The sequence below is a fragment of the Sebastes umbrosus genome, chromosome 14 (genome assembly GCF_015220745.1).
Source record: "Sebastes umbrosus isolate fSebUmb1 chromosome 14, fSebUmb1.pri, whole genome shotgun sequence".
In the NCBI taxonomy this organism is placed as follows: domain Eukaryota; kingdom Metazoa; phylum Chordata; class Actinopteri; order Perciformes; family Sebastidae; genus Sebastes; species Sebastes umbrosus.
Window position 1 is genome coordinate 15551360 of NC_051282.1, and position 121896 is coordinate 15673255.

The 121896-nt window shown below is 40.6% G+C and overlaps 1 protein-coding gene and 1 long non-coding RNA gene across 3 annotated transcripts; one reads left to right on the forward strand and one right to left on the reverse strand.

The window, feature by feature from the left end:
• Nucleotides 1-34915: 34915 nt before the first annotated feature.
• Nucleotides 34916-121295, forward strand: LOC119502376 (protein shisa-6). Of its 2 annotated transcripts, XM_037793318.1 has the most exons (9): nt 34916-35360; nt 35926-36898; nt 43944-44101; nt 53534-53629; nt 54053-54121; nt 107290-107352; nt 108319-108339; nt 110596-110724; nt 118933-121295. In XM_037793318.1, the coding sequence occupies exons 2-9, from the start codon at nt 36336-36338 to the stop codon at nt 119565-119567; spliced, it is 1734 nt and encodes a 577-aa protein (XP_037649246.1). In that variant the 5' UTR covers nt 34916-35360; nt 35926-36335; the 3' UTR covers nt 119568-121295. The 2 variants fall into 2 exon arrangements, with proteins under 2 accessions (XP_037649246.1, XP_037649248.1); XM_037793320.1 differs by lacking the exon at nt 110596-110724.
• On the reverse strand, nt 71208-87181 carry LOC119502377. The gene is made up of 2 exons (XR_005210054.1): nt 87063-87181; nt 71208-71697 (listed from the first exon to the last, which is right to left on the reverse strand). It is a non-coding gene; the product is annotated as an uncharacterized LOC119502377 (long non-coding RNA).
• Nucleotides 121296-121896: the final 601 nt, after the last annotated feature.

A 121896-nucleotide genomic window follows, 5' to 3' on the forward strand; every position in this document is an offset into this window, starting at 1 on the left:
AAGAAAACATCGACTGCAATTTGCTATTTTCCTGCTTTTCAATTTGCATCAATTGAAATGCTCCTATTGAATGTCTTAACCTGTCAGCCATAAATAATTATATAAAAAACAATCATCAAAATGCAAGGAAGCTCAGGCCTGTCAGTTAATATTTAATGAGCAATATGCAGTTTGCGAAGAGGAAAATGGAATTACTGATGGAATTGTTTCCCCCGTCTCTTAATTTCATAAAGGGCAAAGAAGGCAGCGAAGAGACGACGACTCTCTCCTCTGCTAAACCCGGATGTTGTGAAAATGAGAAAACTTTGCAGGGAAAGTTGGACTTTTTTCTCACGACTCTGAGACAATCAGAGGTCACCGTTCAAACTGGAGCTGTCATTGATTTGGCCCTGTCACCACCGAAGCCGTCTGGATTTGAGTTGCATATGTTCACCAGCAGCCTGTTTGTAACAACCAGCAGGTTTTCCAGCTACCTGGGGATCCTCGCACATAAAGCCGCCTCGATGCAATTCCCCTAGACGTTATATGACTAATTGCTTCCCAAATGTTCTGCCGAGACGCTTGTTTCGATTTGTAACAGGGCAGATAAATTCTGTATCTATGGTCGGCTCAGACAGTGCACTACCTCCAGATGACCACGGCTGACAGCTTATCATGGCCCACAAGTTTTGTTTTCCTCATTGTTCATAGTTTTGACAGGGATGGATGTTTCAGTAAGGCACGGAAGACAAATGATGACAAATGCTATCCAGAACATTGAATATCCTGCAAACTGCCAAATATTATTTGGATTTCCTACCGAGGTTACTTTCTGGCTGCAGACTACATTTCATCTCTTGTTCTTAATATAGCCTATATTCTCACTTTACGTTTAAGAGAATACATAGAGATCTATTGAACAATGGTGGAAGACGTATTCGCATCCTTTACTTAAAGCTATGGTTGGTACTTTTGAGAGAATTTCAAAATTATCTAACTGAAAAACCCTGCCCTGTGTTGCCAACTCTTTTCCAATGGAAACACACTGCCACTATTACAATACAGTCACCATACAATAAAAGTAAATCTCCAATATGTCAGAGAAACACACAGGTAGAGCTCTTTGTTCAACAGCTATTATCTCTGTCCTAATATTTGCACTAAAGTGTTTGGGATGTCTGTAAAGGGACGAATACACAGCAGCGATGTCCCATTAACTTGTATCATTTTTACATGCTAGGGGCCTATTAAGAAATTCACCGGGTTAATTTTCTGAGCCATTTCACGCTGGCTATCTGCACGCTTGTCAGCAAGAATTAATGTGCAAATTAAGCTTTGACAAGTAGCTTTAGGCCTCTTTCACAGGTCTAATGCATAATGGTCTTGGGTGCATTGTAACAAAGGCGTTCTGTCCATAAGGAGCACAATCTCACTGCTGCTGGAGCCCACAACGCCTTCAGCCTAAACGGCTTTGTAATCACAGCCGACCTGAGGAAGATTTAGAGATGAAGATGATGAAAAATGCGTTAAAATAAAAGCCTTATAACAAACTTAAACATGGAGGTTGGTGCTTTTGGTGTTCAACAACTGGACATTTTGTTAAAAGGTGCCATTTGAAAACTCGGAATTGAAATACAAAGTATGAGGAACTTAGCTTTACTTTGAACTCATTTTACTTCCCTTCATCTGCGATGCTTCAGTCTGATCAACAGTGTGCCTGATTTTGACTATTTGATCTGATGAACCCGTCTATTAGACTTTCTGATGTGCAAGAACTGCGAAGTAATTTTTGTTTTTCTTTGACATCCTTACCACAACAACTGACCATCAATACATTTTCTCAAGTAATGTACTAAGTACAATTTTGAGGTACTTGTAGGCCTACTTGTATTTCCTTTTTCCACTACTCCACTACATTCCAGACGGAAATACACTGTACTACATTTATCTGACAGGTGTAGTTCTGAGTCACTTTTTACATTAAGATTTTACATTAGAAAAGAAACATACAAATACAATGCATAGTTGTAAAGTTAAAATTATGAAACGTCACAAAAAGTTGCAAATATTAGAATCAGAAATGTTTTCTTCTTCTTTCCTCTCCCATTAATCGTCCCACGACCCCTCAACAAGTATTTTTACTATTGATACTTGAAGTACGTTTTGCTGATAATACTACTGAATGCAAGAGTATTTCATATATTTTTTTGTATTGTTACTTTTACTTAAATCTATGGTTGGTAATCTTCAAAAACATTATTTGTATAATTTGTTGAAATTGTCTTTACATCCCATATAAAATTAAATATTTAAAAAAATCTGGTCTATGTGGCTGTCGCAGGACTTTAATAATCCCGTCCAATCATTACATTCGGCCTGAATGAAATGACTGGACGGCCTACCTGCCTGCTTGTGACACCAAGGGTAACTTCAGTGGTTTTGATGCCGAAAACAAAGTGCGTGACAAAACAGCGGTATGTGACGAGTTGGGACTGACAAACAACCTGTTTCGTGGTTTAGTTTGAAAGACTTGTTGCGTTTGATGGAGCTAAACTGGTATTTTCCCTGATTTTAATATTGTCTTTAGGCTTAACAAATCTATATCTCTGTGATAAACACATAGAGATGAAACTGGTATATTTTAACATCTGTGTTTGGTTTTATGGCAGTTTTTAAAAAATCCCAAACTGCTGAACTATTCCTTTAAACAAATAAAACAAATAAAAAGAAAGACGTAAACAAACATCATGGTAATGGGCCCTTTCGAAGGTCGTCATGACTCCAACACATGTTGGATGCAGTTTTTAATTGAGCAAATGTTGGTGGGGGGAAATAGAATAATGATTTCTAATCACATTCTCTGCACATAATCAGTTTTTATAATCACAAGTCTTCAACATTAGACGTTATGAAGCAATTCAGCCTCCTGGCGTCAACATTATGTGCAGTTTTCCAGACGCAAAGTGACATTTAACTTATGTTGAAGGCGCTTCAGCATATTGTTGCGTATGAGTGGAGGGTGGTGGTGCAGGTGGATTGACAGTGCAAATGTGTTTTTACTTGCTAATTCAGTCTTTGTTTAAAATAAATTCTTTGCTTACATTTCTTTCAGTTTGGATGCTCTTTAGAGATGTGCTCTCATAGCTGCTTTTGATTCAGTTTGTAAAATAAGCAGGTCTTTTTTAATTAACAGAGACTTTTAATTTTTTGAAATGTCAACCTCACACGTTCAGTTCAGGAATATACAATTATTTATAAGGTTGTTACAAACTAATTTGACTGGATTGAGATGTCTCGACTCCCTCAGTGGCAACAGTTGCTTGTACTTTTCAACTCCACGTCTGTTTTCATTGCTTAAAACAATGAAAGACCAACCTGTGACCTGCAGCAATATAATGTAATTATTGCTTCATAATTAAAGTGTAATGTGGTGTGTTTCCCCTTTTCTTTTTAAACTGGCTCTAATTTATACACTGAGGCACAGATTGTGCAAAGAGCCATTGTATTAGCCATGCTTATTACGCCCACACATAGCTCATTCATAATTAAGCTGCGTATCTTAATAGCTCCAGTTGAATTGTCTCACTTTACTGTGTGGATGTTTTATGGGAGTGGGGGTGGAGGTTGAGTGGGTCTTCCTTTATGTTTCATTAATATTTGCACATTTGATGACTTCTAGTAGCGTGAACACGGGTGAAAAATTAAGCTGTTACCAAAATGTCAAAAAAATAAAAGAAAAAGGTTGATGAAATGAAGAGAAAATGTGCATGCCAGAACATGACAAATAAATCATTCTAGTTATTCAAAACAAAGAGTCATAAAGTCGTCCTCCTGTCGGTTGGTGCTGTTAAATAAATCAATGTGTTTTCCTGCCTGCTGCTCTGGGGTCTAAAACAAAACCTCCATTGTAATTAGGAGATGTTTGCAGCCTCTCCTTTTATTTCCCTCTGATGAAAAAAATGTACACAAAGCTTTTTGCTGCATCTGCCCAGCCCTGTCTCATTAAATGGCATATCATTTGTAAGTCATTTTACGTGGAATCACAATTCTTGCTTTTTTTGCGTGTAATTTCACGCCATGTAGTCTGTAGTGACTGCAATGTAAACGCTTCTGTGTGAATATGCTACGCTCAGAGCTAGTGACGTAGAATAAAAAACGACGCTCCAACCCGGTCTCACAGGAAGGCGTATAAATACCACGACATTACACGGACTTTTCGCATGTCATTTGTACGCCACGCAAACATCCGCAGTTAGGTTTAGGCAAGAAAACTCCTTACTGTATTTAGGGTAAGGGAAAACGTCATGTTTAGGGCTTAAAATAAGTACATAAACTAAGTAAAACACGTACGGAAACAACGTTACAAAGCACAAAACAAAACACTGGTCAACAACGGTCTCGAAGACGGATCTCCTCACGGATCTCCACCCACCATTTCTTGCTTTTTATTCTATGTCACTAACTCTTACCGTAGCATTTATACACAGATGTGTTTACATTTAAGTCAGTACAGGATACATGGCGTACGAGTGACATGCGGAAATCAAGAAAGGCGTACCTATTGCACGCTAAACAGCTTGTGCATTATCGTGGCATTTATACGCCTTTTTGTGCAAACAGGCTGGACTTCAAAGCGAGGAAGTAAGGAAGGGCAAGTGATGTCATATACATAACAAGTGAATGGGTGAAACAAACAGGACTTTCAACCAAGAGGCTGGTGTTCGAGTCCCAAAGTGTTGTTTGAGTTATTTTGAAGTTATGTCAGTGATGTTTGTGATGTGTTTTCCATACTACTGTGACGTGTTTATGTACATACGGTATTTTACGTAGTTTACGTAGGACAAAACAAACACTGGCTCTAGATAGGGCCATTCGCATTTTTACGTTTTTGCATCTCCTACACGCTTGGCACAAGGGAGAAGTTTCAGTTGGTTGCAATCTGCAACCTCTTCGCTAAATGCCGCCAAATCCTACGAACCTTTAATGACAAGCAAAAAGCCGCTTCACGACGTTTACATAGAATAAATATTTATACGGCTTTCCATGAGATCAATTTGATCTTGCTGCAACTCTAGAACAGGCTCTTTCTCGGCTGGCAGCTCGAGACGCATCGAGGCAGCAGCAGCGCCCCAGTGCATGAATACTATGAATGAAGTTGGGGATGGAGTAATGGTGTAGGAGGACAGGAACAGCCTCTGGGCCTCATCCCGGCATTCATCTCCATGCTATCAGTCTGGGGAAGTTGCCCTTCAAAGCTCTCGGGGGGTGAAGCTGAGAAGACACGCCGATAGATAAAGGCGGCAGGCAGCTCTATTGCGCCTGTCATCTGACGCCCATCACTGTGCGCTTCCTGGAGCAGCGATAAAGATGGATGAGGTTGCCACGCAAGATCCCAGCCAGCCGAATCACAAGTCAGAGCGACGCTGATGGAGAGCTTGTAGAAGAAGATAGGAGGGCTGTCTGTCTCATACAGGTGTGTTTACTCCCCATGCTCTCCATATAATGCAACGGGTTTTAATGTTGGGTGTGCTGGTATATATATACCACAGTGGATTCCAGTAATTAAGAGTTGTCCCTTTTTAAAGAAGCGCCAAAGGCTCATCTGTGCAAATATGGTGAATCAATAGGATGTCAATACAAGAAATGAGATGCACCTCTCTGCTCCAATTTGAGGTGTAATTTCACATAAATGTCTTGCACCTGTAATTGACCACAATATTACGCATAACAAAGAGGTTTAGATTTTGAAAAGTGTTTTTTGTCCCTTCAGACAGCCATTGGATTCCTTTCATCTTGCTACTATATGTACAGTAACTCACGTTGCAGACAACCCTCTACGGTGAAATTGGTAATCCATCACAATTAACATCATGTCTGTTAATTAACATTACTGTTTGTATGTACCGCAGATCTGAACTTTTAATGGCATTTCTGGGTGCTGATGTTAAAAAAAGCATAATATTTAGCCACACAGATGGTTTCAATTTAATTTGCAATTTTTTTTTTTTATATTTGCCAATGAGACTTCACCTCAGTACAATGGAGGGAAATTCCATTTGTGGTGCTCAAAGCATTGCAAAAATAATCAACAGGATTGCTTTTATAAACAGCAATTTTATTTATTTTTTTGTGTGTTTTGGATTAATTGAGTCTGCTATAACTGATTTATTTGGCACTTAGGGGCAAGCTAGTTTTTTATTCCACACAGCAAACACACTGCAACTCTTCCTCAGCCTGACTTGTTAGTCAGTGGGTTGTTTAACTGAGATGTACAACTGGCAGAAATGTATCACTTCATCACAGTCACATCTGTAATATGAACTCTTGTAAAATCCCACTCATTTTATTTTCAAGGCGTAAAACATATAGCATGGGGCTGAATTATTATCAAACTAGTTTTAACTCAAAGCACAGACTGAGCCCAGAAGAACTAAAAGTAGCCATCAAGAGTGCTGAAATTTGTTCTGATAGAGACGATTAAAACAACAATTAAACCATGCTTTTATGTTATATAGGGGAAAAATACAGCCGTGAGAAACAGGAAACATAGCATCAATCACAAGAGAGATTTTATTGTATTTAACTTTTGAGTTTAAGCAATCTCTTTCCAGAACATATTCCCACTTACACAGTTAAAAACATTCACACTTGGAAGTTACATAGTATAACCGTCTGATCAGTTGGCCATGCTGCAGCTCCACTGGTGCAAATAGGTTCAATGTTTTACTCAAGACAACCCAGTCGCCAGAAAAACATATGTTTCATAGATATGTTTCATATCACGTTTGCAGAAACGCATACATAAGCTGATGTGGAATCATGATGAGGAAACGTTTGGATCTTTTATACTTGGTGCGGGTTTCTCCTTGTGGGAAACCGACATTCTCAAGGCTCCTCAAAGTTCTCCATTTTCTCCGCCCATTCGCGTCTGCGTAGTTAGAAAAATTTGGATGTGCACAGACAGGCGAAAAACCTGCCATAGGGAAACCCAGCGTAGGGCCGTGTCTGATGATGTGACGTGATGTCACTTTGGCTATGCGATGAGGCAAGCATCAATCACGCTTAAGGCAACAACACTAAGTGGTCATGGTCTGCATCGTCTACGAAAAGGTCATGGTTTGTTTACAAATAATAACGTAACAAATGTAACGTAACAACTGTAAAAACGTCACTACCATTAAAAAAACAATTACGCAACAAACGTACAGCGGTCTCCTTGGTGTAAGTCCTGTGTTGGTTTTACCCCATCCACCCTTAGTGTACTTTAATGCTTGTTATACTCATTATTATAACTTCGTCACTTGCTCTGACCGAATGCAAAAATGTCCATATTTAATGTATCCGTGAGTTGCAGAAACATACAATGGCAAAACATTTTCTTGGCGACTGGACTGGCTCAAGGGCACCTCAGCGTTGGTGATGAAGAGGAGGTGACCACTGCTTCATTTTACCTCATTACGTGCTTAAATGACTGGACTCAAACATACTGTTACATGGTGTTCATTCTGGGCCAACAGGACTGCCCAAAATTGTTTTGTCGACTTTTTTATTAACAAATGAGTGAAATTATTCTTCCCACTTTGTTGTGACAAAAGCAATCATCCACAATGACCTGAGCAGCTGTTTCCTCTGAAATGAGGAGTAAAGTTTGCTAATTGGATTAAGATGATTTATCAAAGCTGGTTTTGTAAATATTGTACAAATGCTGGACATGATTTAATTGTTTTCTCAAAAAGACAAACTGCTCAACAATACGTTAATAAAGGGCTGAGTATGGCCTTGTATCTGTGTGTATACACCACATTCCTGCGTAGTAATGAGAATGCAGCACTATTGATGAGCTGCTTTCTGTCCAGAACATCTGGCCTGACCTTGTACTGCAGAGCCAACTAAATAAGACTGAATGATAATGATGTTTTTACTGGCCCCAGTGTCCGCATTAATCTCTATGAGCAGGTGCTCACACAGACAGGCCTGTGTTTACCTGCGCTTTGTTAGCATTGTGCTAGTCATCTAACCGCTGTCTTGGGGCCGCACTGTTTATTCTCGTCACATAATACACTGTGTACGCTGCACTGTGGAACTATGGAGCAAGCAGACCAATATTTGAGTCAGATAAGAATAGGTAATGGAGAGATGTTGCTACTTTTTCGTCTCCTGTGCAGGCATGCATACAGTACATGTACCTGTATACAAATCTATTTAAGTGCAGAGTAGCTTGAGTTAGGTCAAAAGTTACATTTGCTGTAAAAAAGACCTTTGTAAGTATGATCTTACAACCTGGTCTCACTCCCAACGCGTCAATACCGCCGCTTGGTAAGTGGCCGGCATCTGATACCGAGGTTGACGCACCGATGCACCCTTTAGCGTCTGTATGGGACGCACCGGGCTTTCAACATACTCCAACATAAACCCATCCGCGTCATTGTTATGGTCAGAGCAACTGACGTAGTATAAAGAGCGAGAAAGTCTGCGTATAGGGGAGGGGAGGATGGATGTGTCCAACAAGCTGGATTTTCACCCAGGAGACCGCTGTTTGTGTCCTCCCCAACCCCCCCCCCCCAATGCGGACTTCCGCGAACTAAAAACGTATTTGTGATACGTCCAAAAAAAAAGTAATCCGGGAGGAAATATGTCTATTACGTATCCCTCGATACGTAATTGACCAACGTATTCTCATGCTTATGATATCTTACGAAAAAGTTATTCCTCCTTTTTCGTTCGCTGTCCTACGAATGTCCAGCAACACGTGTCAATTTCCACTCGTTACACGCAGAGCCTACAGTCTGTTCAAAATGGACTTCCTTAAGTTTAGGCAACAAAAGTACTTAGTTAGGTTTATAACTACGGAAGTGGCGTTATTTAAGTACGTAAGTTACGTGACAAATAAATCGACATTGACTTCTGGTTTCACACGGGACACGAAGAGCGGTCTCCTGGGGGAATGTCTGGAATTTTTAGACCCACCCATCCATCCCGACCTCTTCCCTATGCGGCGTTTGCCGCTTTTTATATTTCCTGGTTCACAATTACGTGGATTACATACAAATTGATTTTGTGGGATATATATGAGTTACAGTGCATTACTTTTTGTAGGTATAGCGAACAGTTTATGAGACCAGTCTGAATTGACAATGCAGTTTTGTTGTATGGGAACGTAATTTCTAGGAGTCCAAGTTGTTCTGAGCTACCTCAGCTCTCACACAGAAAAAAATATATGGAGTTCATAAAAGATTATTCGCTGCATCTCAATGCTTTATATAGTATTTCTTTTCTGTAAATGTATGTATGATTTTCACACGATTACAATGTATTATTGTCAACACTTTTCTCCTGCTCTGTCTTTGGTGGATCATTTAGTGTTTCTTTACAGCTGATCACACAATCCAGATGTTGTCATTCATAGTTTTGTGTTTGTGTTGTCATGGTGATGCAGTAGCATAAACTTGCAGTGGATGGAGAATGGAGGGCAGGGCCGAACTCTGTGCCTGTCCTGGTTCTGCCAGCTCACTGTGACAAGGAGCCACATTAATCAACCCCATCCAGCAGACAAGGGGAGAGTCCAAAATTAACATGTCACCAAATTTAGCCCATTTTAACGACAGAGAGGTTACTACCCCCCTCCGCAGGAATACCCTGGCCCAAATATCCTCTCTGGCTCTGGCTGGAGTGAAGACATCCTTCACTGATGTTAAAGGTTAAGGTAATATGAGAAAATAATTGGACTCTGGCTCTATAATTGTTTGGATTATGTTGCACATAAAATATATTGCTGAGCAGTTACTATTTTAGGAAGGTCAAATTAATTTATTACGAAAAGCTAATTAAACAGACATAGCTCCTAGTTTGACTGGCTGATTGCTGCAGGCAGATAAGAGCCAGACACCTCTGCAGAAGACAGCCTCTTTTCACGCGAGGAGACAATGGAGCTCGCTGTATTGATTCACTATCGATTCGAGGTTCAAGATCTCTGCTCCTTAGCTCGATACTTTTTTGGGGGGAAAGCATTGCAGCAAATCAGGTAACATTGTTGGAGAGCGAGACGGAACCCAGTTAGGATGGAGGGACTTTGCACCGGCGATGCTGTGATTTGGCTCTCGTCTGCAGGCCCCTGCTCTCATCCCACTGGCCGGTACAAGATGTAATTTTGTCACACCAGATTGAGCACCTCTCCGTCGACCCTATGGGCGGCCGGCACTCTGTTAGTTATGGTGATAGAGAGTGCGGCCATTTATCAGCCCAGGCGATTTCTTAAATGAGGACATATTGGCAGGTGCCCAAGCAGCATGAGGCCGGATGAGGGCTTCACGGCGGCTGCAGCCAAAGAGGTGACAAGCGGACATCTTCTCTGGGTTTAATAGGGACAAGAAGTGCAGAATATGTGGCTGAAAACATGAATTTTTGCAGAAATTTGCATTCACTGCAGAGTTGCAATACTGCTTGCTGAATGCATTTTAATTAGATACAAAAATGAGGTTCACACAGTGTAGAAATATAAATGATAAACTAGGACAGAAATATGTCATAGTCTGTCTGTTCAAATATGATAACAAGACATTTCTTCTGTGTAAATCAATAAAGTTGGCCTGTTATCAATTATAATTCTTTTTTTGCAAAGGATGCAGTATAGCGGCAGTCAAACAACACCGCCTGGGCCGCATTATGAGAGATGGGAAGAGCTCACAGATTAATTTACAACAAAAGAGTCAACAAAGGAAAGAGCATTGTATGTCACCTGGTGCAGACAAGATAAGTACAGGGGTCTAAATTATATTTGTTGAGATACAAACGTAGATGGATTACCTCTGTTCCCAAACAGTAAATTAAAATGCAGCATATTCACCTCAGCAGGCAGCTCCTCCTCCTGCTGCAAAAAACTTTCTCTTTCATGTATTTGCTTATTTATTTTCATTTAAGCAGGCTGCAGGATGGAATAATAAATCGTCGTCTTTGGTGGTTGGTTAAGACTCATTAAAAATCTCTACAAAACATTGGGAGCCAACGGAGACTGTGTACCGTGTGAATAGCCTGCAAAATAAATATTGTGCCTCAGCCATATTTTCTATCAGGGATTTACATTAATAAGATAGTGGGTGTGCAGTAATCAGCTAATGGCAAGCCCGGCCAAGGAGGGCTAATAGCGGCGAGGTTGTGCCACAATTAGCTGGCGATTGCAGGCAGCTTGGTTTCTTCGGAGGAGGAGGATCGAGAGACCATAATGAGAAACCCGCTTTAAGGATTGTTTTAAAACTAATGCACTCCCCAATTTGTAAGCAAAATGCATCCCAAGAAAGTATTTGCAAGTAGTACACCTGAGATCTCAACACCAACAACTCTATCACGGATAGCAACAAGATATTCAAGAGTCCTTCCAGCCAACAATCTAGTGCACTATGGATCCTAAGTTTCTTGCGTATTTAGCAATAAAGAAAAGGCTGTTCGTTTCCAGACCTGTCACATAATTCTAGTCCATGCAGCCCTTTTAATACAGCAGTTAAACAAAGAACCCGACTGTGAGCTGAGGACCTGACCTCTATTCAAAAGGACATCATGTAAGCCCTTGCAATAGAGCAGCATGTAAAAATAGCGGCCTCCTTGTTCTCCCAACTCATCTCACTTTGCTGAGCTTCTCCAACATTTCTGCACATGCTTGTTGGTGAGTGATGGACAAAAAGAATAACCAAACCACAGTTGTTTGATGTATTACAGGCATTCAGAATCTGATTTGTTGTCAGTGGGCACCAAGTGGCCAATCACTAATACAACACCTGTACCTGCCAGTGGTGTCAACGTGTCAGGATAGTGTCCTATTTCCCAGAATGAACTCATATCTTTGCCACAAATAAGCTTGATCCACCACTTTGGCTCAGACTGAAATATCTCAACAACTATCAGATGGATTAGTATGAAATTTAATGCAGACATTCATGTTCCCCAGAGGATGAATCCTACTGACTTTTTGGTGAACCTGACTTTTGAGGTTGACATTTTTGTTTTTTAGTGAAAACTTTTTGCCATGAAATTTGGTACAGATATCCTCAGTTAGACTTCTATTGACCATCATCGGGTTAAATATCAATTTGTCCAATACTTTGGTTTATGAAAACTAATAACATTCTCGTCAGCTGAATGTTCAGTGCTAATTAGCACATGCTAGCATGCTAACACGCTAAACAACACAAAGCTTTTATCCAGGAGACCGCTGTTTGTTTCCCGCGTGTTAAGTTTCACTTTCACTTTATAAACAGCTGTGAGTTTGTGTCCCGTGTTCACAAAGTTCACTTTCATTTCCACTTTATAAATGTAGTAATTTTCAGCCCAATCATGTTGTTTTTTTCCCTAAATCTAACTATAGTGGTTTTGTTTCCTAAACCTATGTGACGCCAAGGGGCGTAACAAAGCAGCGGTATTTGACGAGTTGGGACGAGAACATGTTGGTTTCATAGCTGTAACTACTTTTTCACTCTCCTTGTATCAAGGACTACCTAACTAGGTTCAGTAAAACACATCATGGTTTGGCTTAAAATGACAATGTTTGTGATGTTATTATTAATCTCCGGAAGTAAATTAAAATAAGTGAACCCATCCATCCAGCCCGATCTCCCTACGCAGACTAGCATTACAAACGTTTGTGATACGTCAAAAACAAACGTAATCACGTCAAAATACTTTTCCCTCGAAACGTAATTCATAGCGCAGTTTCGTTGTATGGAAATGTAATTTTTAGGAGACAGGGTTGCTGTGAATGCACATAAGCTGCATTAACCACATTTCTCCTTCTCAACACTAACATTCCTTCCTGCTGATGGAAGCCTGATGAAACTTGTTTTCCTTTGCCTTCAAGTCTCCAGGCTCATGTGAGCTTGTATGTGTTTGTTTTTTATTAAGAACCCCAGTGGCTACTCGGCCTGTAATACCTACACTTCCTGGGATGCACACAAACATAAAAAATGGTACATTAAACAAATACAAAAATAGGAGTAGTGGGGGGGAAAAGCACAGGCCAGGTTAAAAGAGAAAACATGAGCAAGAAAGAAATAAGAATACATATGTTTTGGTTGCGTTTTTCTTCCTTTTTGCAAATCAAAGCTGGAGCAAAGAGGTCGCAGCAGGCCGCTACTTCCTGTCCGCAGGGAGGGAAACTGATTCCCTTCTTCTCAAATCTTCAACTTGACTCGTGAGACCTTTTGGACCTGACCTCCTTAGACCCCCACATTAATGCTGATCGTGAAGATTGCTTAAAAACCTTTGCAGGTATGTGGTCACGCTTTCGATTTAGCCATTAATACATGAGTGCATAAGAGCGTGTCTTAATGACAATCTGGGCCAACAGAGTTATAGATTATACAAATTTATAACCTGGGCATCTGCGTCACTTCGGCTCTGATTCGGTGATCTTTATTCCCAACGGTAATTGAGGGCAAGACAAAGTCATTTAATGCCAGACCTCCAACTCACCAGAGTCTGGGCTGGAGGGGAATTAAATGTATTAGCTTTGCATACATACATTATTTAATGGTTAAGTTCACTCTGTAATGTCTTAGTTTTTGCATTATGTATTTTAATGTTTCTTCTCTTTTTACGAGCTCAGTTAAAAATGATGTCACTGGTGAGAGTTGAGTTAATGTGCAGCAGAAGTTTTGATGGCTGCTTCCAGTGATGAATGAGAAGACACGGCAGGGTTAAGACCCTCTAGCTGAGCTTTGCCTTTACCCTCTCCTGGAGAGCCATCTAGGACGTTTCAAAGACTCTCTGTTTTCTTGTTATTCTCTAGACTTTGTATTCTAGTTTATCTCCAGGTTCTCTGTATCTCCAGAGGGCCATACTGAGGTGGCAGAGGTACAAGCTGCGGTGCCATACATCCGCCTCACATTAAAAGACCGAGAGACGCTTCTTTTTCCTCCCCCAGCCCCTTTATGGTGGATTAATGATTTATTGCTCTGGCTTCTCGCTCTTCTCATCTTACTTAGAGGGGGGGCAGTTTAACAAGCACGCTCATTTTCTCCCCCGGCCTTCAGATAGTCCTCACTCACAGAGAAATGTGCCATGGTGCCACTGTGTGCAGCACAGCTGTGACCCAGTTCAGAGACTTTTTCACCAGTGCAGCCTCAGCGGGGGTGGGGGGTGGGAGGGCAGAGGGATCCAGCAAGGAAACCGAACCCGACGGGCACAGCTCAGTCCTGCTCCTCTCTGCCACGTATACGCCACAGCATGATGATGCACACACTGGGTGGACAAAATCATGTAAACACTTCATGAAAAAGGACTTTGAAGTAACTTGATTACCAAACACTGTGTGAGTTGAGTCATTTAAGGCTGCTTGGCAGCACTCCACATGTTACTCCATGATCTGGATACATAATGTTTCCTATACAAACTTCAGAATCAATAATCTTCTTACCTGTTATCCAGCTGCAGGTTGAACAAAACAACTTCTGAGATCCCACTGATGTCTGTCTGCCCAGAATGATAATATGTTTGCCTGGAGCGAAAAACCAACATTGAAATCCAAAATTTTCCAGACTGCACCATTCAGTGCCCCAGCAAGGTATTCTGGTTAGTTTTGACTTGTGACCACTGTTCTCAAATTTTGTCCATTCAGTTTTCCCCTTTGCCATATTTAATATTATATACTCCAGTGTTTCCAATGCTCCTGCAGTTTGGACACAGATTTCACTTGCATCGAGCTCAGTTGGTCATCTCCTGTTGCTTTAAACCTCACATATCAATGCGCTAGTTTCAAGACCTCTTAAAGTTGGAAAATGCTAGACCTTCAAACTGATGTAACTCACCTCTGTACCAGAATTACGATAATAACTGAGGTTAATTAGGAAAGACACACTTGATTGGGTCTAATCTTACGGCCTTTTTTTGGTGGCATCTCTCCAATTCTTGTGCACACGGCACAAAACCTGCCCTTATACAGTGTTTAGGGGGCATTACCTATTCTAACACCTGCCCTTATATAGTGTTTAGTGGGCGTTACATATGACAACACCTGCCCTTATATAATGTTTAGTGGGCGTTACATATGACAACACCTGCCCTTATATAATGTTTAGTGGGCGTTACATATGACAACACCTGCCCTTATATAGTGTTTAGGGGGTGTTACCTATTCTAACAGCTGCTCTTTAGTGTTTAGGGGTCGTTTCCTATGCTAACACCTGCCCTTATAAGCCTATAGTGTTTAGGGGGTGTGACCTATGCTAACACCTGCCCTTATATAGAGTTTAGGACGCGTTACATATGACAACACCTTCCTTTTAGTGTTTAAGGGGCGTTACCTATGCTAAGTCCTGCCGTTTAGTTTTTAGGCGGGGTTACCTTTACTAATATGTGCCCTTATAGGCCTATAGTTTTTAGGTGGCATCACCTATGCCAAGTCCTGCCCTTATATAGTGGTTGGGGGGCTTTGTCTATGCTAAAACCTGCCCTTATAGAGTGTTTAGGGGGTGTTACCATGCTAACACCTGCCCTCATAGGCCTATAGTGTTTAAGGGCATTACCTCTGCAACACATGCCTTTATAGAGTGTTTAGGGGGGGTTACTTATGACAACACCTGCCTTTATATAATGTTTAGGGAGCGTTACCTATGCCAACAACTGCCCTTATATAGTCTTTAGGGGGTGTTACTGATGCTGTAACCTGCCCTTTAGTGTTTGCGGGCCGTTACCCATGCTAACACCTGCCCTTATATAGTGTTTAAGGGCGTTACCTATGACAACACCTGCCCTTATATAGTGATTAGGAATCATTACTTATGGTAATACCTGCCCTTTAGTGTTCAGGGGGCGTTACCTACGCTAACACTTGCCTTGTAGGCCTATAGTGTTTAAGGTTACCTTTTCCAACACCTGTGCTTATATAGTGTTTAGGGGGTGTTACCTATGCTAATACCTGCCCTTATATAGTGTCTGGGGGGCGTTACCTGTCCTAATAATAAACAACTCGGCCACACCCCTCTAATTTATGATCAAGTGGGATTCATCATACAACACACCTGGATAGGAGCAGATCCTGATGGTTTTGAACGTTTGATGAACTGGAGTTAAATTCTCTTATTTTTGTCTGTCTCACTTGAAATTTTGTGCTATTCATTCTTTAATAAAGTCGTCATATTCACAGAAGGTAAAAAATCTGCATGATCGTTACTATGGATATTTTGATGCTGATCAGATTCAAATAAAAAAATCTAAAATAAAACATTCAAACATTTCTCTTTTTTAAAGTGTGCTACCTTTGGGATGTTATCTCTGACTCCTCGCTACTTTTTCTATATTTCTTTGATATTTACTTTTAATTTGATTTCTTATGTTTACTACTTACTTGGGAGGAAACTTTTCAGAGTGCACCCAGACTTTAGCAGCCATTGTATTAAAGCTGCAATAACCTTCAGGTTGTTCTCGGTGATTATGGGTGCTTTGGTGCTGCACCCACATCATAGCCATAATCCCAGGGAAGAACATCCTCCTGGGTATTTTTTGCTAGAGGCAATAACAAACTCATAATCAATACAGTTTGAGTTTACACCACTTATTGCCTGTTAGGCGTGCATCTGCTTCAAGATATGGTGAATATATATATTATATCTGTCTCGCCTCTACCGTCAAACGTGCCATATTTATTCTTTGATATAATCTCTGTATGCATGTCATTTATATTCCCATCTGTCACACTATCACTTGAATTACATAAAATTACCGTATGCAATTTCATTGCAGTGGCAGCAATCATCTGGAGAGGGACAGGTGTCTCTTTAAAGAGACATAATGAGACTGGAATAAACAAGATAACCTTTACATGTATTTGAATAAAACAATATTATTTCTGTTTTCATGGTTATTATATTGATGTACTTTGGTACAATAAATTCTACCATTTATAACTTGACTCAACATTTTAAGATACTTCAGGTTGACTTTATGACAGTGGCTGATAGCCATCATAATCCTTTACTATCATACGATCTAAATCAATTAGTTTTTAATTCTTTTGCAAAGCAGAGGGTCTTTTTATTCTCCTGGGTATCTCACTCTCTCACTTTAACTCTGTCGTTTGGCATACAGATCACTAATTTATGATCTGCAGTATTAGAGCCTCTGAAATAGCTGTGAAATGGCTTTTTATTAACTCATTTTATTCACAGCTTTATCAATTCAACCTGCACAATAACCTTCAGTCTTTACTGAATGTAATCACCATAAATCCAGTAAGCAACACACGCAGTTAGAAGTTTCATCAGTCATCAAGTGTTTATTTTAACCATATGATCTAAAGCAGTGGTTGCCAACCTAAATTAAAGGTTGACTCCATCTGCGTTTTTTTCTGGGGTTTTCAAATGGAAACACTCAGCTGTTGGAAAAAGCAGTGATGTCGGTTACCAAAGAAAATCACTTATCAATAAGGTTATGAATAATGTGAATGCTAGCACTAGCTGAGTCAACGTTAGCTGTGCTAAATGTGGAAATAAGTTAGTTTTGATTTTTTGAAGTGGGGTTGGATGTAGGCTCATCCCGGTGTCACTAAAAGGCGTATGAATGGCACTGCAATTTGTAAGTCATTTTGCGTGCAATAACAACGCCGTTCTTGCTTTTTGGCATGTCATTTTGACACCATGCAGCCTGTAGGCTACTGACTGACATGTAAATTCATCCATGTGAATATGCTACGCTCAGAGTTAGTGACGTAGAATACAAAGTGAGAAAGACTGCTTATGGTGGATGGGTCCAACAAACATAGGATTTACAACCATAGACCGGTGTTCATGTCCCAAAGTGCTGTTGAGTTATTTTGAAGTTACGTTAGTGATGTTTTTGAAGTGTTTTCCATATGTTGTTTACATACTTTACTTATACATACTTATTTTAAGCTGGACCATGATGTTTTTGGCTATTGATGCCAGTTTGTTGCATGGAGAGCGTGTATTTTTTAGATTAATGGGCCTTTGGAACAATGGGCAATCCCACATTTGACGCCATGTTCTCATTCACAGGTCGTCACATACGGACACATGGTCGCAGTTTTAAACACGGGATTAACATTTTTTAAGTTCCTTACATAAGTTAACCAGTGTTTAACAATTAGGGGGATGTTGTGGTAGAAATGGAATATAATATTAATAATTATGTTTTCTTTAGTTTCTAATCACCTGAAAACAAGAATCGTGTTTCCGTAACCTTAGAATGAGCCGTTTATATCTACATAGAAAGCGGGTCCTCTTCATGGAGTCCGCTATGTTGCACCACCATGTTTCAACAGTAGCCCAGAACGGACAAACCAAACACTATTAACTTTTCCTGCTTGGGCCGGAGTCAATAACGTTACTCGCTCCCGTCGCTGCCGCTCTCTCTCTTGCTTCACCACTCACTTCCAACGTACACACACACACACACACACACTCTACTGCTCCAAATGACCTACGCTACTCTTACAACAATTGGCTCTAGAGAAGGACATTCGCGTTTTCACGCTGGCCACCATAGCTCTCACAAGAGAGGCTTCAATTGATTGCAATCTCCTCACCTCACCGCTAGATACCACCAGATTCTACACACTGGACCTTTAAGTAGTCAATGTAAATAAGTCAAAGATTGACTTTTCGTTTCACACAGGACATGAGCAGCGGTCTCATGGGTGAAAGTCATCTGCTTGTTTGACTCATTCATCCACCCCGTCCTCTTCCCTATGTGGAATTTCACGCAGAGAACTTGTTCTGAGCATCTAATATTGCTGCGGCGTGAAATGACACGCAAAAGGCAATAAATGCGTAACAATAACATGCAAAATACTTAAGAAATTGGTGTGATACCAGGCTGAGAAAATAGGTTGAAAGAACATCTGAAATTTCCCTTAATAATGAAGCATGGTGTTTTTTGGGCCTGGTGGACTGTTAGCTCAGCTGAACCAAGCTGATAGACCTGTTTATGTGATTGTCACACGTTTCCAGCCCACCTGGGAACGGCGCCATCAGCGCGGGATGTCCTGGTTAGGCTTCTTGTTCAATCACTGCTCTTGGCTGCCGGTCGTGTTGCCCGTGGCATTTTGATTGAATGTTTTCTATTCACACACACAGCTCCCTTTAATGGCCCTTTTCATGTGACAGTGATCTATATGCAGGTAATTACAATTGGCTATGATGGATAGTGCTGTCCGATTTACCATGATTATCCTGAGATTAAACATGTTTCAGAAATCCCAAATGTCAAAAACTATTACAAGGTCACAGGAGGAGTTGGTTCTTCAGGTTATAAATTTATTTGGGATGATATGAGTGCAGCGCTAACCGTGAGTATATGAATTTCTCTTTTATGATAAAAACTATTTAGAATCGAGATCATGTGATGTTTGTGAAAAGCAACGTGCCGTGAGATCAGACAGTATGTACCTTAGAAACCATGTGTGCCTTGTTTATGATGACTAAATCTCTCAGCATGGCTGTCACACTGCAGAGTGTGAAAACACACTCATTTGATGTTTAGACAGACAGGTTTCACAGGCCTGTCTGACTGACTGAAGCCTGCCAGAATGGCGACGGATGCTTCATAGACATGATGACAAAGCCAGCGAGTCTTGTGTGTCGGCGTCTGCGGAGGAAACTAAACGGAGAAAATGGATCAAGTATTGCCGAACGCCCTTTTCTGTTAGTCGTTTAATAATCTTGTTGGCATATTCTTCCGTTGTGTGTTATTTTGTTTTAGTTCCTTTTAGACCCTCCAGAGGCATTTATCTCGACTGTCATCGTGAGTAACAATTTGTTCGTAAATTGACCTCCCTTGTTAAAATAAAGGTTATTTAGAAAATAAAAATAAAAAATTCTCAAGGTTGTCTCTGAAAGCTTGGCTGGTCCGGTGCCAGCCAGGCAGGAGGAAGCCAAAGAGTTTCCTGAACTGAGAGGACATCCGCTAGAAAGACAAGGCCTTAAAGTCTAATTGGTCTGATTAGAGGGACTCCTAAGCCAGCACTTCTGATTAAGTGGAGTGATGGAGGCGATAAAGGCCGACTGGCAGGTGGCGCTGGACCATTAAGTGGGCAAAATGAAGCAAAGTTCAATCCTGGCTGGATGGAGATCCTGTCTTATATTTCATCCTCTGTGAGCAGTGAGATGGGACCATATCAGTCATCATCTTGTGCCAGCGCCGGCTCCATGCGTCTTCCTGCTGCAACCATTCATAGACTGACACATGCTCAAAGTGTGAACAAAAGCAAGGGCAGAGCCAGGAACATTTCTGCTTCAAGAGTTTCACATTTTCCTCCTCAGCCGACGTCTAATCGCCTCGTTCTTTTTCATTCTTTTGTGTGTTTATGCTGCTGGACCCAAACATTTTCCCTGCATCTTCTGCAATATGCACAATTCAATATTTGTACTTATATATATATAATAAGCAGATTAGATTTCATTTTCCTTTTGGCAACGCACCAACACGTTAAAATTCAGTTTAAAAACAATAACTGGCGAAAGGAGAAAGCAAAGACAGCCATGTAGCTCTGCAGGGCGTGTGCGATAACTGAGTTTACAAACCACAGGAAGAAAGTAGCTCTTTTCTTCCAATTCTGGTGACGTTTTGTGTTGACAGATGTGCCCCAGCGTGTTCAAAGTTCACTCTGGTGCACACTTTACAAGTCTTAACACTCTACGCAGACTACACTAAACACAAAATATGAAAAATAAAAGTAGATATGCGCATTGCTAAACACAAGGGACATATTTCTTTGCTAAAAGCTCATGCCTGAGTGCTGTCATTCTTGCAGTGTCATTTTGGGACACAAGTCTTGATAAGGAATTAGGTCGTTTGCGCTGGGTAAGGAGGCGGCAACGTATGGCTGGATAAGAGAATATTATTCTCTATTAATGCTAATCCTCACACCTGACTGCATAAAACTGGATTTATCACTAAGGACAAGTGGGAATGACATGCTTCAGCAGTCAATCACACACAAAGATAAAGGTAGAGATCTCATCAAGCCATCCCTTTTTGTATCTGCTTTGTTCATTATTCTTTAGCTCAGAGGGTAAAAAGCGAGAAGTCCTCTAAGGGCCGGAGGGAGGGGTGGTGTAAGGGTCAAACACACAGGACTTTCACTCAGGGGACCGGCGTCCGTGTCCTGTGTGAAACCAAAAGTTGAGTGATTTTAACTGACGACGTTATGTCAAAACCACTGAAGTTAGGTTTAAGAAAGAACTACATGGTCGGGCTTAAACTATTTGTACAATGTAACTGAACAACGTCACCAACTACGATTTCTGGGAGCTTTTACTGTTGCTGCGGATGGCTTTATAGCGGTACTGAACGCCAATGCCTGTGACAAAGCTTTGGTATTTAATGCCCTGTTAATGAGAACGGGCTGGAATATTATATGTCTAGGGCTTTTATTGTGAAAGGTAAGAACAGAAGTGGATCTTGTGTGCGCTGCCTTTGTCTAGGTTGAGTTTATCGTCTTGGTTCGGACCGTGGAGTGTCAGTGTTGTTGTTTCGTAAATATAGGCACAACTCAACCTGTTCCGCACAACGTAATGATTGATGCCTTTATTCGCGGTGTGAAAAATCAACATCATTCCAAAAAAAAGTATGTGGCTTTTTCGTCACATAATATTCACGTTCTGTCTGAAAGTATTCATGACAAAACAAGAGCTTGGAAAAATATATGGGATGTTATTGTACGAAAAAAAAACGCTGCCGGTGTGTAAAGGCCATTACTAAGTGGTTTTGTTGCTAAACCTAACCACGACCATTTCACAATACTAACCATGTGCAAACCTTCTGCGTCAACGTTGCTAAGTAAAAGGCTGCCCCCGACATCATTATAGTCCCCAGGCGGCAAAACATGACAAGTAGGGATGCAATCATGTTGCCAATGAAAACAGGTGGATGTGGGGGTGGGACTTGTGAAGAGCTACATGTGCAGCAGCAGTGTGAACAGCAAGTTTTTTGCAGTCGTGTCACGGCAGAGTGGAGCAGCGGCACAAGAGCAGAGCATTCACTGTCGCATAGACTCACAATTAATGGTGGAGGAAGTGTTCCATTTCTTTACTTAAGTAGAAGTATCAATACCACACTAAGTCCTGTCCTGAGTCCTGAGTATGTAAGTGTTATCAGCAAAATGTACTTAAAGTAAAGGTATAGATGTATCAGTAAAATGTTCCCTGTCAGTGTTTTCCTATTCTATCTGATGTTTCTGGATTAATATTACTGCTGCATTAATGTGTATGCTGCATTTTAACTCCTTTATATCCTGTTGGCTAGTTTAATCTACAGCAATGCATCATGGTCTATAAGATCATCATTATGTTTGTAGCGTCGCTGTCCTGTGAGAACCATATATCTCTAAAGAGTCAGAATAAAAGCCTGTTTTCAGCTTTGTGACGACGCATTTCCCAGCTGATCCAAGAGGCTTTTTAAAGAGTTTATTTAGCTGAAGGAGGAGGAGGATTTTCTCAACACATAAAGGAACACTTCATCCTTCAGTTAATCACAAACATTCAACATCAACACATCTGGAGATGGCTGGTTTTCACTGGAGAGGAAGGGGATGAGAAACTGTAATCTGTAAAGTAACAGCTGTCCGATAAATGTAGTGGAGTAAAAAGTACAATATTTACCTCTGAGATGTAATGGAGGAGAAGTAGAAAGTAGCAGAAAATGGAAATACTCAAGTAAAGTACAAGTACCTCAAACTTGTACTTAAGTACAATAGTTGAGTAAATGTAATGTAATAATCTTAGAAATGAAACGGGGAAGCCTGCTCGCCTCTACTCGCCTGCATCGACGCACATTATAGCGAGACAATATCACTAAAACAAAGTTACACAGCTCCACTGGTTTGCAGCCCGAGTCCTGGATACAATATCTCTGAATGAAGTCAAAGCAATGATCTTGTTTAGACTGCAGAGCTTCAGCCCTCCTTCTCTTTTTAACAAACACTGTCCACTAACTATGAAGAGGAGGACGAGGGCTTAAGAGATTCCTCTTCTCATAATACACGTCAAGTCCTTATTGCCTCGAGGTTATTAAAAGTAAATGTTATATTGACATTTCAATCACTCCGCCTTATTGCTTTCTCCAAGACACTGACAGTGAACGCTTGTATCTGAGGACGTTTCCTTTGGTCTTCTGTTTCAGTTACATGTAAAGCTCTTGTTGCCAGAGCAAAGGTCATCTATAGTGTCTCTGTGTGGTTTAGTAGCCTCTACGTAATTAGGTTTTCATAACTTAAAGAACTCACATTTTAGAGTCTCTGGGGAGAGTTTTCTATTTCCTATTTTCTGCCTCTGCAATGAAGTGAAAGATGATAGTTTAATTGGAAATCTGTCATTTTTTTACCAGCAACAATGTGTGTGTTTACGAAACCTTCAGCATCTATCCCATCCTTAATAAACCAGCATTTCCTCTCAGTCTCTGCCCAGTGACAGTTTCCAAAGCTCTGACATTTATTTCCAAATGGTAATTGATTCAGAGGAAGCTGTTAGTATGCAGCTACAATTTAACAACCCTCCTCTTGGGGGGCGGGGGAGGGATCAAGCCCTGGAAAGGAGAGACAACATTTTTTCTTTTCTTGCTGTTGTTGTTTTCTGTGTTTTTGGGAGCTCCCTCCCTCGAGATGGGAGAAAAGATTGGAAAAAGAGAGGTGGCTTGTTTTCCATGTTATGCTTCCCGTCTCCACACATACACACACTTGTACGGTGGGATGCTGCTGAGGCCGTTACTGATTGGATGCCACTGACAGAATGGACTTTGTCACAGGCAGTACTCTCCGCTCAGGCCGCAGGCTGTGTTTACTGTTGCATCTTACCTGCGAAGTCGAGGCACCAACACGGCAACGTACGGCGACAACAACAACAACAACACCACCAGGGACTGACAAGCAGCAGTAATCCTCCCCAGATGCTCTCAGGCCTGCTGAACAGAAATAATGGCATCGCATCCGGCGTGCCCACTGCATGCACCCCCCGCAAAATTGCCACAGTTGTCACTCATGATTAGCGCTCATGAGCACTGGCCAGTAACAGAGCGTTACAATTATGACACACTTAAGGAGAACAAATGAAGCGATGATTGGCCATATAATGTGACCTCTAGCTACTGTCATCAGGGCTCATTGTGCATCCTTACAGTACGTTTTCCCTCAACATCTGTTAACACCAATGATTACTGAGCATGAAAGGGTTCATTTTTCAACCTGGAACCTATTTTCACATGTTTTTGTGTCTAAGCAACACGTTCTCAATCCAACTCGTCACATATTGATGCTTTGTCAAATCCCTTAGCGTCACTTTTCGGTCGCAATAAACACATGCTTAATTTTGTGAATTAAACATGTAAACACTTGTTTAGGTTTAGGAAAAAACAACATGGTTGGGCTTAAAATTACTATGTTTTTGAAAATGTGACTTGACATTGTGAACACGAACGATTAGCTGATTGTAAACTGAAAGTGAAACTTAACACACAGAACGTGGACAGCGGTCTCCTGGATGAAAGCCTTGTGTTTGTTGGACCCATCCACTTCCCCTCCCACCCACCCTGTGTGTCTCTTTCGCTCTTTAAACTCACCACAGCACTTTCCCTGAGTGTTTACTGTTGCCGTGGATGGGTTTACATTGTAGTTAATGGAAAGCCCAGTGTTGTCTCCTACCGCCGCTAAAGGTTGCCTTGTGCGTCAGTATTGAGTGCTGACAACCGTGACAAAGCGTTGGTATTTGACACCCTTGGAATGAGAACGGGCTGGTCTAACTGACTAATGGGGACAACAATCTCTGAAATTGGTCCAGTATTGAGGGAGAGCACTGTAGAAGGCAGCTGCTCACGGGCTGCAATGTAATCCTTTTGGGGCAAGCTGGCACTGTCATCTACCTCCACTAAAAGTGCTTGTTTTTTGCCAAGACAGGCTCTGATTGCTATTACAAGTGTCTGACATTATGGAAAGAGCCTCGCTCAAGGAGAAGTCTCGTAAAATCTGGCGAGGTGACGTGTTGCCAGAAGACAACGGTGGAATACATCCACGGTGGAAATGCGCACCGGATTCTGATGTTATCGGGCCATTAAATAGGCGTTATCGGTCACTATAAACACCACAGATGTGTGTCTATTGTGGGGCCTACTACGCATACTACGATGACAACGTGAAAGCGAAACTTAAAAGCAACAAGTTCTAACACGTACAACTGAATGAAACATCACATTTTGAACACAAACAAAAAGGGTTCTTTAGATTTAGGCAACAAAACCACTTAGTTAAGTTTAAAGAAAAACAGTGTTTTGACTTAAAATAACTACATTTCAAAAGCGAAAATGAAACCATATGCTTGTGAACACGTTGTTGGTTTCACACGGGATGGAAGACTAGACGAGACTTCTCCTTGAGGCTTGGACACAATAACAAACAGACCAGACAAAGTAAAAGTTAAGAAAAAGGTTTTATTTCTCTGTAGTGTCCTTTCTAAAATGTTGTCAGACACTTATAATAACAGTCTGAGCCTGTCAGTGGCAGAAACAAGACCTTTTAGTAGACATAATGTTACACTGACGCTGCTCACTTGCCCTCACAGCTTGTTAAGCGGTCGCCGTCTCCAGCATTCTCCCTCAATACTGGACCTATTTCAGAAATTGTTGTCATCATTAGTCACTTAGACACAAAGACATGGGAAAATAAGGTCCAGGTTGAAAAATACCAAAGTTCTACTTTAAGAAAACACAGCAAAAACCCTAGCAGAAAAACAGAGATCGCTGTGCCTGAGGATTATTCCATTCATTACAGCGATCCAAGACTTCTCTTGAAAACAGAGAACGCCCCAGCATTCAATTTGAAGTTGGGCTGGAGCAGAGGTGAAATGAGTTTAGCACCACAATCTTAGCTAAACAAGACAAATGCACTGTTTTCAACAGTTAACTCCCTTTAAGCTAGTCTCCTCCTGATCATTAGTGTTGCACAAGTGATGAAAAGGAGGAAATCATCAGCTCTCTCTGTGTTCAAGCCTCTGTTTCCTCTGGCATCTTTCATTACACATCTTTCATTTTCTCTCAGAATCATGCAAACCAGCATGATAAAGATGCACAATCGTGACAAGAAGTTTCTTCTTTACCACAGTAATAACCTTTTTTATTGCTATTTGATTTGACGTGTAAAGCAGAAATATATCAATTTGCTACAATGTCCCTCTTGAAGACTGGAGTGTTCACTCTTTAAACTGCACTCCACCAACTCTGACAGCCAGATGTCTTCTCATAAATACAAAACACCTGCGATGGTGTGATACACGCAAACACTCACGCACACACACACACACACAGTCAACTCCTCAACTTCTGTTTTGATATTTACTTTGCAAGCATTGATGTCCTCTGAGAAAATCTCAGCAGTTATTCCCTCCTGCCTTGTGGTTGTGTACCTTAAGTTCACGCCCTGCTTTTATGCACCATCTCAAAACAGACGTTTAAACAAACAAAGATGCTAAAAGTTTTAATTTCCCCCGACCCTCCTTTGCATTCATTACGTATTCTTTAAGGTTCGACTCATCCAGTCACTCAGGTCCAAATTAGAAGTGTATTTTATAATCCTCTTCTATGCATCACAGAGCAGTGAGGTGTGTCAAATAGAGACCGCTAACAGAAATCTATGCACTAACAGGTCTCTCTGGCTGCTTTACCGAGTTTGATGAAACAACACAGTCTCCCGGCAGTTTGTGAAAAAGTCACGAAATTGTATCTATTTGATTTGTGTACATAGACACGAATTTTCCTTTTTTTGCTTAGCACGACTTTCAACAACATAGTTGTTGTGCGTTTTCCTACAAATGTCCAGAAACATGTGATGCACATGTCAATTTACGCTCCAGTCTTTTCAAAATAAAACTATTTAGTTAGGTTTAGGAACAGATCAACTTGGTTTGGCTTGGGCAACAAACTACTTAGTTTAGGAAAAGACCGTACTTTGGGTTTAAATAACACTGTAAGTGGCGGAACTTACAGAAGTTATGTGACAAATAAATCAACATTGATTTGGCTTCATACGAAACACGAACACCAGTCTCCTGGGCTAAAGTCTGGTGTTTTTTGACCCACCCATCCACCACGACATCCTCCCTACGTGTCGTTTGCCGCTCTTCATACTTCCCAGTTCACAATTACATAGAGTCGTGCCGCCGCCCAATATAAAGGGCAGATGAGGTTTTTTGGCACTGGATTACTTTAAAAAAGGGATGTTGAAGAACCAGGTTGATAAGCAGGAGTAGTGAAAAAAAATGTCATTTGTTAACAAAAGGTTTACTGAAACAAAGGGCAAACATGAAACCCGGGAAATGAAACTACATTTAAACTTAATCAAAAGAACATCAAACAAAAGAAAGCTGCAGCCTCACATCAAGCTGACAACTCCTTTTTTTTTCCCTGAATGGGATTTTATCTCCTCAGCCTCACCTTACTGGAACCTACCACCTGACCAGGTAAGTATAGGGTGAGATAAATTGAGCAAGCATCCAAATTCACACGGAATAATGAACAGACCATTAATACAAGATCTCTAAATTACTGCTGTCATCTCAATCTATCTATGGGCACTCACACATACCAATGAGCCCACCAACAATTACAGAATGTAATTTACTACAGAACTATCTCACCTATATCATCCTACATCTTAACAGAGCCCAGTCCCGCCCTGCTAAGAGGACATCATGAGACAAACGTGTTTTCACTTTCCTCGATTGAGCTGAATGAGCAGCTAATCTACCCCACCATCCCAGGCAGGACAACAAAATCCTATGAACCCATAAAACAAACTGAACAAGCTTGTGTCATCTATACACACTACTTGACATTATATCAAATAAACTGAAACACTGGACTGAAATCAACAATCAAAGCAGACACAAAACATTGTTCATTTTGGGGAACAGGATACCAGTGAAAAGGGAGAAAGGCAACATTTTCACGCGTGGATAACTTACAAATTGATTTTGTGCTGACCGTCACGAAAATGACGGTACAGGAATCAATATGTTAATTTTTGTGAATCCGGTCTGATGGATGCTCCTGATCCCCCATGGATATCTTTAGAGACATTTATTCAAACGTAGAGCTTTTATTTGTAATTGTAATTGTAATAATTCAGTTTGTCCAGATCATAACCAAACCATTAACCACACACTGCGAGTAGTAGGACAAGTATGATGAAATTGAGCAGGTAATAAATATATCGAAAGATTAGACCCCAGTCATTTTCAAAAAGAAATAAATCACAATGCACTGTGTGCAATAAAACCTTAAAAATAAGGTGTCTCTGTATCTTTTGAGCAATATGGCTGTCCAACATTGTAATAAATCCTTGTAAAATTTACACCCAAATTCATGGCGATGATCTAATGATAAAACCCATTCCATTTCTTTTAATTCATGTGGAACACCTCCAAAGGTGGGATGGGTGTAAAGATTGAGGCTCACAAAATGCACAAAAGCCCGAAAGTGAAGAAAACAGCAATGCGGTTTGTTTAGATTAAGAGTCAAAATGGAATAATCAGATGGCCTTTTGTTTCACCGTTGATTCAAAAGGCTTTTCAAGAGTCTAGTGTATTGTTTAGTTTTCAAAGTCAAGCATCTTATCAGTGGATGTTGGGCTCTACCAATGTCCTAACTATCACCAGTCTGTTTGTGATGTTGGTGATTATCTGCTTTTTCCTAATGAGGTTTTGGTTTCATCAGACTGTGACCTCCACTGCACGCTGGGGTGGTTTGCAGTCAAGTGTGAAGCAGTGACCCCCACCCTTACCCTTTTCAATTTACAAGCACCAAAGTATCAAATTTGATACCTAACTAGTTGCAAAAATGTGCAATAAACTATTGTTTATCTGCTTAGAGCACAATAACTGCTGTCGAATCTTTCCCACATCCTTTGTTTGCGTCTTCCCTGATTCCAAGCTCTGGAATCACAACCCTCTTTCGCCTTTTGACGGATGGAAAAAACACAGAAAATCAAATCTGTTCAGAAAACTCTAATTACGGACTAAAGCTTCGGAGTTGGTGTGTAAACGTGACTGACACCACGTGAGGTCATATTATTTTCAAATGTGCGACAATTTCCGACGAAAAATACAGACTTGGTGTGCAAAGACCTTAACTCGAGCTTGGATCATCCCTTGAAGGTCGGAACCTAAGTGGTTCGTAGGACGTGTTGTCTCTATTTATTCTGAACTGTTGGTGGGGCAATTTTGTGTAAAAATGGGGATAACGGCGCACATTTTCTCTCCTGGAAGACTTTCGAACTTGGTTGTTCACACAAAGTGCCAGAAATAGTTGTCTCAAGAATAGAAAAAGAGAGCTTGAGAGAGAAGGTCAAACCCTGGGTCGTTTTTCACCTCCACACAGCTGATCACAGTGTGAAGTGGGTGTGAACAACACATTGTTGGTTTCTAAAAGATACAGAAATTGTCAGTTTCGGTAGCCATCTGACAGGCAGCTCTGACAGATTACACTGGCAGCGTAACTCCATTACCAATGGTTCCTTCAGACCTTAATGCTTAAGCATCTCTTTAACCTGATAAAGGACAATCACTTTCATAACTTGACGCTTTCAACGTCTTATTCTGACATACTTTGTCTCTTTTTTTTCTCGCTCTCCTTAACTGTCTCCTTTATATTATCTCTGTTGGGATCACACATATAGATACATAGTACAGTTGTGTAGATAGTAGGTATGTTGCAACACATTCTCACTCCCAATCCGCCAAATACCACTGCTTGGTCAGTGGCCCAACGCTACAAACTAATTTATGACGCTCTAGGAACCCCTCTAGTGTCAGTTTTGGACGTGTCTGGGACAGCGTTTCAGTTCCGCTCGTTACATGCATAGTGTCTTTACAAAATAAACTTCCAACATACTTTACTTCGTCTTTAGATTCAATATTTGGTTATTATTTAGTAAAAGATTGTGGTATGTTTGTTTCATAACTTTCGTACGTGGCGTATGGAAATTATGTAACAAAATTAAGGTACAATAATTCAACGTCGACTTGGTTTCACATGGAACACTTAATAGCGGTCTCCTGCGTGAAAGTGCAACACATTCTCATCCGACCTCGTTACATACGGCCGCTTTGTCACGCCCCTTGGCGTCACTTTCTTTGTGGCATCAAAATCACAATAGTTACTCTTGTCGTCAGTTTAGGATTAGGCAACCAAGCCACTATAGTTAGCTTTAGGAAAGCTCCTCCCTACATGGACTTTCTCTCTCTTTATACTACGTCCGCTACTTTGATCGTCTAATAATGACATGGGTGGCTTTACATTGGAGTGTCAGCAGTGTTATGAGCATACCTACCTGGCTATCTTTTATGCTCCCAAATGTACCTCTCACTTATCATCCTCTTTGTCTGTTGCTCATATCTTTAACAACACAGCATATGCTGATAACTTCAAACTGGTGTCTCTCTCTGCAGGCCTTGTGCTTGATGTAAAGTTAAGCTTATTATGGGTCCACTTTAAGTTAAGAGGCACAGTATGGAGCATCAGACACCTACAAGGTCGACGGGATATGAGCAGCGTGGCCCCTTTAGCGATACACAGTGATACCAAAATGGTGTTAAGATTCACTTTGCATCGAGTGTTGAGCTTTTGAAACATGTCGAGACTGCCTGGCTCATTAACAAAGGCGACGGAGCGGACCCTTGAACAGGGCCGGTGTCAGAGGAGAGCAATTCCCCTCTGCACCAGAACTGGGGCAGACATTTTGGTTGGTGCTCTGAGCTAAGCCAAATCAAGACCCACATAAAATCCCTGATTGAAAGACAAAATATAGACCAACTAGATACTAGAGAGAGAATGTGGGGCAAATATCCGCGATGCTAATCAACGGGACAATTACAAGGCGAGTGCTTTCAAGAGCCTTCGCACAGTGATGTAAAGAGCTGCATTACTTCTCCTGTGTGATTGTTTTGTGCTGTCGGCGTTGAGATCTCTTTGTGTCGCTCCTTATTTCATTCTTCTGTCGAAATATGGTCTCATTATTCTTCAGCCAATGTCGACCCCGTCGTTACCTGTCAGCGCTTTTTGCTGAGGCCAGCTTTGCGCACTCAGAGCTGTTAAACACTAATGGACAATCGCTCTTCCCTTTGTGCTCAACATGCCATCTGATGTGCCATTTTGACTGACAGAGGAATGGAGGGCCAATTTGCAAATGCTGACTTCCAGAGCATCCAGTGTGGAAAGACATTCATCAAAAGCTCCGTGCCCTTTTTCTTGTCTCCTTGTCATATTATCTGTACAGCGCTGTCAGAGGCGCCGCGGAGTTGATCACACTTTATTTCTAAGGCCTGCATGAGTAGGTCACATGACTGGTGGAAAGTATGGCTAGGCAATTAATGGCCACTTCCTCTTCTATCTGGGGTGTGGAATTAGCAGTGTGAGATAAAGTACAACTAAAGTCCAGAAGTAAAAGTATAAATCAGCCAGGAATCATTACTGAAGTGACTTTTCAATTCCATCTGTATAATGCAAAGAGTGAAGATACCTGTGATATCGTGTGTTTTCATGACCTACTCGAGAATCCATAATCTTTCTTATATCTACTGTATTTCAGCTACGAATATATAGAGCGCTGCAGGAATGAGTCCTAAAACCAAGAAATGAGTCAGCATTTTAGCACTTCTGGTTCCTTCGTCTGGAAATACAAAAAAGGCCACTTCAAAAATAAGTAAAAAAAAAAAAAAAAGTGTTTTTGCTTGCAATGAATACAAAGAAATTTTGCTTGGAAAGATTTCTTGAAATACGATGTAATAATCAGACCTTTCCAGATAAAAAGAGATCTTGAAATTAGCTGGGAAAACTAATTTGCAAGCTATATTTCACTAGTATTGGGAAATATTGTGTGTTATAATAAGCCTGTAATTCTCAAAAGTATTTTTTTGTGTTTGGTTTGTCCATTTTGGGCTACTGTAGAAACATGGCAGACTCCGTGGAGAGGAACCGGTCCCTATGTAGATATAAACGGCTCACAAAAACACAACGATTCTTATTATCAGGTGATTATACACTAATGAAAACATACTTATTAATAATATCATATTCCATTTCTGCCAATAGATCCCCCTAATTGTTACACACTAGTCCTTTAACAAGATATTCAAGATGCATTGTCTAAAAACAAGTCCCTATATCTCACTGAAACGTTACAAGCTTAAGAGACTTTCACGTTTTGTTCTACGACATAAAACATGTCAATACATTTCCCACTCCTAAATTTTGAAGCTTTTACATGTCTTAAAAAAGGCGGTTGATAACAAGACGCGAAATGAGACAACTATACTTCGTCACACCAAACACTAGTCCGCCTTTAGCTTAGTGGTGTAGTTTGTTTTCATGCCACGCAACAAAACAACGGTAATAGCCGCAGTTAGGTTTAGGAAAAACATTGTGGTTGAGATTAAAATAGGTACGTAAACTAAGTAAAATACATATGGAAACAATGTAACAGACGTATGGATAACACGTCACAAACATCACTGACGTAACTTCAAAATAACTCAACAACACTTTGGGATATGAACACCTGTCTCCTGGTTGACAGTCCTGTGTTTGTTGGACCAATCCACCGCTCCTTCCACCCACCATAAGCAGTCTATCTCACTTTTCATTCTACGTCACTGCTCTGAGTGTCGCATATTCACACAGATGCGTTTACATTGCAGTCGGTATTTGACGAGTTGGGAGTAAGAACGAGTTGATATGGGGGTCAAACATGATTTTTGATGTCTCAGATGTGATACTATAATATCTATCTTATTTATTTAAGCAACAGGAAACCCCTTAACAGTCAACTTGCTTGAGGACAAGCCAGAACAAACCCTTGATGTGCATCATAACATTATTCATTATTCAGAATTATGCAAAAGAATTATACCAAAAATGTCCGGCTCAATTTTTGGAAAATGGGTCTAAAATGATGCATGAGACATCGTGAACATGTCTAATATTGGTATGATGCAGCAATAAAAAACAAGTCGAAGTCTTGATTTTGAATATTATACTTTGAGTAAACATCATGTAGCTTCAACAAGGAGCAAAAACAAGTTAAAACTGAATATATATGACCCTTTCAGACATTGGGGAATTGGAATAAGATGGTTTTAACAACTGTAAAACTACTGAAGGGGAAACTGTATGTACTACAGTATTAGTTAAGGTGTCAAGTAGTAATGTAACTTCTCATCTTCCAGTCAATCACATGCCCTCTGCATCTTAAGCAAGCAAGCTCAACACCTGCTATATTTTATTGTTGTCAGATTGGGCTACTTTTTATTTAATTGGGCAAGTAAAAATGGTTTTGGACTACTTTTGGGCGGTTTACAAGTAAAAAAAACTTTAGGCTATTAAGATCAGTGTAATAACTTCAATGTAGTTAAATATTGCAGAGAACTATAAGTATCATCACCTCGCCCTACCGGGGCATCATGAAACCTCTCTGCTATAAAAGTAATAACAGCAGACCTTGGTCAAACAGCATTCACCTTGATCAAATAGCACTCAAGCTGGCTAAGACAAATAAATCTTGGCAGTGGTTTTAGTCTGCCCACCAGATGGATGAGCTTTGACACGCCGGATAATAATGTGAGTGAATGAGGACAGTGGAGTTGAGGCAATGACAGCAAAGCATTTGAAAGTCAATTTGATATGGTTTCCATTCGCTGTCAAATTACCTATCCGGGATGTTTTAATGTGGTCATTTTCACCATCTGGTACAACCAGATTTACCAGATTCGAACACATTTGTGAATACGATTAAACCTCCATCAAAATGAAAAAGACTATACCTTATTAATAACTGTCGTCCACTCCTAGTTTTCTCCTTGTAATGCCTTTGTGGAGATGGACTTTTGCATTATGGAAGGAATTGATAAATGAATTGATCTATAAATGAGCTGATTTTGGATGTTCAATGTGCTTCTCAGTCTTTTGGGGCAACATGAAATCACAGAAGGCAGACTTTTTTTGTCAGATAGTCTGAATTCTGCAATCAAACTCAGGATTTTGAGAATAACAAATAATAATCATAATAATAAATTATTGTAAGAGTCAAGTGAAGTATAAGAGTAAAGTTAAAATTTTCAGATCTGAATAAAATATGAGATTGAAGTCAAAAAGTGAAACCTCTAGTATTAATCAGGATTATGAAAATAAAGTCATAATTCCAAGAGTGAATCCTGTGAATAAAGTTTGACATTTTCGATAAAAGTTTCTGAGACTAGAACATCAGAGAATAGAAGTTATTATTTGTAAGTCCAATGAAGGGTAAAATTCAGAATTTTGAAAATAAAGTCAGAATTGAGTTGGTAAAGTGGATTCAAGTCGATGACAATCAATCGATTAATAATATCAAAGTAAAATTTCAGACTAAAAAGTTAGAAATCTCAGATCAAAATCAGAATAAAGTAATAATCCTGAGAGTGAAGTGAGTTCTGAGAACAAAGTTGGAATTTTTAGAAAATGGTTATTCAATTTAAACTTTATTTCAGACACACAGGACGGTCCATAACAATAAAAGAAAAGAAAAATAAACAAAAAACATACAAGATAAGACCACAGCGTTCATCATCTCGCCGGTGTTTTATGAGCCTGGATGAGTACCAAGTGCAGCTCTCACATTTTGATAATAGAAAATGTGAGAATAAAGTCATATTTCTATGTAAAACCAATTTCACCAAAAGACCCAAAAGTCTGACATTCAAGTCATTCAAGGGGGGGGCAAAATTAGGGTCAATTTTGCCATAGCCCTTTACATACATCCAGTAATAACTACTTTTACTTTGAAAGTCAGAATACAAGAAAAAATCCAAATGGTCATTTTTTATAAGCAACCAAATCCTTTCCAGCTCCCCCTCTGTATTTGCATGGCATTTGATTTATAATTCTAAAGTAAACCAGCTCGGACATGTTTTCACATTTGCCTGAACACACACACACACACACACACACACAGTGCAACACAGAGGACGTGATTGGTGACTTGGTGAGTGGATGCAGCTTGTGTGCGCACTGATGCATGAATGAATGTGCACCAACAGCAGCGCCTCGCCTCTTAACAGACAACTTCTAATACACTGTTATCTTTATGCTGCTTTTTTTTTTTTTCACCACCTCCGCGTGTTATCGAGTGAAGCCTGGAGGCAGATGACCAAAGCAGGTGGGGGGGTGGGGTGGATTGATAATTAACTGAGGTACCTGAATCAGTGACGTGGGTGGTGGGTAGAAGAGAGAGAGAGAGAGAGAGAGAGGGAGGCGGGCCGGAGAGGAGAGAGAGAGAGAGGTCTTGCCTCCCTCTTGTCTTGCTGAGGCTCTTTGATTCAGTGGCACAGTGGCTGAGACACAACCCCGTTATACCGGCCACCGTTAACCCGGTAAGTCCTTCTCATCTTCTTCTTCTTCTTCTTCTATTTTCACAGTCTTCATTTTTTCTTATTTCCCATTAGAAATAAAAAATAGAAGTGAATGCTCCGTTTCCATTCAGGAAGTCGGATAAAAGAAAGTTCTATTTTCACAGTCTTCATTTTTTCTTATTTCCCATTAGAATAAAAAATAGAAGTGAATGCTCCATTTCCATTCAGGAAGACAGATAAAAGAAAGTTGATGCGTAAAATAAAAGCGCAAAAACGCTCCATGGAGGCATAGTTTGGATCCAATTGTGCAATTCATGAACTCAGCTTGTATGTATTCTCTAGTTAAATAAGCAGTTTTATGTTTGGAGTGAAATCAAAGTGGAAAACATGTTGTACTTTTTGATGCTGAAACGCTCCAAACAGCCAAATGGAAACTTGGGCGCTGTCCATGGTGCTGAAAGTGTTCTTAGGTTTCCAATCAGTCCAGTTATTGACAGTTCTTCTTTCTATTACGCCTGCTTATTAATAAAGTTTCTCCTAACTTAAAGTCTAAATCCCTCTCTGTCCATTCTTCTCTTCTCCACAGTGAAAGCATCGATCCTACATCAACAGCTCATGGTATAAAGATCTCCCTGGAGAGAGGACAGACATCGCGCGTCTTTTATCGCGTCTAGTCTGCAGCCGAAAATTAAAAGAAAGAGGACAAAGCGAACTTTTTTTTTATCAAGAAGACAGATTGATTACTGGACGACAGCAAAAAAAAAAAAAGTCAGAAGATGCTTTGTGTGTCTGATGAGCGCAAAAAAAAAAAATCTGCCACCAGTCCAACAAAGTCCGTCAGTGAGAGCTTTTTGCGCGTAAAGGAGTAGCCTGATGAAGAAACCAGCAAGAAGCACCAAGAAGTGGAAGAGTGATAACTGAGAAAGAGAGAAGAAAAGATCAGACAAGAAGAAGAGTGGAGAGACACAAAGAATAAAAACAACAGCGCGTCCTCAAATGATGGGGATAAAGCACCTTCTGCTTCTTTTGATTTACTTCGACCTGCTGAATGTCCTGTGCGTCGCCACCACCACCAACAAAAAGAGCAAAACCCTGCCGAGGAGGAACCCAAAGGTGAAGGAGGTCAACGGCAGCAGCACCACCGCGGTCCCGCTGGCCGTGCCGGGTAAGATCACCCAGGTCCAGGCTCCCACGGTCCAGCAGCACGACACCTGCCTGGGCTACTACGACGTGAGCGGCCAGTACGACAAAGAGTTCAGCTGCAACAACACCGACCACCGCTTCTGCTGCGGCAGCTGCTTCCTGCGCTTCTGCTGCGCGGACCGAGGGAAGCGGCTGGAGCAGAAGAGCTGCACCAACTACAACACACCGGACTGGATCAAGACTCAGCCGCCTTCACCGGCTCCCACAGGGGACACGTACGACCCGGAGCTCGACCAGACCAACACCACGGTGTACATCACCTGCGGGGTCGTGGCGCTCGTCATCGCCATTGGGATTTCTGTGAAAGTTGCCTATGATAAAGCCACCAAGCCTCCTCAGGAAATGAATGTGCACAGGTAAGATGTTACTTTTAATCCTTCCATTAGATGATGGAAAAAAGATGAAAGATTATTATGATGTCTGCAGAGCATGTGATTTCACACCCATAAAGGCAAAGAGTATGTCAGTGGGATAAACTCACCCTTATTATTCTCACCCTTATACTCAGCCTCCTTCCTGGAGCTGTGTAAAATGCGCTCACTTATCATTTTAGTGTGAATTAATCTCCAGTTTGCACAGAATTAAACTGGTATAAACTATAGAAAAATACTGTGTCATATAACACTGCATATATCTACTGGTTGGGTGTGAGTTGAACACATTCTTCTGCTAAAGTTGCCTATGATAAAGCCACCAAGCCCCCTCAGGAAATGAATGTGCACAGGTAAGACTTTTTTTTACTTGTAATCCTTCATAGATGATGGAAAAAGCTTGAAAGAATATTATAATGTCTGAAAGAGTATGTGATTTCACACCATAAAGGCAAACAGTATGTCAATGGGATAAACTCACCCATATTTATTTATTTAAAAAGGATCCCCATTAGCTGATACCAATGGCATCAGCTAGTCTTCCTGGGGTCCGAAATCAAGTACATTACATTTATCACATACATACTATATATATACAACATCATATTTGTGTTACACAAATAACATTTACATTTTCCAAACATATATAAATTTCACATTCATACACAATCTTCCGCAACCATTTAGCTTCAAGGCCCATCATCAGGGAAAAGGAACAAAAGAAAAACCATACATGACCAACACTGGACTATCTGCTTAAGTAATGTGTTCTTAGATGGTATTTGAATGAGGATTTGTTAGAGGATTGACGGATGTAAAGAGGGCGGCTATTCCAGTGATTGATGGCACAATAAATAACCGTCTTTTTCATTACATATATTCCTGGAGTTGTGTAAAATGCATTACTTATCATTTTAGTGTGGAATAAATATCCGGTTTGCCTAGAATTAAACTGGTAAAAACTATAGAAAAATACAACACTGCATATATCTACTGGTTGGGTGTGAGTTGAACACATTTTTCTCTGTCAACGTGGAGTGTAAAACCTGACAATCATTTCCCTCCAATAGCCTTCAAGTGAAAATCTATCCTGTCCTTACAGCAGCCCACATAACTTACAGCCTCAATATCACGGGTTCAACTGAAGCTCATGACCTTTAACACGTGCCATTACTCTCCTTCCCCAGAGCCTCCCTGTCAAAAAAAATGTCAAGATTGCATACGTTTCTCTGGTATACATCATCCCATTCATTGTGTGTCGGTCCCAGGAGGGGGAGCGGGTGGTATTCAGCGTCCGTTCAACCCCAGGGGGATAAAGTAAATGCCACTGAAAGCCATTGTGAGTGATCACGTTCATCCTGATGGGAGTGGTCTCTTCTACAATGACTGTATTTTTAAATCCTCAAGGCACCAGTAGTGGTCACTGAATTGCTCGATGAGCGTTAAGGCAACATAAAAGCCCATCCTGTGGCCATTTCAGTCACTAGCTCAACAACTCGACGTATGACATTTTGACACCATCATTTGAGCATGACATCATTTCTTAATGTTTGGGATTACATGCTTTTTAGTAAGTTTTTTCATACTGCAGTCGTCGGCACTTGTGTCCAGGAACAAACCTCCCATAGAGCTCTCTCAGTTTTGATTGAATTCGCAATAGATTTGTACAGAATGTTCTTAAAAAAAAAACTAAAATTATCAAATTACAGGCAGAATTTGCCATTTGAAAGACTGCTACTCCATGGTAGTGTAATATATGCTACAAATGGTGCAAGGAGATTTCAGTTTTGTCAGGGAGACATGAGTTAATGGTGCATTCAGGCAGCTTTCGTAAAAATTGGTTAGAATTTTAAAGGTCGCAGTGTGTAGGATTTGGCGGCATCTAGCGACTTAAACTTCTCTCTCCCAACTCGTCAAATACCGCCGCTTGGTCAGTGCCTCTCAGCATTGGAGACCGACGCACGGGGTACACCTCTTACGTTACTTTTAGACGAACCAGGGGTGGCTTGTCAATACATGCTCGTTACATGCATAGTGTCCTTTCAAAATAAACTTCCATTTTCACATGAAGGTTTAGGCAACACAGCCACTAAGTTAGGGTTAGGAAACGGTCATGGTTGACATTATTTTCACTGACTAGCGAATCACAGGACTGACAATACCAACGAGTCCCATGACTAATAACTGACATGATAAAATAAGTCAACGTTACTCTTAGTTTCACACGGGACACGAACAGCTGTCTCCTGGTTGAAAGTCTTGTGTTTGATTGACAGCCTGGCAACATAAGCAAATCATTAGCATAACATAAGCAAATATTATAACTGTGAACATTTTTGATGCAAATGAATGCAGAATGTGACATCACCTTTTCTATCTGAGCCCCGTCCACTTTAAACCAGTGAAAAACACAAGAGGAAATAAAAAATATGACATCAGGGCCTTTATGAGTCATATAACTAGAGCTGAAATGATTCCACGATTAATTGATTGACAGAAAATGTATACGCAAGTGATTAGTTTTCATTTTTAAACTAAAAGTGCCCAACATTTGGTCCTAGCTTACCAAATATGAGGATTTTAATGCTTTTCCTTGTCTTTCGTTATAGTAAACTGAATATCTTTGGGGATTTTTTTGGACTGCTGACCGGACAAAGTAAGCTGTTTAAAGAGGTCAGCTTGGACTTTTAGGATTCTGTTATGGACAGCTTTCTTACATCGTATCAACCAAATGATTAATCAATGATAAAAAAAAATAATCATTAGTTGCAGCTCTTCTGGCATTGAGTTAATGTTAGTGTATTGTGTGGAAAAAGCCTGAGGCAAGGTGTGGTTTTTAACCATTATTTGTGTGAGGGATTGATACATTTTCTGGGTGGCTCAGTGGTCAGGATGTTTCGCTTCTGTGTTGTTCGCTTGGGTTTCCTCCCACGATTCAACGACATTCAGCTGTCTCTCTTTACAAGATTGGAGGTGTCCAGGCTGTCTTTTGTGTGATGCATGCTGGGATACTCTCCATCCCCACTGAAGCAGGAATAGAAAATGTATAAAATAGAAGTATAAATGGGTTTTTAATTTAGGTTAGGTCTGACTAAAATTGCATGTTTTCCACCCACTGGTAAAGAAAAAAATCACTTAGTCATTGCTCTTATCACTTGAGTCACTACCATTAGTCCACTCTGGACATAGCAGAGGAGGACGTCTTGCTTTGATTTAACGATATGAAAATAATTGAGCATTGTTATGCACTCGGTCATGACACTTTGGCGCCTGCTGCTTTGAAAATGTCAAAGAGGATTACTCAGCTTTCTGAAAAACTCGGTGACAAATTCTTATTGATAAAAAAACGCCATACTCCAGCCCTGACAACAACACAAAGAAACTCTTTCAGTAGATATATTAGATTAAATTTAAGCTCCAGTGATTGCTCTAAGTGTCTTTTCAAGAGTTGGCACAGTCAGCTTTTAATATCCAGATGGACTCATGAGACATTATAATACAGTATTTCATTTGAAACAACAAAAAGAACAACAAAGCTCATGATGCAGCACTTTTTCCATCTCCGCTCTGAGAAATGAAGAGATGGTGAAGTTTGTGCGTCTCCTTACTGCGCTTCTATCCCAGCCACGGGGCGTACTTTCAAGTGGATCTGCTTAATGCCACCACTTCAATATGAGCAGGAGCCATGAGAGTTTACGGAGAGGTCGATTCAATGAGGAGGCATGGCTTGCCGGGTGCTCAATAGTGGTTTTATTTTTATTTTTATGATTTGTTTATTTCCAACGCCCATTTGGCACATAGAGCTGTCGTAATGATGTCTGCTGGAATAGACCTCGGAGCCTGGCAGCAGACATTCGTGCTGACAGCCGTGACTAAAAAGAAGTAGTGGAACATGGGATTAGCTTTATATTTGGCACGGGTCTGCTCTTAAAAAGTGGGTGCTTCTCTAATGCAATTTCGTCTCTTACCTCTGCGACGGAGGGAGGACTCTGAGCAGAATACTGAGCTGTTGGCAGACCTTTGCTGTTTGGTCTGTGACCTTCACCGAAATACAAGAAATGCAGAGTGAGAGCTAAAGCCAGTGGTTTGAACAGGCCGTATTGATCACCTTCTGCAGGGCAAACCGAGAGGCATTTCATGCCGGTTAGGAGGTGGGAATAATGCTTTGTTCTCCAATTGCAGGACTGAGTAACTGAGTTAAAAGGCAAGACCTCTGAATGAGCAAAAGGAATGCAGCAGAATAACTGAAAGTTCAATGCAAAAGTGACTGAGAAAGTTTGTATAAGAAGTCAGCTCTAAGGATTTATTATCAGCCGATTTGAGCTTATCAGAGAAATGCTGGTATCAGCAAATATGTTGGACAATAAAACTCAACAGATTGCAGAGCAATGCCAAAGATATGTTCTAGGCCATCCACTTCATTACATAGTTTGTACACAAGAGAAAGATGACAGCTTTAGTTTTCTTCTGCTTTTGATTAGATTGATCACTCGCTAGGCCTTATCATCAAAGGATAAGGTTGATAGTATTCTATATGTTTGGTCCTGTCGATAAATCCCAAGAAAAGAACAAAACCAACAATGTGTGTGTTCGTTTCTGTCCGAGTTCACCACCATCAGGCCAAAGGTTATTGGTTCCTTCTAGGTTAACGTTTAGAAAACTACGAAGTGATACCGATACCAATAGTGTACTTCATTTGATACCTTTCTTTATACTTCATTCGATCCCCATCATGTGAATGGAGGCATTCAGTTTTGTAAAATGGCACCGCCGCAGAGGTTTAGTGTAGCCATACTTTGGAGCGTTTCGGAGGCATCTCGGCTCGTTGAACTGCCAACTCCATCAAATAGACAGAAGAGAGTGAAGAGGAAAATAGATTGGGAACCAAGGCTCTAGTGAGTATTTGTGGCTGCAGAACCAACACGTTCTCATCCCAGCTCATCACGTACTGACGCCTCACCTTGTCAGACTCCCCCCGTTATGGACACTTTATGTGCTTAATGTTGTAAATTAAACAAAAACAGTTAGGTTTAGGAAAAACAATATGGTTGGGCTTAAAATTACTGTTTTTACAGTGCAAATGTGACTTGACGTTGTGAACATGGGACACGAACAGCGGTCTCCTGGATGAAAGCCTTGTGTTGTTGGACCCATCCACCTCCACTCCTGCCTGCCCTGTGTGTCTCATCCGCATTTTAAACTACGTCACCACAGCACTTTCCCTGAGCATTTACTGTTGCCGCAAAAGGGTGCCTTGTCAGGACAGTGTATGTGGGATTGAGTCAAAATAAACTAGTGTATGTGTGTGTTCACGGTGATGAAGGAACATGTCACCCAGTGCAACAGTGTGGCTCAACTGATGTGTTTTTAATGGAGCTCTATGGCACATAGGAGGAAGATATGTCAGGCTTTGGATACACAGATAATTCTTGTTAGTAGGATCAATTTAATGTTGGTTTTGGTCTTTTTATGTGCTTTGTTGACCGTGTGAAAAAATATGGAATATCACCGACTTACTATTTAGGGGACTACTTTAAATCTGTTATGTTCATTCCTCTCAGAGGACAGAACCTTTTGTAATAGCAGACTCCTGTTCCTCTGTAAATCAGTCTAATTGTGGCGTTCCCCAAGGGTCCATTCTTGGCCCATTGTTGTTTACAGTCTACACGCTTCTCATTAAAAGGGTTTTAGGATATATAAGTGTGTAAAAAAGAATAGGAATTGTCCTATATATTTTTAACAGTTGTTTTAAATTCTCAAATATCAATATTAGTATCAACCCCCAAATCAGCGTCAGGCTCTATTAGGATTATAAACAGTCAAAGCATTCTGAAAAAAAACTCCTGCAGTTTCTATGTGACTTGACAACAATCAAAAGTCTTTTGTATTTCTGTATTTCTTGGTTTCCTAGGCCAAATGTTATTCTTTCTTTCTTATTAAAGGCAGGGTGGGCGATCTTGAGAAACTAGCAAGAGGACACTATATTTAAAAAAATGATCCAGCCGGAAAAAACGATCCCACAACGCTTCAGGCCTCCCTCCAAAGCCACTCCCCCAAAATTATGAACATAAACATATTATTATGAACGTGAACAACAAACATGGCTATTGTTAGTGCTAGCAGCTGTCAAGCTAGAAGTTTGTGGAAGACTGGTGACACGCAATTAGTGCGGGTAAAATGCACGCAGGTAGACAGGTAGGTAACCCATCCAATCATTTCATTCGGCCAGAATGAAATGATTGGACGGGTTTATTACAGTCCAGCGACAGCCACAGATACCGGATTTTTTTATTTTTTTTGTCAAGGAATTTGTTTTATTGATTGCCGTTAAGATGTAATAAGAATCTCATCTAATAAAACTAAAAAATGTCTCTAAAATCTTTACCAACCCTGCCTTTAAAACAAATGTTAAAAGTCGGTCCTGTTCCTGCAGACTGCTGTAGCTCCTGCTGCACACGACGTGGCAGCCAACTGGGACAATGCAAAATCAGGTCGCCTCTGTCTGCGAAAAAGAAACGGCTAAAGTGTTCTCATCCTGGAAGGGAAATGCTATTTATACACTGTATATCTCCCAAAGTCACAGAGTTATGGAAAAGTGGAATGTGTGGTTGCTTTAGGTTGACATTGACACAGTTAAATTGCCCTTTCATTTCCTTTAAGGAAACGCAGAGCCGGCGCTCCATCTCACAGGCCGACACTGTGCCTCTAAAAGAAGGAAATGTTGAAATATTGCTTTTATTTTGTGGCTCTGAAGAAGGGACACCGACTTAACTCCTAATAAATGTGCCTTGAGCTCGAGTCCGGCTCACATAATAGGACTTGTCTGTACCTTGTGTACCGCGCTATTGAAAATCTAACTCCCTCGTGGATTTTGGTAATGAGGATTTCCACTCTGCTCTGCTCCATACCTCTATGATTCAAATTGGAGCTGTAGCTAAATACATTAGGAAGACCTTTAGGGGGATGTAGGGGAGAAAAACAAGAACATTTTGGTAATTGCTCTTTTTTCATTTGTGTAATTTCTTTCCAGAGCCCTGGCAGACATTCTGAGGCAACAAGGACCAGTTCCAATATCTCAGTATGAACATGAAAACATTGCAGCGATTGATGGGTCGCCCAAAGACGAGACGCCAGTCAGAACCTTGAAGAACCATTACACACCTGTTCACACCAAGGCATCGAACCACGGTAGGTGACACTGCTCTGCTTTTATACTGATCAATAACTCAGACTGTGAAGGCCAAATAACTTACGTGTAGCTTTTCACTGCATGTCCATTTAGAAAAACTTCATGTTATGACGCTGGTAAAGCGTAAGTGTTGTAAAGAAAGACGGCCTTCGCTTTCCTTAATCTGCCACAGCATTCTTTGATTGACATCCACTGAAATAGATGGACGGGCTGTGAATCTTAAGCTTTTTCCCCTCAATCTTTCTTAAGAGGAAACATACAAGGAAATATATAGAGAATTAAATGGCTGAGTTCTCGTCTCCCTCACGCTGCGGTCCTATAAGCCTACTCAGCACTGGCTCAAAATTGAGATGCAAATTATCATTTTCTGTCGGAGACGCAAGCTTTTTTGTCCAGAGATAATTCTGTCGTGCAAACGCTGTTCCTCCTACTTTTATCTGGTCGGTCTCCAGATCCCTGCTCCAGGGATCAGCTCGTTTGCTAAGTGCCCTAGTATGGTGTCCCAGATTCAACAGTGTTGTGTTTCACTCTTGTGTCACCCTGCCTCCACCCTCCTCTCCTCCACCACCACCACCACCACCCAACATGGAGGGAATGTGTCAGAGGAGAGCTGATACAGACTGTACTGAACTGTAGAATGTGAGTTTCTCACTTTTCTGCAGCAGAATGACTTTTTAAACTAAACAAGCTGCCCAGACATTACAGCCTCTGCCTCTGTTTGTGTTCTACCAAAGACAAGTAGATTACGCTTGGTCACCAATGCGGTTTTAAAATATCTTCTCTTTATCTTATGTCTGCAGTATTTAAAGTATCATCATGTCCCCTTTTCTACTCTCTATTAGTAACTCTGTCTGCTGATTTTTTTGAGACTTCAAACTTGCCAAGTTTCAAAACATCAACTGAGAACTGGGAGGATATCTTGAGATTTTAGGGTGCTACTGGACGTTTTCAGGTGTTTTCAGTTACTGTGGCTGATTAGACCTCTGCTCAGGTTGGAGGTAGGTGGAGCTATGATGAGGTCACAAATCTTCATCTACCAATAAGCATGATGAAGGTGTAACTGGTCCCGCCCTAACAGATGCAACACAGCTAACAGGAGACTCAGAAAGGTGTCAGACAATTAGTCTGTACACGCCCATACAGTCCTGAGAAGAGGTCTAGTCAACCAGGCTTTAAAGTAACAAACCACGATATATTCATCAAGATTTAATAGTAATTCAGCCTACAATAAACAGGATTTATGGGATTCAAGACCGTTTAGAAAGTTCAGGAATCCATGAAGTTTATTATGAAATTAAACAACAATTTAAAAGAAGGAATAGAAGAGCATGTAGCCAGAGGAGTAAAACCACCAAGACTGAACATACAGAGAAAAAAAATCAACACCAAGAAGGAATTATCAAACGGGCCCCGAACCTCCAGGTCCACCAATCACCATTAAGTCAGTGGTAATTGAATTTATTGCAGATTGCAGATGGACCACTAAAGCACATTATGAACTAAAATGATAGGTACCAATGATATTAAACCTGTGGTATTACTTATTGTTAAGGCCCATCTTGTAGGTGGCAGGGGTCCTGAGTTATAGAGTCTAAATAAATGACTTTATTTTGAAAGTATATATTTGGTTGGGAACCACTGAAATGGGTTGGGTGGAGGGGGATTGTGTCGATCTGGCCCCGGGCGAAAGACGATGTCAGCATTAGGGCCGAACAATTAATCAAATCTTTTCTGAAATTGCAATATGGCCTACTGCAATTTTCAAATCGCAAGAGATGCAATATTTGTTAAGGGTGAAATGTGTCAAAATACCATTTTAAATGAAATATTCTGGTGCTGCAGACATATCCTGGTTTACACATCATATTCTAGAGACTTAAAGCTGAAGTAGGCCAGATTGGAGTAAATATGATTAGTGAAAATTATTTTTATAAAACGGTCGCTATTCCCTGACAGTAGTGCATGAAACAGGTAATCTGTGTCCTCCGGTGCTCCTAACGGTATCTGCAAGATTTCACAGACCGGAGGAAAACAACCAGTCAGAACCAAGCTGGAGTCTGTCGTCCAGCTGCCGTCTATGAGAGCCGGCTGTTGATCACTAGCGAACTCCGACCAAACGGTCAAACTAGGCAGCGCTGATCAAATATGAATCAATATTCTGTTATGTTAATGCCTATGTCTCACATCAAATGTCTTCAGAATCATCTTGTAGTGCACAATTGTAGCTGTAAAATTAGAAAGTTTGTGACCCGGTAGCCATGTTGAGATCTCTTGAGGGAATACCAAGCACCGCCCCCCAGCACAGCCAATAGGAACGCTCTCTCTCTGAAATGACCTGTGATTGGTCAAAGTCTTCCGTCACAGGCTAGATTTTTTTAAAGCCTGAAAACAGAGCCATGAGGAGGAGCAGAAGTCTAGTTATCTCTCAGAACACTTGAATTAAAATATGCTGAAAGGTTATTATGGAATTTTTGCCCAATGATGCCAAAAATTGTTGCCTACTAAAGGTTTTGAAAAACATCTTTGTTTGGTACAGAGCCTCGCAAAAATCACACCATAATCATTTTAATGTTTTTCAATGAAAATGAGAATAATGATGTAAAAATGATCATTCTCTCTAATATAGCAAATGCAAAATCAGTCAAGAATAATCACAATTATATATATATTTTTTTAAATCCTTCAGCCCTAGTCAGCCAAACTGACTGGAAGATGATTTCTGTGAAGGGCAAATGTAGAAACATCAAAGCGGTGATTGTTCAGCAATAAAATCTAAATATCAAGTAAACGGCAAGCCAGTTTTGAATTCCACTCCCTCCACATCATCCACGTAAAACTTTGTCCAGTATCAGAGCTGGTATCTGAGGAGGTATGGGGTGTACAGAAAGGAACACGCTTTCTTATTCAAACTTTCTTATTCAATATGGCCTTGTAGATTTTTGTAAATGAAGCTTATGCGTAAATTCAGTCAGGAAGACTAGGGGTGCAATCTCATTCATTCTGGGTCTCTCTCTCATGGGCTATTACTATGTCAGCTGATTATGGGCGTCTCTCTTTTCAGTGACCAATCAGATCTTGCCATATCTCCCTAAACCAATCACATTGTTGCTGTCAAAAGTAAAAAAAAAAACTAATCATAAATTTGTGCACTTTGTAATAAATCACCTTTCCATTCATACAAGTCTTTCCTGATTGAAATAGTACTAATAGCACTTTGACCTGTGTAGTCATATTAATTTTTTTTTTTCATATTTTAAACTTAATCTATTGCTCATATGCTATGGTGTCTAGAGAGTAAGCAACATCCCTCTGTGTGATTCACAAAGCCACAGATTGTTATTTTGTTCCTAATATATGGCGCCTACAGGAAAAGATGTCTTAATTGTCCAACCTGTGTCATGTCAGCCTGCTATTGTGTGCTGTGTGAACAGCAGCAGGACGTCATATTGCAGCAGGGGTGAGTGCATTTGAATGGAGAAGGCTTGAGAGAGGAGGGTGGAGGGTGGAGGGTATCCAAGCGGGGATGTAGGCACTCCAGGGAAGACGTGACTCAGATTTTATGACAAATTCATGACAGTGATGCGAATTTTAAAAAAAAAGAAGATGGCTTTGTTCTTTTTTTCAGTGTGGAAATGGTCAAAGCTGGATGCTGGATGTTGTTGGGCTTCTCTTAGTAGATTTCAGTGATACTATTGAGATATTCCAGGCTGACCTCTTTGCATTGGAACATACTACAACAGTACAGTATGTGAATGTGTGGCTACATGTGTGCACACATGCAGTGTGTCATTGTGCAGAGGCATCTGCAATCAGGTATATGTCTTTTTGTGTGTCAGTGGTCTGAATTTGTGAATTTAAGTTTTAGACTGCAGCAATGAGGACAGTTTTGAACATTTTGTCATGTTCTCACTTCTTTAAATGACAGCTCAAGACTCAGTTTTAGGGTTAAGGTAGGGGTCAACAACCTTTACTATCAAAAGAGTAAATGTTTGTAGGCTATGATGCACATTTTAGGTGACTAGAATGTTAAACCATTTTATTATTCAGTGTATAGGCTACACATTTTTTTTAAATTGGAGAATGTTAGAATCACTTTGAGCCTACAACAATGATAAATTAAAATTAATTTGTTAATAAATATGTTATTAATTTCCATATCATTTTTTGTCAAAGCCACAGGGAGCCACTGGAGAGGAGCTAAAGAGCCGCATGTGGTTAGAATTAAGTTTAGGTCAAGGTTAAAGGATTGATGTCAAAAGAAAAAAGAAAAAGGTTTTAGTCATATGGAAACATTTTCTAACCTAAAAGCAATAATTACAGAGTTACAATATGCAGATGATGTCTCTGTTTTTATAAAAGTTAGTTTATTGTAAAAGCAGAATATAGATAAATAGCACCATTTAGACTTTATTTTTCCTACTTTATTGCACAGAAGCACAACTTTTTTATATATATTTTATGTGGTTTTCAGCTATATAAATGATACCGGCCACTTAGCACGTAGAAACATCTTTGAATGACTTGTTGTAATTGAAGACATCAAGCTTAATTCAATGTTTCATGCTTTCAGTATTTACTTTATCCTTGAGCTTCAATAAATAGGAAGAAAGGGGGGGAAATGGTTTATATTAAAAATGTTTCCAATTAATATGGCATGTTTAAATCCATTTGTGAAAGGTGCAGGTCACCTCACTGGGAACAGTGGTCACGTTTCCAATACAAATGATCCTTTAATGATGTCTCCCACTTAGGTGAAGGATAAAGAAAAATGGTCTATTATCCACATCTGGTTTATAAGATGGCCTTCATGAGGGAGGCCAGCTGCTACAGTGATTCTCTGGTCTGAAACTATCTCCTGGGTCACAGCAACAGATCGGAGTTAATGGCTGAAGAGAATAAAGATGGATTTGAATAGATTTTTTTTTGATGGAGCAGCATAAAGGAATAAAAAATATATTGGTGCTGTCAGAAGCCACACTCAGTTAGTGTATAGCTCATTCCCTCTTTTAAATCCTTTTTTTATCACTGCTTTTATATACTCTAGGTGATAAAAATGTGTCCTTAAAATAATAATTAGAAAAGAGAGCAACTTTATGGTATTTCTACCAAAAAGGAAAGTTTTAACCCAAGGGTAAAAAACAATAAAAAGAGGCTTATGACATGCAGCAATGATGGATTTCTGGATTTGAACTGGAAACATCAGCAGTATCAATGTTCCAGAGGAGATATTATACCTGTATGAGATACTGATGAGTTTTTGGGTGTGGATGGTACTTCTCCAGAACTGTCCGAGAGTGGGCATTATCACTTCAATTCCCCACAGTTCTGTTCTCTCATTGTTGTGCTCTAAAGTTTCTATGGTGCTGTGAAAAAAGGCGACAAATATCTTCCACACTTTGCAGACAGAAAGGAATCATCTCCGTCGGACACTCGCAGCAAACTGGGTTCATTTTGGAGTTTTTAAAACTCTGCAGAAGTTGACTATAAAATGACATTACACCAACTTTTGGATGATATTTTCAAAGAATGACATCATGTTGCTGATGATAGTGAGTCTGGATCTCTCAGTCTGCCTGTAGAGTCACAATTACAGACTGAGTGTGTCTGTATTTATTCAACTGATGTTTGTATTGATATAGAGAGTTCACACTACATGGCCCAAAGAATATGGACCTCTGAACATCTTACCCATATGTGATTCTGGCATTAATCTGCTGCTATAATAGTCTTAATTTTTCTGGGAAAACCTCTCACTGGAGAATCTGGCTGCAGAGATTTGCTCCCATTCAGCCACAAGAGCATTGGTGAGGTCCAACACTGATGTTGGCTGATAAAGTCTACTGGCTGTAGTCAGCATTCCAGTTCACCCCAAACTTCTCGGGGGGTCAGGGGTTTTTGCAGGCTGGTCAAGTAATTAAAAAAAAAAAAACACTTCTTTATGGACCTGGCTTTATGCATGGATGCAATTGTACATTGAAACAGGAAATGGACATTCCCAAACTATTGCTATTAAGATGGAAGAACACTATTGTCTAAGATATTATTACTGTAGTATTAAAGGAGTAGTTCAATATTTCGCACAGGTGATGCAATGCAGAATTCAGAGGTGTGGTCACTTCATCTTATACGATGAATTTCTTGCATGCTGGATAATGCACTTGTTAAGCACTTTGTGACTTATGTCTGTGAAAAGTTCAATATAAATAATTTTTCCTTACTTAGTTACTTAGTTACTTTGTTTCCCCTGCTAAGCTAACTGGACGCTGGCTAAAGGTTCATATTTACCCTACAGACATGAGAGTGGTATCGATCATTTCATCTAACTCTCAGCAAGAACGTGAAAAAGCATTTTGTTTCCCAAGATGTCGAACTAGTCTTTTAAGAATTCTCCTTATCGGAACTAAGATGTCAGACGCAGCATGCTGTCACAGTAAACATGGAGGCCACTGAAGTCAGTTTTTACGGTTTCATTTATAAGATGATGTGCAGTGGAAGCTAGCGAACAGTTGAGCAGATGATAATGAGGATGAGGACAAAGAGTGTGGATGCAGAGTTGGAGACTTGGGATCGTGACGTGAATGACTTCACTGAAACAGATTAAACAAACATAAACCTTTGCCTGCAGTGTGACCGTAGCCTTATAGTGTTATACAACCATTCCATCTGTCAGTGAAGACCGTGAAATGTGGTTGAAAGCTCTAGAAAAAGAGTAGTTTAAGATAAACCCATTGTGTTTAATACTTGACCCCTTTTGACATTAACTCCTACCATGCATTACTGAACTGCAGTAATGTACACTTGAGTCATTAATCTGATGACTGTTTACTTTTCCCTGAAGGCCAATTCAAATATTACTTTTGTCTGGAGATTTGAGTTTTAATCTCTGAAATAAAACTGCATTCATGGATGTATGATGAGAAACTTCTCCAAAAGAAAAGGTTAGATCTGTTTTCATTATGCAGTGTAGATAAGGCAGATTTCCAGAGATAATAAGGGGCTATAGGTTTGCTCTGGCACATGGGAGCAATTTATATCACAGTCAGCGTCTCCAGCTTCCTGCTTCCAGCTCCGCGGTGCCGTCCTTGGAGCATACGGAGGTTATGAAACATCAGCATTTCACCCAGGGAGACATCACACAGATATACTCTACTGTATCATCGACATAGACACAACACTGCGCTGTTGAAAATCACTAGATGCAGGGAAATATATTTATTCCTTTCTTCTCATATTTACAGATTTCTTCGAAGGTCCCATATTAACAGAGAGTGCGTCAGTAATCAGCTTATAGTCATCCTCTGGGTTTGATAAAAAGAAACAAGCTGTGGTGCTGAGGCCTGAGTGCCACACTTCGTTGTGATGAAGAGCAGGCCGAACGGTCCCAGGTGTTCCTTCTCATTATGATAATTTGAAATGCTGTTCGATTTCGGCTTCCCGAGGCCCAAAGGTCTGACTGATGTTATTGACTTTGAGGTTCCTTGGAGAAAGAGGCATTTAACTGTTCACCAGTTCATGTAGAGAGAGGGATTGACAGAGAAAGAGAGAGAGGAGAGGTTGATAAACCATCTTTTTTGTTGGTTGTTTTTTTTGTTCTTTTTGCTGTTTTCGTCGACACTACATTCTTGTATTTTTTCTTAAGACTTGTCTGTGATTGACAGGACAATCGGAAGTTGTCAGGGTGCTAGCATTCACCGTGTCTTGCAGCTTTGTGTTCAGGCCGCACTCTCAATTACAGCAGTGGTCCGGAGCGGAGTTAACAGTGATGTGGTACAAATTGCATTATGGAGTGGTCTTTTAACACAGGGGAAATCCAAATGGGGGTATACCTGAGGTGTGCTGGCAATCCTCAAAGAAGCGGTCTTAAATCCTTTCTAGAATCAAGTGTATCCCACACCTCCGAGGAGCCAAAAGCACTTTTATTGTTTCAATTAAATGTAATAATTAACCTACTGTGGAGAAAGAAGAGTGTATTAATGGGTGATATGAAAAGCCCTGAAACCTGCAGACTGCATCTCTGGCATCGTCAAGCGATACATATTGACGAGCTGATGATCCCACCCGAGAGTCAGTGTTGTCAGTTGTGCCATTTTAGCCCTGTTTAGTATTCTTGTCATCTATGGCTACTCTTATAAAATGGCAGCTATGACTGGGTAATTGAGTGCGGGTACAGTCAGACCAGAATTTAAAATGGTGAAATCTTGCTGTGAATTAATTTCAATGGAACGGCCACCATCAGTGGATTCGCTCATAGTTGCGACATACTATTAGTCCATCTTTACACAACCCAGTAGCCAATGTTGCCATTGTACGTTTCTGCAAACCACGGAGATGTTGAATCTTGACATTTCTGAAAAAAAAATATGTTTCATATCAATATTTCTACATAGGTGTATATCAACATTATAGTGTTGTAACCTCTTTTGGTGCTTGTGCAATTTCAAAACTGCATTCTCAACAAGAACATCCATTATCTGTAACCACTTATTTGTGTTAAAATAAGTACATTACTTTTGGTTTCACACAGGACACAAACAAGTCCCATGTTTGTGTGTTTGTGTTTGACCCAACCATGCACCCCAACCTCCTCCCTATACGCAAACCTTCATTAAACATATTCGTGATATGTCAAAAATAAATGTAATCCACGAGAAAATGTGTTTCCTCAAAAACGTAATTGACTATTCAGTTTTGTTGTATGGGAATGTAATTTTCAGGAGAACAAGTTGTCGTTATTGAGTTTAACTTTATGCTGTTGACCAAGAGCAAACTGTCTGACTTGTCTGGCTTATGTTATGGTAATTTTTTTTAATTATCTCAACGTCGTTCGTGAGAAATCCCGTTTTGTCAATCATTTTGACAAGACCGACGGGTCTAAATACTACAGTACCCAGCCACCATTGCCATGGAGAAGACGCCAGTCATAAATCAGTGGCATCGGCCGATTCTAAACGTTTTGTCGTTTAATTTTGTGAACAAAACATGATACTATTGAATTCGTCCAAAATTGACCCAGAATCCAAAAGCAAATTTATTTAAGATTGTGTTGTATTGGTAATCTTTTGACCAGCGGTTAGCGGCACGTCATAGAATAAAACCCGGTGCCTGGATGTGTCCGATGTGCTGAAATGCACCTTGGGAGTCTTAGTTAACTTCTAGGAGTAAACGGCCCGCTACAGAAGAAATAAAAAGAGTCTCAAGGCTATTGAGACTGATGTTGCTAGCGTGTTAGCTATCGGTTCGCCAGCTACAGTAGTTCACTAACTAGCCCTGCTTGTAGTCTACGTCACCAAACCTCCAGCAACACCTATTTGGCAAGAACACATGAATTTCACTGCACCACTTCCTGGTGTGACCTTTAGTCAAAGAGAACACCTACTGCCCTCAGATACTTAGCTGAAATATTAATTTTCCAAAATTGTTTGTCTCACCAGGACACTATGGGAAAGAAAACCTGCGCAGCGGAGGCCAAGACATGCACAACTTCATCTCCTCTGGGTTTGTGACGCTGGGACGTGGCCACTTGAAAGGTAAAGTCCATCCTCATTATGTGTTTTTCACTTCACAATATCCTGAAAAACCACAGATCAGAATAATAATCATTTCACTCACAAAGCTCCCGTGTCATGCTGTCATTCTCTTTCTGCCAAATAAATGTAATAAAAAAAAAAATGTGACTGTGACTTTTGTTCAGCTCAGTGGAAGTTGGACATTACGACACATAATGGCTGGAAGTGACATCTTGCTAAGTCCACACACACACACATTTATTATCTGTGATTAAATCCACACTTCCACTGACAAAGTAACACTTCCGCCAGCGTGAGTGCAGCATGGCACGGGAGTAGATTTCCCCGCTATTGTGCTCCTTTGGAGTTTTAATGAATCCGGAGCAGTGTTTGGAGTGAGAACGAGCTGTAAACAAGAGCCCCGTTGTTGTTGTGTTTTTACAGCGCAGCAATCCATAGACGAATCGGGGCAGATGTCCTGGCAGGGCGATCTGGACATCCCCCTCTCCTACGGTACGTTCTCCAAATGTTCCGCTCTCCGCCGGAGAAAAAGCCACACACAACCGGCTCTCTGCTCGCACCTGATAAGAAAAGTCACTCACACTTCACACACACAGACGGACCAGTCGAGTGCCCTTGGCTGATAATCACAGCGCAGTCATTGGGTTGCAGAGTGCCAGAGTCGTAATATTTTATTTATTTTTCCTGTCGGTGGTTTTGTGAGCCAAAATATTTCCACTGGTGGTTGTTTGATGGCAGGTTTCAATAAACATGATGGCCATAGAGTTCATTTATGGCTTTTATGGACAGGTGAGGGTGTCAGATATTACAGTTTTGTTTGCAATTGCCAAGACACACAAACTACTTGCGGCATAATTATTGAAACCACTGAGCCATATGCACATTGTCTGCTTTACACTAAGTTTGAAATTCTAAAAACACATTACTACACACGGTTATCTACATTAGAGACATCGTTCAAAACTAAAAGCCTGTGTGTGTTTGTTTTGCTAAACACTGCCATTGAAATACCACACTCAATTATCAATCACCTGCACCCAGAATGCACCTGTGAAAACACCTGGAACCAATTAGCTCACTTAGAAATCAGAGATTGAACACTATAAACAGGATGCAGGTTTGCTCTTTGGTGTGCACAACAATGGAGAGAGAGTTAGAGGACTGTGTTTGCAATATTTTGTTGCAATACAGTAACTACTGTATATTCATGTCATCTTCAGTTAAAGTAATTGTGTCTGATACTGTTATGAGTACTGAGAATAAACCCATTCTATTTGTATTCATAGCATATATTTACAGCATGCTACTAATGAAAATGCCAAAAGACTCGATAAGACTAGATAATAGTGTGGCATGTGGGAAGAGACATTTATTTGGGCTTTGTGTGTAAAGTTGTGATGCAAAAATATCATTTTAGAAGAGTTTATATAGCTTTGAATGATGATATTTTGTGTACGTTTTGGGTTTTTGCATGCAGAGTTTCAACAAAGAGGGCCCTAGTATCAGAACTTGCGTTTTAGCAATTGCAAAAATCTGCATCATGGCTGCGGTCATTGACAGTGTGAGTCTTAACAGCTAATAAACACTTCTTAGGTGTCTGCAAGGTAAGTGAATGTTTGATTTAAACACGCATTTAGCTCTGATTGGGAGCGACCATGCCATTATTTACTCATTTATGGTGGATTTGCTCTGCAGAAATCATCAATCACAGTATGAATTTCATGTTGATGTAGAATTAATTGATGCTCGTCAGTTTTGTGTCGGTTTTCCATGGGTCTGTTTCAGATCAGGTCCTTTTATTTTGGAACCTCTAGTTTCTTCCACACAAGTTAACGTACTGTTGCTGCTGTGAGTGACATAAATACCCAGAATGCAGTGCCAAAGGGTGTTTCTCCTCAAGAGGTGTATTTTATTGAACCGATGATTGTAACCTGACAGCTTTATTTTAGTGTCTTGGTGATTTACAGCGACGGTCGCTGCGAGTAGAAGTCTTGCAGTGGAAATGGGTTTGCTAGATCACAAAATATATAAGGTGTTACTGAAAAGGAAAAGCTTTTCTCCAACCGGCTCCATGTTGTTTTAACTATCAACTATTAACACAAACAGCTCGGACTGACCAAACACAGTTATTGTGGTCGATGTATCTCCGAAGCCTGGTTAAATTTGGAGGAAATTGCAATATTTAGACACTAAGAAACATAAATATATTCAACAGCATCTCTGTTACTATTGTCCAATGTGTTGGAAAGGTTATAACCAGTTTAATAAAAGACAAAACAATGTAGAACGTATAAAGTATTCTATGTTTTTCAAGATTTATAGTCGTTAAGTGTCCCTATGAGACTTTTATGAGGCAAATCCAAGGACACCTATCCTCCTAAAAATACCCGCTCTGCTGCTGGTGGTGAGGAGTTGACTGACATTCACTGTTGGTGACATGTTAATATGACTCAACCTGAAGCTAAATAACCATCACACACTGAAGAAGGCTTATTTTATTCCCCTCTACAAAACATTTAAAGTGAAAAAAAATAAAATAAACTCTTGTACTTGCCGGATTAATCTTTAAAGAATTAAACAAACTTAATGTACGATTTGTAAAAAAGCAGCAAGAGAACAGCACGTCTGCTCCCATGAGCTGCAGGATAAATCTCTCTGGTATTATTTCACTTGGCGTTTGGAGAGATTTGGGTTATAACACGCCTTTGTCGGGGACTAAATGGGTGTTTAAACAGCTTCAACCAAAAGATAATATTTTAAAAAGGCGCCTGAGGCAGCGACCCGCTCCTGACTGTACCCGTCACCCTCTCGATGCACCTATTAGGTGACACGCTTTAGCGGCCTGATGGCGGTAGCTGTCACTTCAAAGCGGAGGTCCTGTCAGCCTCCGTCGTACACGTCTTAGTTTAACAGCTGGCTGTCGGCGGGATCTCTACCCCCCCGCCCCACAACACACACACACACCTCCTGTTAGGGGGAAGCAGACTGACAGATGTGCACCATGTCACCGCTGAATGCATCCAACGCCGCTGCACAGACACCTCATATCTCGTTTCTCCAGTAGATAACATCTACAGCTATAACATATCTGCACATTTCATCTGACTCACCTGCCCTCGGGTTCATCTCTCTGCTTCATGTGAAGAGCTGGGAAATGGTTAACAGTATAGTACTTGAATACATGTACTTTGCTTGAGTATTTTGATTTTAAGGGAAATATTGTACTTTTTATACACTTTATTCCGTTTTTACTTCTTTATTTCTTTTCCCTCTTACTTCTTTTCTTATGTTATTTTGTACTTCCTTCTTTCTTTTTACATATTTGTACTTTTCACTTCCCTACATTTATCTGATTATTTCTTATATTCCCATCTATTTTGCTTCAGTCTTTTTTAATTTTCCTTTTTTTTCACCCCTCCTTCGTTCTTTTGTTTCTTCCCTTCCTTTCTTTCCTCCCTTATCTCCTTTCTTTGCTTCATCCCTTCTTCCTTCCCCCCCTTCCTCAATGCTTTGCTGGGTTCCTTCTTTCCTTTTACCTTCCCTTCTTTTTTCTCCCTTACTTTCCTTATTTCATCTATGCATTCGTACATCTCTTCTATTTTTCCTTCTTTTCATCTTTTATCCCTCTTGTCCTCCCTGATTTCCTTTTTGTCTTTCTTCCCCTTTTCTTTCTTCTTTAACTGCTCAGAAACAAACCAAAAAAAAAGAATCCCCAAAACTGAAGATGTGTTTTTTTTTTTTCCACCCAACAGCAAAACCAAACTACACTCTTAATAATCAGCACTTTTATTTGGTTCAGGAGTTCCTTTTACTGCTGATATATGTTGATTCAATATTTGAATTCATGACATGAATATGTAAAAGTGTATTTTAATGTACTTACATTAAAAGCTTTGAGTAGCAGCCTGCTCTGGCTGCTCTTATTTGCATTTCAAAGCCTCGGCGCTTTAGAAAAACAAAACGTTTTCAATAATTCCACTGTTTTCTAAGACGGAGCCTGTGTGAGCATAAACAGCTACGACCTCAAACTCAACTGTGTTTGTAACATTTCATTGTTTGCGTGGGAGCGTCGTAGCGAAAAGGAACAGTACAAACAGTACCGATTTGAATGTACGTCAGAGCTAACAAGCTGCTAAACAAAGCTCCAAGTAATGCTGTCATTAATATTCATGCAGCTCTGATATAACACAGTGGATCCACACAGACACCGCTGGTCTACCTGCTCCTGTGGTGGACTGTGTGAGGCCACTGCCATGGCTGAGAGTGGTGCTTTCACTGGTTCCATGTCTGTCTGTCTCTATTCCCTGTGATGGATTGTCTGTAGTGATGCGGCCGTTTAACAGCTCTGCACCACAGCGAGTTTACTCTGATGGAAGGCAAGCGGCTTCTCACTGGAGATATTCAAACACAATGAGACTCCTAAAACCTGAATGATCAAAAGATGCTTTATGTTTAAGATTCATATCTGCCTCCTGATTCCCCTTCAAGTTCTGCATCTTTTACCCGTGACCAAGATATTTCCCTAAGTTTAACCAAGAGGTTGTAGTTGCCAAAACAGAACCAAACCCTGTCCGTAAAGGTGGCAGATCAGGAAACACTCAATTGATTTTTGAAAGGAATATATAGTCAAGAAATTGTGATAAAAGCATGTATTACCAGCCCGTTCTCATTCCCAGGGCGTACCAAGGCTATGTCACGGCCGTCGGGGTTGGGTGTCGCTGCACAAGGAAACCTTTAGCACCGGTATAAAACACACCGGGCTTTCCATTAACTTTAATGTAAACCCATCCACGGCAACAGTAAACGCTCCAAGAAAGTGCGCCGGGAGTGTGGTGACGTAGTTTAAAGAGCGAAAGAGACACACACTTAGGGGGGTGGATGGGTCAAACAAACACAAGGCTTTCATCCAGGAGACTGTTCATGTCCAGTACGTAACGTTACAATTGGCTGCTCATTTGTGTCCCCTTTTCACAATGTTTTAAGCCCAAACATGTAGTTTTTTCCTAAACCTAAACTATAGTGGTTTTGTTCTCTAATCCTAAAGAGATGCCAAAAATATGGTCACACCAAGGGGCGTGACAAAGCGGCGGTATGTGAGTTGGGTTAAGAACGTGTTGGTGTTACATCTTCCCACAGTCTTCCAGGTCCAGCCCGGTCTCACCAAATGGCGTATGAATGGCACGGCAATTTCTTAAGTAATTTTGCATGCAATCACAAAAACGTTCTTAAAATGCATCCATGTGAATATATACGCCAAACAAAGACAGGAATTTCAACCAGAAGGACAGTTTTCGTGTCCCAAAGTGTAAATTTGAATTTACGTTAGTGACGTGTTTTCTGTACTTCTGTTACATTGTTTACGCACGTATTTTTACTTTGTTTATATGCTTATTTTAAGCCCAACCCTGATGTTTTTCCTAAACCTAACTAAGTGTGTTGTTGCCTAAACAACACCGTGACCGTTTCACAGTAACAACGTGACGTTAAATGGCATGCGAAAACCCTAAAATGCATTATCATGACATGCGGAATGTCCTTAAAAGTGGCGTGCTATTTATTTGATACGCCTTCCCTTGAGATCAGTTTGCAAGGTGACATTCTCCAGTTGCCTTTTTTGGATCAACAGGTCTCACAATATACCATCGTTTATTTACAAATGATTTATTTAGAGATAAATAAAGCATTTGTAAAAAAACAACAACACTGATTTACCTATGAGAGGTGTGTGCGTGTGTGTGTGCGTGTGTGTTTGCATTCTTAAAATGAGAAATTGTTGTCTAAAACACAAAGGGGTATTCGGTTTACAATCACATAAAGCAGTGAAAAGCTCACATTTGAGAAGGTGATACCGGATAATGTCTAAATATTTGGTTTGCAAAACAGAACAAAAAAAATTGACAGATCATTTTCACATTTTTAAAAACAAGCACGCCGCATACTCAAAAGCTGTCCGAGGTTAAACGATCCCGTCGAGTGCGTTTACCTCCCAGATATGTTGTGTACAAACATCCCCTTTCGTCCTCGGGGCTTGTTCACCTCTCTCCTTGCCTTCTCCGCCTGTAGCATCCACTGATGTGCATCCTGCTTAATTACTTTTTCACGAGTTGCTCCCTGTTTCCGTCCTGAGGGAATTGCTTTCCCCCCTCATCCCAATCCACTTAAGGTGACCTTGTCTTATTGGGACGCACTGCTGCAGTACTCCCACCTCCCCGTGCTGTAATCCCTGCAGGCCTACAGTGTGTCTGAGCATAGCTGTGGTGCTGAGCGGGAGTGCAAATGGAGGGGAGACACAGCGTGCCAAGCATGGGTATCACTTCCCCAGTTTGCCTCCATTACCGTGTCCTTATACACCTCCGTCTTTAGAGCTGCCGTTAGTGGACTCTGAGCTCGGGCCGGCGGTAACTGAAAACTTTGAATTTGAGAAATCGATCAATAAATCATGTAATGTGACATCATCGGCACACTGCACACTCATGTTTACCAACCTGACTATGACGCTTTATATTGATTCAAAGAGATCGAACGGTGGTGAGTCGAGCCTTTTCTGGATAGAGTGCTCGCTTACTGCTGATAAAGTTTCAGTCTATCGGTGTGTGTGTGTGTGGACGCAGAACCATCTGGATCTCAGTTGTGGGTGGAGTGGATGCTCTTTCCTGTTGCAGCTCCTCTTTATAATTTGAGCTGATTATTTTTAGTACCTGATTTTTGGTACAGCTCCATGCAGCTTTCATTGTCTTGCTCAAATTGGTGTTTTAGTCTTAGTCTTTGTCTGTGGCTCAGAAGGTAGAGAGAGAGTCGCCCACTAATCTCTGGGTCGGAGGTTCAATCCCCGGCTCCTCCTGTCCACGTGTCTTGAATCCTAATGCTCCCGATGGACGAGCCAGCTCGTTGCATGGCAGCTCTGATGCCATCGATGTGTGTGAATGGGTAAATGATTGTCTGTTAAGGTGGAAAAGCGCTATTACCATTTACACCTGTGAGATTTCTGCTTTTTTGCTCGATTGAAATCAATCATGACCACCAAGAAACAGAGGTCTGAACTGGACTGTGACTGCAGCAAATAATAGACGGAAACATCTGCACCTCGTTCTCCTCCAAACTAACTAAACACATTACATCAATTCAGTGGTTATCAAACTGTTTTTGAGCAGGTCTCATCTTCCACACATTTAGCTGCGCGGAACCGTTACAGCTCACCTCACAGCTGGCCACATCCATATGCAGCACAACACAAAACACCAAAGAAAATGTCAGAAACGGGGCGCAGCTTTGTGTTTTGTGACGATCAAAGCATCCACAGGGCTGAGACTCAAAGACAAGGCATCAGACGGCAGCGAAACAGCAGCGAAAGCTTTACCCCCTCAGCTTCCTGTCGCCGAGCTGTGAACTTTTCATCTTAGTGATTTGTGTGACGGGTGGAAGCTCGTGGCGGCCCACGCTGGGCCAGATATGAACCCAGACGTACACGAATCTTGTAAAGCTGGGCATTTTTGACCAAACGACAAGACTCTCAACTCTCAGATGTGACTACAGTAGAAGTTTTTTTTCTCTCCAAAGAGGTTGAAAAACAGCAGGAGGGACTGAAGCTGTCGGGGCGATACAGCAGAGGAGGGATACGTTCGGTGAGATTAAAGGGACAGTAACAACGAGGTTAAATGAAAACACTTTTGGCACTTTTTGAGTCACTGCTCAAAAATGAATGTATATTTATTCCAAACACTAATTGGTGTATTTGCATAAAGTTTTTGGGCAACCGTGGAATTACAGTTTCATAGAAATTCCAGTTTTAACAGAAGAAGCCATTAAATACATTTGTCTCTGAGCGAAAGTTTCTCCTGGGTTAGCAGCATCACCCCCACCTCGCCCACATTTAGCCAGAAACAAACAGTGAATTAAGTTTCCCCTGACAAACACTTAATGAATAAATGCATCCGTTTGCTGCATTCAAGTGTTGGTTTGAGAAATGAAATAACTAAAGGCCAAAAACAATTGCAGGTGAATCAATCAAGTTTGGATGAACAATAATCAAAAGTCAGAAGGTTGTGTTGATGCATGGCTTACTAATGAAGCAAAATCTGACATGAAAAAGAATATTTTTACTAAAAGTTTATCAAAATACTGCAAACTACCAAAACAATTTAGACAATGGTCATTCTTCTTAACTGTTCTAATGTTAATTTTGGCATTTCTTACTTGGAAATGTCTTAATTACTTTTGGATTTCAACAAAAGTTTGTAAAATCCTGAAACTATATGTACATATAATCACACTGTATTCATATATTCAGAGACAAAATTAAGAAGTATTTAGAGGGATATAAGAACTGAGACAAACAGGATGCAAAGAGCTTCAACAAACCTAAGTAAGTTTGGTCAGGAAATTAAACAGTGATGGATTAGGTCTTCATTCCTAGCCCGGTCACTTTGCATCCAAAAACAATGCCATTCTTGCTTTTGGTGTGTCATTTCACGTCATGTCGTCGGTACTGACTGCAAATGACATGCGAAAAGCCTAAAATGCGTTATCATGACACAACGAGTGGCCTTAAAATGTTGTGCTATTTATACGCCTTCCCATGAGATCAGGTTGTCATTCCTTACCTGTATGTAATTCCATTCAGAGGCACAAATCATGATCTTTCATCTTTTTTTAAAGATGGTTTGCCATAAACTCCTCGAGTCAGAGACTTTGCTGCTCTCCCCCAATCATTGTATACAGCTCCAGTGATATAATTTATGCTCCATGCATCCTAGAAGTTAAACATACAATATTTGTTTTGAGTCTAAGTAAGAAGTTTAACCTGATATGTGAACCTTCGTTGTGTGAAAATCCAGGAAACTCAAAACCTTCATTCTGTCGCCGGGCAGTTTCCAGGCAGCATCGAGTCTCTGATTGGTCTTTATCAGGTCATTTTAAGTCAGCGCAGCGTTCGCCGGAGTGGTAATTTCCGCTTCTTTCTCAATGAGCGTGATTCGGAGCAGCAGGGAGACGGTCCTCTCACGGTGCACAGATCTGCCGCCGCCAAATGCACAATATGAATTGATTCCTCTCCTTATCTCTGCTGTCCATTAAATAGGAGTCTAATGAACCTGATTAGGTTGGTTGGATGGAACTCACACTCTGAGAATCCCACAAGCCTTCCTACTGAATACTGAGATTCATACATCGCGTCCTCTCACACATACGCACAGATAGCCTCTAACACATCCCCTCCTCATGCATTATGTAGTGCATGTTTGTACACTGAAATCACATCTGAAGAGCTGACCGGATGGAACGTCAACCTGCGCTATCTCATATTAAAGCGCCACTTACCTTCTCCAAACATTCTTTATCTCAAATTGGAAATATATATCGTCCTTCTTCCATTTTCATATCAAGGCTATAGTATCTGTATATATTGGTGTCAGGAACTTCAGAATATATTTGAATATTCCCGTGATATCAGAGTTAGTAGGTAAATATGATCTGACTCTGGACTAAAAGTGGAATATCTTTTTAAAATATGTGTGTATTAACATCTTCATCTTCAGATCTTGAAGCATTTATTTGGTTGATGTTACATTAAATTGCATTGTATTCCTAATTGAACCAACATCTCTCTGACACAATGTAAAAAAATAAATAAAAATGAACAGGCAAAGCAATGCAGATTTATTTATATTGCACAAAAAGCAGGTGTGCAGGTGGGTGCGGAGGTCTAACATGTTATCATCCCAACTTGTCACATACCGCCCCTTGGCCTTGGTGTTATGCCCTTTTTGGCATTATGCCCTTTTCAGCATTAAAACCGCTGTAGTTACACTTGGTGTCACTTTAGGATTAGGCAACAAAACCACTATAGTTAGGTTTAGGAAAGAACTACATGGTTGGTCTTAAAACGTTGTGAAAAGGGGACACAAATGAACAGCTGATTGCAAAGTGACGCACAGGACATGAACAGCGATCTCCTGGATGAAAGCCTTGTGTTTGCACCTAATAATCTGAGTCTTGGTGAATCCACATCATTTTCTAAACTCCAAACTCCCAGTTTGTAAGAGAGACTTTTTGTTACACATTTGTAGTCTCCAAACCCAAACTGTAAATTGATCTTGATATGTAAAATCTCAACGTATCCTCATATACACACACAACGGTTCATATAATATCTTATATATACAAACTAGTGTATGAGAACAGCCTGAAAATCTAAAGATTTTTTTAATGATATGTATGTCCAATAAGCATGAGTTCACCTGCTCAGCTCAGACAAGCAAACCTGTGAACGAGTCAGGCTCCACTTTCCCATCCTCCCCTCTGAAGGCCGTGGGGCTGTGGCACCATGAAACGCTATTAGCAGCATAACAAAGTTGTGAATTGAACGCGGCGGCGATGAGAAAGCACTCTATGACATGTGAAATCCTGTTAGGATGCAGATTAGCGTTATCTGCGCTGCACCTGTCAATATCTATTATGAGTGGAGGGCAAGGACAGGGCAGAGCTGGACATGGAAATGCTTCTGTCAGCACAGTCGCCATAACCGAATACCAATACTTGAAGGGGCCGGCTCGTATTGGTATGCAAGGAATTAGCTCTGATACAGTAGGCAGGCCGGCCCCAGGCAGCCTTGTTTTATCATTGGGGGAAGTATTCTCCCTTTACAATGAGGAGGGACTGCATTCAAACCAGAAAGCTGCCAGGAGGATAGAATAATTCAAGAAAAAGCGCTGACAAACCAAGGACGAAAAAACGCCTCAGAGTGGCAAGAAGAGGCTGAGTGTTAATGGCTGTGTGGTGAAGGACAATGTCCTCATTTGGAAAACAAAGAGGGCTCAATTTCAGAACACTTGCACTCAGTTAAACGTAGACGACTCACACATACACACTGAAAGCTTTTCATCTAAAAATATGAGCAAAAGGTTACTAGCCGAGAAAAGAAAATAGAAAATGTTTGTCATCTTAGCGAGTCTTCGGCAGAGATAGCAGAGGCTGGAGGATATGAATGAGTGGTACTGAATGTGTACGTTTTCCACCAACACTATTAACACTGATCAACACTGTAATTGCATACAAAGAGGTGGTATTACAACTGTAGTATTTCTACAACTGCATCTCTCAGTTGCATAACTGTATTTACAGTGTATGTACAGGGTGTTAGTGGATGTTGCCTCGTATTTTCAGGGTGAAGTGTCCTGAAGGTATGTCGTAGATTTTTCACAAATTTTTGGTGGTCAAGCTGTAAACTGTATATAAGAAGTGGACGTAGTCACTGTGACATCACCCATTGGTTTGTGGATTATACGGTTTTGAAGTCTCGAGTTTGACATCTTGGCCGTCGCTGCCTGGGTCAAGTGGACAGAATTATTTTCTCTGCAAAAAGGGAAATAACTTGTGTTGTAATAAACACTATAAAATGGGACCAGGATCAATAGATAATTTTAGAAAGTGACAAAATGGTTTAGTGTTGTAAATTATGACCATCCGATGAAAACCACCTATCTCCCAATTTGGCAAAATGCGACTTTTGTTGACTGTAGCGTGAACACAAGGACAATGATCTAATCTGGAGTGCTCATGCATCTACAATCAGAATACACTCACATCACACAAAGGACTTGGTAAATGCACAATGAGCTCATCAGAGAGACAGAAAACTGCCGTACAAACAAATCAGCGCCCAGTCGGGTAGAGATGTGATTTTTGTTCCACATCAAACCTCCCACTCTCTCCCACTCCTCTCCACACAGCGCTGCTGCTGCTGCTCGAGTGTCAAATTGCGAGCGGCGTCGAGCGCTCACTCCAGGCACAAATGGCTGATAATTGTATGTAAAATGGCATCAGGAAAATTACAATTGCAACTCATCTGCAGGTTGACACCAGCGCGGGAGTCTTCTCCTGTAAATGCTTCGTTAGTCACTGCCTCTGAATGTTTTTCTGTGAATGGGAGAAGGCGAGCCGCCGCCCACCCGTTTCCTGTGACCCTTTGGGCAGACCTGCAATCGCTCCAGTGATGCATCCTACGCACACACACACCAGGCTTCATTCATAAATGTAGCTCTTTAAAAAAAAAGCACAGATGTGAAGGAGCCCTCGCCTGTACCGATAAAAAAATCTGCATCCGTACAGCACCAGGCTGCGACAGTAGGATCAGGTATTGCAGGCTTACTACTGTGGAAATCTGTGGAGTGAGACAAAGGTGTAAGAGCTGAGAGTGGGGAGCAGTGATCCTCTGATTAGCAACGTCCCTCGTGTGTTGTCTTGGTAAAGCACCCAGCACGCACTGCCCTGCCTGACAGAGTGGCAACAGAGAGGATGGGAGGAAAGAAAGGAGAAATAGTGAAGGGGAGCTGGCTGAATTGTGAGGTTTGGATATTCTAATGGGGCCTTTTTCTCCCATAATGTGAAACATCTATCAGAGATGTTTCAACAAGCAGTGTGGCCACTTTTCTTCAGCGCTCATTAAGAGTCGACACCAGCTGAGTGCCTGCAGGAATGCATGATGGTTCATTATAATATTTACACATTTTGCTCTCATTCATCACTGGGTGTAATGTGGTTTGCAGAGCGCCATCAGCAGTAGGTATTATCATAAGTGCGTAGCACAGAGCAACTCTTTTGCCTCACAGTATAAAAGGTTTTAGATCGAGAGCTGGGTTCTTTCTGGGCTTCCTCTGGGTAAGTTCCAAAGACGGGTGTAGAAAATGAATGGGTGGATGACTGCAGATAGCAGAAGTTTAGAGGCCGTATCTGCATTCTTCTCCTAGCCAGCAATAAAAAAAGGTGTGAAAATCTGAAGTGGAATCAGGTCACACTTGAAACAAAGTCAGTCTCAAGTCGAGGGCGTTCAGTAGACAAGGCTGAACATTTATATCATGAAAATCTTTTTTCATTAGTTATTTCTACAAAATCTCGGCACGGCAACCACAGTATAGTCAGATTTTAATGTGGAAGGTCACTGTCTGAATAAAACAGGCAACATTGCTTTTACCAATGAGGCTCTATAACAAAGATGACACATTACAAGCTCCACCAATGGTTTGAAATGGTACACACTTCCTGCCTCCTAAGTGGGCGTGGTCATAGCACATTCGCCTCTCCCCGCCCATCTCCAACTCGTTTGTAAATGTTGTGAACACTGTGTGGATGGATGAAAGCTATATTTGCATAATATATTTATATTTTCTTTTGCTAACATTAGATATTTACACAGCTAACAGCTATATTTAGCATTACGAAAATTAGTTAGCTAGGGCGTTCGCCAACGTTAGTTGCCAGATCTCATGAGAGTGTGCTGCTGAGACAGAGATAGGTCTCAAACAAAGTTAATTTTGTCCTAATTTTTGTCCGTCTGAAAAATGTTATTTTAGTGTCAGAATATTCAGAACATATGTGGCTTGTGAAAAAACACTCAGAGCATTTTGCTGAGAGACAACTCAACAAAAATAGCTTACATATGTATTTATCACACACAAAAATACATGTCAGTATTTATTATGGATGATCCACCAGCAGACGTTGGTCTGGCACGTTTTAATTGTGCGACAGCAATGACGTAATTAAGAGAAAATGAACTGAATAGTGTCCACAAGTGTTTTTTTTTTTTTCATTTTGCTGATGAGCTCACTATGTAGAGTGCTACAGGAATGAGTCCTAAAACCAGGAAATAAGTTAGCATTTTAGCACTTCCTGTTCCCTCGTATAGAAGTCAATGGCTTTTTTGAATGGGTTTATAGTTAGATGTCTGAAATAAGGTCTGTTGTTAACACAAGCTGAAGAGATTTTAACGTTTTGTTGTACCATATAAAATACATCAATTAATACCCCAATTGAGAATTTTGAAGCATGTTTAAAAAAGAGGTTGCTAACAAGTGGCTAAATGAGACTACTAAACATCATCATCCGCCTTTACAGCCTTGTTGTGTATACTCACGCTCATGCGACCGTGGTGTAGTTTGTTTTACAGCGTAACGTTAGCTTTTTACTTCTGACGATTGCATTCACACTTCAAAAATCATAAAAGTGGTTTTCATTTGTGGAGGTTATCTTACTGAACAAAACGTGTAAATATTATAAACGTTTGTTTGCCACAGAGTTTATTTTCTAGAATAATTCAAAACCCAATGGAACAATCCCATTGGCTTTTTGTCGAGGGAACCAGGGCGATGCCAACTTCCTGGTTGGACCACAAAAATACATCATCCCTGCAACACTCGAACTCCCCGGATGGTGAGTAGGAGTAGTGAATGATTTCGGACAAAACCTTGGTGTCTACATTTTTGGTTGACATCTGTTAAAATAGAATAAAAGGAAGAAAAAATAATAGCCTACTTTTGCAGTGGTAAATAACTAAAATTCCTAATCAGGTCAGCGAATCTGACACATACAGAAAACAATGAAGCACTTTCACTTCTGAAATGTTTGAATTCAAGACAAAGATTGTGCTTCAAAATGTGGTTTGTTTGCATACAGAAGTTTTAATGTTGCAGTGTTAATTTTAACAACAAAATGCACTCGTACTGCTTCAACTGATAGATGTTTAGTGACTTTAATCAGTCATTGTAAGTCAGCACCTCACCCACACACCTGTGGATGATTGCTGAATCAGAGGGTGACACCACTCCTGTGGTGTCTCATGTGTTTTCTGAGAAAATACATCAGCCTATAAAAATAAAATGGTAAACTGAGGCCAGAGTATTGAGTTGTTTTGGGCTTTCGGAGTGCTGCCATTCCCGTTTATGTGTTTGAAAATGTTTGACATGTTCATATCACAAGTCAGTATTAGACCAGTGTCCAGGGAAGATTTTATACATTTTACTCAGTCATGTGGAGCTGAACTTCAGGTTATCTCAAAGGTTAACATTTATTTATTTGCATTTGAGGCATCATCCAACTGATATGATCTGCCAATTAACTCAACTCTTTAATGAATTCAGATAAATTCTGAAATGTTGTGTTGAACGAGATGGAAAAGAGACGTCTTTATGGATCAGTAATGATGCATGCGGCCGTTTCATCTCCGCCTTATCGTCGTGATGTGAGCTTTAATATGCTGCAGAGCTGTGGCCCTATCAGATCAGATGTGGCTCCGGGCGATTGGAGCCTTCATGGGTGGAGGGGGGATGGAGGCGAGGAGGAAAAGGAGCGGCTGTGGCTCGCGGTGCATCATATTCTTCCCATTTCTCTCCAGTTCCAGACAACAGGCCCTGACGAAATGACTGTGGGTGCCGCCAACTGTGAAATTAATTGAACTTGTGATCCGAGGGGTAGAGACCAGCATCCGGCCCGAGGAGGGAGGCGAGTGTGCATCCGCGCTTACATTAGCTCACGACAACAGGAACAGCCAAGCCCAGAGGCGCTGACTGGATCCGCGGTCAGTTTCCTCGACAAGATGTCTCCGGACATAGCTGAGCTTCACTTGACTTGCGGGGCATTGCAGCAGAGTGTGTGAGGCGTGCTGTCATGCTGCTGGCTCTTGTTAGAGGCATTATTTCGGAAGGAACTCGGATTTGTTCGCAGATCCATCTTGTCAAGCTGATGATCGTTCTAGTGATAATGGTTCTGGGTTCAGGACAGGTTTTGTTGACAGGGATTAAGTGGAGTTCGCCAAGATCTAGAGTGGGTTTTAAAGGATTGTCCAGTTTACGACAATTTGGTTATTATAGTTTTGGCCATCATTTTTATCTGTAATTATAAAATTGCAATGCATTTTTCATCGCCAGAAAGAAGTGAAAAATGGCAAGTAACGGGAGCAATTAGACCAACGTGATCTGATGTGAACATGTATAAATAGCACTCCACTTTTAAGGACATTCCGTGTCATGTCTACGCATTTTAGGCTTTTTGGCATTTAACGCCTCATTCTCATTCCCAATCCGTCATATACAGAGGCACGGTTGCAGTTTTACACATGTGGTTAACGTTGTGAATTCAAACAAAACTACTGATTATGATTAGACAACACAATTTTTATGTTTAAGCAACAAAGCTACTTGAATCTTCCATTTTTTTCCCTGTTAAAAGGGTTATTTTGGGGAGTTTTTCCTCATCCGATGAGAGGGTCATACCGTAAAGGACAGAGGGTATCGTATCCTGTAGAGATTGTAAAGCCCTCAGAGGGAAATGTGTGATTTGTGATTTTGGGCTAGACAAATAAAATTGACTTGACTTGAATCTGTTTAGGCCACACAACCACTTGGTTATGTTTAGGCAACACAACCACTTGGTTATGTTTGGGAAAGAAAAATGATGGTTTGGATTAAAATAAGGACGTTTGTTACATAAATTAAGTTACATAGGTGAGGTAAGTAGTCAGCTTAAACAGTCACATGCGGACGCACAGACACGGCTTTAAACACGTGGTTAACGTTGTGAACAAAACTACTTGGTAATGTTTAGGCAACATAACTACTTTCGGAAGAGCAGTGGTGCCAGCAGGATCCTTTCATAGTGAAGACAGGAACCGCTTGCCCGCTGAAATAGGCTATTTTTAATGTTTAGAAATGTATTTTGGCAATTTTGTGTTAGCTTCATTTCTCAGCACCGGAGGCTGCTGCTTGGTTGTGTCTTGCTTTAACCTACCATAATTAGTTGTGTGCAGTTTTCCTGTGCAATGAGTGACTATTACCAACATTTCAAGTTTGCTCACTTAACGTTTTACCTCCAAAAAGTGGTTTAGATAACCTGGATACTGAACTCTCAGCAGCTTTTTTTATAAACGACCAAAAAAAGCCAAACTCCAATAGAAGATTTGTTCTTTAAAACAGAAACTCAAATTGGCTTCCTCTCATGGTGTTTGGTGTAGATTTAAGACAGCAGGATGCTTCAAAACAAAGTGCTTGTTGGATCTTCTAACAGCAGCTAAAATGGAATTGGCTCTGGCAGAACATTTTTGTAACTTATGTCTGAAACAGACAATCCATCAATCACACCGAATGCAACCGGCCAAGTGTGCCGAGGTGTGAAAGTCAGGAGGGCTTTAACTTCTCTCTCAAACTCTCTTTTGTAATCCTTCACACAACTTCTGTCTCTTCATTTGAGTACAACACCATGATAGCCTTCGATCTGGTATAAACACATGTGCCTGTTAGACATGTCTGGATCACGCTGAAGGCCTTAGATTTCATCCATATCTTAAATTATGTGATCTGATTTCCTTAATGAAGATCAGAGTTACTCCAGGTCTGAATCAAGGTTTAAATTAAACCCCCCTAGCAGGCAGGTTTAACTTCAGATTAATGCTTAATGTGGACTCAGCGTGGATTATTTGGACTATTTTAATGAAGACTTAAGAACAGCAGCTATAAGCATCGGATAAAACCAGACATTTTCCACACATTCAAAGACAATGTAGTGGATATAATTTCTACTCCTGGAGCATTGATGCTTACTGCTTTCTAATGTGCTAATACATTTTTTGATAGTGTTGTTTTTACTCCTCTAAATCCACCAAATCATGAGCTTTTTGTGATTTTTTTCCCCACCTCACCAGCAGCTTCAGGCCAGTGCTATGCGCATGTACTAACTATCTAACGAGGACCAACACAGGTGGAGGGAATGAAACTAGTTTAACTTCACTCTAGAGTCAAAAAGTAACACATACGAAGGCCACTTTTTTACTTTAAGATAAACTAAAAGACACTTTTAATTGAGGATTAACTGTTAAAGCTCCCAATAGTGATAAGTGCCTAAGAGTTTAAAGTAAAAACATGACAAATATGCAGGTTAAGCAACATCTGCCTCCATGTTGTCATCTACGAGTCTGTGTGATGAAATTTAATCAGTAGGGAGTAAATGAATCAATTATTTTCCTCTCATTTTCCTTTTGGCCTGCGACCAGAGGCAGAGCTGAACAGACCGACGCCCCTCGCAGTGAAGAGAGTAGGCCATCTCTATCTGCTTTAAGCAGATTGTGTCCCTGAAGTTTCCCGGCTCTGCACTCCGCGGCCCCGTGGATACAATGCAATCTGCGCTGCCCCACATTAGATAAGTATCCTCCAGCTCTCATCCAGGTCACATTGCACCGCAGAGTGCAGCAGGGCTTCCAAGACTCTGCTGCTGCTGCTGCTGTTGCTCAGGAGGAGGAGGAAACACTACGGACGTGACAAACAGCCTGTTGGTCCATGTGTTTCAGGTCAGCTGAATTACAACAAAATGATCTGGTTTTGTCTACCAAGAGGTTGGCAGAAATGTCTCTTTTATTAAAGATTATACACATGATGTCCACCTCCGAAAGGATGAAGGTTTCCTCCTGATTAATGCTACAGAAATATTGTCCAATCAAGTCTCAAGTCATTTCCAAGTCTCAAGTCTTTGAGGGCAAGGTCCAAATCAAGTCTCAAGTCCTCGAGGGCAAGTCACAAGTAATGTCCAAATCAGGTCTCAAGTCCTTCAGGACAAAGCCATGTCCAATCAAGTCTCAAGTCATGTCCAAGTCAGGTCTCAAGTCTTTGAGGGCAAGTTTCAAGTCCTTGAAGACAAGTCACAGGTCATGTCCAAGTCAAGTCTCAAGTCCTGTCTAGTAAAGTCCAAAAAAAGTCTCAAGTCCTTGAGGGCAAGTCACAAGTCATGTCCAAATCAGGTCTCAAGTCCTTGAGGACAAAGCCATGTCCAATCAAGTCTCAAGTCATGTCCAAACCAAGTCTCAAGTCTTTTAGGGCAGGTCTCAAATCCTTGAAGACAAGTCACAAGTCATGTCCAAGTCAAATCTCAAGTCCTGTCCAGTAAAGTACAATGGAAGTCTCAAGTCTTGAAAGACAAGTCATAAGTTATGTCCAAATCAGGTCTCAAGTCCTTGAGGACAAAGCCATGTCCAATCAAGTCTCAAGTCCTGTCCAACAAAGTCCAAATTCAATTTCAAGCCCTTGAAGACAAAGTCATGTTTGATCAAGACTCAAGTCATGTCCAAGTCAAGAAAAGTCTGTCTGTCAAGAGTGTTGACCATTAAGATGACACAGCATTGAACTTTGTGCTTGTATAGTTTTGCTAATATTGTCTATTCAAAGCAAGTGCTTAATATACATGCTGCGAGGCTCTGAAGGCCTCATGATGACTTAAGTCCGACTCGATTACAAGTCTCGAGTCTTCACCTCTACAGCTCAGAAATCCCCAAATCCAGAAATCCAAAAGATGCAACTAGAAGTAGTGCATCAAAACATTATTATGACATAATGTCACACAATCAGGCTATACATCTTGTGTAACTAACCCATCAACAAATTGTAACATTATTTATTGTTACAGGAACAAAACATATTGTTTGGAGGAACTTGATGCATAAAGGTTTTGAGATTAATGTTAAATGCTACAAATACTCCACAGCTTGTTATCAAAAGCTGTTTTAAAATCCCATTATAGCTGCTGCATTGATCAAACACCGACTGTCCAGAAAGCATCTTTCTTCAAAGCATTGTCAATGAATTTCTGTTACGAATTGATCCTTTTCTCAGCTGCGACAGAACAACATGTAGCCGAGTTGAACTCGAGGACGACGTTCATTTATTTATAGAAGTTAGAGTTTAGCGATATTTAATTAGAACGCTTTGAATATGTCGTTCAGATACCACAACCTTTAAGAAAACAGCCTTCTTTGTTACAAAGCGCCATGGCTGCCTGCTTGCCTTAATCAATTAGACGCGTAAGCTTTTAAGCTCATTCCTCTTGATATCTGTGATATGCATAATAATGACCTCATTACTGGAGGCGGCGGCATTGTGTTGGAGAGATTGGATGCAAACACACACTTTTATCATTTGTAATTTATCCTTCAGAGCCACTGAGGAGAAAAAAGAAACAAATGGTGAGAGCAGACTGGGAAGCTGCGGTGGAGAAACCAGACACTGTGCGAAATTGAAACCGGTCTGAGTCATTCCAGGCATGAACACACATCCAACCATATGTGGCATCTGTACTACCTGCCCATGGTCGATTTTAAAGTGTATGAAAAGTCACTTTTTCAAACTACGTAGAAAACACGTCATTGGCATACCCAGCTGCCAAAAGGAAAAAAGAAAAGATGACCTTTGTTGAATAAAGATCAGGCCTCAGACTTTGCTCTCTTTCAACCTGAGCCGTTTCCTTAGACTCCGTCTTCAAGGCCGACCTTGTTTCGGTGTGAGGTTTATCTGTTAAAGGACAATATTCATGTTTTTATTTGATAATTGGACGTCTCTCTGGCCCGAGCAGAGCCTTGAACACGGTGCAGCTCAGAGTGCTTGGCTGGCTTGTTCGGTAACATTTTCTTTTAAGGAATTGTTTGTAAAACATCTATAAACATTACGTAGATAGATGGACCAGAAACCAATTATTAACCATTGACAAAGTATTAACTATCTATCTAAATAATGTCTATAGATGCTTTAAAAAATATTTATTAACCATTTAACAATTATAATTTGTGCAACAATAAACTGTTAAAATAACATAACATTACTAATAATTAGCAAACATTATTAATTATAATTTCATGGTTTGTTAACAGTAAAATAATTATTAACTACGTTTTAATTACCTATCAAGTTACCATTTATGAATGATGGTTATTATAAAGAGTTTCTTTTTCCTTAAATGCGCAATAATCTGAACAAAAATATTAATAGTTTCCCACAAAATGCGCTCAGTGTGTTTATAAAATAATTACTTATGAAATCTCTATAGAAGGGGGGCCTTGCATTTGGAGGCAGATAAATAATTCATGCTTTTTGTTATTTGTCTCATGCCAACACACTGTCTGAATGTCAACTAGGGGTGTGAAAAGCACTGAGAACAGAGTGGATAAGAAGAAGAAAAACACAGCTCCTTATTCAATCCAGGCTTCTGTTATCCTAAAGAGCCAGTATGTTCTAGTCCTAAAGAGCCCTTTGAAACTCAAACACATTTTCACGGACATGGAAAAGTAGAATAGTGTTAAATGATATGATTTCCCAAAGACAGGTTAGAGTTAAATTCAGATGCATGTTGTGTTGTGTAAATTTCGTTCCCATACCACTAAACTGCAATTATGTTTTGAGGGAAACATATTTTCTCCCTGATTACAGTCACAGTTTTAAACAGTGTCAAACAGTTTTGAACAAGTGCTTAACATTATGAATTTAAATAAAACAAACAAAAAAACACAACAAAACAACTTGGTTATAGGTTTAGTAAAAAAAAAAAATCATGGTTTGGCTTAAAATGACTACGTTTGTTACATTATTAAGCTATTAAATTAAAATAAGTCAATGTTGACTTTTACTTTCACACGGGACACAAACAGAAGTCTTCTGAGTTAAAGTCCTGTGTTTGTTGACCCATCCATCCACCCCGGCCTACTCCCTACACGGACTTCCATGATGAACTTGAGACTTCATTACAAACGTATTTGTGATACATCAAAAACAAAATGCGTCTCCCTCAAAACGTAATTCACAATGCAGTTTAGTTGTATGGGAACGTAATTTTTAGGAGTCAGGGCTGAACAGCGGTCTCCTGGATGAAGATCCTGTGTTTTTAGACCCAACCGTCCTCCCCGACTTCCTCCGTATTCTGACTTTGTTGCTCTTTATACTACGTCATCTGTTCTGGCTCCATACTTGACAACCTGACTTTTGATGAAAGTCACCAGAACTGGGAGAGGGCAATGAAAAACAGGAGTCTTCCAGGAAAATCAGGAGGGTTGGCAAGTATGTCTGGCTCACAGTCATGTGGATTACATACAAATTGATCACGTGGGCCATATATACAAATTTCAGTGCACTACTTATCGTAGGTATAGAACAGTGTATGAGAAAAAACTGGTTCAATTTGCTAAATTTATATTATTATTATATTATAAATTTATATTTCGGGGGAAATAGCACCTGGATTATGTCTTATATCAATATACAGTGTCAGACAAAATATTCATACTGAACATATCTGCAAAGGATTCATATTAAACACAAAATAGTCAACATTTTTCTGTTTATAAATGTCAGCACTGACTTCCAGTGTGAGATGGGATGTCAAAGTGGGTCTCTGTTGCCAAATGCAACATGTCTTTTTTTTGTTTTTGTTCTTCCATCATCTTTTATTTTTACAGCTTTTAATCCTCTGATTCTGATGTGCTTTATGTGATCCAGTCCATCTTTTCTGAGCAGCTTCAGGACGGTGCCGTGTGCAGGTCCTCTCACTAACGAGGACCAACACAGGTGTTTGACATAAATCTCGTTTAACTTAGTTCCTTTGTCAAGACAAGTTTGTATATACGGCCCAAAGCCTTCGGTCCCAGAGGGGTTTTACTATCTGAACAACGCGTGACATTCTGTCCTTTGACTCTCCATACAAATGTTAATCAGGACAACATGTGAGGAGAGAGATTTCTCTTCAAAGATAGTAGAATCACAATGCAGCCAAACAGAAATGCAGGGCACTCAAAATATACAACATAAATTAATTTATGCAATTAAGAAGAAGAAGAAAAAAAAGTAACAGAAGTAGTAATTAATTAGATTAATTAAAACATGCCACTGACACTCTGCTTCATATAAGCAACATGTTGAATATTTAGACTTTTATGTGCAACAAGTAAACAAGAGTCAATCCCAAACTAAGATGTGTTTCATTCATCTTAATACCACCTATAGCTAATTCCTCGAAAAATGCTGTTTTTTCAAACTGAACATAACATTATTATAGTTTTAAAAGAGGAATACTGTCTTCAGTGACAACCAGCAGGGAATGTGTCATCTTGGACAGGTTTTTTTTGGCACATCCCAGTTCTGTTTGTCTATTCAGGATGCGGAGAGAAGCTGGGCTATATAAACTCAGTGGTCCCGCGGTCACGGAGGGGCAGCATCACAGCGTCAACACGTTAACAACCGCCTTTACAGCTCATCAAGTTTCCCCGCTGAGATCATTAGCAAGCTGTCACTCCACACAGCAGCAATAACTGGTCCTCAAGGTTCTCACAGTCCTTTAATCAACCAGAGATTGACCCAAGAGAAGTTTGGCCCAAAAATGCGACACCATGTCAGGAACCAGAGTCACCTTTTATTGGGAGGACACTTCTATTAAATCGTCATGGGAGGACGTGAACAGACAGTGTGTTTAGGATCCATGGAGGTGAATCTGGAGCTTTTTGATAAGTAGAGACTGAGTTCTACTAAACAGTCACTGATGCATTATGTCATTGCTCTTTACTGGCATTTCTGAAAATACAGTATAAAAATATTCCTTTACCTTTCTGTTCGCATAACTGGAGGCATAAAACTACCTCCTCAAATATTGATTAAACTTAATTTGTCATTATGACTCTCACTGGAGTATTTCTTCACTTTTAGAAGGAAGCTGCATCATTACTGGGGGGACAACATGATCAATCCTAAAACCCCTTTCTGACACATTTCTGATGCTTTTTCCTATAAAACTTTTAATTTATGTAGAAACAGCACATTAAGTCAGTCATAATATTCCACAACATCAATCACATCTTTCAGTATCTGAACTGTGAGATTAAATCTGATTGTGTTTTGAAAAATACCTTTCTATTTAGGTGTGTGTGTGTGTGTGTTACACAATTCACAAGTTTTCATGGCTGTCATGAATAGTTTAACAGAATCTGTAATCTTTATCGGCTTTGTTTTCTGCAGTATTTTGGTTTTAGAAATAAATGCTAAAACTAGAAATCTGCCGTGGGAATCTTTTGGTGCCATCATTAAAACATAATTTGAGTTCTCCAAAGAGCATCAGATTCAAAGCAAAATACTGCCTCCCTTATGTAAAATAAATAAACCTATCCTAACATAACCTGCAAATAAACAGAGCAGTGTTTCAGCTTCTCTCCAGTATTTCAGTGTTTTCACCCTCACTGTTCCACTGGTTGCTTCTTAATCAGATTCTTCCACCAGTGTTGTGTCCATTGTTGTGGTGGTAAAGAATCTAAATGTCCTGATCTGAGGATCAGCAGTCCTGGCGGGCTCCACTGCTGAGCACAGATGGTGTTTCCTCTCTGTGACACCGTCAGGGATCCTAGTTGGCTTGAAAAACGGCTTTGTTTCTGGTGACGGTAGAAAAATATAAATAAGTTCCACCTGCTCGCTCTGCTGCAGCCTGACTGGTTGAATACAGATGAACTAACCCCCGTCATTAAATTCTCTTCAGTCACGAGAGGGACAACACTGGACTGATGAGGTGCAGCACCAACACATTATCATCCCAAATCGTCACAATCGTTTCAGACCCCTCAACGACCCCTTGGCGTCACTTTTTCACATGCTTAGTGTTGGGAATTAAACAAAAAAACTTGTTTAGGATTAGGCATCACAATCGCTATATTTAGGTTCAGGAAAAAACAACATAGTTGGGCTTAAAATTACTATGTTTTTTCAGTGAAAATTGACTTGACGTTGTGAACATGGGACATGAACAATCAGCTGATTGTAATGTGAAAGTGAAACTTAACGCACAGGAAACGAACAGCAGTCTCCTGGATGAAAGCTTTGTGTTTGTTGGGCCCATCCACCTCCACATTTCACTCTTTATAATACGTCACCGCAGCCCTTTCCCTGAGCGTTTACTGTTGCCGTGGTTATGTTTACATTGTAGTTAATGGAAAGCCCGGTGTGTCTCCTACCGGCGCTCAAGGGTGCATTGTGCGGCGGTATAGAACGCCGACAGCCGAGACAAAGCAACGGTATCTGACGCACTGGGAATGACAACGGTCACTGTTAGTGAGTGTTTTTAAAAGAAGCATGACGTGATGTCGGACGTTGAATATTGAGAGCTGAAAACAAAAACAACCATTGTGTTATATCTTTAAAACAAGTTTGAAACTACACCGATGCAATGTGATAATTCTAGCTAATCTTATTGAAATTTCCTTTCTTTCATGTGTTTTCTTTTTTTATTATTATAATTCTTGAAAATTGTAGGGAAAAATATATATTTGTATTTCACATATTTCAGGTCAAGAAAATAAGTCAAGTTATGTCGATTTTATTAATACAGCACCATATCACAAAAGAAGTTATCTCATGACATTCACATAGAGCAGGTCTAGACCGTACTCTTTAACTAACTGAAAGTAAGTTAAATTAACTAAAATAAGATGTTAGGACTCATTCAACACTATGACTTGTTATGGTGGAGATTTCTTTTCTTTATTTTTTACAGTGTAGGTTGAATTGGAAGTGTTTGGAACGACCTTAAAGTTTGTTTTAAAGGCTAGAAGGCTAGAAGTCTCAGTACCTGACGAGGTAATGACTGACTCTTCACCTTTTTATTATCATAATTTTTTGTCCAAGGACATGGTTAAAAAATCTTTACACTCTTTTACATTATTATAATTTTTTCCAGCAATGCAGCTATATTACCAAGGGCTTTCTGCAGGAGAGGGTTTGTGTTGAGACCCTTGTTCGAGACCTTTGCTGACCATTGTTTTGTTTTGTAAGTTACGTTAGTGACATTTTTGTTGACATTTGTCACGTGTTTTCCGTACGTGATTTACTTAGTCTACTTACTTATTTTAAGCCCAACCAAGACGTTTTCCCTTACCCTAATTAAGTGGTTTTCTTGCCTAAACCTAACTGCGGATATTCGCGTGGCCTTTGCAAAAATGCGTACTCATGACATGCGGAATGCCCGTGTAATGTCGTGGTATTTATAGGCTATGCCTTCCCGTGAGATTGGGTTGGTCAAACACACAGCTCCATAAGTAGACTCTATAACAAAGAGCATTAAGTCTTTACAAGACGTACCAATAGGAATGAGTATTTAATGAAAGTGTATGGTGCATGTTCTATTTACAGTTGTTTTAGCAGTCTCTCTGAACCTTCACACAACATCTCCTCCCTGCTGCTAGACGTGCTTTTGGAACATCTCTCACCAGATTTTAATGAAATGTTAAGTGATTTCTCTCACAGTGATCATAGTATTTCTAAAGCCATAAAAAAAAGAGATTTTTCAGAGGTTTCCTTAACACACACAAACACACGTCACTCCAAAAGATTTAGTCCTTTTGCAGGAGACGTGTTTTCTTGGAGGGAAACGCAATTAGCCGAGCAGTCAGCGGGGATCTCAAATAAAAAGTCACATTTTTTGATGAGTTCATTAGATTTCAGGAGAACGCGGCACGTTGACGAAGGAACCCTTCGGCAAACAACCAGCGTACACGCAGCTTAACAAAACAAAACTGGCACCGAGTGATTAAAATATATTTGAAGAGGGATTAGAGAAGGTTAACAGATGCTCCGCTGGGTTTCACAAGATCAGCCCAACACTTCGTTTTGCATTTTCGAGACTCATGTGTGCAGTTGTCAGAGAGAAAAATGTCCTCGACTTGCAGCTTTTAATTGGATTTAAAACCTGCTGCTGTAATGTCACCATTCATTCATATTTAGTCTGCAGATGACTTTGATGTTCTTGCGTCATGATTAAAATGAATTGTGATCATCTTCTAACTGATGTTGCACTGGTAATATTTTTCAGCTATTGTGGCAATTAAAATGTCACATGAAGAGGAATAAAAGAGAGGCAGTACGATCAGAGCAGATCAGAGAGAGAGAGGAAATGAGGCGGCATATTTAACACTTGACCTCCTCGACATTATGAGAGTGAGCACGAGGTGCGTCTCTGCTTTGCTGGCCTTTGCGCACTGACGATGTTCAAAATGACATGATCTTTGGTCGGTATTCATGGCCTACTTTCTGCTCTGATATCCACACTGTCAAGATCAGACACTGAATTAATAACTCCAATACTTCACTGTACTTCTCCTATATTACATTTTTGATTTTTCAATATAAGATTTTTTTTCTAAATGTAGCCTCACCTCGAAGGTCTTCTTCTAATAGTTCTAGTTTCAACCCGTCACTAATTCTATTCTTGAAAAAAAAATGTAAAGAAAAATATATGAACATTAGTTAAAAATATTTCCACAATTCATGAAACTAAGCTAAGAAAATAAGGTTTTGAAAACTCAAGCTTCGAAGCTTCAAACATTGACATCTGAATTCTAACAACATTTGAATGCTGCGTAACTTTTTTTTTTTTTGTCTATTCATCGTTTTTTAAACCCAGTATTTCTGTACAGTTACAGATAAATATTAGGCTAATATTATCAGTATTATACTATTTGTAGAGTTATATTCCAGTGGTGGCTGTGTCGTAGTGTTGTGTGGGTCGACTCAAGCTTACTAAAAAATATCAGGCGGGTTCGGGCGGGTAGGTGACAAAGCAGTGTACAGAGCAGGTTATTAATAACTTACAGAAACATTGCGTGCAATAGTCCACCTTCTCTTCCTCTCTTTCTCCCTCTCACATGACGTCACGTCCGTGGCTTATGTTACATTACAAGCGTACGTATTTTAAGTCAAACCATGATGTTTTTTTCGAACCCTAACTAAGTGGTTTTGTTGCCCAACATTAAACAACATTAAACATGTTACAACATTAACTACGCACGAACCTTCAACGTCAAGATACTATGTAAAAAGGCTTTTAGGGTGATGATGTCATAAGATATGATAACCGACATTCAAAGCCTCATTCATGTAAATGAATGTAAAAATAATGACATTCGGTACAAACTACCAGCTAGTCGCTATAGCTGTGTCTGTCTTCTCAGAAAAAGCTGCCTGCTGTTGGAAGCAAGTTTAAGGAGAGTGCTGAGAGTGAAACAAACCAGTAAAGATGGGGTTTCTGAAAAACCAAAACAATGAGCTAAACGCTCCATTAGAGCTGAGGGGAACAGCGGAGTCGGGTGGTAATTCTCTGTGGGTTCGTCACCGCGAGCGACCGTTTCACATTACAGTCATTTGATCTGTTGTTGATATAAAAATATTGATTAGTGCGGCTTTATATTATCTCTCAGTGTGTAAGTATAGTTGCACCAAAGGATTGTTAGACCACAGAAATTGTTTTAAAAGAGATCAAATGCAGCTTTACACTTCATGAGAAGGGTCCGCATGCTGGTCTGTATGTGGTAGCCATGGCAACATAGCTTTTGTAAATGGAGTTGCCTGTAGTGTGAAGGGCTAGAGGGAGGTTAGATGTGATGCACACACATGGCGTGATGTGGACATAAGCCTCGTACTCTCTGTGCATGCTGATGCCTGGACCCGGCTGGAGATGCTGAGCGGCCCCGAGGCTTTCTCCCTCAGTCTGTTGACAAGCTTCCTGTCACGAGCGGCTGTCAGGTTCTTATGAAGCCGAAAGGATTGACAAAAAAAAAAAACCCACAACAACAAGGTGGGAAGGTGAGGATGGTTCCCTTAACACTGCTGGTGAAAATAAATGCTTTATGGTCAGATAGTTTTAGGTTGTTTGTGGCTGGATTTACCTGGTCAGGGGGGGAAAAAAAAAATCAAAGCTTACAGTGTGAAACGCTGAGCAAGCTGTTATCCTCTGAGTCTCAGCTGGCTGAAAGGGTTTAGTGTGTGAAAAACATTCTCATTACCTCTGGGTTAAAGGGGCATTAAATGATCTTGACTTTTAAGACCCAAGTACATTTGATTCAATACTACTCTGAATCTGGCGACTCGTGATAAATGACCAAAACCTCCTGAAGAGTGCTGATCTGAATCTGGATGCTGGAACTGGCTCAAACCTGGCCTTGAGTGCTGCTTGTTGGAGCTGCTTTTCCAGCCTAAACTGGTTTAAGCAGCGTTCTTTGGACATGTATACAGCACATTCGGAATATGCGTCTCCATTGGGGTTTTTACTGCAGTTTGCAACACACGACCTCTTGCCTGTTTACGTCCAGCTCTGTGCGTTGAACACAAACCAACCAAGCCGACAGTTTGCGGAGATGCATGCCCAAAAGAAAAGCAAATTACAAATTACAGACTAGAAGGTCCATTTTAGAAGACAGAAATCCAAACGTTTACCCAAATAATAAGCGCACTTATGCACTTTTAAAACTCTCCAATTGCTCCATTTCTTTCCAAACTCACCCTTTTAGATTATAGTGGCGATCCCAGTGTTTCCAAAGCTACCAAATATTTCAGGCTGAATGTCGGGGGAAATGTTTTTTAAAAGTGTTGACGAGACATCTGGAATAGCTGTGGGCTACAACTTGAGCCGTGTCTCTTTTAGCCTGACAACAAATTTGGCACCATTTAAAGTATGCATAATTAGCTGTTAGCAGTTCCTGTTTGCAGTGAACTCATGGATGTACAAACAACTATCACCGGATTAGTTTGAAACTGAAGAAAACTTAAAAACGTGCTGATTCTCAGGCGTGTTCTGCACTTCTGAGGAACGAGCATGAGTGGTCTAAAGCTGGAGGGAGGGATGGTGTCTTCACTCAGAGAACTGAGGTTACAATGTAACCAAATGGCCTTCTCTCTCTATATGTTAAATAGAAAATCAAGAGTTAATTGGAGACGGAGCTAATAGACATAAACATCATTTGTTTTCCATTGGCTGAACAAGGCTGCACTTTTGGCAACGATTCAGTTACTGGGAGAGAACAATTCCATTTAAAGTCTCCAATTAGTTGAATTGATTCCATGTTAAGCTCAGTCACCAGAGACAGCCAGCACAAATAGAAAAGGAGGTGATTTTGTCTCTAATATTTGGGTCAGTCATGCCTCGACTCAAATATAAAACTAAATATAAAACTCAATTTAAACTATTAGTGAGAACTTGAGCACAATCATCTTTTTGTTGTATTATTTAATCTTTGTATTTTGTTTTTCCTCTTAAAGTTTATGCTTTGAAAGTGTGATTCATACAGTAGAGTGAAGTGATAGAGAATAGCTGGTGTAGCATTGTATAACGGAGACCATTACCTGGGCCTACAGGAGCCACAGAGACTATCATGACTCACATTAGATTAGACCAGGCTTCTTTCATTGTCCCCAGGGCCACATTCATCTTGTGGCAGTCACCAAATATTGACTGTAATGGTGACAAATGTGGTCTGCATAGTACAACACTTTATAGCTTATATTGTGCTCTCCTGTATAAGGCCAGTTCATTACTGGAATTCATTATAAGTGCAGGACAGACTGGGTAATGCTGCGAGAATTGAAAGGCACCAATTTACTTTTAACAATATGCAAGGCTCCCCTAATCCCTCGCTATAGACCTCATCAGTGAAACGGATGGCTGTGAATATGCAGCCCATGAATCTTTAACCACCGCCGCTCCATTCGCTTGTTTTAAAACACCCCAATTGTAGAAGTTGCTTCGCTGGCAGTGCTAAAAATTCAAAGTAGAAGCTGGGGAGTTAATCCCCCCACGTCTGTGTGCGGTAGCCTGCTCAGTCATCCGAGTCGCCATGCAGCAGGTGAGATGATGACATTTCAATCCCGATCACTCGCAGGTCCTCACCTCTCCTCTTTATTATCAGACCCTGCAGTTAGCGGGGATCTTGCGGTGTCTCATGTCGGTTTATGTAACTCTGGGTGGACAGGTTCGCCGTGCAGCGTGCTACACCCCGAGCGTCGTGTGCTGCCCTAGTTAAAGGGGTATTTTAAGAGTTCCCACACGGGTTCGTTTGCCCTCGTCTCCTTCTCAAGTTCAGCCTTTTTTCCTTCCAAAGCATCCTTTGGTGTCAGAACGGAGAGAGGAGCCCAAGACAATTGTTACACCGTCGTCATGTTGCGGTGAAAATCTGGGGATAACTCTCATCCAACAAGTCGTCAAACGACACAGGTCTTCTAGCTCATATGGGTTTTTCGAATGCAAAGAACAGCAAGAGGTGCAATTTCACTGGATTGCATTGGTGAGGTCTCCAACAGTATGCACTGCCATTATGCATGGCTATTTTTATTCACTATAGAAGTCATTAAAACCAACCTCACAAAGTGCTTCACAAAAAAAGATAACATGCTCTGGAAATTATGAAGTAAAATGCCTAAAGCAGAATAGATAAAAAAAAAAAGTATAATACAGTTGAGCACACAATTGGCAATAAAAAATATACTTGATAATCATAATTCAAATAGCTAGAGGCACAACTGGTCTCTGTACACATAGTCTAAAGTCATATGCGAGGGGTTGACCTCCTTCTGACTGCAGGTTCTTTGTTTTATTATTATTTTAGGGGACATTTGTGTTAGGCCACTGACAGGGAATGAGTAGAAAGAGAGAGATGATAAACAATATGTAAGGACAACCTGTTCTAACTCCCCAACTCTGTCTCCAACAAAATTACTTTCCCATACAACTAAACTGCATTCTCAATTGTGTTTCAACGGAAACATATTTCCTCTTGGATTATGGTCCCAGTTTTAAACACGTGGTTAATGTTGAAAATTTAAAAAACAAACTCAACAAAAGTACTTGGTTAAGTTTAGTAAAAAACATCATGATTTGGTTTAAAATGACTATGTTTGTTACGTTATTAAGCCACGGACTTAAATTAAAATATGCAAACGGTGACTTTTGGTTTCACATGAGACACAGACGGCGTCCTGGCCCTGTGTTTGGTGGACCCATCCATCCATTCCGAGCCTCTCCCAATGCAGACTTCTGCGGACTATCACTACAAACGTAACTCGTCAAATACTGCCGACTGGTCAGTGGCCCTCGCCGCCTGATACCGATGCACGAGGCATCCTTGAGGGTGTATATGGGACGCACCGGGCTTCCAACTAACTCCAATGTAAACCCGTCATTATTAGACGGGCAGAGCAACTGATGTAGTATAAAGAGCGAGAAAGTCTGTGTAAGGTAGGAGAGAGGTGAGGTTGGACAGGTCAAACAAACATAGGACTTTCACCCAGGAGACCACTGTTCGTGTCCCGTGTGAAACCAAGTCAAGGTTGCCTTATTTTACCTTAGTTTTGTTACATAACTTGCACACTTAACTAATGTCGAGTACGCAAGTTACGTAACAAGCATACTTACTTTTGCCTGAACCTAACCAAGTAAACCTAACATCTAAGTAAACATACGTTGGAAGTTTAATTTGAAAAGACATTATGCATGTAACCAGCATAAATTGGCATGTTGTTCCTGACACGTTCAAAGCTGACAGTAGAGGGGTACCTAGAGCGTCATAATTTGAAGCGTATAGGCCACTGACCAAACGTCGGTATTTGACGAGTTGTAAGTGAGAATGTGTTGGTAAGGAAGGTCTAAGACTGAAAACGTAAGGGACGCTGTGGTACATGGACTTATATCTGTTTTATATCTGGACCCATCACAGTATCACACTATAGCATGTAAGAGACCCGCCTGTCCACCAGAGGAAAGCGTGTCAGTGTCACGTTTTGCCTCGACGAGGCGTGAATATTACACAGATGTATAAAGGTGGCAAGGTACCAGTACCAGCAACAAACAACTCACTTAGTTTTAGCAAAAACGTCATGGTTGGCCTTAAAATAAGTATGTAAACTAAGTAAAATACGTACAGAAACAACGTAACAGAAGTACGGATAACATGTCACTAACGTCACCAATGTAACTTTTATGACAAAACACGGTCTCCTGGTTGAATGTCCTATGTTTGTTGGACCCCTCCACCTTGTATTTGCCTTGCGCATTATCATGTCATTCACACACCTTTTGGTGCGACCGGGCTGCTGGACCATATGTGACTATGTTTGAATAGTTGATGCCTTTATGAATTGACATCTATTCACACAATAACGTTAAGACTATGCACTGTGTAACATTTAATTCAGTGACACATTGATTTAATGATGTGACCCAGCAGCAGCTCACAGTTAATGTTTTTTCTCCTATCACCATTTTTATCTCTTGATGTGCTTCAGATGAATGCAATTTCAATAACGCTCCACTCAAACAGCACCAGAGTCATTTTAATGGCTCCAGCCCGACTTTTGGAGAAATTTAATTAGCAGGATATTATTTGAAATCGTCTTTCCCGCTGCGCTATGTTATTTGTGCTTGTCTTTACAACCTGATATAACGACGTACTGAATGCTCCGTCTCTCAGACCGCCTTCTTTCAAAACGACAACCTCCAGTCTGCTTTCCTTCATCACGCTGGAGATGAATCAATGAATTTGAAATATTTGTGCTCCATTCCTTTAATCTGCCAAGGTCATGATAGGTTTTCTCACCGTGTCAGCAGTAAAGGAGGTACCCGCCTGTTCATAATGGAGACTCATTACTTCACAGACTCCGGATCAGCATTTCTGGGAAGTTGGTGGAGACCTTTTTGTAATTAAATTTAAATCTCCTCCTCCTTCAATTATTTGAAGAGCTTCGATCTTGATGATTTGTCAACCAGATAATTTTAAAGTTAATCTATGACCTCTATCAACCTCTACAATACTAATTACAACATGTCTGACAGAGCGAACTGATATGAAGGGAAGAATGAATTAACCGTTTATTGTACAGCAGAGATCCGACTAAATTTTCAAGTGAAGAAAATAAAAAATCGTGCAAAATATTGTTTTTTTTTGCAACATGAGATTGTTCCCTCTTGCTCATTTTTACACGTTTCACTGATCAAACCTAACACCTCACCTGACCCATGAATGAGCATTCATGCACATGTATGCGCTTATGCACTCACACACCATAGGCGTCTTCATCCGGATGGGGGACAATTATCTCAGTGTTTAGCACCCCTACCGAGCACACCTTTCAACACCTTGGACAGTGCTTCAGCTTAGTCTATGTTTAGTCTCCCAAAAATCCATCAAAACATTTGAATAATAACACCACAAAAAAGAAAAAGAAAAGAATTGCGTTGGTGTAATATAATTATTGTCAGATACCTTTAAAAACTAAACACAGGGTATTTGTCAGTGTGCAGGCTGCGGGCTAAATCGCTGACTGTGACGCCTTCTCTGCATTTCCACTGTGCGCGACCGAAAAAGTGTGCAGAATGCAGCCTTTTCATTGCGGTACTTTATGAAGGAAGGAGTAAAGCCTCCTGGAGCTCTTTAGAAAAGACCGACTTGGCATGGCTGCTAACCGTTAGCGTACTGACCAACACAGTCTAACAGCAGTTCATGAAATAGTCACAAAATGTAATCTATTTGATTCGTGTACATAGACACGAATTTCCCTTTTTTTCTCTTCTTCTTTCAACACGTATTTTTTGTGCGTTTTCCTACAAATGTCTAGCAAAACGTGACGCACGTGTCAATTTCCGCTCCAGTCTTTTCAAAATAAAACTACTTAGTTATATTTAGGAATAGATCGACTTGGCTAGGCTTATGCAACAAACTACTTAGTTAGGTTTAGGAAAAGAGTGTGGTTAAGTGCTGTAACTTAAGTACGTAAGTGAACAAATTTGAAATTTGTGTCTGTGTGCACAAATCAATACATTCAATTTTGTGACTATTTCACGAACTGCTGTGCGACTGGGCTGTACTGACCGAGTCTGTCAGAAAGAGCCGCAAGCATCATAGCAACAGCCTTGACAACGACACATTGACACATATATGACAAATCCGTGTTGAATTCAGACGCATGGTGCATTGTGTTTTTATATTGGGTTAGGTAATAATGAGTGGGATAGAACAGGATAAACGTCTATGTAAGCGTTGAAAACAAGTATAATATCATTATTATTATTATTTTAAATGTGGTGAAAACCAGGACAATCAGGGAATGACTGTCGTAAACCGGGACATTTGAATGTTTTACAGATATGTGTTAGGACTCAGGACACCCAGCTTGAAACCGGGACAATCCTGGACAAAGCAGGACGTCTGGTCACCGTATAACAAAAATATATAGACTGGGGATTTACTACATACTTTTGGTGATATAGTTTATCATTATGGCTGAAATAAAGCGTCATACTGCTCACTCACAGCGCTGCCCTTCATCGCTGAGCGGTTGAAATTGCTGGGAGGGATTCATTAGTATCAGATATACTTATTTACGGTCTATATATTTTGCTCTGCGGCGCAACACATCGGTACCTCTTGTCCAATTTAAAAACACCAGCTAGCTTATCTTCAGCTCCTCGAAAGCTCCTGTTTTCACATCATGTTTCCTCCTTGTCAGGAGCAACAGCCGACACAGACAGCAGCCCAAATCACTACATGGATTCCAATCATGCAATGCCCACCAGGATTTCATCTCCAAGCAGTCATAACCCCCGCGAACCCACAGACAGATGTGTCTGGCACCCAAAATGAACAGACACAGCAAGAGGTGGAAAAACGAGCCACTCTTGAGGGCTTGTTAGTGCATCACTCTGTCTTGTGAGAAGTGCCTGGATGTTGTTTGTTCCAGTATTCGCAGAGGTGTGTTTTTTAACTCCCTTGCACCCCGATTCCTTCAGCATTTTCATCTCTCACTTTTGGCTAGGTTCAGTTTTTATTTAGTTTTCATCTATCAGGTCCTAGAAGAGCAATTTCCTGTTTTTTTCTTCAATATATATATATATAAAATGCTGTCTGCGTGATCGCCACGGTGTATTAGTCACAGGCTCATATTTGCAGTCAATACACTGTGAATTCTTGCCTCAGTTAATGCAATCTCCTTTCACATTGAATAATGTATTTTAGATTCAAGTGACGCAGCCTCTTCCTGGGTCTAATTAAAAAGCGAGAGGTTTGGTTGGAGGGCGAGAAAAAGTGTGAAAGACATGAAAGCAAAGATCAAAATGGGACTGGTGGAGGCTCGCTGACAGCAGGAGTCTTCAGGAGCTAGCAGGAACTTCATTTACTCCACCATGTAAGGCAACACGCGTCTCAGAGCGAATCAATCTCACAAATTGTTGTTTGATTTCTTCACTTCATCTCCAACTGTAAATTAGCACCCTCAGGTCTCCCAGTGTACATCCTCTACATACAAAAGGGTGCAAATCACGAGGCGCTGTTCTATTTGCTTTCTTTTTTTGTGCAGCTTTTGTTGAAATGTACGGCTATACCTGCAGGATCCCGTGACGCAATAACAGGAACTATCAAGAGTGTATTTAGAGCATTTTTTTAAGGCTGAAACTTTGCCATTCACTCCACACATCAGGTGCTTAAATTGGAGAAAGAAAGCAGCGTTTCTCAGGCGAGTAGCAGTGGAGGTAGCAGGTTTTAGTAATGGTGTTACAAATGTCATCACAGCAGGAGGTGTAAATGTTGCCCAGGAAAACAAGCCTTCACACAGGGATTTGGTGGGTGATCGATTGCACAACGTTGGAGCAGCTAAAAATGGAAATGGTACTGAGACGGGTTAAAGGGAAGTTTTGTTTTTTGATGTTTTGTATTTGTTTGTATAAGGCAAGCAAATACAACACAATCTACATTAAGTTAATGCTCCCATCTGTGGTGAATAGGTGGGCTTTTAAGGAGTCAGGTCAAACAATAGTTTGCTGAAATGATCAGTTGATCAACAGCCCGCAACTGAAATTTTGAATTTCCTTTGGTGGAAGTGCTATATCTAGTCTTTGGGCACATGATGGGACTACTTTTCAATAGACTCCATTATGTTTTAGGAAAAAAACAGTTCCATATCCCTGAATACTATATAGTATGATAAGAAAAATAATAAAATGGCTCTATCTCAGAAACTACAAGGAGCACAATCAAGTATGTGGTATCCATGAACTCATAACAAGTTGAATATCAAAGAAATGCACACATATGCAGTGTACAAAAATATTTAATATGGAAAACATTTTGGGATTTTTTTCAAAAATCCTGACTTTCACTGTTAATAAAAGTGTGATTTTTCTTGTGATCTAAAAATGTAAAAGTTGTACTGTTAAATACTTCCCCAAAATACCCAAAATTTCAAGAATTTTGACCAATCAGAACAAATGTTGTGGCATTTTTCCTTATCATACTAAATATAATCTTTGGGCACAAATGGGTTAATCTTAAATCATGTACCAAGAAAAAATGCTTAACATTTATTTTCCTCCTTTGAGCTTTGAGCATTTGCTGATTTTTTATAGTTGTTAATTGAATATCTTTGAGTTTTGGACTGTTGGTCGGACGAAAAAAGCAATCCACCGATTTCTTTACAATAATCGTTATGCATGAAATTTAACTCTTAGTAGTTTGATAAAAACAATCTTACTAGCCTTTTTTAGGCCGCTTTCAACTTCTCCATCAATCTCCATGACAACTGTAAACTCCATGTGTAGCTGCAGAAAAGCCATAAGTTGACCTTAGAAGCAACCATCCGTGTGAGCATTTGATGGTTGTGAGTTATGACAACAAACATAATGTTTAGAGTGGAACTGATATCATTTACTATCTGACACAGTGACTAGAGGTCTGTGCAGTCCGCCCCCATTCACCAGATAGTAAATGTTTGTTTGTGAGGTGGAACAGGAGGGAATATTTAAAAATAGACGGCATACATGTAGAAAAATAAACTATAAAAGCATGTGTACCAGGAAAAAATAATGAATAAATATATAATTTAAAAATAGTATCCCAGTAATGACACTATTTCTCACTTGATTTATTACCTCAGTAAACGTTTTAAACATGAGTTTATGGTCTCAATCGCTAGTTTCAAGTCTTCTTCAATGCAGCACTCGTAACCTGAGTGTCAAAGACACGGTAGAGGTGAACACATTGTTGGTTTCATGGGTTCATTTGTTGGCAACAAGAACATTATAATGCTTATTCTTCCCCAGTGGGAATATATATATAAAAAAATGCACTGTGGCAGACATAAATGCACACTGCTATACTCCTTCTCTAAAATAGGACGTGGCTTTCTGAAACATCTCCTCAGAAGCCGAGACCTGATCTTACAGAGCATTTTGTGGTTTCACTCTTTCTTGCTGGTCCTCATCGTCACCTCTTTGATGTTGCTTAGGTCAGAAAATGTCTTGCATCCTTTGGAGGGTTGCATCCAGCCTCTCCTCTCACCTGTGTTTCTCATTCTCTTTGTTTGGCAGTGAGGGATTTCTCCATGTGCGTATTCCACCCTTATCTGTTCACTGACCTCTCCTTTTGTACAAACCAGACGGCTCTTCAAAAGCACGACAATCACTTCACTGTTTCATACAGATTTCAGTCCTCTCTTTCATCTGCAGCCTCTCACCTGCTCCTTATCTCCCCCTTGTTTCCTTTGAATCAGATCAGATAGGAAGCAACTATTCAGATATTTATTTCCTTATGTAGTCAGGAATGTCCCCAAAACATTTTCTTCCCTTGTTTTGATCAGAATAAATCCTCTCTCCTGTCTTTTTGTAATCTGATCTCACATCACTTCTTTGCCGGTATAGGCTCCATGAAAAGACGCCGCATCAGATCAGGCTTCATTTCTTTCATATCTTCTACACACACCTGCCTTAAGTCAATATCATATTTCAAACAGAAGAGTGTGCGTTTGAAAAGCGACAGAAAGAAGCATTTTTTTAAACAGTAAATTCTCCAAATTGTAGCAGGTAAAAGTTGGATTTTCACAGCACGCTTCCCTGCTGTCGTATAATTAGTGGTCACTCCTGCAGTCGGGACCATGGGGGGGCGCTTTGAGCTCCGGGGAGACAACCAGCCTCTGGACACACAGCGAGGACAAAAAGACCTCCCTGAGAAACGAGTCAATTAACTCGCTTCCTAAAAGGACTGCTGTGTAGATACTTGTCACAATGAATGTCCGGTTGTTGTAATTATCCCACTACTAAAGGTAACATATGTATAAAATTAACAAGGTGCTGGTGTGCAAATACTGGAGAGAAAAAGGCAGGTCCGTGTGTAATGGCATGGTAATTAGAGTTGTTCGGATTTAACTCACAGAAATATGGACCTGAGATGTGACTCAGCAAAACTTGAAACTAAAGTTTGCAATAGAATATTAAGAGAAAGTTGCATTTTATAGTTACCATTACTAGAATAATTACACAAAATAATTTGATTTAATAGCAGCGTATCGTCATGTGTGTTTCGTTGTGCCGTCCTGACTGTTTGCTTGTTTTTCCTGTGTTGTCCGTCTGTCTGATTTTCAAATAAATGCAGCATCATTCTCAACAAACGGCTCTCTTTTCAGTCCAATGGTCGTCATCCTGAGACCTGAAAGACTTTCTTCAAGGTTCATTTATTGTCGTTCTACAACACAAGGTTGCACGACAACATGCAAGCTGTAGTCCTTTGATACCACACAAGAAAAATAACAAAACAGAACAACGTAGTGGAGTACGGAGGATGCACCTTGACTTGCAGTTTGCTTTTAAAGACGTGTGACTTGATTTCTTTCCCCTAAAAGATTGAAAAGATGTCTCTAGCATTGCAGTCAGTCACCATTTGAAATCCTTTCAATTTAAAATTCCCAATATGATGCAACAACATGGATGCATCAAAGTCTTGATCCCATTTGCTAACCACGTGAGGACAACAGTGAATCTTATTGGTTCCAAATATTTTGACCCTTTATTGGAACACAAGTATATTTTTGGTGTCACCAGTGCAGCAATGAAACTGAGGAAAGTAATTAGACTACAGAAGGCATCTTAACACTGAGAACAGAACAGCATGGGGCGAAGGACTGACCTCTGGAGGACAGCAGGTGTCCACGTCCTGTTAGAATAATGTTACTGGAACCACTGTAGGGTGACATCCAACCCAGTCCATCAAAAGTGAGGAGAAGGTCATTACTGAGCTTCTGTTGTTGTTTTTAGATGTTTAGTCCAAATAAATGTTGCTGCTGCAATTAGCTTTCCCTCAGAAAAATGACGGCATTGGTTTAAAACTAGGGGCTCTCAATTGATTAAAATATTTATATATATATATTTTATAAATTTATCATGAATAATCGCATGGTTGTCAATAGTTAATCGCGATTAATCACAAATGATTCGCACATTTTTTTATCTGTTCGAAATGTTCCTTAAAGGGAGATTTGTCAAGTATTTAATACTCTTATCAACATGGGAGTGGGCAAATATGCTGCTTTATGCAAATATATGCATATATTTATTATTAAAATCAATTAACAACACAGAACAATGACAATATTGTCCAGAAACCCTCACAGGTACTGCATTTAGCATAAGAAATATGCTCAAATCATAACATGGCAAACTGCAGCCCAACAGGCAACAACAGCTGTCAGTGTGTCAGTGTGCTGACTTCACTATTACTTGCCCCAAACTGTATGTGATTATCATAAAGTGGGCATGTCGGTAAAGGGGAGACTTGTGAGTTCTCATAGAACCCATTTTCATTCACATATCTGGAGGTCAGAGATCAAGGGACCCCTTTGAAAATGGCCATGACAGTTTTCCCTTGCCATAATTTAGCGTAAGTTTGGAGCGTTATTTAACCTCCTTCTCAACAAGCTAGTATGACATTGGTTGATACCAATGGATTCCTTAGGTTTTCTAGTTATTAATGATACCAGTATCTTCACTGTAGCTTTAAAACTGAGCCAAAAGTTGCGTTAATGCGTTAAAGAAATTAGTGGCGTTAAGACGTATTTGCATTAACGTGTTATTATCGTGTTAACTTTGGCAACCCTATTTTAAAACCTAAAAATTTCCCCGACAAGCAGCCTCTTTGGGTCGTGCAATCGCGTCACGTCTCTGAACATAACCCAGGCGACGATAACATTTGTTAACACAATTTAGTAATATATAAACATCATTTCTTGGAGACAGTGTTGGAGACGTGGCACCTCTTGAAAGGTCACGGTGTGTCAGGATTATTACAGCGTGGAGGAGATGGAGGCTCAGCGTGACCCGCGGTCAAACCTCCAACCAGACACCTTTTGGCAAACACTTTGCACCTGCAGCCCACCAGCAAGCTGCGGGCACGTCACCAGTTCAAAAAGAAGCCAGAGGCTTTTCGGGCTCAGAGCCAGCGTTTTAATAAGCAGTCTGACTGTGTACCTGTTGAGGAGCAACCTGACTACAGGGCATGTTTTGACACAAAGCAACACAGGGTGAGCAAATGTTCCTAACACCTTCACCCAGGGGCTTCGGGTAAAAATTAAAAAGCGCAGCAGGTAGACGGAGCAGAAACTTGATTGTATCTTAAATGTATGAATAAACAATCAAGACCTTGTTGTTATGAAAAGGTCCTCCTGTTTGGAAACCATTCGAGTTTGCCTTGACATTTCCAAAAGTCCCACTGCGCTCCGATTTTAACGAGTGCTGGCATTATCACTGCAGTGTTCATTTGAGATTCTTATGAGGGCGGTGGATATTGTGGATGACAGCACCTAATCAATTAGACCCGCGGTCGCGCTGTCGCTCCATCTCTGCTACTGGGGACACACATCTTAACTCCGTCTCTTTATTAATCTTAAGTCTCCTAATAAACACCATTAGACGAATGCAATAGTGGCGTCTCGCACAGTATTCAGCCATCGTTAATTAGCATCATCATCCCCAATTGTTTACTTGTGGCGAATGATCATTTAATTATGTAACTTCAGATGGAGGATCCAAATATTGTGGATAGATTATAACAAGATCAGTGGCAAACGGCTCCTGCAGCGGCTTAAGGAAGCTTAACTCCGTAGGACAAGTATCAATCACATTTATATGTAAATAGATGTAATTATGTGTTCTAATCATCACACATTACTCATGAGGCAGCGAAGAGAAGGGCGCTTGTTGCTTTGATTCTGTGAAAGTGGCAGAAGTGTGAAGGAGACAAAGCCACTAAGAGACGTGCAGCACCGAAGCCAAGAGACGCTCCGCCGACGGAAACGGCTGTAAACTAACACCCACTTACTCAAAAGCCACCCGATAAAAGATTCTCTGAGCAGTCACTAAATGGCGAGACACTGATGCCTTTTCTTTGTTTTCCTCCAGGAACAGCAAGGTTAGCTTAGTCTGGTTTAAAGAAAGCTCACACATCTGCAGAGGCAGTCTCCTGCTAGGATTTCATATTAGTCACAGGCTCAGTCAGCAGCTTCTAATATCATGTTTCCAGTATTTTTCTACCCACTCATGTCACCAATCTTCATGCACTGCAAAGACGTCATCCCATCATGTCTGTAGTGAGGCATTTTAAGCCCTTTGTTTGTGAAAAAGTCCACCACACAAGTTACATTTGGTATTTTTAAGACTTATTCTGACATTTTTTGGCACTATATCTTTAACATTTTGTGTGATTAGCATTTGTCTAAAATAAACAAACATGTAAATCAATACGAGAGAGATGAAATATACAGAGAAATGAATCATGTTAGCATCTCTGAAGTCTACAGCCCTGATTTTTAAACAACTTTCTTTCAGGTATTTTCTAAATTCAAGTGTAATTTTTTGTGATTTTGAGGCAACAACTTCCTTTATTCGTTCCTGTTTCAACAGTGAATTAAGTTGATTTCTATTGGACACAGTTTGAAATATGTTGACTGCACTGGCAGTTTCTCTCTTGTCCAATAAATAAAGTTTTAGGACTCAATAATAAACATTAATATTTGATAAGATCAGTTACTGAGGTCACTAGTCTGCCCGACACACCTCCCACCACTCTCAAGTTTTTAAAGCCTGCTCCAAGAATAAAATGCTGGAGGAGGGACACTGAAACCTTTTATTTATTATTTTGTTGTCCAAAAACAAATCAAGTTTAAGTATTGAGTCGAAAATCATGGAATCACCTATTAAAAACCCACCAAGGGGCAAATACATGAAAGGGTTGCGCGGCTTTTGCGGCTGCTAAACCTGCACAAATAAGACAAAAATAAAATAATTTTCAAAATAGTGACCTACACCGCTAACCGCGCTACAAAGCATCAATAGCATCTCGATGCACGTATTTAAAATAGGTAATTTGGTGCAAAATTGGCCCTTTACTATGCAAATGAGCCCCATTGCAAAAACAGTCCAATTCACAAAGCTCAGCGCTGATAGCCACACGCAGTTACAGTGAAATTATTAGCATCTTCAGAGAGTTGGTGAAAACTGAAGCACATTTAAGGGGTGTCAGCTCAAACTCAACTATTTTGGGATGCAGTGACAGTTGTGTCATGAAAAATAAATGAATAAAGCTCCCCTACATGTCATTTGTTTTTGAAAAAAATGAGAAATTAATGAAAAATAAGGTTATTATATAAACAAATTATTTCTCTCTCCCTCCGCAAAAAAGGGCAAATTACACTAAGCTGCAAAAAACTTTGCATTTGTGCTGTGATATCATTAGCGCAATATCTTTTGTGAATGGGACCTTGAGACGGGGCGGATAGTGGTTGATGCAGAATGCACGGTGCTATCAGCGATTTGCATCCATTCTTTGTGAATTTGCCTGCAAGTGTTTAACTGGAGAGTCCAAACTCCCTCACCAATTATAAAATATAAAGGAACGTGACCGTTGCCCTCAATGGTAGCTACGGCTCTGAATAAGATGGAGATTTTTCACAGTGTTAATTTCAAAAACACAACCCTGGCTGTCTTTCCTTGACCCTCCGCACTCTTTCATCGCTGGCCTGGCAGACTCTGGAGAGCTCGAGAGTTTGTCTGCAGGAATTTCCTATTTCTGTTAAGAAGTCACAAGGTCAGCCTGGAACAACAGGCTGTGCCTTCTCTTGACTGGAAAAAGCATGTCAGGAGTGCACAATGCACCAGGAGCTGCGACACACAATCCCCAATCAATAGAGGAGAAACCAAGATCCTCGGCCTCAGGGGCCCCTAGTGGGAAGTCGTCATGCGTAATGCCGAGCCGTCTCTGTTCTTTCTGGAGAGAAGGGAGGGCTGTCTGAACCACACACACACACACACACACACACTGATCTGTCAGAATTATAGATGGGATTGAAAGGATGGCATAGAAATGGTGACAGACTCTCAAGTAGGAACACTTGGAATGGAAACAGCCTCCTCTCTCCTCCTCTCCCGAGGTGTTGAAGTGCACATCGGAAGCCAAACAACAAGTATTCTTCAGTCATTTGTTCAGGGTGACTTTCTAGTTCACTCTGAAATTTAACATGGTGCATGACTGCGCAATCGCGTCTGATCAAAGTGTAAACTCGCGTGAACCTCGAATTAGCCCGCGTCTCAACTGAACCCCTCTTCTAAATGGAAGTGAAAGATGTAAACATTTCGATTTAGCATCCCGCGCACCCTCGGTTACATGCCAGCAAGCAGCCGATCTCGCCTCATAATTGCAAAGTCATTAAAAGATCTCAGTTGTAATTTTCCAGTTTGCGGTGTCTTCACAACGCCTGCCTTTTTCTCCTTCATTGAATCATTTCATCAGCCTGCTCATCAACAGTTGCTTTGTGCCAAACTACCAACGTAATTATGGGAAAACATGGAGCGTAATTATGGAAAATAACTTGGTGGATAATTCATTTTTGGAATCCTCTGCTGCCTTTCCTTTACACCCAACCTGATAAGAAAGTCTCGGTGCATTTGCACTTAATTACTTCAGACATACATTGTCTTCTGTTTGTGCCACGAGTCTGATTAAAATTCAGCTTTTTTAGCTTCAAAGTTTCATCGTGAAACTATTTCCAACAGGTGCACCGTTCTGTAGATGTTCTCGAAGTCCAGATGCAAGCTGAAAACTAATTTCACTCTTTGCTGTACAAGTTAGATAAAAAGAAAAATGAGCTGAAAGTTTTCTTTAATTACTTCAAGAAGCACTGAAACAGTGGATTTTTTTTTATGTCACATAGTTTAAATAAGGTGGAACATTTTATTATTCAGTGTTTTGATACGCTATATGGCCAAAAGTGGACACCCAAACATTACAACCATATGTGATACTTGAACATGTAATTCTAAAACCGTGAACATGAGTCTGGTGCTAAAGGATCCTCCTCCGCTTTGAGACTTTCCACCAGATGTTTGACCCTACTGCAGAGATCAGTGAGGTCCAACACCGATGATGGCCAATTCAGAAACAACCCAAAACCCCAAAAAATCGTTCTTTCTACTATACAGAGACAGCATTATCTGTATCTGTAATATACATGTCACTGATTATAGTGTAGCCCATATGATAACAATAACATGAATATATACAGCATGTTTATATCACATGAATGTACTGTATAGTCTTCAGTAACTGATATAGGCTTACAAAATATACACCTGACTTCAAATTATTATTATTAGTGTAAGGGTTTTCCGACAATTTATGGCACAGACAAATACGGAGTTCACAGGCAAGAAATCAAAGTCCTGTGTTGTAAACTGAATATTTATCTTGTGGCCACAATGATATGACTGGATTTGAAGAAACATAACGTCAATCTTGGCAGGGTTTGTTTTCCCCCAAATGATAATGAGCATCTTCGATATCAGATTCGGGTACATGCGTATTTTCTACAATATCTATGCATGGTAATGACTGGATGATTAAAGTTAGGAAAAGATCATGGTTATGGTGAATAAACTATTGCTGCATGCCGGCACAGCACCGCGACTTTAATGCAGTGCTGTTTTTGGTCTGAAATCCTGGCTCACAGTCGATGTTCCCAAAGGTGTCGGAAGGGTTGAGGTCAGAGCTCCGTGCTCTCCGTTTCTTTATGGACCTGGCTTTGTGCACGGGGTCTTTGTGTTTGTACTTTTCCCCGTTTCAACATGACAAACTGAAAAGTTGGAAGTACAATATTAGCATTGTATGTGGACATATAGTGTTTGATGTTTTAGAATCTACAGGTTTTTCTCTCAAGACCCATCAGCTGTCAACGTGGATCCTTCAGTTTTTCCTCTTTTTCTCGAGCCTCTTGCTTCACGGAGTCCTATATTCCACGGCAAGGATAACGGCAGCTTTGTATGATGTTACTTCTGACATATCGGAGAAGACATCAGATAAATCTGTGCTTATCCTTGTTAGTAATTCACAGACTCCCCGAGACGTCGTCGGTCCAGCTCATGACACTGTACGGGTAAGGCCCGATGCTTTCTGTTGTACACATCTGAAAATGTAAGATAATGCGTTCCCAGCAGTGAAATAAACGGGGTCAGAAACAGTGACTGTTTCACAGCTGCAGCTTGTGAGACGGAAAATGAACTGATTTGTCGTCAGCAAAGAGAAAAAAAAAAAAGAAAAAGCCCAGTCTTTACAAGATGTGTATGATTCCAGGGAGTTCACTTGTACACAGAATTAAGGTTCATTCATGTCAAGAGAGAAATACCATCATTGAGTTTAGTGCACAAAGTGGAAAATGATACTGGTTAAGAGTAATTTCTAAATAGTAAGCCTATACTGAGCTGTGCCATGAAGAGGCTCTCTGGAGTGTTTCCAAAAGATGGCAGATGTCAACAAGATGCCAACATGTCATCAAAGATGAGTTACAGCCAATAGATTAAAGCTGCACGCATGACAGACATTCACTTCTCTTTGCTTCAGCAACGGAGCTCTTTGCCACTTGAAAAACATCCACAACAAATGACACTTGTGCCTGTTTGTAGCTTGTATCAAATATTCACCATTTGGATGGAAACTGTTTAAATCAGTAAGTGCTTTTCCATTCACGAACTGTAGTTTTTTTTATGCAGTTGAAAATGTGCATTAAACACGAGTGGAAAATTCTGAAAAAAAAAACAGTTAGGAGACTGTGACCTTCCTCCCATCAATACATGAAACAAACATGCCATATTTATGCCATTTTCTACATCGTTTTGGTTTGTTTGAGGTTTGACTGGCGCTCTTTTGATTACGTCATCTCATTGTGTCCTCATCCTCTGTAACACTTTCATAGAGCCCAACTGGAGAATCAGCACCACCGACTCCTAATACTCGCATAACGGTAGTGGATGGAAATGCAACAATAATTCACATTTTATTTAGCTGATTTTCTGGAAATTTGGTTCAAATGTGTGCTAAATATGCATGGAAACCTGACTATAGAATTCTCAATGAAATGTTCAACTTCTGACAATCCGATAAAAAATAAACAGAAAACACCTCTATGTTAACCTGATAATCAGACTGAATTTGAAACCATTTTGTTTCATTTCATTCAGTCACTCAAAGCAAAGACAAATCTGTTTCTGCCAACTTACAAACAACCCGTGCAGCCGCTGCAGACATCTCATCAATACTTGTCGCCAGTTATCTGATGCTATTTTTTTCATGGATGTAGTTATTTTTCTGCCACAGAGAGATGACATCTCCATTCTTTATCCTGCCTACTAGAGGTGGATTATACAACAATATAAACCATGAGACAATAACATTTAACCCATCACAGTTTTTTTCTGTACTATTTATACTTTGGTAAGCGTATCTTTTAGAATCTCTTGTTGTATTCGGTCATTGTGGGAAAGTTGGGTAACACTTAATTTTACAGGACCGCAAAATTCATGGTAACTAGGTGATAATTAGCAAGTAACCTATTTCAAATTTCTTTGGAATTACTGCCAAATTACCCCAATATTTACCTCAAAATGACTTTATTATGAACATTATTTAATAATCATATTCTGCTATTTCCCAATAGCTGGTAATTTATTTAAGCTATTTCCCAGAACAGAATACAAAGTTAATTGATATGTTTTATTTCCATGTCTGCTGATAAATAGATTATAATTAGCAAATAAATTATTTGAAATTTCTTAAAACACTCCCTGAATCATGACATTAGCTACCAGGTTACATTTGTGTAGACGATAAATCACACAATGGTGAGATCTGTGCCTGATCAGAAGTGTCTTCTATTAGTTTTGGTTTTCCACCTCCGATGAAGAGCAGCGCACAGCTTCTTCTCAAGCCTAAGGGCCCAATTTTAACCATTATATGCTATTTTAGCATATCATTAATTAATAATGTATATAATAAATACATTTTCGATACAGTTTGAGGTAAATATTGGGGTCATTTGGCAGTAATTCCAAAGAACTTACAAATAGGTTACTTGCTAATTATCACCTATAATTACCATGAAATTTGCGGACCTGTAAAATGAAGTGTTACCGGACAAATACATCTAAGGAAGTTACATTTCCTGAGTAGGCCCTGAGTTTTGAGACATGAGTCTCTGGGGCTTCATGTTTCAGGGACTGTTTCTTCAAATAGGCCAATTTTCTAAAAGGTTTTGGGTGAAGTGTCTCTTCAAAGTAAAGATGATAAATTGTAGCTTTTGCCAACAGCACTGAATTTGGACACATTAAACTGCCTATTTGCCGTGTAACGATGTCATTCCTTCAGATCTTTAGATTGTAAATTGTTTTGATTGGACTGTAACTTCTTCAGATTTCAGTTGTAAATTTCTCCAGCGAGGTTTGCTGCCCATCAGAGGCCCATTAGAGGTTAAAGTCCTGAGTAGTTCGAAGGTGAAAGCTCTCATCTTCCTCTCTCTCTTGCGTCACTCTGCATCTCCATCACACACATTGCATATTATATATACACAAGGGCAAAACGAGGTGATGTGTCCCACCAGGTCCACATGGTACTTCACACTCTGCCAGCATAATGACATAGCATGGGCTCTCTCCGCAGCCAGCGTCTGTCCGTCAGCTTCCCCAGAGCGAGCCGTTTAAAATGGATCTGGGTCACAGTGGGATCCCCTCTGTCCACCCGCTGGAACCTGGAAGCATTCGATTCATTTGTGACAGAGCCGCCAGCGCTACCACAGCCAATTCATGTGACACACTTCACTGCCAGCGAGAGCTGCTGCATTATGTATTAACACTTAGCAGGTATGTTCTATACACTTCACATAGTGCTGAGCGCTATGTCGGCTGGATTCGGGATGTCAACTCCTCAGTGTGAATGATAAAACTGATATCTAGAAGAAGAGGAAGAAATCCCCTGACATTTGCTCCACTTTTCTTTTCGGTCAGTTGTGGTTTTAGTACTGCAGCAGCAACAGTTTAAACCTCTCAGTAAAGAGAATAAGGGACTGTAGATCCAGATGTGTCTTTTTTTACATTCAGTGTAGGGCTACAAAGTGATAAGAGTACTCCGCTCGGTATTGCAATCACAGTTTTCTATTGAGATAAGTTAAAGATTGATTATTCATTGCACTTAAAAACTTGAGGTGACAAATTTATTTATGCAAAGTTGCTCCATCTCCAACTCCAATTTATTTTCGCTGCTCAAAATCGATGCTAAGTGACAGATATTAATTAGCACTCTCTCTAGTAGAGAGTGACAGCGCTCGTAGTATATCTGGACAAATTTTCACGTTCCATTAGTTTGCTCGCTGTATGTTAGGGAGAGGTGTAAGACCTTTATGGACCAGAAGCATTTTTTCGTTCAATTAATTCGCTCATTGTTTTTCGAACTGTTGTTTTTGTCATGAGTACTTTCTCACAGAATGTGAATATTACACAAGGAAAATGAAAGTACTTTTTTTTCGGAACAAGCTTTTTTTCCGAGCTTTCGCACCACGAATAAAGGCATCAACCAATCACGTTGTGTGGAACGGGTTGAGTTGCGTCTGTATTTATGAAACAACACCACGGAGGCTCTGTAGTCTGAACCAAGACGGAAAACTTTATTACTCCTTTCAACCTTGACAAAAGGTAGTGCACAAAACAAACCGTTCTCACCTTTCACAATAAAAGCCCTAGACATAATATTTGCAGACGAGTATTTTGCATGTTCGTGCCGTTTATTTGTCACGCCACCGGTGTGTAAAGGCCTTTTATATCAAAAACTTGTTCAGCAGCAACAGATTGGTCTGAATGGTTTGGTCATTTTTCCTCTGGTGATATTCTGTATTTTTCTGATGTCAACAAATCCCATGAAAAGATCAAACTCCATTGTTGTCCAACATCTATTAAAAACACATCAATGAGCCTCACTGTTGGACTGGGTGACATGGTCCTTCATTACCATGAACACACACACTTTAGTTTATTTAGAGTGAATACCACATACACCGTCCTGCTGCCACGAATACTCACTAGAGCACCACATGTGGATTAATCCACAAATGCAGTATTTTCTTCTGTTTGTAACATGTATTATACATTCTACAGTCTGTTTACAATGTCTGGAAAAAGTGTTTATCAGGGAGAGTGGAGCAGGTTGGACCCAAATGCAGGAGATCACAACAAGATCAGACAACAGGAGCTTGGAGAAAATAATTTTAATTAGATCTCCAATGCAGGCAAAGCAGAACAGAAACTCTCATGACAAAATCAAGGATCCAACAAAGACTGAAAAGAAAACCAGGACTTAAATACAAACTGATCTGACGAGAGGATGAAGTGCAGGTTGAGAGATGGGCAGAGGGAAGGGAAATGAGGTGATTAGGCCGAGGAATGGCCAGGGAGCTGATTGGCTGGGGAAAAACACTAAATACAAGAAAGGAGCTGATTGGTTGGGAAGAACTAACGAGACTGATTCAGAGGAAGTGTGTAGATGGGCAAAGGAAGGAAAGCCAGCACACAGGAGGAAAAACGGAGTACAGAAAAGCCAAAACACAGAAAACGACTCAGTCCGGTCTACAAAAAGTCTGAAGGCATCTGGATACAGTGCCATACCATGACAGTGTTAGTGATGTGGCTCCAGTATACAGTGTTATTTTTACAACAGTGTGCTTAAAACTCTGTGGCAACAGTTTGGTGAAGACCTGCTCCTGTCTCAACATGACAATGCTTCATGTGCACAAAGCCAGGTCCAGAGAGAAAATGGTTTTCCCCGGTTGTTGCATGTCATACCCTCCTCGCTCCCTGCTCCCATCTGCCTCTCTACTGTCATCCAATAAAGGTGAAAATACCCCAAAAAAGAAATGTTTTTTACCAGTTCAAACTTGCCTGTCCTGCTGACCTCAACTCCATCCAACACCTCTGGGATGAGCTGCATCGCTGACTGTGAGATAGGCGTTATCAGCCAACATCAGTGTTGGACCTCGATGATTCTATCTTGGCTGAATGGGAGCAAATCCCTGCAGCCAGGTTCAAACATCTGGTGGGAAACATGAAACCAAATAGAGAGGAGGCTGTTAAAGCAAGCAGATTAACGCCCATGGTTTTGGAATTACATGTTCATAAGGCTGAAATATTCTGGTGTACACATACTTTTCCATATCTATGCTGTTTAAATTCACTAAAACACACAGTGTGTTCTGTCCGAATATCTGCACATGTTGAGTGTTTGTAGAAGGTGCAAATTGAGAGTGATAAACAACGTAAAGAGACTCCATCCATTGCTGCTGTTGCAACAGTCTGCAGTTTATTGCAACAGCCGTGTACTCAACTTCATTGAGGACGTCTAAACACATCAGATTCCGTGACGTTAGGTTAACTCGTCTTTGTCTTTTGGTGTAATTCTGTGTAATATCTCGGTAGTTAAAAGAACAAAGAAATACGAATATGAGGACTCACATTTTCAGGCATCTTGCTGCAGTTTTCAGATGACATTTTTCAACAAACACCCTAGCCTCAGAAATAGCTGCATCTGTGAATGTGTTCCCTCTTTGTGTCGTGTGATTGCTCACTTATTTTCCCGGGGCTGATTCATGCCTGGCCCGCTACATCTATCGAGCGCTGAGATCAGAATTTTTTCAGTGAGATTCGTCCCTCCTCGTAAACAAATTATATATCAGTTTTTACAATGTGTGCTCAGTTTAGTGGCAGAGTTTCTGCACAATAGTAGCAATAACCGTCAAAATCCTCGCATAAAGGGGATAATTGGATCGCGCACATGTAAACCCTGAACCGGAGATTACCTCAAAGAAAGAGCATCCTCGCAGGGTGATAAACTTTTGAACCTTGGTTAAACACTCGTTGTACATTTTAATGTGTGGAATTTATGTGGCAGTTGCTGTGGAGGAGGAAAAAAAATAGTTTCTGCAATTACACAGATAGTAAAAGGTTGTTATTTATGTGGTGCAAAACTGCTTTCATTTCATAGTAGGGTAATTTAGCTGAGCTCTCTGTAGCCGCTATAATTGGTCCCTTGATCAAACCTGTGTGATTGGAAAGTACAGCTGCGGGGAGAACGGACCAAAGACTTGTTTTATAATTATGGTACACAGCTACTTAAAAATGCTTTAAATTCCTTCCTTTTCCTGAACTGAATACCAATTTCAGTTGAGATTAGCAAGGAAATTCCAAACAACACAGTTAAATCTGTAGGATTCATCTTCACACTGGCTTGGATCTTTGCAGAAGTCTAATAACATTTGTCAGAAATGTCACATCCACCCGCTGGGGAAAGCATTATCACTGAAACACAGGCGCTGATCTTTAACAAAAGCAGAACACAACCCCCCTGTCGACAGTTGAAAGCTTGCTAAAGAGCTCATATGTGTAGGTTTAAGCTATCAGAGGCGTGTTTTTATTGTCTTTAGCTCTCTTACAGGATGATAGATGAACATATTTAAATGCAAATAAGGTACAACTCCCACATATCCATGTTTTGTTTGCTCTGCTGTTCAAAAACACAAAGCGTAATTGAATAAAGGCAATATTTTCACTCTCTGAAATTATTTAAACTCCCAAAGCTGCTCAGTGATGGAGGTCTCAGATGATGTTGCTTTGTTCTTTAACCACTCAAACAACACATAACGATATTAGCGCAACATCAAATGACTCACTTACAGCAAAGATGGATCACCATGAGGTGTAGCTGCTTCCATGTTCCCCTATAAAGAGGCTGTAATCAATCATTTTTGGCAAAGCAGTTGTACGCTTTGGGTTCTGTCAAATGGAAGAAACACTCACAGGCCCAGAACTGAGCCGTGACAGTTTACCGCTCACTTGAGACACGCTAAACAAATCAAAACTCTCATATCTGGAGGAAAAGCAAACAGTGACTGGAGTGGATGGAGAGCCGACTGATACTCTGTGCTGAACTCACAGAGAGAGTTTCTTTTAAAAGGGTCCGTTTACCAAATCCCAGAACAGGTTTTTCAGGCACCTGCCCATGGTGACACATTGCCTAGATCATCCACGAGGTGTGAGGATGATCAAGTTATCATTTATATATATATATAGACTGTAGACTCTTGGACTCTCAACTGTCATTGCTAGTTCCAGACCGACGCAGTTGTCATTTTCACGCCCAGCGCCCATGTTGTGTAAGTGGCAAATGTACTTGCGACCATCTGTGCGCCCATGGGTTTGTTGGTCTTAAAATGAGGTGTGGTCAGGCGCATTATTGGCGCATTGCTATCTTGAGGCAGCAGAAAGCGATTGCACCATTGACCAACCAAAACCTGTGCTGTGTCCCAATTCGAAGTGCTCTCACACTGAAAAGTAGGATGTCGACAAAAAGTAAAACGCAGTGCCCTCCTCATAAGTAAACACAGTAAGATACTAATCAATATAGACAATTCTAAATAGTTGGAAGCTTCATTCATAATGTTGATATTCATATTCTAAATCAACATTCGAATGCTGTGCAGTTTTTTTTTTTGTCCTTTCATTGTGTTTAAAGCCGTTGTTTCTGCACATCTTCAGATAAAGATCAGGCTACACTACTATTATTGGTATTATAGAATTAGATTCCAGTGGTGGCTGTGTAGGATTGTTTCCGATTCCTGTGAGTCAAACATTTCCAATAACTCCAGAGGGTTGTAAAGTCCAAAGGTCAACCTTTACTGAAAAAAGATACATGTCATCATTTCCAAAAGTCACATTATGTTTTTATCTAACAAAATATTCTGCCTCAATCCATATTTGTTGGTGTTTAGCCTTTCAAAAACTACATTTTTGCTTCTCCAATTGACCGAATGCACCCAGATTATGCATCGTTTAACCAGCAAAAGAGGAGTTGGACACGCCCTAAATGCACTTGCGCCATGCACTTTGGACCATGCACTATAGTTTGTTGAAATAGGGGCCCTCGTCTTGTATTAAGGTTGCAGAAGAAATCTCAAAGACACATGGCTACATACCACAAAGGTAAAGGGGGGAAATTGATTGAACTGTCCCTTTAACATCAAATGCAAGGACTAAACATAGTCTGATGACATGTCTGATTTGCTTTTTGTCCCTTGTTGAAATTAAGTGTCAACTCTCTGTTCTTCTTACAATAGGAAACCACCACCATGACTACCAGCACAGCCACCTGGATCTGACCGCGCTCACACCTAAAATGGGTAAGAAAACACAGTAATGTATTATAGTCCTTAATTGGAGATGTGACATTACATGTAGTGCAAAAAGTCACTTTGTAAACCTCTAATGAAAATGTACATTTGGGATGCATGCCAGAAAGGTAACACGAATCTCACCATGCTGTCCCTAAAATAAAGTTCTTGGCTGCTCTGACTTTAAGCAGCGGTTATTGACCCGACTTGACTTTCCAAAATGATATGCATTATTGCCTGTCTCTAAATGAAAGTGAGCCAAACAATTCTTGTGATAGTCTATTTCCAATTTCAAGGACAAAAGTATATCTTTCACGGGGAAATTAAAATCTGAGGAGCTGATAAAGAACTCCTGAGAGAAAATGAAAAGTGTACGATAATCAAAGGATCATCTGTGCAGTTTGCTGCAGTTATTGAAAACTCAATTATTGTTATTGCATCCCATCTATTTCTCCAAATGTGATTTTGTGTGAAAGGAGAGCAGCTTTTAGTGTGGAGTTACTGAATGTTGCCGCATCTAAACGGCAATGAAATGAAACACTGTGATTAAAGAGGGAACCTGGCCTTACTTGTTAGAAAAAAAATCCCCCTCCATGATATTCTAAAAACTGCAGAGGCCGTGATGTCGTTGAGTTATTATACAAACCTTTTCCACCATTAATGGAGCGCTGCGGTCCACATTCTGCATGTGCTTGTCTGCCTCTTAAACAGGACGGCCTTTTCACTGGGAAAATGGGTTTCGAAAGTACTTTCAGCACCAAATAAAACTCTTCAAACATCGCTTTTGAAGTCTATTTAGCCTCTGATGAGGGATGGTAGCTGTTATGCATAACTCCAGAGTTGCTGGTTTAGATTTTTTGTGTTAACCCTTGACAACGTTCTTTGAACAAGGACAACCACTAGTATGGGAGGTTTGGTTGAAAACTGTGCACATTGATTGTTATTGATCCTTTCTTTCTCACTTGGATTTGTTAGCCCACAGACAAATGAGATACGGTAAGTAATACACATACACATGGTGTTTATGTGTATTTTTTCTTCTTCACCCTTTTCTTCCACATCTATCATGTAGAGATCAAAATCCTTTACCTGCTCACTGGGGGTCATTTTTATTCTCCTTTTTCTTTCTTTTTTTAAGCGCTTGTGTATTTTTTGCTGTCACAACAATTCACGCTGCTGCATTACAGTCCATGACCTTTAGTCCGATCTCAAAATCTCGTCTTCACACATTATTTTCTACTCTTTCACTCCACCTAACCGGCTCTATCTTCCCTACAAACCCACACACATGCCGACACGCTCAGTGAATGTCTCCCCTCTACACCATATGTTCCTCGGTGTTGTGTGTCCCTGTCCTCCTTGCTGCAGTATAGTCACCAATGCAGACCTATTTTTAAATCCAGCACCAGAGTCCCTGCCCGTATCCCAGCCCTCCCCACCGCTGCGCCTCCTGACCCATGATGACTGGGCGTCCCAAATACTGAAGCCACAGGAGCTCCGCGCAGTGCAGGGAGCCTTCATGCTGCCACACAAAATCACTGATACCCAAACTGAACTGTTAACGGCATTTCACCACGAACCAAGTGTCACTTGAGCTGCTTTGACACAGTTAACAGATTTGCAGTTTCCAGCTCATGTGTGGAGGCAAATTGATGCTACGACTCGTCAACATTCAGCAAACCGTGACCTTGAAATGGTCACCAGACACCCTACAAAAATCAAGGAGTTTAGTTTGCCTTACTAGGAGAAACACTATATCATCTGCATAAAACGCCGTCTATAACCAGTTCTTAATTGTTAAGGTATTCTAGCCTTCTTCATCAGTTCATCATGCAAGCATGCTACCTCTTCTTTTAAACTTTTTTGTACTTTGTCAAAGGTCCTCAGAATAGTGTACCCCCACCAAAAAGCTGTCAGTGTAAAAGCAGTCTCTCAGCAGTGCAATGAGCAAAAGTGGCACGGGAATACGGAAAATCTGCATGCAAATTTTCCGCATGACAACAGTTTTGAAAATGAGGCCAAATGAGTTTCCTCCTAAATAGTGCCAGCAAAAACCTACCAAGACAGATAATGATCAAGGGGCTAACGTTACCTACTCAATACATAAACTAATCAGACCCAAAATGTGATGCTTATTAGCTGTTGTTTCTAACCCTGTTCTGTGACCAACATATAATGTTAGCAAGTGCAAATCAGTTACATTACCATCTTTATCGTATCCCGGCTGCTGGCCGATCTCAAGCCATGTATTGTCCTTTATTTGGTTGTTGAGGCAATAGTGTTTGTCGTACATTATTGGGTGTTGAGAATGGGACGGCCCATTGTTATTCCGAAACACTAGTAGTCCGAGAAATGTCCCATTGGACTGAAAAAAGCCCATTGGTCTGACAGGCCGTTACCCCAAAATCAAACGCCCATGGTTCCGAAGGCCCAATTGCTCTTCGTGCAACAAGCACATGACTAATTATTATGCAGAATGACTGCAATACTTTTTATGACATCACTTGGAACAAAGGATTTCATTGGTCCAACATATATTTCCGCAGGTGGAAAGTCGCTGAAATCGCCAAAACAAGGTCTATCCAAATTTTTTTTCCAATGCACAAATGTTCCGCAGGGGTGTGAAAGCATTCATAAGAAACCACCGAATTATTTTTTATAAATTTCCGTTCAAATTTTACCGACAAAAATCAATGCTTGGTGTGAAACGGCTTTAAGACGGCTATGCAGATGACTCCATTTCATAAATGTACAAAGGCAAAGGGACAGAATCTGAAGTAAAATAACAGAAAAAAATAAGATTTCATTATTTTTCTAAGTATTTAAATTAGTAGAACATAATGCACAGTCACTCCCAACTAGCTACAGCTAATGTCTGTTGTGCTGTTTATACCAAATAAACAAAGAGTGCAAGAAAATGATTTTGCTCTAGTAAAGTGAGGCAGAACTTTACTTCACGTCTGGTCTGAATGCACCTTTAGAAGTGAATGATATAAAGTGGCTCCCTGCCTGCAGCCGTGGCTTTAATAACCCAACACGATATTATTGATTCTGGAGCAAATGGGTCAAGCAAAATCAAAGTTGTTGTTTCCCAAAAGCTAAAGACCCCTTTCTCAACCCACACTCCTCACTACATCACACCTTGCCCTCTCCGTTTCTCTCCTCCAGTAAAGACTCCCAGTGTATAACCCGTCTTTCTGACTGACTTGTACTCTGACTGCACCGCACCGCTTCCTCCCCTGTCCCCTGTAGAGAGACCCCAGCGGATGAACAACATCCTGACCTCGGCCACGGAGCCCTACGACCTGTCCCTGTCCAGATCCTTCCAGAACCTCAGCCATCTGCCGCCCTCCTACGAGCTGGCCCTCAAGTCTGACTTAAGTAAATACTTCTCCTCTCTCCACAGATTAAGTAGGTGGTCCTTCATTCGTCCTTCATCGCCGTGTTTTTGCCTGATGCACTAAAAAAAGAAACCGGGCATGACGTCACCCTCATGACCCCGTGCATTAAAGGGTTGCCACATTCACTGCGTCTGGCCTGATGAAACATCTGAATGTCCATTACAGAGACATGCATCATGATAAGTATCTCCAGATGTTTGGTGGCTCATCATGCAAATAATCTTTCCACCTTTTAAGGGGAAATAATCTCCTTAAAATGCATGACAACACGCTGGAGCCTCCATACTCATTCTCATCGACTCATCTATCGGCCCATCGACTGACATCTAATTGGCGTGTAATTTGGCTCCATCTGCAGCCGATGTCATGTTGCTAATGTCTCTTAATGACATATTAAGAGCCATGGGTTTTTTTTCAGTTGAATGGCTTCTATACGCCAACAAGATGGCGCTTTAATTTCTCAGCAATGCTACAGTTCATTAACTTTTCAGCTGGATGATGATGACGTGGATGCAACCTCATGACCGGCGCATGCCCAGTTTTCTTTACAGTGGTTGCATGCTTCCTCTTTTGATCTAGATTTACTTTTACTGATTTATATTTTATTAAACCAGGGAGTCTCTTGAGATACATTTTCTCATTAACAGAGCAAAGTCAGATAGGACGTAAGCAGCATGAAAGAGAGCATGACTGTTTAAAACAGTTACATTCTTCATAAAACACGTTTTGAATATGGCGTTCGTTTGTCTGATAGGAAGGAAGTTTCCAATTTAAGTTTATCTTGTAAATGATTACAAACCCAGGGTGTTCAGTATTTAAAAAAACAATTTTCAGAACAGACTCTGGGGACACTGAAGATTATTCATATCTAATTTTTGGTCTGATAGCTTGTTTGAAACAGCAGAAAGCATTTTATGCTCAACAAGAATCGCCTTCAAGATGAAAAGATACATATGAATCGTCCTCTGTATTTTTAGTGAGGTCCTTGTAGTTTTATTTTGTGATTCAATATTCAAAATAAATGTAAAGATTAAGGATGCTTTTGCACCAAACCTGTTTGGGATGGTTTAAACGAACTCTTGGGCGTTTACCCCTTTGGTTGAGTTTGTTTAGGCTGGTTTGAAAGCTGTCAAACGAACTCTGGTGCAGACCAAACAACTGGTACGAGACCGCCTGAAAACATTTGTGAAGTGAAACCAAAATGTGCCAACCACAGGATTTTATTATATTAGATATGTTATTTTTAGCATGGATTCAAAAGCTAAACTGAAGCCATAAGCAGCATACGTATTTATGCACAAATATGGTAGCCATGAGGGTTAGTTAGAACAGTTTATTGGCGTATGTGTCCTACTCCGTTTATTTTAGCAGTTCCTCATTAATAGCAGCCAAGTCACCAGAAAAAAAACAAAAACATTTGGCATTGTATGTTTCTGCAAATCACGGATACATTGTGGACGTTTTTGCATTCGACCAGAGTGACGTAGTGAATATCAAGCATCCACTATTGAAAGTTATGTGGTACGAAAGTTACAAACAAGAAAGTCCACAAAGGGCAGGTGGGAGGTTGTGGTGGACGGGTCAAACAAACACAGGACTTTCACCCAGGAGACCAGTGTTTGTGTCCCGTGTGATACCATAGTCAGTTCACACAAAAACGCGTATGAATGCCGCGATAATGCGCAAGGCATTTAACGTGCAATACGAATGTCTTTCTTGGTTTCCGTGTGTCATTTGTACGGCATGTATCCTGTATTGACTGCAATGTAAATGCTTCCGCATATAAATGCTGCAGTTAGTAATGTAGAATAAAAAGCGAGAAAGACCGCTTATGGCGGTCGGGTGGGGAGGTGGATGGGTCCAACAAACACAGGACTTTTAACCAGGAAACTGGTATTTTGTTTTGTAAAGTACGTTGGTGATGTTTGTCACGTGACGATTGTCTCATGTGTTTTAGTGATGTTTTCTATGTAGTTGTGCTACATTGTTAACGTACGTATTTTACTTAGTTTATGTGCTTATTTTAAGCCCAACCACGACGTTTTTCCTTAACTTAACCAAGTGATTTTGTTGCCTGAACCCAACTGCGGACGTTTGCGTTGCATTACACGGGATGTCCAGGTGAGACCGGGTCGGAAACCAAGAGTAAAAGTTGACTTTACGCTTGTTACGTAACGTTAAGTACGAAAGTCCGCTAAGGATGGTTATTGTTTATTTACAGTAGTCACGGTTGTTACGTTATTCGATATTACGTTATTATTGTAAAACAAACCATAATGTTTTTTTCTTCCTTATCCAAGTAGTTTTGTTTTCTAAACCTAATTGATCGTTTCAGATCATTAACCACGTTAATCTAGTGGTTTGCAGAAACATATAATGCCAGCATTTTTTCAGGATTGTTAAAAAGTGAGTGAAGCATAGCGAATACCTATCAAACTAAATATTCAAAAATATTTGTATGAAGTATCTATTATTTGGACGAGTCATGTTAGCGAGCCAATCCTTTTGTACAGAATGATTAAGAAGGTTATAAATTAGTTTTTTGGGGCATTCAAGGGTAGATTAAATTGGTAAAATGATAACTGAAGTTTGTCAAAGGCAGCTTGGAGATCAGTAACAGAGACTGATGTTTGCAGTGTAATAGAATGAAAATGTGTAATACAGTTAGTGTAACTCATTTCTTTAATATGAATGTCCTGTTTAAAAGATACCAATGTTTACAAAAAGCTGAATTCTAGGCGCATTCATCTCTCTTCTGTTTCAAACTGACGCAGAGCTCTCGAGAGTTGTGCAAACGTGGATCAAACAGAACCTTAAAAGCACCAGAAACAAAAATATTTTATAAAGCCTACTATTTTTAGTTGACTACTTGCACTTCAGACCCTCCACTTGAGACCATCTATTTTTCATTCGTCAGTTTTTGAGATGAACCGCTTTAATTTAGAGCTGGAGCGATGAGATCATCGGAGGGGGACGTTGTGGTTGCAGCTGGACTCGTCTCGTCTGAGTCGGTGAACTCATCGAACGGCACATTGTCCTCTCACAGCTTTTATCTTCAGACTTCCTTTAATACACTCAAGTAAACAGACATTGAATATATGCTGCTAAGTGTGCCATCACGTTGCCTATTTGTTAGTCGATTGATTCAAGCACGACCGTGGAGACACACTGTATGCTTGCTAGTGTCGTGAGTTATCACATTTAACCGATTTGTTGACAGTAAATCTTTTCTAAAAACATTTCCTTTAGCCTCAAGAAGCTGTTCTGTGTTTACAGTGATTTGTCAGTGAAAACACTGCAGAGCATTACACAGTACCTTTTCTGCAGAGCATTGTTTGCAGGAATGAATTCAATGCATTTCAAATTGCTCTGCGGTCGTACCGAACACACGTGAATGCACCATTCACTGTCCTTGAATCTTAAGAGACGTTACACACAGAGAGAAAGCCATTTAAATGTGTCTTTGGTTGTGTGATAGAAAAACATGCATCGGTGCAATCTCCCCTCAGCGCATTCACCATTCGTCTTTTATACGTTTGCCTTCTCTCTCTCTCTCTCTCTCCCTTATCAACTCTGGGCTTTGCTCTTATCTCGCTGGAGCCTTGTACACACACAGAAAAATCACAGAGATGAATCACGCTGAACTACAAAGAGGCTTTTCGAATTTGAGACAGGAGCCCTGCAGAATTTGTCAAACGAGCAAGCAAAGTCGTCCCTTGAACAAAGCCCTTCCACTCGGAAAAAAATTGTTTAATTGCGGGTTCAAGCACGAGCGAGGTCTTTGGAAACAAGCCTAAAAGTAATATAATTGGTTGTTATTTTAATTAAACCATCTGGAAAGATGATGATGATGACTGATGCAATTTTAAATGATGTGTGTGAGCGCAGTGTGTTGCTTTTCCATCCCGCCCATCCTTCAGTGATGCCAAAGAGGCAGCTCTAAAGCAGGGGTTCTCAAACTTTTTTTTTTCTTAAAGGGGAGAACATTTTCAAGGCCCCCTCATAATCGTAACTAATTGAGCATAATGCTTACTTCCATTTGTACTCTTAGATGTCATTGGAACTTTTTGTATTCTAAAACTTGTCAACCTAAATACTTAAGACCTGTTTGATAGTGATAAAAAGATACAAATTTCAATTTGAATCATGTTAACACCACTTTGTTTTGCCCTGATTTTGCGGGTGCTTTGCAATGAGATGTGGCTTTAGCTTGGGCGGCTTCATGGCTTTGTTCGCCAACACCAGAAGATACATGACGCATTTTGACAACTTTCATTATCTTAACCTGTTTCTGGAACTGAACAGTGTGTCAACCCGGACAACAATAGAGCTACACCAACTGTCGTTTCCCAGTGGAAGAGAGCAGTCTATGCTCGCGACACAGCGCAGTTTGAGCTCATGTTTAAGCCACGTGTGCCACAGCGTTCAGCGCCCAAAGTCGGGCTTTGCTCGATGCAGTGAAAAGCCGTCGTGGCACGGCGCAAGCCATTGAAAATGAACGGGTTTCAGAGTGCAGTGGTGGCGTTGTGTCTGAAAGAACCTTCAGAGAGTGAGAGAAGGAGAGAGAAATGGAGAATACTTAGAGAAAGAAATACTTTAGCAGTAGCAAAATTAAATAAAGACAGGTGAAGATAAGTTTATGCCAGAGATTCACACGCCAAGTTCACACCAGAGGTGTGAATTATTCAGTTTTCTTTCCTGGGAGTTTAAGGTAATAATCAAAAGTTTAACATAAATTCTGTTGCAGTGTCTTTATTATTTTGTTATTCTCACTCTATAAAAGTCACCAGAATGCAGGAAACGAAGTCTCTGAAACTCAAATTTTTGGTTTTGATATCCTCCGTATTTTTAAGGTATCAAGGTTGGCAAGTATGGTCATAAACGAAGCTAAACATAATTTTATAATTTATATCTAATTATTTGTGGACCCCCTGGCAGAGTGCCACGGACCCTTGGGGGTACCCAGACCCCAATTTGAGAATCACTGCTCTAAAGCAACGCCCTCAGCTCCTCCAAGGAGGCTGCAAAAAGGAGGAGACGCACCTTAATCACCCTAAAAGGGATTAAAACACCTTTTAAGAACAAACAAGCCACCTCTAATCCTCGCAAAAAGAAAAAAACATTTAATGAAATTGCTGCGTTGCTCCCTTTAATTTCACCGCGCCCTCTCTAAAGATCACTTTATAATTGATGTTCCACTAGTTTCACGAGTGTTAGTGCATTACATGATTACAGTCTTCTGTGATCAATAGCTGACACATAAATATACTGCTTATATTGAATGTAATCTAGCAGAGTGGGAGCTGGGGGTTTAATTAGCCGTTGTTAGCTATTTCCTGTTTGCAGCCCCGCCGCACGCTCGGGACCCTTTAGCCTATCGCAATCATGTTAATTGTAAAGTGCTGCATTTTATCCGCGCCGCAGAGATGAGATGGAGCAAAATGCCCCTCTTAAATCTTTTCAGTCACTTAAAGTGTAAACGGTGTAACATGTGTACATTCATAAAAAGCAGGTCTTAAATCAAGTGGCGGGAAAGGCAGTTTTACAGGAAGAGGAAGTGCATTGGCCATTTTCTAAAATTAATATTACAGTGAATTCTCAAAAAGTCTTTATTTACCTCAGTGATAGAGACACGCCCAAGTGTGCCTTGTGCGTCGGTATTGAACGCCAACAGCGTAGGTATTTGACGCCCTGGGAATGAGAACGGGCTGGCATAACGTCTCCCGTTCTTGGTAAGCTTTTATTTTGAAGGAACTGGAGAGATTGTCTCAAAAATGTCATGATGCAAATTTTCTATTTGATCTTTATAAGCTTTTAATTTGAAACATTTTCAGAAAGGTTGGAGTTTTATTGATGGTAACTCAAACGCTTTTGGGAAAAATATCAGAATATAGAATGAAACAGGAAATATTTAGCAAACAAAAACAGTATTTGAGTTAAAAAGTATGACATGACCCACATCCCCGTCGTTTCTGCTCTTTATTGGTTGGTGTCAGCCACGCCCCCCCCGGCTATTATCTGAGACTCGCCTTTTATTTGACATTGTATGTTAGGTGTCTTTTCTTATCATAGCAGGACATTCCTGACACATTATCATTTGAGTGTGTAATCACTACAGATCTCTCACTCTGACTGGAGTTTGACCTATTAACGGAGCTATGGGCCACGGCCTCTCCATTGTCCGTATACTTGTAGCCTCTGGTTGAGTTTGGTTGACATTTTCTGCCATAATGTCACATCTAAACCGAGCCTTCAGGGAAAAACGCCGGAGCACATCGCCACGGGCCAAAGCTGGGTCTTCTTCATTAGGAATGCACAGAGCAGTGGACATGAAACCCCTCACGGAGGGACAATAAGGTGACCTTCTGTATCCAGGCGTGACATCTCTCCCAGAGAGACGAGCATCCACACAAACAATTCCCATCATCCCTCTTCTCCGCGACTCAGTGAAGCGCGGTAAGCACCTAAAACGGCCATTCGACCTCTGTGTTATGCAATAATTAACTACTGCAGAGGTAACGACCCCTCAGCCGCAACAGTTAATCAGAGAGCTTCTGTGGTAGCGTCCCCCTGTGTGCCAGCGCTGCCAAAAAACAGGTAGATAAAAGTCTGCTGAGAGCTGATTGCCGCCTGTGGATAATACAGCCGTAAATGACTTTACCATTTAGGAGCACCCAGCGGAGCGACCGACCTGCTTTCTGGCAGAGGAAGTAAACAACTGGTCGCCTGTTCAGGCACAACATGAACTGTTCAGTATTGTGGCATGCTGATGAGTCCTCTCCACGCTAGAGGACAACTACACTGATGAGAGTGTGCGGTTGTTCATGAAGAAAAAGGGACAACACTACTCAAAACTCAGAACTATTACCGTTATCATCCCTTCAACAGCAGCCAGAAGGTGCAGAACAGATATAATGGAGACTAACGTGTTGTCCTTCCACTCTTTCAATCACTCTTGGCCCTTGTGGTCCTCAGGCCCCGTTTCACAAAACTGATTTGCAAGCACTGCTTACATGCAGATTTCAAATATAGCGGCAGCATCGCAAATGATCGGTGCTTGCAAATTGCAGATGACTTTGCAAGCTCCCGCAGGGCTCTGGCATGCTCATGCATGGGTTGCAGTAATTATGTTCCTTTTTGATTTTTGAAATGTTCAAAATTAAAGGTTGTATATAGAGATGGATGACATGACAGCTCCCAAAAAGTGAAGCCAAAACTTCTGGATCACCCCCTGGTGGCTGGCTGCAGTATAGGTCATAAATCCCGCCCCCTCCATGTTAGCGGATGGGCCAAACTAAAAAAGTCAAAGTAAAGTTCAAAGGCATTTTTCCCAAAGATGGTTTCTTTTAAGGAATCATCATTACGCTGACGTGTTCAAGTGTTCATTTTTCTGATCAGATTTGTTTTAATGAGTTATTTGATGCTATAAAAAGGGGGTGTAGTAGTCACGCAGCAGGAGGCTCAGGGAATTGTACGACAGAGGAGATGTAACTTTATCTTTAATAACCGTCATGAGTCTGTGTAATATGAGTGTAAATTTGATCATACATGTAGTTATAGAGATATTATGGTTAGTTGTTGGGTCTTTCTAGCCAAACAGCTACCGTGGTGCTAACGTAGCAGCTTAGGCGGCTCACGCTAAGAAGCTGCGACTGTGCTAGACTCGTGATTGGCTCGGGCGGGTGTGTGGGCGTGACCTTGATACCTTGATCACTATACTGCGCAGACTCCAAATGATGTCAAAATCTAAAGATTGCAGCTCCAGTAGGCTATGCGAGATATTTTGGGGTTGGGTCTAGAAGGTAACCCACAATTTGGGATACTCTCGCAAGATGGTTAAGGTTAGGCATTGACCACGAATGGATAGGATAGGTCGTTGGGCATCTAGTCTAGAGTTTTTGCACGTTTTTGCAAGATTTTACATTCTAGACACAACCATATTTTCTGGTCTTGCTGCCCCACTGTGAAGTGTTTACTATAGTATACTGTATATTCTGTAGTAAAAAGAATATATTTTTTTCGAATGCACCAAGCTGTGTGAGTGTTCATGACCTTCTAGGAAATGTGGGACTCACTAACTAGAGTAGAATGCACATTTAAGTATCCAAAGGTGTATTTATTCAAAGCAAGGCCAGTAGTCTTGATGCTGTTTTCTTTCTCTGAGTGCCTTTGTCTTCTCGCTCCTCAGGTGATAAGGACGTAGATGATTACTACAACAGGAAGCATCATCATCCTGACTTTGGCGGCCGGGGACCGACCCACATGGTGAAGCTGAACGCAGATCCCCAGCAGCACCAGCAACACCAGCAGCAGCACCAGCACCAGCAGCGACAGCGTCCCCGCCGAGTCCAGAGGGCCATGTCCCAGGACCACGTCCTGTCTCCTCCCAGGACGCCACGCCGCGGGGACTACGGCTTATCTTCGTACGGCGTCATGGCAGCCACCGCGTACAGCAGCAGCCGCCACCTCTCGGAGGAGCAGCTGCTGTCGGCGGACCGCCTCCACTCCCAGGATCCCTTGCTGTCCCCGGCGATGAGACGCGACAAGTTCCGGGAGAAGGCGATGGCGCGGGCGATGTCTCACGCCGACATGCTGATGCCCGTCACGCCCACCATGGACCGCCACAAGATGACCAAGATGCACTCTCAACCCACTGCCTCTAACGACTCCTACAACACGCTGACGGTCAACCACCAAGCGCCCACCACGTCTAAGAGGCAGGCGTTTGCCTCCCGACGAACACACACGGTGGACCACCTACAGTACATTCCCGGCCACCACCACACGTACCGCACTGCCAGTAAGAACGAGGTAACTGTTTAACCGCAGAGTGGTTCGCCGAAGGAATCCTGAGACAGCAGGGACGTCGACAGAAGTCTCCTCAGCAGAGGTGTTCTGTCTTCTTATTAAAAACAACCTCCTACATTAAAAACTCTTCCTGCTTTTTAGCACAAGCTTCCTGTGTCATCCAGAATCAACCCCGGCAAAGACGTCCCTCTCTTAGAGCATCATAAGGGCTTTGCGCGTTGACACGAAGAGGGATCCTTCATGTCAGACGTTTGACAGCCTGAAGAAAATATTTTTTAAAACTCGACATGGGACTGGAAGGGAATTGTATCAACTTTATAAATATATAAATATACTATATTTACTATTTGTATTTTCAGTCCTTGTTATAGCTTTAGAGATTCTCATTGACTGATGTAAGCACTTCAAGTGGTGCCTCTTGAAATTGTCCCATTTCAACGATGAAGTGGATTTGTGGGTTAAAAAGCACAATTAATGAATTCCCTTTTTTGTTTTGGTTTATTTTCTTCTTCTTCTTTGGTAAAAACGGCCAGGACATATCAGCTTATTAGTGAAAACAGAGGCTATTTCTGTTGCATACAATAGATGATTGTAAATAGGCTATATTAGCAGCATTAATTCAAGAGAAGCTGGCCCTTTGACATTATTGTTTTGTTTGGTTTTCTCCCACCTGGAATCTATCATGGATTCCCAATTATTAATTTTAATTTTAGATAAGGCAAAGATCCCAAATGAATATTATTTCCACAGATGTCTGCAAAATATGTGGATGTAATATGTACATGGGGAGTATTTTTTCTGTTTTAAATGTGCTTGTAGCATAGAATGATTGTGTATGAAACACTGTCGACTGGCAGCTTCAGTCTGCAGACGTAAATCCACATGTGAAAATGGAGCCTGATGGTTGTTTGAATTAATTTCTGTTTCCCACATGTTCCTTTGCTTTGTCATCCACGACGATGACCCTCCCTCGCCCACTCTGCTCGGTTCGTGATTGGCCAGCTGCTTCCATCTCTCCATATCAGGTACTCGTTGTGTCGGAGCTGAGGAGCGCTATAGGTCGTAGTTTTGTGTCGCTGTGTTGACAGAAACAATCAAGAGGACGTCATAATCGCTAGTCAATCAAGCATTAATTAAAACTGTGAACTGTTTGTCCAGATGTTTTCATTAAAGCAATGCCTTATTGTATGATCCCATGTGCTCTTAATTGAACAATCATGCTTTTGTCTCGTTATCTTAGCTTTTTGTGCAATACTAATGATTATAGTTTACCAGCAGAACCAGCAGTAAACAACCTGTACAGTGATAGATGATACAGTACATATACCTCAAAACAACTAAATTCAATTAAAGGAGTCTCAAACTCTAAGAGGAAAAACAATCATACTAGATGGTATTTCTATTGAAATTGTATTACTCTAATCACATTACTTAGCTTTGTTTATGGGCTCATAAGTGTGTATACAGTGCTTTTGTTTCCAGCTGTTTAGTCGGATGAACTGGAGGGTAGAGGTCTTCATGGGTTCACTCTATCAGCTCTGATCCAACAGTGGGTTATAATCATTGAAGGAGAAAGACATATTTTAAAGGGGACACATCTTACTTTCTTGGTTCTTGTGCACATTTGGGTATCTGGAGTGCCAGCCAACCCACAAACTGTGAAATTAGACGACCCAGTCAGTTTTTTGTGGGCTGCCTGGATAAGAAAACTCAGTGATTCAACAAGCCATTCAGATTTGGCTCCCCTTCCTATGTCACATGCAGGCTCATGGGGGTCTTAAAGAGACAGGCGCTAAAACGGAGCGTTTCAGACAGAGGGTGAATACAGGTTTATTCAGACAGACAGTGTGAGAACAATAATGTGTTTTTTGAACATTAAAGCATGTAAACATGTTCTAGTAGAAACCCAAAGTGTGTATGTATGAACCCTGAAAATGAGCATGATATGTCCCCGATGGATATTGTGAATTATAAAGTGCAAGAAAAATGACACGCATCACTGCTCTTTTCAACCACAACTGTGAGATAATTGGTGGCGCATCATGCAACTGTTCTGACAGTCTCAAGTCTTGACTATCAATTCCAATTTAAGTCCTAAACCAAGACAGTCCCAAGCTCTGAAAATTATGTCCCAGCCCGGTCGCACAAAAGGGTGTATGAATGACATGACAATGCGCAAGGTATTTCACGAGCAATAAGAACGCCTATCTTGCTTTTGGCGTGTCATTTGTACACCATGTAGTCTATACTGACTGCAATGTAAACGCATCCGCAGAAATATGCTACACTCAGAGTTAGTGAGATAAACTGCTTATGGTGGGCGGGAGGGGTTCAACAAACACTG

What these genes read in the sequence shown, in the direction of transcription:
- LOC119502376 (XM_037793318.1), top strand. Translation starts at nt 36,336, where the DNA reads ATGATGGGGATAAAGCACCTTCTGCTTCTTTTGATTTACTTCGACCTG. An exon ending in CAGGAAATGAATGTGCACAG is followed by an intron (nt 36,899 to 43,943) that starts GTAAGATGTTAC and finishes ATTTCTTTCCAG; the next exon opens with AGCCCTGGCAGACATTCTGA. An exon ending in CGCGCTCACACCTAAAATGG is followed by an intron (nt 107,353 to 108,318) that starts GTAAGAAAACAC and finishes TGGATTTGTTAG; the next exon opens with CCCACAGACAAATGAGATAC.